Source organism: Coregonus lavaretus, assembly GCF_964263955.1.
Source record: "Coregonus lavaretus genome assembly, chromosome: 6".
Lineage (NCBI taxonomy): Eukaryota > Metazoa > Chordata > Actinopteri > Salmoniformes > Salmonidae > Coregonus > Coregonus lavaretus.
In genome coordinates this window covers 12,862,417-12,987,699 of record NC_139993.1, presented here as the reverse complement: position 1 = coordinate 12,987,699, position 125,283 = coordinate 12,862,417, and the positions used below count along the sequence as shown (strand labels likewise).

The 125,283-nt window shown below is 41.4% G+C and overlaps 3 protein-coding genes and 1 long non-coding RNA gene across 6 annotated transcripts in view; 2 read left to right on the top strand and 2 right to left on the bottom strand.

The window, feature by feature from the left end:
• Nucleotides 1–24,212: 24,212 nt before the first annotated feature.
• Nucleotides 24,213–37,330, top strand: LOC311130369 (VIP peptides-like; the record flags this gene model as incomplete). The annotated part of the gene is made up of 7 exons (XM_084163093.1): nucleotides 24,213–24,218; nucleotides 24,398–24,507; nucleotides 24,956–25,054; nucleotides 26,870–26,974; nucleotides 28,505–28,636; nucleotides 28,804–28,909; nucleotides 37,217–37,330. 7 exons carry the CDS (start codon nucleotides 24,213–24,215, stop codon nucleotides 37,328–37,330), a joined length of 672 nt encoding a protein of 223 aa, XP_084019219.1.
• A 7,084-nt stretch (nucleotides 37,331–44,414) lies between these two features.
• On the bottom strand, nucleotides 44,415–45,813 carry LOC311130632. Its single transcript, XR_014613364.1, has 3 exons — nucleotides 45,627–45,813; nucleotides 45,069–45,243; nucleotides 44,415–44,493 (listed from the first exon to the last, which is right to left on the bottom strand). It is a non-coding gene; the product is annotated as an uncharacterized lncRNA (long non-coding RNA).
• A 10,392-nt stretch (nucleotides 45,814–56,205) lies between these two features.
• Nucleotides 56,206–107,373, top strand: LOC311130631 (equilibrative nucleoside transporter 1-like). 3 transcript variants are annotated; one of them, XM_084163422.1, is made up of 13 exons: nucleotides 56,206–56,441; nucleotides 75,717–75,793; nucleotides 76,170–76,251; nucleotides 76,665–76,843; nucleotides 79,219–79,358; nucleotides 88,690–88,824; nucleotides 88,922–89,019; nucleotides 89,499–89,577; nucleotides 96,478–96,557; nucleotides 100,637–100,736; nucleotides 100,931–101,016; nucleotides 103,252–103,451; nucleotides 105,078–107,373. In XM_084163422.1, exons 2-13 carry the CDS (start codon nucleotides 75,768–75,770, stop codon nucleotides 105,187–105,189), a joined length of 1,317 nt encoding a protein of 438 aa, XP_084019548.1. In that variant the 5' UTR covers nucleotides 56,206–56,441; nucleotides 75,717–75,767; the 3' UTR covers nucleotides 105,190–107,373. The 3 variants fall into 3 exon arrangements, with proteins under 3 accessions (XP_084019548.1, XP_084019546.1, XP_084019547.1); XM_084163420.1 differs by having other exon boundaries at nucleotides 56,207–56,441; nucleotides 100,637–100,745; XM_084163421.1 differs by lacking the exon at nucleotides 56,206–56,441 and adding an exon at nucleotides 74,369–75,041 and having other exon boundaries at nucleotides 100,637–100,745.
• An 11,072-nt stretch (nucleotides 107,374–118,445) lies between these two features.
• The window catches only part of LOC311131309 (CSC1-like protein 2), a 101,479-nt gene continuing 94,641 nt past the window's right edge, over nucleotides 118,446–125,283 (bottom strand). Inside the window, exons 21-24 of the mRNA XM_084164206.1 lie at nucleotides 124,358–124,525; nucleotides 124,086–124,201; nucleotides 123,839–123,925; nucleotides 118,446–122,332 (exon numbers count right to left, since the gene is read on the bottom strand). Coding sequence (XP_084020332.1) covers nucleotides 122,150–122,332; nucleotides 123,839–123,925; nucleotides 124,086–124,201; nucleotides 124,358–124,525 — 554 coding nt within the window. The 3' untranslated portion in view covers nucleotides 118,446–122,149. The remainder of the gene's footprint in view (nucleotides 122,333–123,838; nucleotides 123,926–124,085; nucleotides 124,202–124,357; nucleotides 124,526–125,283) is intronic.

The following is a 125,283-nucleotide window of genomic DNA, read 5'->3' as shown; positions in this document are numbered from 1 at the left end:
CTGTGTTGTCGAAGAATAACATCAACTGCTAACACTTATTTTGTATTATACTGTTGCAAAATATGAATTTGTAGTCATACAGTATAACCAACCATAACTAATTCATAGAAACGGTGTGTACACGCACAACTGGTTCAAATTTTCCAGCAGCATTTGCAGTGTTTTTCTTCTATTTTTACCAGAATATGAATAATACATTGATATTATCAATTTCATAGCTCAAGTTAGTTTTGCAATTAAACATAATTTAATTTTGTTGGGTGTTACAGAAAGTCTGTCTCCATAAATGTTGATTTAGTTTGTTTGACGTCAGACTGTAATAACCCATGGAACTGTAGCTTTATAGATTGTTGCTTTATTCTTAACCGGAGAATGTTGTTAATGCAACTGCACTCAGAACATGTGTGGGCTGCATCCCAATACTCTTAACAATGATTAGCAATGTTGTAGACTGATGCTGAAATTGATTCTGAAGTAAAATAAACTTTACTCTACAAAAGTATGCTCAACTACCGTGGTTTTCCGTGCAATAAGAGCAAAATATGGGAAGTAGCCTATAAACTGATAATAGCACAAAAGTGTTAACGTTTTAACGTTTGTGTGTGTTGCTCAAAACAAATTCTGGGATTGGTTATTATGGTGCATTCAATGTGTAGTGTAGTGGTTTTGATGCATATTCGCTTTTTTGATTGAGTTTGACCCACCAATATTTCCATAAAAAATATGGCATAGATATATTAATTAGTTCACGTCATAGAAAAACCTCTAAAAACGTTTTGCAACAGAAAAGAAAGCAGGCATTTCTTATTGGACAAGTTGACATAGTACTTCCCCCAATTTCAGCCCGTGTGCGCAGTGGCGACCCGTCATTCAGGGCAGGTGGGGCAGAGCCCCACATTTTTAGCAACAAACAAAACAAAAAATGTTTTTTTTTTGTGGGGGGCTTGCCTGTTTTGCATGTTATTTTGGCATTAATACGTGTCACATATCAGTTTGCAAACAATATATATATATATCATTGAGTTAATAAAGCTGCGCACAAACATGGTCTATTTTTTGTTTTCTTGAGTAAGGCAGCTCCAAAATGCAGGTGTTTCAGCCTAGCTCAGTGCTTTCTGTGGTGGTGGAGCAAGCCAGCAGAAAATAGGAGCGTTGCGCCGTGATTGGCTCAGTGTTCTGTCACTCATGGGGACACTACGTCACCGCCAAGTCTAAATCCTTAGTAAGGGTAGGCGTCAAAAATTAAAGCCCTTTGGGTCATGCCATAGAGTTACATTAGAAGTGCCCTTCCAAGAAGGCTCAAGGTCATAGGCCACAGATAAAAATATATCAAATCACGTTATATGTACAGTAGCTTTGATTGGACTGATCATGTCAACATCTTACTTTCAAAATCTTAACTAGCAGTCATCATCATGAATCTAGTCGACAATCTACTGGCAAATCCTTTTTAATCCTTGTCATATGAAGAGAAATAATGAAGAGAAATGATAGATAAAACGAATCGGTGCTCATCGGCCATTGGACATAAACATTACACAACAAGTTGGAAATCGCAAATTCAACAATGAGTGGTTTGGAAGGAATCGGTGACAGTGGCTAACTGCAAGCATTGCAACTGGGAAGTCGGGAATAAACGAGCTCAGACTGGAAAAATACGCTTTGAACAGTCATCCAACTCGGAATTGTAAATCCGGCCTCTTTCTCGTTCTTTGATGACAAAATTTGGCCACGAAGGACCGCAGCGCCACCTTCCTATTCAAGTGAGCACATCACAACAAGGTGAGTCCAAAAATGTCTTATATGCTGCTGCATAGATGATGTAATATGCCAGCGAGATATGTATACTGTAGCTAAGAAAGTAATACTAAGTGTATGTTGTGTAGTAAGCTGTTAGTAGCCCATGTGCCTGACCCTAATAATTTGGTCAATTTTCACCTCTTAATTTCGCCTACTGTTCTGATGTTTGGTCATCCTCTAAAACGATCTAGAATTATCCAATCTATAGCTAACAAAACTACTAACGTTATCTTTAGCTAACATTAGCTCGCTAGGTTGATGCACTCATGCAGCCAGCAGCTAACAATAATAATTTAGACTCACTAAATAAATGTGTTTGGCACAGGAAGATGAAACGATCTGCTGCTGCTACCCAAGGCCAAGGGATACGGAAGTTCCTGAAAAGGTTAGTCAGCCAGTTTGTTGGTCCAGTAATGTTGTCATCTTATTTTATTTCCACTGCTGGTGATTATTCACAAATGTTTCTGGTAAAAAAAAAAAACTACAAATTCAACAATAGAAGCGCAATAGAGAACGAAAGAGGAAAGGCCATGAGGATACCTGGACCTATTGTGATGTGCCTTCTGTTAAGTACACTGCTCAAAAAAATAAAGGGAACACAAAAATAACACATCCTAGATCTGAATGAATGAAATAATCTTATTAAATACTTTTTTCTTTACATTGTTGAATGTGCTGACAACAAAATCACACAAAAATTATCAATGGAAATCAAATTTATCAACCCATGGAGGTCTGGATTTGGAGTCACCCTCAAAATTAAAGTGGAAAACCACACTACAGGCTGATCCAACTTTGATGTAATGTCCTTAAAACAAGTCAAAATGAGGCTCAGTAGTGTGTGTGGCCTCCATGTGCCTGTATGACCTCCCTACAACGCCTGGGCATGCTCCTGATGAGGTGGCGGATGGTCTCCTGAGGGATCTCCTCCCAGACCTGGACTAAAGCATCTGCCAACTCCTGGACAGTCTGTGGTGCAACGTGGCGTTGGTGGATGGAGCGAGACATGATGTCCCAGATGTGCTCAATTGGATTCAGGTCTGGGGAACGGGCGGGCCAGTCCATAGCATCAATGCCTTCCTCTTGCAGGAACTGCTGACACACTCCAGCCACATGAGGTCTAGCATTGTCTTGCATTAGGAGGAACCCAGGGCCAACCGCACCAGCATATGGTCTCACAAGGGGTCTGAGGATCTCATCTCGGTACCTAATGGCAGTCAGGCTACCTCTGGCGAGCACATGGAGGGCTGTGCGGCCCCCCAAAGAAATGCCACCCCACACCATGACTGACCCACCGCCAAACCGGTCATGCTGGAGGATGTTGCAGGCAGCAGAACGTTCTCCACGGCATCTCTAGACTCTGTCACGTCTGTCACGTGCTCAGTGTGAACCTGCTTTCATCTGTGAAGAGCACAGGGCGCCAGTGGCGAATTTGCCAATCTTGGTGTTCTCTGGCAAATGCCAAACGTCCTGCACGGTGTTGGGCTGTAAGCACAACCCCCACCTGTGGACGTCGGGCCCTCATACCACACTCATGGAGTCTGTTTCTGACCGTTTGAGCAGACACATGCACATTTGTGGCCTGCTGGAGGTCATTTTGCAGGGCTCTGGCAGTGCTCCTCCTTGCACAAAGGCGGAGGTAGCAGTCCTGCTGCTGGGTTGTTGCCCTCCTACGGCCTCCTCCACGTCTCCTGATGTACTGGCCTGTCTCCTGGTAGCGCCTCCATGCTCTGGACACTACGCTGACAGACACAGCAAACCTTCTTGCCACAGCTCGCATTGATGTGCCATCCTGGATGAGCTGCACTACCTGAGCCACTTGTGTGGGTTGTAGACTCCGTCTCATGCTACCACTAGAGTGAAAGCACCGCCAGCATTCAAAAGTGACCAAAACATCAGCCAGGAAGCATAGGAACTGAGAAGTGGTCTGTGGTCACCACCTGCAAAACCAGTCCTTTATTGGGGGTGTCTTGCTAATTGCCTATAATTTCCACCTGTTGTCTATTCCATTTGCACAACAGCATGTGAAATGTATTGTCAATCAGTGTTGCTTCCTAAGTGGACAGTTTGATTTCACAGAAGTGTGATTGACTTGGAGTTACATTGTGTTGTTTAAGTGTTCCCTTAATTTTTTTGAGCAGTGTAAATTTGGTGTTAAATGAGGTGAAAAGAACACTGGAGTAAGACTTAAAATAATGAATAATTACAGAAGAACACTAGTCAGATTATGAAATAATAGGTTTTATGAAACATTTAAAAAGTCCCCTGCTTAACAGTGTGTGTGAATAGAGTGAAATTCATATTTAAAGACATTGTAACCATTCTTTGCATAACGCTCAGCCCTGCTATAGTAGTTTGCTAAACTACAGAGTATGTTGTCCATTGAAGTTATCGTCTCTGGCTCTTTTGGTATCAGATTCAGAATGAATAATAACAAGGTTTGTGGTAGTTTAAAGGGTTTGATCCACCTTAGGCCAGGAGTGTTTCCAATTCACATGACCCGAAAAGAAAACCCCCAGCCTTATAGTCATAGCACTGATGAAAAGGGAAGCTTTCTATTATAATAATATTTTGTCATAGCCTACGAATAGAACCGAGAGTTTTACCTGACCAGGTCATGAGATCGGGAAAAACTCCAGGCCCCAGAAAAGACTCGTCAAAATGTTGCCACACCACTTTTAAACTTGTGTTGCCACCTTTGGCAACCACTCTTATCCTAATCACAGTCAACACAAATCTGCTACATTTTCTTTGAGCATTTTCCACAGACAAATCGCTTACATTTTTTACAGAACAGAATAATAATCCAATCTTTAATTGATTTGTCCCTGTAGGGGAACTCCTTTTGGTGCTATGTAGAACCCGTTTGAAGGCCCATAAGAGGGTTATTTGATTCATCACTGTTGGCACTGGCTTAATACAGTTTTGAGAAGCCGCTAACTAGCTAGTTAGCTTATATTAACCTGTTATATAAAACGTTACCTGTCACCTTAAGGCTTTATAGGGGGTAAAAAAGTTTTTACCTGAAGCGATAGCAATTTCGGTATTTGTTAGCTAGGCTACCAGTTAGCTTTTCCCCCCTATCAAGCCTAGCTAGCTAGCCCTACTGACTACTGACCAAATGAGCTAACATTTTGATTCTAGTTACTAAGATTAGGGATGCTAATTTGCATAATTTAGGGAAATTAAATTGGCCTGTGTGCATTTTCGTTAGCCTACAGAGCATAGTTTGAGGAGCGGAAAAGCCTATCACCTGTCAGAGAGCGCGAGAGCAGCTCTTCAAACTGCTGGTACTGGAGTGAAGCATGTGCTTTTGTAAGCCCAGTCAGGGCCGGCCCTGGACGTTCTGCCACCCTAGGCGAGACAAAAAAACTGCTGCCCCCCTCCCTGCTAAACTATGTACAGCAGGGGTTGGCAATAGTTTTGGCCTTGGGTGAATTTTCCATTTCAAAGATGATAAATAATAAATGAATGCATGTTTTTTTGTTTGTATTATCTTTTACCAGATCTAAAGTGTTATATTCACCTACATTAATTTCACATTTCCACAAACTTCAAAGTGTTTCCTTTCAAATGGTATCAAGAATATGCATATCCTTGCTACAGGTCCTGAGCTACAGGCAGTTAGATTGGGGTATGTCATTTTAGGTGAACATTTTTAAAAAAAGGGTCCCATCCTTAAGAGGTTAAAGCATACAAAAAAAAGCTAAATACTCTAATGCACTTATTCCTGTTGTTCTATTATGAATTAGGCGGCAAGTAGTTTAGTGGTTAAGAGTGTTGTGCCAGTAAGCGAAAGGTCGCTGGTTCTAATCCCCGAGCCGACTAGGTGAAAAATCTGTCTGTGCCATTGAGCAAGGCACTTAACCCTAATTGTTTCTGTAAGTCGCTCTGGACAAGAGCGTCTGCTAAAATGTAAATGTAAACAGCAGTGGTCCACTACAAGAGGAGCTGAGCCCCTTAAGTAGCCTAATAGCAACAATAGAGCGAAAACAACAAATGTTATTATATAAAATAATTATTACATTTCTGTATTAGATATGTAGGCTAATGTTTTATTTGTTATACACTACCATTCAAAAGTTTGGGGTCACTTAGAAATGTCCTTGTTTTCGAAAGAAAAGCAATTTTTTTTGTCCATTCAAATAACATCAAATTGATCAGAAATACAGTGTAAACATTGTTAATGTTGTAAATGGCTATTGTAGCTGGAAACGGCAGATTTTTAATGGTATATCTACATAGGCGTAAAGAGGCCCATTATCAGCAACCATCAGTCCTGTGTTCCTATGGCACGTTGTGTTTGCTAATCCAAGTTTATCATTTTAAAAGGCTAATTGATCATTAGAAAACCCTTTTGCAATTATGTTAGCACAGCTGAAAACTGTTGTGCTGATTAAAGATTAATCTGTTGTGCTGATTAAGGTCCCCTGTAGCTCACTTGGTAGAGCATGGCGCTTGCAATGCCAGGGTTGTTGGTTCGTTTCCCACGGGGGGCCAGTATGAAAAATGTATGCACTCACTAACTGTAAGTCGCTCTGGATAAGAGCGTCTGCTAAATGACTAAAAATGTTTTAAAAAATGTAAAGAAGCAATAAAACTGGCCTTCTTGAGACTAGTTGAGTATCTGGAGCATCAGCAATTGTGGGTTCGATTACAGGCTCAAAATGTCCAGAAACAAATAACTTTCTTCTGAAACTTGTCAGTCTATTCTTGTTCTGAGAAATGAAGGCTTTTCCATGCGAGAAATTGCCAAGAAACTGAAGATCTCGTACAACGCTGTGTACTACTCCCTTCACAGAACAGCGCAAACTGGCTCTAACCAGAATAGAAAGAGGAGTGGGAGGCCCCGGTGCACAACAGAGCAAGAGGACAAATACATTAGTGTCTAGTTTGAGAAACAGATGCCTCACAGGTCCTCAACTGGCAGCTTCATTAAATAGTACCCGCAAAACACCAGTCTCAACGTCAACAGTGAAGAGGCGACTCTGGGATGCTGACCTTCTAGGCAGAGTTGGAAAGAAAAAGCCATATCTCAGACTGGCCAATAAAAATAAAAGATTAAGATGGGCAAAAGAACACAGACACCGGACAGAGGAAGATTGGAAAAAAGTGTTATGGACAGACAAATCGGAATTTCCTTCTTAATGTGTTTGAGCCAATCAGTTGTGTTGTGACAAGGTAGCGGAAGATAGCCCTATTTGGTAAAAGACCAAGTCCATATTATGAGAACCTTGACGACCTTTTACCTAGCCGGTGGGGATTCCGGTGGGGTACGCCCACCCAGGTAGTGGCAGTGCTGGCAACACTGGCTGCAGTAACCCATGGGGAGGGGGTCACACTCGGACAATCAGAGAGGGGGTTTATCATTGTGGCCCAGGTGGCACAAAATAATCAAAGGTCTGACCGCATGGAGATGCTTGGGAAAATGGTTACAACAGGGGATCAGAGTGTTTGTGTCTCAGGTGAAGAGGGTGGATCTGATCTCCATCACCTAGGACTTGACATAGATTAAGTAGATTAATCAAATCTCACATTGTTGTAAATTTCTGCTCAATTTGCATGCTTTCTCAATCAGCTTTAACTGTATGTGCACTCGTAGATCAAGTTATTTCTCGAGTTGGGCTCTGGGATATAACAGCCGTTGAGTATCGGATTTTATGGTGGATTGTGGAGGAGGGGGGTTGAGTGTGTTGGAGTATGTGAGTATGTGCGTGTGTGCTGGTCTGGCATCTGTTGTGGGGGGGGGGGGGGGTATGGGATGGACCGCGGGAATTATTTGCTAGGATAATAATTGCTTGTCAATGAATTAAATGTAATACAATGGCAATCCTGGTTATATGTTAGAATCCTATGCGTGAACTGCCGACATTATTACGCATATTAATTGATAATGATGGAAAATAGGATATGCATAATAAAAAAATAAATAATAGTTATATAGATATATATATATATAGAGGTGAAAGCATTGGAAATGCTTTTGGCGGTTAACCTGCTTCTGTTTTGTGGGTGGCACTGTGTGCTGTTTTCGATGGATGGGTCCTGGCCTCTCGGGGCCTTAGGGATACGGAGGGACGTGGGGGGGATGCTGATCACTGGGATGACGGCTCAACTTGGGATGGGGAGGGGCTTTAGCGGGGGAATTAGTGGAGAACAATTGAAGGGTTACTCCGTAGCAATGCAAATATCATGGTACAGCTATATGGACACTCAATCATTACGCTATTTTTTATTGGTAAATTTACAAACATATATAATGATAAATAGACTTGAAACTTGTATCTCATTATGGTGTATGGTGAAATAAGTATAGCCAGTTATAATTGTAATGGCTTAGCTGATAATAACAAAAGAAGAACAATATTTACATGGCTCAAAGTGAAGGAATATAATATCTATTGTATACAGGAAACTCATTCAACAATTCGAGATGAAGTAGCGTGGAAAAAAGAATGGGGGGGGGGAAATATACTTCTCCCATGGGCAAAGAAATTCAAAAGGGGTGATGATATTAATTAATAGTAATTTCGATCCGAATGTGCAAATTGTCCAAATAGATACGCAAGGTAGATGGATTATTTTAAATATGGTATTGGACCATAAACAGATATGGCTCATTAACCTTTACGGACCAAATAATGATGATCCACAATTCTTTGACAATATATATAATAAATTGTCAAGCCTGCAAGCAACTCAAGACAATATTATTATGGTGGGGGATTATAATACTGTTTTAAATAGCTCAATGGACCGAAAAGGAAATCACACCACAAACAATCACCCACATGCTCTTAAGGAAATTGTGAATGTCATGGATACATTAGAACTAGTAGATATATGGAGGCTTAAATATGCTGATCTAGTGAGATATACATGGCGGAGACTGAATCAAGCTAGTCGTCTTAACTTCTTTCTTATCTCATTCTCGTTGGCACCAAAAGTAAAAAAAAAGTGTTGATAGGGGACAGAATGCGGTCGGACCATCATATAATAGGCATATACATTACTCTGACTGAATTTCCACTTGGGCGAGGATATTGGAAATTTAATCAAAGCCTATTAGATGATAATTTATTTATAATTAGAACAAAGGAATTTATAACTGACTTTTTCCAACATAACATAGGTACAGCGAATCCCCTTATTGTATGGGACACCTTTAAATGTGCCTTTAGAGGCCATGCAATTCAGTACTCATCTCGAAAACAAAAGCAATTTAGGTCAAAAGAGTTTATACTAAGAAAGGAAATAGAAAGTCTAACAGAACAGATAGATGGCAATAAAAACTGTAACATAGAGGCTCAGAATAAATTAGAGGAAAAACAAAAAGAAATGGAAAAACTTATTCAAGAAAGATCAAGTGTAATATATTATAAAAATAAAGCAAACTGGATGGAATATGGGGAAAAATGCACAAAATTCTTTTTTAATCTTCAACATAGGAATGCTACCAAAAAGAACTTAATGAAACTGGTTACAATTGACGGAGTCACCCATAATTCACCTAATGATATTTTGAAGGAAGAAACAAAGTATTTTAAGCATATGTTTTCTTTTCAGTCGCCTCCATCTCCTCTAACTGAAGCTAATTGTAGAGATTTTTTTTCTATTGATAATGTCAAATTAACAGCCACACAGAAATACTCATGTGAAGGTGAAATTACAGAGGAGGAACTTCTGGATGCAATTAAAGACTTTAAGTCCGGGAAAACTCCAGGGTTGGATGGCATACCAATCGAGGTATACCAAACCTTTTTTGATATACTAAGAGGACCGTTATTAGCATGTTTTAACCACTCCTATGTAAATGGTAGATTATCTGACACTCAAGAAGAAGGTCTGATCTCATTATTACTGAAACAGGATACAAGTGGAAAATATAAAGATCCAGTCCATTTACAAAATTGGAGGCCCCTTACACTTCAGTGTGTGATGCAAAAATCCTAGCAAAATGTATAGCGCATAGAATTAAAAAGGTATTGTCGGATATTATTCATTCTAATCAGACAGGTTTTTTACATGGAAGATACATTGGAGATAATATAAGGCAAGTATTGGAAACAATAGAACACTATGGAAAATATGGGAAACCAGGCCTGCTATTCATAGCAGACTTCGAAAAGGCATTTGATAAAGTTCGACTGGAATTTATATATAAATGCCTGGAGCATTTCAATTTTGGAGAATCTCTTATAAAATGGGTCAAAATCATGTATAGTAACCCTAGGTGTAAAATAGTAAATAATGGCTATTTCTCAGAAAGTTTTAAACTGTCAAGAGGAGTGAAACAAGGTTGTCCACTATCGGCATATCTATTTATTGTGGCCATCGAGATGTTAGCTATTAAAATCAGATCCAATAATAATATCAGAGGATTAGAAATACAGGGCTTAAAAACAAAGGTGTCATTGTACGCAGATGATTCATGTTTTCTTTTAGATCCACAACTAGAATCCCTCCACAGCCTCATAGAGGATCTAGATACATTTTCTAACCTCTCTGGATTAAAACCAAATTATGACAAATGTACTATATTACGTATTGGATCACTAAAAAATACAATTTTTACATTACCATGTAGTTTACCAATAAAATGGTCTGATGGTGATGTGGATATACTCGGAATACATATCCCAAAGGAAATAAATGATCTCACTTCAATAAATTTTAATAGAAAGTTAGCAAAAATAGATAAGATCTTACTACCATGGAAAGGAAGATACCTGTCAATTTGTGGAAAAATCACCCTGATTAACTCTTTAGTATTATCCCAGTTTACCTATTTGCTTATGGTCTTGCCTACGCCTAGCAAACAGTTTTTTAAATTATATGAGAAAAAAATATTCAATTTTATTTGGAACGGCAAGCCAGACAAAATTAAAAGAGCATATTTATATAATGAATATGAATTCGGAGGACAGAAATTATTAAATATTAAAGCATTAGACCTATCACTAAAATCTTCAGTCATCCAAAAGTTATACTTAAATCCGAACTGGTTCTCAAGCAAATTAGTAAGATTGTCTCACCCACTGTTCAAGAAAGGCCTTTTTCCCTTTATTCAGATTACAACCTCTCACTTTCAGTTATTTGAAAAGGAAATAATCTCCCAAATGTCACTATTTCTAAAACAAGCCATAGAAAGTTGGTTGCAATTTCAATTTAATCCTCCAGAAACGACAGAACAAATAATGCAACAAATATTGTGGTTAAATTCAAATATACTAATTGACAAAAAACCTTTATTTTTTGACAGAATGTTTAAAAAAGGTATAATCTTCGTAAATGATATCATCGGTAGGACTGGTGGAGTTATATCGCACATGCAGCTAACAAAAACATATGGAAATGTCTGCTCTACCCAAAATTACAACCAAATAATTGCAGCCTTACCGCAAAAGTGGAAGAGGAAAGTTGAAGGGGGAGAAAGTAAGGAACTTGTCTGTCGGCCTTGCATTAAAGAACATAATTGGTTAAGGAAAACTGTGATAAATAAAAAAGTATATCAGTTTCACTTAAGGACCAAAGGATTGACAGCCGTCCCATATAGATTGCAAAATAGTTGGGAAGAGATCTTTGACGTACCGATCCCATGGCATAGTGTTTATGAACTGACACTTAAAACGACACCGGATTCAAAAATTAGAATCTTTCAATTTAAATTATTATATAAAATTCTTGCTACCAATAGAATGTTATTTATATGGGGGATACAATCTTCCCAGCTCTGCAGATTTTGCTGTGAAGAGATATAATCATTAGATCATTTGTTTTGGTTCTGTCCATTTGTAGCTTGTTTTTGGACACAGGTCCAGGAATGGCTAAAGGATTGCAATATTTACCTGGAACTAACCTTGCAGATAGCATTACTGGGTGATCTGAAAAGTCATAGTCAATCAATCAATAATATAATAATACTTTTAGCAAAAATGTTTATTTTTAATTCACAATCTGTAGAAGCAATGAGAATAGAGAGGTTCAGAACTTTTGTAAAACATCACAGTATGGTTGAAATATATATGGCAAATAGAAATCCTATATGGATGGTGTTAAGAGATAGATGGGAGGTATTGAATAGAGTTGAAGGATGGGACTAATAACAAATAACAACAAATAATAACAAAGATAGCTAATAATGTGGGCATACTGTGTCCATAATAAGTGTATAGGTTGTATGTTGGGAGCTTTTGGGAAAGAGCACAGTTAGAAAGATATGGCATTTAGAAGCAAACCGGATGGACATCATGAAAATGATCGGAGAGGTTGAGAGTAGAAGAAGTTTAGGAGCAAAAAAATAAATATATATATATAGATATAGATATAGATATAGATATATATATATAGATATATATATAGATAGATAGATATATATATAGATAGATATAGATATAGATATATATATATATATATATATATATATATATATATATATCTATATATATATATATATAGATATAGATATAGATATAGAATTATTGTAAAATTAACTCTGTCTATAAGGTGTAGATAGTAAGTATAGACCGGAAGTAGAGGCCTGGGCGTTGTTGTTCACTAATTTACTCCAAGTAGGGAAAGGATGGTGGGGTTGAAAAGTAATAAAGGGGAATATATATATAAAAAATAAAAAAAGCATGGGGGATTGGAAGTGATGCAGACAATTACATTGATAGAAGATACAATCTATCTGCAATATTAAGCTGATCCATCCCCCGAAAAAAAAAAAAAAAAAGAAGTCCATATTATGGCAAGAACAGCTCAAATAAGCAAAGCGAAACGACAGTCCATCATTACTTTAAGACATGAAGGTCAGTCAATACGGAACATTTCAAGAACTTTTAAAGTTTCTTCAAGTGCAGTTGCAAAAACCATGAAGTGCTATGATGAAACTGGCTCTCATGAGGACCGCCACAGGAATGGAAGACCCACAGTTACCTCTGCTGCAGAGGATAAGTTCATTAGAGTTACCAGCCCAAATAAATGCTTCACAGAGTTCAAGTAACAGGGGGGTCCTCTGTAGCTCAGCTGGTAGAGCACGGCGCTTGTCACGCCAGGGTAGTGGGTTCGATCCCCGGGACCACCCATACACAAAAAAATTATGCACGCATGACTGTAAGTCGCTTTGGATAAAAGCGTCTGCTAAATGGCATATTATATTATTATTATAACAGACACATCTCATCATCAACTGTTCAGAGGAGACTGTGTGAATCAGGCCTTCATGGTCCAATTGCTGCAATTGCTGCAAAGAAACCACTACTAAAGGACACTTTGGTCTGGTTTTTGGTTCCAACCGTCATGTCTTTGTGAGACACGGTCTGGGTAAACGGATGATTTCCGCATGTGTATTTCCCACCGCAAAACATGGAGGAGGAGGTGTTGTGGTGTGGGGGTGCTTTGCTAGTGACACTGTCTGTGATTTATTTAGAATTCAAGGCACACTTAACCGGCATGGCTACCACAGCATTCTGCAGCGAAGCGCCATCCCATCTGGTTTGGGCTTAGTTGGACTATCATTTGTTTTTCAACAGGACAATGACCCAACACACCTCCAGGCTGTGTAAGGGCTATTTTACCAAGAAGGAGAGTGATGGAGTGCTGCATCAGATGACCTGTCCTCCACAGTCCCCTGACCTCAACCAAATTGAAATGGTTTGGGATGAGTTGGACCGCAGAGTGAAGGAAAAGCAGCCAACAAGTGCTCAGCATATGTGGCAACTCCTTCAAGACTGTTGGAAAAGCATTCCAGGTGAAGCTGGTTGAGAGAATGCCAAGAGTGTGCAAAGCTGTCATCAAGACAAAGGGTGGCTACTTTGAAGAATCTCATCTCAAATATATTTTGATTTGTTTAACACTTTTTTGGTTACTACATGATTCCATATGTGTTATTTCATAGTTTTGATCTCTTCACTATTATTCTACAATGTAGAAAATAGTAAAGAATCAAGAAATACCCTTGAATGAGTAGGTGTTCTAAAACTTTTGACCGGTAGTGTATATATAACAAATATTATTTTACATTAGGCCTATATCTGCTATACTTATTGTTGTTTTCGCTGTTCATAATTTATATCTTGGCAACATTGACCTTGTCACTCATGCCATTAAAGCATATAGAATGAGAGGGAGAGAGAGACAGATGGAGAGACGGGATTAGTGGCAGCATATTCATAAGATTTAGAATTTTCTGGGGAGGAATTTAAAAGAGCACACAGCAGGAAAAAAGGGGAGGTTAATGAGACGCAGAGCAGGGAGTCACTCGCCACCACGCCGGTGCCTTACAAGAGAAGGAATCCTTAATGGAACCATGGTGTCAATTCAGCAAATCATAAACCAAGTAGCCAACTCTACTGCGCTGTGTAGAAGATGAGACATCCGTAGAGATGAGTTGGCAATGTAAGTAAAAGTCATGTGAAATTAAATCACTGAATCATCCATCCACATTGTGTCTCATAACAATGCTTAACACTTTGGAGAACTCAATAGGTTCTCAAACTGGTAGAAAGAGGAGGAAGGGAAGCGCTACTAAGGTACACAGTAGTAAATGTTGGTAGACAGAAGGTACTCTTTGGTCAAGGTGGTGAATTGGTCATCAAAAAGAAAGGAGGACCAAGGCACTCTTCATATAATTAATTAAAATGCCTTCATTAGTATGGCATGTTCAATAGAAACAAGATTTTTTTTTTTATCCGACGCGTTTCGGCTGCATGGCCTTCGTCAGGGAGTACAAAGAAATAATACAATGTCCTCTTTTTAACAGCTTTTCCAATTAGCCCTAATTTGAAGAGGGAGTGGTTACAAAGTTGATTGGACACACCTAGTAAGCAATAATATACACATTAACAAGTGAAATACTGTAACTATGTTATCATACAAATACAACTCCAAGTTAGAAGTATCAGAACACTTAGAAAGGTAGTTCTAACCTTAAATATGACTAGGAAAAGTGTCAAAAATAAGAAAGCAATATATTCCATAGTACACTAGAAACCAGCAAAACATGAACAACAACAGTCTAAACATAGCTGAGGGCAAATGAGCACAATGTCCACTAGATGACAGCAAATGGACCTATCACAACCCTACAGGAAGGGTGAGAAATCCATATCTTCATTTAAACCAGGGTATTTAGTGGCCTGTAGTTTGTAAATCCCAAAACGTTCCCTTTGGTTTAATTGTTTCTTTTCTAATAGAGGCCGGAATATGATCAATACCCATAGCTTGTAGGGAGGCAGGGTTACCATGGTGTAAGGACTTGTAGTGCCTTGCCATGGGGTAGTGTTCATTGCCTACCCGTATGGTGTACTTGTGTTCCGCTAAGCGGTCTTGAAGGTGTCTCTTTGTCCGTCCAATGTAGAACACCTTGCACTGCGGACATTCCAATCTATAGATGACATGAGTGGTTTTGCAGTTAATGAAATGCTTGACGTAATACTCCATTTTGGAAGCTGTGTCAACAAAATACTTTTTCTGTGCAATATTTCTGCAATGGTTGCACTGGTTTATGGTTTATGTTGCCAATGGTTTAAAAGAGCCCTTGGGTTTGTGGTCAAGCCAAGTTTTTTGAGACTCACCCGGAAGATATCTGTGGACTAATTTGTTATTTAGGGCAGGACATCTCTTAAAGCTAATGACTGGTGGCTCAGGAAAGACTTGTCATAGTAGCGTATCACTTTGGATGATTCCCCAATTATTTTTAATGATTATTTTAATGTTCTCTGCTTCAGTGCTGTATTTTGTAACAAAATACACTCTCTCTGATGTAACACGTGGCACTCCCCTTCGCAACAAGTTCTCTCTGTCAAGTAATCCAGCCCTTATACCTGCATCTTTCAGGACCTGAACGCTGTAAACCCGATTCAAGAAGCGATTCTCCAATTCAGCAGATTTGACACTGTAGTCTGTTTCCTGATCACAAATTCTGCGGACTCTTTGGAATTGGCCATATGGAATATTCTCTTGTAGCCTTTTGGGGTGAAAGCTGTCTGCCCTTAGAATGGTATTCCCATCTGTGGGCTTCCTAAAGATTGATGTGTGCAAACAACCTTTGTCATTTTTACTAATGTCGAGGTCCAAAAAATGAATGTTATCCTTGCTGTACTCCATAGTTAGTTTGATGTTAGGATTAATGCTGTTAAGGTATTGGTGAAAGGAAATAAGTTCATCTTCTGAGCCAGACCAAAACAGGCAAACATCATCAATATAGCGTCCCCACCATACAGTGGGGGGAAAAAGTATTTAGTCAGCCACCAATTGTGCAAGTTCTCCCACTTAAAAAGATGAGAGAGGCCTGTACTTTTCATCATAGGTACACGTCAACTATGACAGACAAAATGAGATTTTTTTTCTCCAGAAAATCACATTGTAGGATTTTTTATGAATTTATTTGCAAATTATGGTGCAAAATAAGTATTTGGTCAATAACAAAAGTTTCTCAATACTTTGTTATATACCCTTTGTTGGCAATGACACAGGTCAAACGTTTTCTGTAAGTCTTCACAAGGTTTTCACACACTGTTGCTTGTATTTTGGCCCATTCCTCCATGCAGATCTCCTCTAGAGCAGTGATGTTTTGGGGCTGTCGCTGGGCAACACGGACTTTCAACTCCATCCAAAGATGTTCTATGGGGTTGAGATCTGGAGACTGGCTAGGCCACTCCAGGACCTTGAAATGCTTCTTACGAAGCCACTCCTTCGTTGCCCGGGCGGTGTGTTTGGGATCATTGTCATGCTGAAAGACCCAGCCACGTTTCATCTTCAATGCCCTTGCTGATGGAAGGAGGTTTTCACTCAAAATCTCACGATACATGGCCCCATTCATTCTTTCCTTTACACGGATCAGTCGTCCTGGTCCCTTTGCAGAAAAACAGCCCCAAAGCATGATGTTTCCACCCCCATGCTTCACAGTAGGTATGGTGTTCTTTGGATGCAACTCAGCATTCTTTGTCCTCCAAACACGACAAGTTTAGTTTTTACCAAAAAGTTCTATTTTGGTTTCATCTGACCATATGACATTCTCCCAATCCTCTTCTGGATCATCCAAATGCACTCTAGCAAACTTCAGACGGGCCTGGACATGTACTGGCTTAAGCAGGGGGACACGTCTGGCACTGCAGGATTTGAGACCCTGGCGGCGTAGTGTGTTACAGATGGTAGGCTTTGTTACTTTGGTCCCAGCTCTCTGCAGGTCATTCATTAGGTCCCCCCATGTGGTTCTGGGATTTTTGCTCACCGTTCTTGTGATCATTTTGACCCCACGGGGTGAGATCTTGCGTGGAGCCCCAGATCGAGGGAGATTATCAGTGGTCTTGTATGTCTTCCATTTCCTAATAATTGCTCCCACAGTTGATTTCTTCAAACCAAGCTGCTTACCTATTGCAGATTCAGTCTTCCCAGCCTGGTGCAGGTCTACAATTTTGTTTCTGGTGTCCTTTGACAGCTCTTTGGTCTTGGCCATAGTGGAGTTTGGAGTGTGACTGTTTGAGGTTGTGGACAGGTGTCTTTTATACTGATAACAAGTTCAAACATGTGCCATTAATACAGGTAATGAGTGGAGGACAGAGGAGCCTCTTAAAGAAGAAGTTACAGGTCTGTGAGAGCCAGAAATCTTGCTTGTTTGTAGGTGACCAAATACTTATTTTCCACCATAATTTGCAAATAAATTCATAAAAAATCCTACAATGTGATTTTCTGGATTTCTTTTTCTCAATTTGTCTGTCATAGTTGACGTGTACCTATGATGAAAATTACAGGCCTCTCTCATCTTTTTAAGTGGGAGAACTTGCACAATTGGTGGCTGACTAAATACTTTTTTTCCCCACTGTATAATCCGGTCAAATAAATGGTTATTAGAAGGATCCAAAATGAAGTCATTTTCCCATTTACCCAAGTACAAACCAGCAGAGGAAGGGCTGTAGCAAGCTCCCATGGCACATCCTTTGACCTGTTTAAAAATATGGTCCTGAAAGATAAAGATGTTATTATTAAGAGTCCATTCAGTCAGTGAGATAATGAATTCTGTAGGAGGCATCTCAGTTTCAGGTCGGGGACTCAAGAAATGGTGCATAGCTGCCAAACCTTGTTCATGTTCAATGGTGGTGTATAGAGACTCCACATCCATGGTGACTAAAAAGGAAGCTCTACCTATATTATTCAATTCCTTGATTTTGTTCAACACATCTGTGGTATCTTGAAGATAGGCTGGGAGTGACGTCAGAAAAGGCTCAGTAATCAATGTACTTAGAGATGGGTTCTGTCAGACTTTCATTACCACTAATGACTGGCCTGCCTGGGGGATTTTCAAGATTTTTGTGTACTTTTGGAAGAAGGTAAAAAGAAGCCATACGCGGACTGCCATTGAAAAGAAATTTGAACTCATTGTCTGAAATGTAGCCATTCTCCTTAGCTTCTGTGAGGATCCCTTTCAATTCAGTTTTTAGGTCCTCTGTATGGATTCTCAAGCGAGAGACCACAGTTGACATCCACTAGCTGCACATTTCACTCATTTACACGTTTTTAAATAATCATGTAAATCTTAAAATTACTAAAAGATGCTGTGATGCCAAATTGCTTAAAATAAATCGAACAAATCAATAAACAAGTAGGCTACATTCAGACATCAAAGATTATGTTGTTCTCTATAATATATAAGGGTGTTAGGGTATAGGCCTAAATGAGGGGATTTGATGGAGGAAGAAATGTCATCAATAAATGGGGAGATCTGGACTACGATTAATATACTGTAGCAATTTTACGAAATAGGCTTGAATTACAAATCGACCCAGCATAGCATGCATGCAGCCACCACTTGAAATTAATTAATGAAAAATAAAAATAGTTGAGGGTTGTTATCTACAGGTAAACAGAAGATTATCAGAAAAAGAGTAGTACAGCCATGATCAAAGCTGGTGCGCGAGACTAGCGTTATATAGATCATAGCAAGCACACAAAACCTTAATGGAACCTAGCACGCGCACACTGGCAAGGCTCAGAACTATTTTAATGTTAAGCATCGTTAAATATCCAAGCCGTGTCCCAAAACTATCATTACTAAAGTTGCACTTGAAAACTCTCGTTATTTACCGACTGCCTCAGACAACTCGTAGAACATCAGTGCGTTGTTAGATGCGTTTGTTCCCTACCGCATCACTTTATACACAGAAAATATCCAAAACATTGAAACATATTTATCAGTCGCTCTGTGACCGCCGCCAACAACTTCAAAACCATTAAACTCTGTTTTAAAGTCACTATTGGCCTCATGGTGAAATCCCTGAGTGGTTTTCTTCCTCTCTAGCAACTGAGTTAGGAAGGACGCCTGTATCTTTGTAGTGACTGGATTTATTGATACACCATCCAAAGTGTAATTAATAACTTCACAATGCTCAAAGGAATATTCAATGTCTGCTTTTTTTTCTGCCCACCTACCAATAGGTGCAATTTTGCGAGGCATTGGAAAACCTCCCAGGTCTTTGTGGTTGAATCTGTGTTTGAAATTCACTGCTCGACTGAGGGACCTTACAGATAATTAATTGTCTGTGTGGGGTACAGAGATTATTCCACACAGAGTGAGTCCATGCAACTTATTATATGACTTGTTAAGCACATTTTTACTCCTGAAATTATTTAGGCTTACCATAACAAAGGGGTTGAATACTTACTTTTAATTAATTTGCAAAAATGTCCAGTGGCAAAAACATCTACATTTCATCCAATTTTAATTCAGGCTGTAATTCCTTTAAGGGTGTCCATTCTGCTAACTGATGATATAAGGTACAATGATGTGTAAGAGATCTTGTGTTGGTTACAAATCTTAGACCAGCGTGGTAAAGTTTGAATCCACTGGAGTTGTGAGATTACCTCTTCAGAAGGAATTACCAGACAGGGCAGAATGTTGGCTACATAATGCTCAAAATACCATGGAATGCACAATGTATCTTATCTGCCAAGAAATACTTTGTTTTGGGGATAATATTAATGCCTAATAAAATGGAAGTGCACATTATCAAATAATCGATCCTGAGAGTTGAAGGTACTGTTTGAATTGCACTAAGAAACCCTGTGGTTGACAATGATGGACTGCGAGAACAGTGCAAAGAAGATACAGGGCAGAAGCAGGGACATAAAGGGAAGGGAGTAATGCGACTGTCATTTCCTTCTTTGTGTCTTCTCTCCTGTCTGCATTGCCCTGGCCTGGGTGCACCCTCACCATCAGTTCCAGGAAATGTGGAGATTTGTCTCAGGAGAATAATTACGGCTGAGCCAGAGCTTGTTTAGAGAGGCAATGTGCGCCATGACGGCACAGCATAAAAATATGCCACAACCACCTCCCCACGGCCAATAGTTGCTTGATGAACAAATCAAAAGTTTACTGTACTTTAATTACAGTTTAGTTTCCAAATTTCTCTCCTCTTTACCGCAGTATCCCCTTGTAATTTAGAATCTGTCTAAATAAAAGCTTGAAAATATGTGAGAGTGGAATTGCCCTTTAATTTAATAAAATAATTAGGCTACTCATTTTGAATTTACAGGTGGCACTTTGTGTGACCATAAAAGTATCTGCGACCGGGCCAGTAAAATCACGGTGGATTAATGATCCCATGATCCCACATGATCCCATCTTTGACTCCTGAACTGTCTTGAATTGCTTAACTTAGAAAATGATCGCAAAACTTACTAGCCTGCCCTACACAATATAAATATAATTACTATTATGATGCAAAATTGCCACGGTTTACTATTGTGATGAATAATTACCATGGTAATTTGGAATGTCCAGTCAATGAGCAGTATGGTTGCCCGGGGTTACAGCCATTCTGACAGAAAATCAATGTGTTGGCAGGTTATGAGGGGTGGCATTCTGTGGCTTTTAACCTTCTCCATCTCCTGGTGGGCACATAACAGATGGCATTTTGCAGGGTGATTCTGCTTATACTGCCATGTCCCTATGAATCAACTCCTGATGTCACTATGAATCAACTCCTGCCCTCACACTGTGACAAATTTAGCTTGGCCCTGCCATCCAAAACATTCTGTGTATAGGATGTGATGGGTGATCTTCAAACTATTGGCTGTTCATAGGCAAGGGCCTGGAGTGCTCATTATATGAATAAAAATGTATTTAAAGGGATCATTCACCCAAATGACAAAATGAAATATTAAATTCCGTACCCTGTAAGCATTCTATGGACAAGGTATGATAAGGTATTCATTGCTGCACTAGGCAAGCTCAAGTATTTAAAATGATTTTGCGTATATAGTGTTTGAACCCAGGTCTGGTTGACACAGCCCTCACATACAGTGGGGGAAAAAAGTATTTAGTCAGCCACCAATTGTGCAAGTTCTCCCACTTAAAAAGATGAGAGAGGCCTGTCATTTTCATCATAGGTACACGTCAACTATGACAGACAAAATTAGAGAAAAAAAATCCAGAAAATCACATTGTAGGATTTTTTATGAATTGATTTGCAAATTTGGGTGGAAAATAAGTATTTGGTCAATAACAAAAGCTTCTCAATACTTTGTTATATACCCTTTGTTGGCAATGACACAGGTCAAACGTTTTCTGTAAGTCTTCACAAGGTTTTCACACACTGTTGCTGGTATTTTGGCCCATTCCTCCATGCAGATCTCCTCTAGAGCAGTGATGTTTTGGGGCTGTCGCTGGGCAACACAGACTTTCAACTCCCTCCAAAGATTTTCTATGGGGTTGAGATCTGGAGACTGGCTAGGCCACTCCAGGACCTTGAAATGCTTCTTACGAAGCCACTCCTTCGTTGCCCGGGCGGTGTGTTTGGGATCATTGTCATGCTGAAAGACCCAGCCACGTTTCATCTTCAATGCCCTTGCTGATGGAAGGAGGTTTTCACTCAAAATCTCACGATACATGGCCCCATTCATTCTTTCCTTTACACGGATCAGTCCTGGTCCCTTTGCAGAAAAACAGCCCCAAAGCATGATGTTTCCACCCCCATGCTTCACAGTAGGTATGGTGTTCTTTGGATGCAACTCAGCATTCTTTGTCCTCCAAACACGACGAGTTGAGTTTTTACCAAAAAGTTCTATTTTGGTTTCATCTGACCATATGACATTCTCCCAATCCTCTTCTGGATCATCCAAATGCACTCTACCAAACTTCAGACGGGCCTGGACATGTACTGGCTTAAGCAGGGGGACACGTCTGGCACTGCAGGATTTGAGTCCCTGGCGGCGTAGTGTGTTACTGATGGTAGGCTTTGTTACTTTGGTCCCAGCTCTCTGCAGGTCATTCACTAGGTCCCCCCGTGTGGTTCTGGGATTTTTGCTCACCGTTCTTGTGATCATTTTGACCCCACGGGGTGAGATCTTGCGTGGAGCCCCAGATCGAGGGAGATTATCAGTGGTCTTGTATGTCTTCCATTTCCTAATAATTGCTCCCACAGTTGATTTCTTCAAACCAAGCTGCTTACCTATTGCAGATTCAGTCTTCCCAGCCTGGTGCAGGTCTACAATTTTGTTTCTGGTGTCCTTTGACAGCTCTTTGGTCTTGGCCATAGTGGAGTTTGGAGTGTGATTGTTTGAGGTTGTGGACAGGTGTCTTTTATACTGATAACAAGTTCAAACAGGTGCCATTAATACAGGTAACGAGTGGAGGACAGAGGAGCCTCTTAAAGAAGAAGTTACAGGTCTGTGAGAGCCAGAAATCTTGCTTGTTTGTAGGTGACCAAATACTTATTTTCCACCATAATTTGCAAATACATTCATGAAAAATCCTACAATGTGATTTTCTGGAGAAAAAAATTCCTCCATTTGTCTGTCATAGTTGACGTGTACCTATGATGTAAATTACAGGCCTCTCTCATCTTTTTAAGTGGGAGAACTTGCACAATTGGTGGCTGACTAAATACTTTTCTTCCCCCACTGTACTTTGTGTGATTTGTTTTTGTAAAGGAAATTATTTGAAAAGAAATGTGTTTACTTTTTGATAATTCCCTTTGGAACAGTTGGGCAGCATGAGCCTGAGATAAACTGTCATGTAAACCAAAGCCTGTCACTTCTCTCCTGGCTGTCAATCATTTGCTAATGTTTAAAAGATAAGAAAATCTGACCACCAGTCTAATCTTAACAACTGTTCACCTAAACCAGAGATGCAGCAACTGGAGATGTGCACCAAAACAGTCATTTGTACATCTGGGAACTCTGTCCACAAAAGGGCAATGTGAAATAGAATTGGATTTGCTGTCTTGCGTCCTGTAATTTGATTGGCTCTGATGACTTGTGTGCTCTGGGATTTTGTCTTTCTGTAGCATAAATAATTACTGTGTTATGATCCACTTAAATGTCAATTGTGGTACTAGAGCATTGATGGGAATGCAAGTAAATAATATTTAATTAGCTGTACTGACTAAGGCCAAAAACAGGCTGTTATGTCTTTTTGAACATATACTGAGTGTACAAAACATTAAGAACACCTGCTCTTTCCATGACTATGATCCCTTATTGATGTAACTTGTTAAATCCACTTCAATCAGTGTAGATAAAGGGGAGGAGACAGGTTAATGAATGATTTTTAAGCCTTGTGACAACTGTGTTGGATTGTGTATGTGTGCCATTCAGATGGTGAATGGGCAAGACAAAATATTTAAGTGCCTTTGAACAGGGTATGGTTGTAGGTGCAAGGTGCACTGGTTTGAGTGTGTCAAGAATTGCAACGCTGCTGAGTTTTTCATGCTCAACAGTTTCCCGTGTTTATCAAGAATGGTCCACTACCCAAAGGAAGTGGGAAGCATTGGAGTCAACATGGGCCAGCATCCCTGTGGAACGCTTTCGACACCTTGTAGAGTCCATGCCCTGACGAATTGAGACTGTTTTGAGGGCAAAAGGGGCAACGCAATATTAGGAAGGTGTTCCTAATGTTTTGTACACTCAGTGCAACAATAAGCCTCCCACTGGGCACAGACGTCAATTCAACGTCTATTCCACGTTGGTTCAACGTCATTTCATGAAAATTACGTGGAAAGAATGTTGATACAATCAGTGTGTGCCCAGTGGGCTCCATTATGGAAAATTGTAAAGACAATTATACAGAATGAATTTTGACAATACCAATATCAGAAGGGCCATCATCATATCACATTTAGCCCTGCCTTCTGTAGTAATCTGACCCATTTGGCTAGTGATGTCAGGGCCAACTACGAAGTCCGGACTGTCCGTTCTTAATAAGCCTGTGACGAGCGCATTGGGAATTGTTATGATGACGTATCGTCACTATTGTGATTGCGTTCCATACTTTGAAAGCGAGGAAATAATAGATACAGAGTCAGTGAAAGGTGGTGGTTCATTTGACCAGATCCAAACCACAGTTTGAATAATACAGAAACTTTGCTTTCAGCACCGTGGACAGCAACCCAGCCTACCCACTGTGATTGTTGATGCAGGTGAGTCTATTGCATTGTGCTATATACAACCTGATTTACTTACGGAAACACAAGACAGCATATTTTAATTTAATTTAGTTAAAATGTTAAGCTTAACAGCAATTATGAAAAGTAATTGTCTCAATGGTGATCAAGAAGGAGAAAAAAATGATGCTGTTATTCTGTTTCTGCATGTGCAGAGCGTTATGGCACAGACAAACTGCTTTCATCGACTTTTTTTGATGGCACTATGCAGTATGCTGTGTACCAGGTCCATGAGTCTGCCTGCTGTCGCCGCGTACTCAGTCAGGTAACGATATTTTATGATTTTGTTCTGACTTCTGTTCTGATATATTCATAATGATAAATTAATGAAAAGCTGACTTGAAAAGCGTCTTGTTACAGTCGCTGAAAAATACAGACAGATTTTCATTATCTTGTTTATGATAACCATACAGCCTATATGACTGTCACTACTAAAACAATGTGTAAATGATTCTGGTCTAGCTAAATGATTCTGATTGGAAAGTGTTGGTGTGTATTAAACATACTGTATGTTTAGATTAATCTCTGCCATCCTGAATTTCTTAAAAGGAACTTTTAAGAAGAAACTCAAAAGAAAAACATTATCACATAAAAAATTTGGTGAATTCGACAATGTAGCGATTGAGAAATGAAATAATAAATAATGTAATTGGTCAATTATGTATATTGAATTTGATGTGACGATGGACTCACTTATTGCTTCCATTCTATAGGTCAGGGACTGTTGAGACAGATGGAAAGGGTGACTGGGAGCAGAGCCTGTCAATAAATGACATGGAAACCCTTAAACTTCTCTATGATATAATTGCAAGGTAATGGTCACATTCACTTAATTACAAAATGGTTTGTGATGAAATCAGTCCCTCACTTATGTTTCTCAGCACAGAATCTAATGAAATTGGTTCCTCCTATGGATATCAATGCACGTCTGTTATATAGGTATCTGTTCCGCTGTCTTTTCTGATGGGCCAAATCTGTATTACAAAAAAAAAAAAAATGTGTAGTGTTGTTAGCCAATGATAATTGATAATTGGCTATCATCTACAGCAGATATCATTGCAGTATTATACATTATGATAGAATATGTACAGGAGATGTGTAGGATAATTTTAATATATACTGAACACAAAATAAATGCAACATGCAATGATTTCAAAGATGTTCCTGAGTTACAGTTCATTTAAGGAAATCAGTCAATTGAAATAAATTCATTACGCCCTAATCTATGGATTTCACATGACTGGGAATAAAGATATGCATCTGTTGGTCACAGATACCGTAAAAACCAGTAGGGGAGTGGATCAGAAAACCAGTCAGTATCATAGTCAGTTGCATAGAGTTGATCAGGCTATCGATTGTGGCCTGTGAAATGTTGTCCCATTCCTCTTCAATGGCTGTGCGAAGTTGCTGGATATTGGTGGGAACTAGAACACGCTATCGTACACGTCGATCCAGAGTATCCCAAACATGCTCAATGGGTGACATGTCTGGTGAGTATGCAGGCCATGGAAGAACTGGGACATTTTCAGCTTCGAGGAATTGTGTAGAGATCCTTGCGACATGCTGAAACAGGGGATGATTGCGGCGGATGAATAGCATGACAATGGGCCTCAAGATCTCGTCATGGTATCTCTGTGCATTCAAATTGCGTTGACATCAGCAAACCGCTCGCCCACACGACGCCATAAACATGGTCTGCGGTTGCGAGGCCAGTTGGACGTACTGCCAAATTCTCTAAAACGTTGTTGGAGGTGGCTTATGGTAGAGAAATGAACATTACATTCTCTGGCAATAGCTCTGGTGTACATTCCTGCAGTCAGCATGCCAATTGCACGCTCCCTCAAAACTTGAGACATCTGCGGCAATGCGTTGTGTGACACAACTGCACATTTTAAAGTGGCCTTTTATTGTCCCCAGCACAAGGTGCACCTGTGTAATGATCATGCTGTTTAATCAGCTTCTTGATATGCCACACCTGTCAGGTGGATGGATTATATTGGCAAAGGAGGAATGCTCACTAACAGGGATGTAAACAAATTTGTGTACAAAACTTGAGTGAAATAAGCTTTTTGTGCATATGGAACATTTCTGGGATCTTTTATTTCAGCTCATGAAACATGGGACCAACACTTTACATGTTGCGTTTATATTTTTGTTCAGTATAGTTAATACTTTTTACAGATGAGGTACAGGAGTGGTTCCCAACTTTTTTCGGTTACTCTACTACCAACTGAATTTATTTCATGTGCATTTTACCAGTAGGCTTATGGTCTCATGAGTCTTCTCAAGTACCCACTATGGATAGGCTAAGTACCCCTGGTCGGGAACCACTGGTCTACAGATAGCTTCAGAGTTTAATAAGGCAACATTGACCTCACATCAGGATCCACCAACCTACTCAGGTTCCCACAGTTTAACTTTTGCATACTAAATAGTGGATACCACCTGATGAGGCTAAAGTTCTTAGCATTAGATGTCAAACGTTCTGAAGAGCCTGTCACCAGCAATTAACACTTTGTGACTGTGACATACTGTCTGCAACAACCAAAAGTTAATTAATGTGACTATTGTACTTAACAGATTTTGTCCTGAATTTAGTGAAAGCATTTTATGAATCTTTTTTTTAGACCAACAAGACACGCAGATGGTCTCTTCACAAGTGGCTACAGCAAACTTTTAGGAAAGCTTTCGGCCAAGGACTACCTTGAATCCTTGATTGCAAAGCGAGTCAGGTACAACTTTCATATAGTAACCATAACATGTGGTCTGAGGGACTCTAATTTATCTTGGTCTATACCTCTATTTCTAACATTCACTATGCAGTCAATCAGTATGTTAAATATCAAATAGCTCTAAGGTAGGTTGACCGAAATAAACCCCCATGGTTTGAATTAAAGTTTTAAAGCTGAGAAGTTCACAGACGTTTATCACAACAATGTTGCATTTGCGTTCCTGCCAGTTCATCCTGACGATCAATTCATTTTACCGATGTAATACCACTACGATTTGGCTTGACTGACTCGTCAATTGTGTTCATGAGGTCTTAGTAGTACGAGAGGGACTATGTTTAGACACATTATATCTCACTTATATTGCACCATTTCTCTAATTACTGCAACATGATTAGGATTAAAGAACATTACAATGGGTAGTATCTTTTAATGTTGAATTAATGTAAAATATTCCCTGTTTGTGTTTTTAGCAACAATAATGTCTGCCATGGTTTTCCCAAAAATGATCCCTTCTAGTGCTGCCTCAAATCTCCCAGTAGTCAATCAGACGGGCCTTTGGGGATAATTATCTCTGTGTAGTGACCATCGGTTTGTCATTGTGGTAATGCCCAAGTTGCAGTTCCCCTCGAACTGAACATTTTGAGTCCCTATGGATTGGAATCTCCCTGAATATGGCAGAGATCCCTGAAACAATGCCCTGTGCAGGTCCGTACTCCCCGATCAGAAGTGGCACTAACCTTCCGCATGGTTGCATTATTTTCAGAGAACACATAGAGCCCCGAGTTGATTATCCTGACCATACTGCGATTATAATTTAACACACACACACAATTGCCGGTAGAAATGTGTTCAACATCCCACTGAAGATGCTAGCAAGTTTACTACTGTATATAGCTACAGTAAAGTGCAGTCGTAACAGAACAAAGAGACTTGGTGACTAACCAAACCATTTGTCCTCCTTAATATTGGCTAGCTAAGTATTTATGAAAATGGAATTCAACAATGCCAATAGTGTTTTTAATTCGGCTTGAATGATCAGCTGAAACGCAGAACATGTAAGAATGTTGATTTCGCCACTTGCAACATTCTATCAGCTATAGCTACAGCACAGACCATAATCTGTGGCCAATGCCTGTTAACAGTTCTATCTGAATTATTAGTGCACACTCCAAGAAATAATGCATACCCTAGAATGCCATTCAAGACAATTAGAAACAAGTAGAATTAGTAACTAATGTTTTTGTCTAGCAACCAGGTAAAAAGAACGACTGATGTGTTTTTGCTGAAACTACATCATAGCCGTTGGTTATTGTCATGGATTACTGAGAAATAATGCACACTCTATAATGCTCTTCAAGCCAATCAGAAACGAGTATTCAACAATGCCATAGTATAAGTATGTTTCAACAATTCACAAGGTCTTGTATATCATTGTAGAACGTGTAAACCAGTGAACAAGTAAAACTTGTTTTGATCAGATTTTATTGTAATAGATCATTTTTTGTTCACTAATTATATTTTCATTTGTAGTAATGACCTCATGGAGGACCAGTTGCCAGTAAAACGCCACTCAGACGCTGTATTTACAGACAACTACAGCCGCTACGGAAAACAGATGGCCATCAAGAAATACTTGAATTCAGCGCTGTCAAGGAAGAGGAGGTAGGAACCTGTACAAGCCCTAAAAAAATCTGTTTTTCTTAATTAAAAGTTTTTCTTTTTACATAAAAGACTGGACAAGATCATTTAAAAAGTGTATAAAGCCTGATAGTCCAATGTCTATTACAACTACTTTGTTCTCCTTTGTGGTTTTACTTCTTGCATTCTAGCTTGGAGGACCCTACTATTCCAGAATTATCCATTAGGAGTGAGCCTTCCTCACAGCAAACCAATGATGACATCTCAATTCATGAACTCCTCAATAGTCTTTCATTGGTACAGTAGGTCCTGCTTGGATATTACCATGCTAGTTTCATGCGTTTTTAACTGATGTACAGTACTACATTTCTATGCTAATTTCTAACAAAACAATTGTGAGTTTTTGGTATTTTAAGATACTGGATATTAGCTTCAGTTGATATACTTTAAATATTAATTAATTATTAATAATATGATACTCAGTTGATATGCTCCCCACTTTCTCTGTGATTTTTCTAACACAGGGAGAGAGAGGCTGACATCATACACACATCATGCTATTATGTTTTTATATTACGATGCAACATTTCTGTTCTTTTTTTTCAGACCCTCTAAGGAATATCTTCTAAAGTGAACAAATGGCAAAGCCAGCCAAAATTATATTTGACCATTATGTTATGTCATGTTATGTAATTTCCGCTGTAAAAATAGTTTTTGCCTCATGTGGTACATTTCCTGAAATTGCTGTGTAGCTGAGTGATAATCACAAAACACGGATAAATCAATGGGAGTATTGCAAACTCAAAGCATCCTAAATTATATAACAGTAAAGCATAATTTTTTGCCAGTACACTGGAGATTTGCAATGTTGTTTAAATGCATTCACCAGTATTATATTATATTATATACATGCCAAATAATAATAATATGCCATTTTGCAGACGCTTTTATCCAAAGCGACTTACAGTCATGCATGCATACATTTTTGTGTATGGGTGGTCCCGGGGATCGAACCCACTACCCTGGCGTTACAAGCGCCGTGCTCTACCAGCTGAGCTACAGAGGACCACGTAAATAATGTGTTATGTATTACTTTTTATTTATTTATCCAGTATTATGTATTTATTTGTCAGTCTTAAAATGTGTGAAACTATAGAAATCCTAATACATTGAGATAATAATGGAGATGGTTGTGATAAGACATTTCAGCAACCCAATCAACAGAAAGACATTAGGAGAGTAGTTTGAAAACATTTGAGTGAGGATGACACAGACTAAAACTCTTAGTTGGTGGCACTGCTGATTATTTATTCTATGGTAACATCAGAATAGTCTATTGTTATTTAAATACAAATTATAATAATATGGATTGTTTTTGTGTGTCAATAAAATGTAAGTGTAAGACTGTCAATATTCACCCTTTTCTGCTTCCTTTGGATTTTTCCCCAAACTGCAACCACATGTGATTGCCCGGTAATAACATTGTTAAATGTTATCATACCCTGGCTGCATCGAACTCGTTTCTCATATGACTTGCAAGCGTGAGGATTTCTGTCACCGCTCGCCACTGGTAACAGGTCTCAGAGCAGGAGTGTTGATCTAGCATCAGCTCCCTCTAGGGCCCTGGTTTTGTCATTTGCTCTCATATGAATTCTGGAAACCAAACAGAACACAAGTGTCAACATGATTATATTCAGAATCTGGTCCAGGGCAAGGCTGGCGGGATAAGTCACCAAAATGGCATCAGTATGTCACAGCATCCCGCTGGATGATTCACATTCCTGGAATATATATCACTTTGACATTTTGTGATGGGAGTCTGAGTTGTGGTGCTCAGGAAGTGGTGGTTGGCACAACATGGAGGAGTAAAAGGACCCAGGGTTAGACAACAAGCCGGCTTGGCCTATATGTAGTCCATTTGATAGGCACACTGCATCAATTTAAATGCATTGATAAGGATTATTTGGACATCCAGATTTAAATATCTGTTTGCCACAAGTTTCTGTTTACACTCTTAGAAATAAAGGGTTAGATGTGTTATTAAAGGGTTACAAACTCTTGTCACTGTAGTGGTCAGTGGCAAAGCGTGGCTATTGGTCCTAGGCCTTCAGTGGGAAAAAGAACCTTCCAACACGTTGTACCAAACTCAAAAATCATGACAATTAACAGAAACATAGCATCACTTAATGCGCCCAACTGAATCAAACAAGCCTGAGGCTGAGCCACCCCACTGGGCAAAAACTAGTTAAATCAGCGTTGTTTCCACAGAATGTGATGACGATGAATCAACAAGGAAAACTAATTGGATATGAAAGTAAAGGGCTTTATGTTTCTCGAACCGTATCGCAGTTGAGAATCGATTCACGTTTAGATGGAGTATTGGCTGTTTTGGCTGCCAGACCCAGTTTACCTCTGAAAAGAACATATAAGGTCCTTGGACCTTAAAGGAAAACTCCACCCCAAAAATATGTATAGCTTTGAAAATTTCAGAAATACAGCCGGTATGATGTATTTTGCATATGATGCAAAATGCATCATACCGAATGTATTTCTGTATTTTGAAAGTTATATACCTGTATCTTGAAAACGATTAGTTACCGGAGTGTAACTCCAGTTCTATGAGTGGAGCGGAGCCCCATAGGGGAGCTATGCTCCTAGTGGTTTACCCTCTGCCCTAGGGCAGAACAGCCTGAAGCAAATTTATGCACACACCTGTCAGCCAATGGGAGTACAGGTGCCCCTATATAAAGGGACCCGTTCCCTCAATCTGCCTCCCGAGATATTATCTTCAGCGAGACTAGAGAGGGTCGGCAGGGCCTTAAGTCCTATGGGGCTCCGCTCCACTCATAGAACTGGAGTTACACTCCGGTAACTAATCGTTCTATATCGTGGAGCTCCGCCCCATAGGGGAGCTATGCTCCTAGTGGTTTAAGGCGGAGCGAAACGCTCCAAAATGTACTCCCTGCCGAGCCTAACACTTCTCATTAAAAAATGAAAAAGGTCAAGCCCAACAATGGCTGCAACCAATTCCGCAGTACTGCGACTAAGAAACCCATCAGGGCGTCACAATATACCGCGTCATCGGTTATAGACCCGCCCCATCTAGCTCAATGACAATGTCAATGGCTATTGGGCAGATCAATAGAATAGACGCCATGCTAATCTGTACTAGCAGATAGCTATGCCTCCATATTTTATGACAACACTATTATCCACTAATGGAATGACATAAAATGTCACTCTACATTATGTGTCCAATAACCCGCCTTACTCACTCAATGGAACCCAGAGATTAGTAGGCAGGGACAAAAAATATCAGTCATACTAAACTGAACCCTCAGATAGATGACCTCACATTCTGTCCACTCAATACATGTCTCTACATGCTGACACTGTCAACTAGGAGACATGCCACAGAATATGCTCTTTATCCAAAGCAGACCTGATAGAGACCTGTCTATCGTCCTGCTTCTCTCTTCTTTATCTCAAGATTCTCCTTCAGCTGTGCTGAGTGCAATCGAGATTGAAGTCAAAAGGCTTATCCTTGACATAAGTCTTCCTAACCAAAGCGGACCTGATTGGAACCTGTCCAAGGTCCTGCTTTGTCCTCTCTTTCTAGCTCAAGAACGCCTTTCAGCTCTGCTGAAATTCGATCGAACAGGAGAGTTAGAAAACATGTCCATAATATGTTACTTCTAATAAAAGCGGACTTATGAACATGGTCACAATCCTGCTTTCCTTCTCTGTCTTGCTCAAGGTCTCCCTTCAGCCACACTGAGTACAGACCGAGCCAAAGAGTTAGAAGACATATCCAACAGATAGAAACGGATAAAAGGCTTCGACCACGAAGCCGCTCTACAAATATCCTCTACCTCTGTTCCCCTGAGGAGGGCAGTAGAAGCTGCTACTCCACGAGTGGAGTGCGCTCTAATACCCTGAGGCGGTTGTTGCCCCGCCGCCTCGTACGCCTTCTCAATGCCTTCACAAAGCCAATGAGACAATCGCTGTTTTGAAAGTGGTCTACCTAATGCAGCCGCACCGTGACACACAAACAGCTGAGGCGATAACCTAACCGCCGCTGTGCGCCTGACGTAACACGCCAAAGCGCGTACTGGGCACAGACAGTGAAGCTTTTCCTCACTCCCTTCCCCATGGGGAGGGGGATGAAAAGCCCACAATTCCACGATCTGTGATCTATATGCACTGTTAATTACCTTCGGCACAAATGCCGGGTTAGGACGTAACACCGCTCTGCTTAGATCGCCATTAATGGCAAGGCAGTCGGGTCTCGTCGACAGTGCACACAAATCACTGACTCGCTTAGCGGTAGTCAAGGCGAGCAACAGCGCCGTCTTGATAGACAGCATTTTGAGGGGTATTTGATTTAATGGCTCGAACGGCGACTTACATAGTGCTTCGAGAACCAGTGCCAAATCCCATTTGGGCAGCGTAGCTCTAGGCCTTGGCCTAAGCCGTTGCGTTCCCAATAAAAAACGTTTCACTAATGGATGACTGAACACGTTTTTTCCGTTAAACCCTTCATGACCAGCTGAAATTGCCGCTGCAAACACTTGAATGGTGGAGGGCGATTTCTGCTTATCAAACATAGACTGCAGGAACGAGAGCACACTCTCTACCTGACAGCTCATGGGGTCCACGTTCTGTGTGTCACACCATCGTGAGAAAACGTTCCATCTGCTGGTATACATCCTAGAAGTGGAACTGGCTCTTGCGCCCTGTATTGTTCTGATCACTGCATCAGACAACCCACGGCGCTTCAACCTGTCCCATTCAGGAACCAAGCCTTCAGTGGTTGGCCGATTATGGGCCATTGCCCTATCGAGCCTCCCGCCTGAGTCAACGCGTCTCGTCGATGTGGAATTGGCCAGGGTGGCGCAATCAACATCTGACTCATCTCTGCAAACCACGGAGCCCCCGGGCGATCGGGCGCTATCAGTATCACTGACAGCTCCTCTGACCTCACCCTGGCTAGCAGTGGGAGAATGCAAGACAGCGGAGGGAATGCATACAGGAGAACTTTCGGCCACGGATAGTGCGCAAATGCGTCTCTTCCTAGTGGCGGTTCGTCCTGTTCCCTCAGAGAGAACCATAGGAGACACTGCGCGTTCACACGTGACGCGAACAGGTCCACCTCGGCTCTCCCGAATTGTTTCCATATCTGTAGAACAATGTCCGGGTGCAGACACCACTCGTCGTCTCGAGGACCCCCTCTTGACATGAGGTCTGCCCCTACGTTCAAGTAGCCCGGAATGTGTGCTGCTCTCAGCGAGCGAAGGTGCTTGTGAGCCCACAGCCACAATTCCACTGCCGCCCGATGGAGGGCAGGGGACCTGACCCCTCCCTGGCGGTTTATGTGAGCCACTGTGGTTCGGTTGTCTGACCAAACCAACACATCGCGACCCCGAAGGGTAGACGCGAAGTGGGTCAAGACCAGTCGCACCGTTTCCAACTCTAGGAGGTTGATGTGACGACCTGATTGAGGCCATGCACCTCCTATCGCTTGAGACTGACATGTCCCTCCCCATCCAGTCAGAGAGGCATCTGTAAACACTGGAATGTAGGATGACACCTTGCCCATCGGGACTCCGTGCGTGAGAACGCTCGGGTTCCGCCAATAGTCCAGGTCTGCTCTTAGCGAGAGAGGAACCACCACCAACCGATGACGTTGACGCACTGGGTCTAGTCTTAGTTGGGCGAACTACCGCTGTGTTCTGCGCATGTGCAGAAGCCCCAGCGGGACCACAGAGTGGGCTGCCGACATGAGACCCAAAAGTGACATGATCGATAGCGCCGTTACTGTGTGATTCGGACGACACTTCCTCAGGGCTAGTAACAATGCTGCCCTTCGAGGGTCCGAAATTCGCGCCCTCATCATTACAGTGTCTAGCTGTAGTCCCAGGTAGACAATCTGATGACTGGGCCAGGGTGCGCTCTTTTTCCAATTCACAGCAAACCCCAGACGCGTGAGATGAGTCACTGTCTGTGTCGTGTGTGTGAACGCCAGCTCTGCTGACGGGACGAGAACCAGCAGGTCGTCTAGGTAGGCTAATAGCCTTATCCCCTGACGGCGCAGCGGTTCCAATGCCGCCTCCACACATTTGGAAAATGTTCGAGGTGCCAGGGCGTACCCAAACGGCATCCTCGTGAACTCGTACGCCACCCCTTGAAAGGCGAACCGCAGAAACTTTCTGTGGCGTGATTGTATCGGCACATGAAAGTACGCATCCTTTAGGTCTATGCTTGTACAAAAATCCCCCTTCTGAACACATTCCAGTAGGCGTTTTGTCGTCAGCATTCGGAAGGGCCGTTTGGTTATGCTCTCGTTGAGAATGCGTAAATCCAAAATCGGCCTCACTCCCCCCGTCTTTTTGGGCACTAGGAAATAGGGCGAGTACAGCCCCTTGTTCCTTTGCTCTCGGGGCACTACTGTGACCGCCTCCTTCGCCAAAAGTTCCGTAATCTCTGACTTCAGAGCGGCTACTTTGTCTGGCGTTTTCATCACCGTTTCCACTACTCCCCTGAACGGGGGTGGGGTCCGATGGAATTGGAGACATGCAAAACATTTTGGGACTATATCAACAACAGACCAAAAGATCGTTTTTGGGTGGAATTTTCCTTGAGTAAGCTCCTTAAGTTTACATCTTGGGCTACGTTAGTAGTTGTATTAGTGCATTACTTCATACATATACCTGTTGTTGGCTTCAAATAAAGTGTCATCAATCGTATTTTAGTTTAAGCCCTGAAGTGTAATTATTATCACTTCATACAGTACTTATAGGCCTAGATCTATTCATAATATTTTAGCGATAACAATTCCCACCAAGTGGGTTAACCGTATTGGCGTGATGATTGCCTTTCACGGGTTTGCTTCCCTGCCCTGCCGTTCGCTACATTGGTGTCAGAAGTGGGATGGGGACTGTGAGGCCATCGGAGAGGCATGTACACATGGGGGACTTGGTGTAGAGGGGCGTGGGGACACGCTCTCCCGTAGGAGGGGTTAATGTAGCGACCTTAACACAACACCTAGCGACCTTGTCAAGAGGTTCGGACCTCTTTGTGTAACGGTTGGGGTGTTGATCATCGGAGAGGCGTATACACGTGAACGACGTGGAAGGGAAGCAGATTCGGGTTGCTGGCGTGAAAGGCAAACACCCTATGCATCGTACCAATAGGGTTAACCAATCAGGTGGTTTTTCTGTAAGGGTAGTGAGGATCGCTACAATGCCCCCTCCGAAAGGGAAGGCACATACCCGTGCTATGACTACTCAGCCCCCTCACACGTTCAGCCCCCACTTTTGACACTAATGTAGCAAACCATGGGGTAGGGAAGTGAATCCGGCAGCAGGTGTGAAAGGCAAACAGCCTACGCATAGCTCCAATAGGGTTAACCCACTTTGTAGGAATTGTAACCTGCCTCATATAGTGAGGATCGCTACAATATTAAGCAGAGAAACTGCATATGGAAAGAAAGGTGTTCTTTGACTTCACGTTGTGGCTAAAGGTGTCATCATGCCTCAGTTCGGCTGGCGGCTAGCTGACGTCGGCTAGGCGAACTGAACGAGTGTGCTCTCATAGTCTCTTAAAATAACTTTGCTTGAAAAACAAGAACAAAGCTGCAATAGTACTGTTTGTCCATTTTGAGACGCCATAGCCAGTATACGCTTCCTCAAAATAGTCACAATTAGAAAACTCAACAAATCTGTCATTAATTTTAACGTTTTTGCCAAGGAGATTTTAGTCGCACAATTGTACATCTAACTAAGATGTTTGGTGCAGTATTTCTCAATGAAAACAAAATGTGCGTTAGAAAGGAGTCGTCTCTTGTTGAATGACAACAAAGACATTATGGAAGAATCCCTACTGTTGACCAATCACCGACGAAGGGGCGTAGACTTCAGCTCCCAAACCTCAGTGTACCTGACCAGTCGACAGAACCCTTACCGAAGCCCAAAACAAACAAAAACTTCAGAAAATGTAATCGTAATATATGCACATACTCTTCTGAAATGTTTAGGCTGAAATGTTATTCACAAACTGGCTATATAATTGGCTCTTGTGCCTTATTCTGTCAATCCAATTCAGAATGGAATGACCATATTTATTGTGTTCTCTATTTTTGTCCTAGAAATGGCAAGACAATTGAGCCAACTCCAAAGAAGCAAGCTGGTTGATTTTATTTTATTTATTTATTACCAGGGAATGGCAGCTGAGGCCACAGCCCTGACAGTGGATGTTGTGGCGGAATCAAGAGAAAAGAGAATTTAGCCTACTCTATTTTCTTCTATTATTTGTCCTGCATCTACCTATTATGTAATATCCTGAATGGGATGCTTGTCTCTGGACAGCCAATAACAGATAAGGGACAAGAAATAAAGAACCGTGATGATAGGATTGTCAACTCTCCCAGTTTGGCCTGGAGTCTCCTAGAATTGGACTTCATATCCCAATCACTGCTGTTAGAAAAATTGTATTCTAGCTTGACCCTGTAGGATTACCCTTTATGTTTCTACGTAGAACCCTTTCACAGTCAGCCTGGGAGTTAGGTGTTCCATTCAAATCTACTCATGTGTGTCGGCTCCACAGGGTGACCGTGGTCAGGCCCAGTGGACCTCAAGGGCCCCGCAGACGTACCGTGGGCCAGCCAAGCCCCGGCAGACCTCCCGGACCCCCCAGAGCCCTAGTGCCATCAACAGCTGACTAGCTGGTGAGTCCACATTCACCCCAATCAATTAATTGTCATTTTCAAATGTATGTCTAAAAGATGCCTCTGCAATGACTTTGCAACTAGCAAAGACGCTGAAGCAACCACAACAACAGGGTTGTTGACAACAACATTTTCAGTTGAGACCAATCATAATTATTTTAGCTACATTATTTTAGTAGCTTGTCCCCACATTTAACTTCTATGATGTATCATTAGCAATTTCACATTCTTTGTTTCAGACCTTTGTGGACATGGAGGCATCTGGGTATCCTGACTTGGAAACTTTTCTGGTGGGTCCACTTCTCTTCACTCCGCTGATAACCAAAAGGCCATATATTTCCTTATCATCCTTGCTGGTTCAGCTAGTGGTCTACTGCACTTTTTTTTTTTCACCTTTATTTAACTAGGCAAGTCAGTTAAGAACAAATTCTTATTTACAATGACGGCCTACACCGGCCAAACCCGGACAACGCTGGGCCAATTGTGCGCCACCCTATGGAACTCCCAATCACGGCCGGTTGTGATACAGCCTGGAATCGAACCAGGGGGTCTGTAGTGACGCCTCAAGCACTGAGATGCAGTGCCTTAGACCACTGCGCCACTTGTGTAAACAACCCTGAACCTGTTACAGATGTATGTATGCCTCTGACCAAACATTGACAGAAGTAGCCCACAGCCCAATTTGCATTTGAAGTCTGTCCACTATCTCTTTTACCAAGTCAGTTGACTGAGATGTTGACAAAATGTATTACAGCAACACACTGGGGAACAGTTGTATGCATGGGAACATGAGTTGTTGAATGGGCCACAATTAAGTGTACATTAAACAAGATGTCTTCTCGTGTTTGTTTTTTTGCGGGGTAGGGGCCGCCTGTTTTGCCTGGACCCCGCGGTCCCCCAGGTCCTTACATTTTTGGGTCAGTGGGTCCCCCAGGACAGGATGGTGCTCCTAGAAAAATGGTAGGTCCTCAGGAGATTCACCCTTTTTCTATTTGCCTTCAGTGGTGCAAAGTACTTAAGTAAAAAATACTTTAAAGTACTACTTAAGTCGTTTTTGGGGGTATCTGTACTTTACTATTTATATTATTGACAACTTTTACTTTTTCTCAAGTATGACAATTGGTACTTTTTCCACAACTGTTTGCCGTTCATGTGATGTACTACAATAGTAATACGCAATTACCTGTATAGTGTTTTATCTGCAATAACTTATAATAGATGGTCATTAAGCTGCACAGTTAGACAGAAAGAGAGATAGATAAATGCAAATGGAGTAGTTTTGTGCACAATGTATGGATGTATGTGTTTGTACTTTATACATTTTGTATTCCCAGCCAGCTGACACTGGCGCAGGCGATGCTGGTGATTAGTCCATTAGCCCAACATTTGAGTCATTCAAATGTTTCTGTTTACTTCGTTTTTAATGGCAGGAAACTAGTCATAATAATGTTGATATAGCATATTGCGTTGCATTCCATGTCTGAAATGTGCTGTATAAATAAAGCTTGATTTGAACAACTCTGGTGGACATTCCTGCAGTCAGCATGCCAATTGCACGCTCCCTCAAAAATGGAGACATCTGTGGCATTGTGTTGCATTCCATGTCTGAAATGTGCTGTATAAATAAAGCTTGATTTGAACAACTCTGGTGGACATTCCTGCAGTCAGCATGCCAATTGCACGCTCCCTCAAAAATGGAGACATCTGTGGCATTGTGTTGTGTGAAAAAACTGCACCATTTAGAGTGGCCTTTTATTGTCCCCAGCACAAGGTGCACCTATGTAACTATCATGCTGTTTAATCAGCTTCTTGATATGCTACACCTGTCAGGTGGATGGATTATCTTGGCAAAGGAGAAATGCTCACTAACAGGGATGTAAACAAATTTGTGCACAAAATTTTAGCTCATGAGGCATGGGACCAACACTTTACATGTTGCGTTTATATTTTTGTTCAGTATATGTTGGGATGTAAAACAGTAATACATTTTTTTCTGATCTAATGAGGTGAATGTAGGATCTTCTGGGGCCTTTGTAATGGAGGACAGAAACCTGCAGCCGTGCACCGCACTAAAGACCACTTCTGAATTGGGGGTATGGTGGTAGTAGGCTACTTCAGGGGAGTTGGTGGTGCGGGGGGCCTAGTAGAACATAATGCAGCCCTTCTCACTCAGTAACTTCTGAAGGCAGGCACGAAGCTAGGCCCCTCTTGGTTCTCATTGGCAAGACTGAACTCAGGTTAGCGTTTCATATCAGACTATCCTATGCCACTTTGCAAAACAAGTTATACCCCAGAGGTTGTAAATAAAACCTTTTAAAGCTGGTATGACTTGTATTATTATGATAGGGCTCTGAAACCCATATCCGAATGGATTAAGACTGACCATTTTTCACTGGAAATGGCTACTGACAGTGAACACAGGTTAGGGGTTACATTTCCAATGTTACAAGTTTGCTATAGCGCTCAAGGCAAATAGAACAGGCGGAATAGAGAGATTAATGCAATTGAAATAACCTGAAGCAACTGCCATGTGCAGCCAATGTGATTTATAGAGGATATTTGGTACTAATTTGTAGCTTATAAAGCCGTTATTGGGTATACATCTGTATTATTGATATTTTGTTTAAAAAGCCTGTTGATGTCGTTTGTTGTTTCTTTCTTTGGAACTAGCTAGCTAAGCTATCACTAGCTAGCTAGGTGGTTAATGTGGTGTACAGTAGGCTACAGTACTGTTACAGTATTACTTAATGGCAACAATATAGCCTTGTCACTACAAGTTACTTGATTTGGGGTAACGTTACAGTACAACATTACTAAATGATAACAACGTAGCCTTTTCACTAGCTAGTAGTTGGTTGATGGGGTGGGGTATAGTAGGCTACAATACAGCCTTCCTTCTGTTCTGTTATTCGTAGGGTCTGGAAATGGTTAAATTAGTTAATATTATAGAGAGATCATACATTCATGCAGCTGTGGTGGTGTCACATTGTCTTTATCAATACCATAGCTGCTGCTATGGATATGCATTTTACTTGCCAGGTCTCCCTTGAATAAAGTGTTATTTTTGACCTGGTAAAATAAGCTAATGGTTGTGTGCACTCTCACTAGATAGAATTGTGTAGTTCAGTGGTAGATTTTCAATGTGGCCACTAATTATTGTTAATATTCCAATTATCTAGGCCCTCCATTCCCAAACCTGAAGCCCCCTGTCCCCAGCAGGAAAGACCAGGAGAAAGTGTTGGCTTAAGGTACAACTTCATATTGAGGAAATGTAAGATAACTCAATGTCAAATTTAGAATTAGAGTTACTGACATGAATAGAAGCATATACAAGCAATCAATCAAATGTATTTTATAAAGCCATTTTTACATCAGCAGTTGTCACAAAGTGCTTATACAGAAACCCAGCCTAAAACCCCAAAGAGCAAGCAATGCAGATGTAGAAGCACAGTGGCTAGGAAAAACTCACTAGAAAGGCAGGAACCTAGGAAGAAACCTAGAGATGAGCCAGGCTCTGAGGGGTGGCCAGTCTTCTTCTGGCTGTGCAGGTGGAGATTATAAAAGAGTACAGCCATTTAGGCCAGATCGTTCTTCAAGACGTTTAAACGTTCATAGATGACCAGCAGGGTCAAATAATAATCACAGTGGTTATAGAGGGTGAAATAGTTCAGCACCTCAGGAGTAAATACCAGTTGGCTCTTCATAGCTGAGCAATTAAAAGGTTGAGACAGCAGGTCTGGTAGAGAGACAGGATCAAACAGCAGTACTGGGACAAGGTAGCACTTCCGGTGAGTCCTGAGTAGGTCAGGGTTCCATAGCCGCAGACAGAAACAGCAGAGACTGGATCAGCAGCACGACCAGGTGGACTGGGGACAGGGATGGCCAGGCAGTCCTGAGGCATGGTCCTAAGGCTCAGGTCCTACATCATTTATTTAATTTGTGTAGACTAAGCCCTAGAGATTTTGTAACTTCACATGATTTAGCGTACTTGTCAATCCAGAGCTGAATATTTGATATCCTTTTTACTGTACACTGTTTTTTCCCAAAGCTAATCACTGAATGTCCTACTACAAAGATGTGGTCAGGTTGACACACTTCTGAGTCACAATAACACAGAACACACACACACCACAGATTGCGAGGGCAAGTACAATGAGCAGTTGGGAAAATGAAGTCTGCTGCATGGTTGCCACACACACACACCTAATTTAGGTTAGTGTGTAGTCAAGGCTTTGTCATTAAAATAATAGTGTGCCTATCTTTCAGAACAGCCAACCAGGCTCAGTGGGTGACAGGTAATCTTGTTCCCACCAAGCTGTTCCAGGCCTGGAATGGCAAGCTGGAACTTCCAGAGGCTTGTAGACCTGAAGCAGTGTGATGTGGTCTAGGTAATTATAACACACACGTATACACACTCACTCAAATCACTCACTCTGTTTTGTTGTATAATTATACTTAAGAAAATTGTTCCTCTCTCTTTTAGATCTGACACCCCTATTAGCTCAACCACAGCCCTCACAGCTGCAGTCATCTGCCCCTGCACCTGCTACACCGGCTGCAACAGGTGATACAGGTATATATCACATACATTTACAGTGAGGGAAAAAAGTATTTGATCCCCTGCTGATTTTGTATGTTTGCCCACTGACAAAGAAATGATCAGTCTATAATTTTAATGGTAGGTTTATTTGAACAGTGAGAGACAGAATAACAACAAAAAAATCCAGAATTTTTTTTTATAAATAGATTTGCATTTTAATGAGGGAAATAAGTATTTGACCCCTTCTCAATCAGAAAGGTTTCTGGCTCCCAGGTGTCTTTTATACAGGTAACAAACTGAGATTAGGAGCACACTCTTAAAGGGATAAAAGACACCTGTCCACAGAAGCAATCAATCAATCAGATTCCAAACTCTCCACCATGGCTAAGACCAAAGAGCTCTCCAAGGATGTCAGGGAGAAGATTGTAGACCTACACAAGGCTGGAATGGGCTACAAGACCATCGCCAAACAGCTTGGTGAGAAGGTGACAACAGTTGGTGCGATTATTCGCAAATGGAAGAAACACAAAATAACTGTCAATCTCCCTCGGCTTGGGGCTCCATGCAAGATCTCACCTCGTGGAGTTGCAATGATCATGAGAACGGTGAGGAATCAGCCCAAAACTACACGGGAGGATCTTGTCAATGATCTCAAGGCAGCTGGGACCATAGTCACCAAGAAAACAATTGGTAACACACTACGCCGTGAAGGACTGAAATCCTGCAGCGCCCGCAAGGTTCCCCTGCTCAAGAAAGCACATATACAGGGCCGTCTGAAGTTTGCCAATGAACATCTGAATGATTCAGAGGAGAACTGGGTGAAAGTGTTGTGGTCAGATGAGACCAAAATCGAGCTCTTTGGCAGGAGGAGGAATGCTGCCTATGACCCCAAGAACACCATCCCCACCGTCAAACATGGAGGTGGAAACATTATGCTTTGGGGGTGTTTTTCTGCTAAGGGGACAGGACAATTTCACCGCATCAAAGGGACGATGGACGGGGCCATGTACCGTCAAATCTTGGGTGAGAACCTCCTTCCCTCAGCCAGGGCATTGAAAATGGGTCGTGGATGGGTATTCCAGCATGACAATGACCCAAAACACACGGCCAAGGCAACAAAGGAGTGGCTCAAGAAGAAGCACATTAAGGTCCTGGAGTGGCCTAGCCAGTCTCCAGACCTTAATCCCATAGAAAATCTGTGGAGGGGGCTGAAGGTTCGAGTTGCCAAACGTCAGCCTCGAAACCTTAATGACTTGGAGAAGATCTGCAAAGAGGAGTGGAACAAAATCCCTCCTGAGATGTGTGCAAACCTGGTGGCCAACTACAAGAAATGTCTGACCTCTGTGATTGCCAACAAGGGCTTTGCCACCAAGCACTAAGTCATGTTTTGCAGAGGGGTCAAATACTTATTTCTCTCATTAAAATGCAAATCAATTTATAACATTTTTGACATGCGTTTTTCTGGATTTTTTTGTTGTTATTCTGTCTCTCACTGTTCAAATAAACCTACCATTAAAATTATAGACTGATCATGTCTTTGTCAGTGGGAAAACGTACAAAATCAGCAGGGGATCAAATACTTTTTTCCCACACTGTATACACACATGCATACTGTGCGAGCAAGGAGGCCTACAAACCTGACTCAGTTACACCAGCTCTGTCAGGAGGAATGGGCCAAAATTCACCCAACTTATTGTGGGAAGCTTGTGGAAGGCCACCCGAAACCCGTTTGACCCAAGTTAAACAATTTAAAGGCAATGCTACCAAATACTAATTGAGTGTATGTAAACTTCTGACCCACTGGGAATGTGATGAAAGAAATAAAAGCTGAAATAAATCATTCTCTCTACTATTATTCTGACATTTCACATTCTTAAAATAAAAGTGGTGATCCTAACTGACCTAAGCCAGGGAATTTGTACTAGGATTAAATGTCAGGAATTGTGAAAAACTGAGTTTAAATGTATTTGGCTAAGGTGTATGTAAACTTCCGACTTCAACTGTACACTCACTCACACCAACATGTTGTTGAACTGTATACTTTGTGCATCTCTCTTTCAGATCTGCCATGCACTCCACCACTGCCTCACCCAGAGGTGCATACACTGGGCCTATCAAGACTGACAAACAGAGATGGGTGGCTGACAAGGACAAATAAAACAACATGCACACACACTCACTCTCTCTTGTCACACACATTATCCCCAATGTAAATACTTTGTAATTACTTGTTTATTTTATGTATGCTCCATTTTATTTTAGGATTGGAGATATCTACACCTGCATATCCATTATCAATATCTACATAATTACTCTTATCTATCCAATCAAAGTGTGATTTATAATATTGTAAAAGAGTATTGCTTAATTTGCAGTTTGAGGAAATTCTGTGTGCTTTTCTCTGAGTTGAAAAACATGCCTACCTCTCACACACGTTATACCCAATGTAAATACATTGTTTATTTTATGTATGCTCCATTTTATTTGAAGAAAATACAGTCACAGTTAAAGCAATGTCTTTGGTTTAATGGATATTTCTCAGAATAAAATGTGTGACCAAAAGGAAGTCGGCAGACCTGCAACCCTCTGGGAGTGTGTGCAGGTTGTCTACTGCAGCTGAAACATGGAGAAATGGGGAGAGAGGAGGAAGAGTACAGTTGAAGGGTTTAACATTAATAACTGACACAATTCTATAATGAATACATATTAGAATAATAATACATAAGCGTGACCAATAGTTATTGTATTGTGATTGTTTAGTGTTTTAATTACTCAACAAGTAGTGCCCCAAGGTGGGATCGAACCGTGTCTCAAAAGCAGTAGAGAAAGTCAAATAAGGTCACCAAAATGTCCATTATGGCTATACACATCTGGCTCCCGTGAACTATGAGCCAATTGTCTTAGTGGACTGCGCCACCAATCAGTCATACTAGAAAAAATATGACTAGTTGACTTGACCACCATTGTTATCTTTTTCTTGTTGCAATGGATGTTGCTAAGAATATAAACATATAATCCTCATAGCCTACATGTTTGTTTTTTCTCTTGTTAAAGCACATAGATGTGTATGAAACGATAAGCAGAAACTTTGAATTTGGTCATATGCGGAAATGTGTCTTTTGAATTTTGTGTAAAGTCAGTAGTCTAGTCAAGGAAGCATCATGCAAAATATATTGGCACACTTCACTTACCAAGACCATTGCCAAATAAGGCGAGGTGTCACCTGCTTTTATAGTAAGCCTTGAGGTGGTATCACCCAAAACACTTAGAAGGGAGTGTATTTCATACCGAACCCCTCCCTTGAGATGACGTAGAGGCCTTCTCAAGGTGCCTCAACATCACTATTTCAATGGTAGAGTTGAACCGCTAGGGGCAAAAAGAGCTAGATTTAATGCTAAAAAGACCAAAATACATCACTTTTGCAACAATTTAATACTAAAAGACCAAAATATATCACTTTTGCAACTAACTGTCAAAATGAAGACCAGAATTGACGTGTTTCACTATAACTAAGCTAAACTATAACATCTGGTTTTCTATGATTTTTTTTCTTCTTTCATTAAAGTTACTCTTTAAGGCAGCGGTTCATGTCATAACAGCTCTCCAGACCCAAATCCAGACCACAAACAGACACTGAGAGACCAAGACCCAAACCATCAATGTCAATGTGTATCAGTGAATCAATGTCAAAGTGGGCAAGACCAGCACAACAATTGTGCAGGGTTTTCCTGAAAGGAAGTAATCCTTACCTCATATATGATGCCTGGTGGATGGTGGGGCTACCTTTTTGTTACGCCACATTTTTAAGAGGTTAAGAGATGTTTTCAAGGGGTTAAATGTCCCTCACCAGGTGGCTTTTTTCCTTCCCCATTCCCCTTCAGCTGTTCCCTAAGGAAATGGCATTCCGTCTGTCCAGTTATTTAATCATTCTTTCCTGCCACCTAATCTTTTCCTCCAAAAGACAAATAGTTTCAGTGTATGGGGTATTAAACTGAATTCTCAAAAACAATGACACAACATACAGTAGAGGGTTGTTTTACTACAAGTAATGGACAACCATCTTCTTTTTTGGGGTCGGGGAAGATGCTCATATCCAATGTGACTTACAGGAGCAATTAGGCTCGGGGATTCGAACAAGCAACCTTTCGGTTACTGGCCCTACACTCTTAACTACTAGGCTACCTGCCACCCAGCTATGGACAGCCAACATGTCTATGAATTTGCAAGTGGTTACAATTAACCAGCCTTATCCCTACATTTAAGTGGCATAAATCCCACACAATTCCAAGATTGTAAAAGTAATCTCACCAATAGATCTAAGACTGCTGGTACTCTGTAAAGGTGAGCTATCTTTTCCTTTCACAGGAGTGCTGGGACCTGTAAAACATCACATGCACACAATGGATCATTCAAAATGTCAATACTTCACCAGTATCCAATTTTCTCATAAAAACCTGATTTAACAGTTAACCTAGATAGCTACTAGAACAGCATACAGTACCAGTCAAAAGTTTGGACACACCTACTCATTCAAGGGTTTTTCTTTATTTAAAAAAATTGCTACATTGTAGAATAATAGTGAAGACATTAAAACTATGAAATTACACATATGGAATCATGTAGTAACCAAATAAGTGTTAAACAAATCAAAATATATTTTAGATTTTAGATTCTTAAAAGTAGCTACCCTTTGCCTTGATGACAGCTTTGCACACAAATGATAGTCCCACTAAGCGCAAACCAGATGGGATGGCGTATCGCTGCAGAATGCTGTGGTAGCCATGATGGTTAAATCTGCCTTGAATTCTAAATAAATCTCTGACAGTGTCCCCAGCAAAGCACCCCCACACCATCACACCTCCTCCTCCACGCTTCACGGTGGGAACCACACATGCAGAGATCATCCGTTCACCTACTCTGCGTCTTACAAAAGACACTGCGGTTGGAACCAAAAATCTCCAATTTGGACTCATCAGACCAAAGGACAGATTTCCACCGGTCTAATGTCCATTGCTTGTGTTTCTTGGCCCAATCAATTTTCTTATTCTTATTGGTGTCCTTTAGTAGTGGTTTCTTTGCAGCAATTTGACCATGAAGGCCTAATTCACGTAGTCTCCTCTGAACAGTTGATGTTGAGATGTGTCTGTTACTTGAACTCTGTGAAGCATTTATTTGGGCTGCAATCTGAGGTGCAGTTAACTCTAATGAACTTATCCTCTGCAGCAGAGGTAACTCTGGGTCTTCCTTTCCTGTGGCGGTCCTCATGAGAGCCAGTTTCATCATAGCGCTTGATGGTTTTTGCGACTGCACTTGAAGAAACTTTCAAAGTTCTTGAAATTTTCCGGATTGACTGACCTTCATGTCTTAAAGTATTGATGGACTGTCGTTTTTCTTTGCTTATTTGAGCTGTTCTTGCCATAATATGGACTTGGTCTTTTACCAAATAGGGCTATCTTCTGTATACCACCCCTACCTTGTCACAACACAACTGATTGGCTCAAACGCATTAAGAAGGAAAGAAATTCCACAAATTACCTTTTAAGAAGACACACCTGTTAATTGAAATGCATTCCAGGTGACTACCTCATGAAGCTGCTTGAGAGAATGCCAAGAGTGTGCAAAGCTGATTAGTACATGATTCCATCTGTGTTATTTCATAGTTTTGATGTCTTCACTATTATTCTACAATTTAGAAAATTATAAAAATAAAGAAAAACTCAGGAATGAGTTGGTGTGTCCAAACTTTTGACTGGTACTGTACATACAAGCATCCTGGCCCTCTTCAGGTGTCTTTTCCTCTGGACTCTGCATGGGCATCTTTTGCTTGCATCGATGTTTAGGCTGTAGAAGAGCCAAAATTACATCAGTGTGACTAGCTACCTTTACAGATTGGAGAAAAAAATCTAAATATTAAATATGAAACAAAATTAGCTAGCTAGCTACGTAGCTACAGTCTAGGTTCAGAATTGTACTTACTGTATTGTTGTGGCTAGCTAACCAATGTTAAAGCCAGACTCAGTAAGTGCAAAATATAATAATGCATTTTAGATTTTGGTTTATATCTTTCAAATAAGAGATATTAAGTCTTAATTTTACTTATTCAGTGCTTTGATGCCACAGCATTGGAAATACATGTACCAGAGCTTTTTCCCATTCCCCCCCCTCTAATGACCATATGAATTGATCAATAGTTGTAGCTAAGTTAGCTAGCTAGCTGTCAGCATAGCTAGGTCTATGAAATATTTACAGCAAATAATATTACCATCTACTAATTGCTATTCTTACATAGAGTATATTTTCTGTCAATTGCTGGCAGCACCATTTCACCAGGACACATTTCTGGTACAGGTAAATGTACTTGGCGGATAAAGATGATCCTGATTATTGAATGATTGCTTTAAGGATAAACTGCTACCTGAACATGGCACACATTGGCCTACACAAAAAAGGGAGAGTCAGGGGCGGAGGTCCAGGGGTCCGTGGAGGATTACTGAGGGCCACTGTAGAGACAGGGGCCCATGTAGAGAGCAGGGCCCATGTAGAGAGCAGGACAAGAGGATCAAACAGGGCCAGGGGAGTGAACAGGGGGAGAGGTCGAAGGGGCAGAGGCAGAATCTGGGAAATATCCCTGGCTGACAGGGAGAGAGTTGATCATCGTCGTCAAGATAGACGTGCACAGGTGGGGGTTTGTAAGCCACATTACACGATGTCTGATTAGTCTAAACCAAATCTAGACCAGATTGTCAACTCTGGTACTCATGTCAACCAGGAAATATAGCTTTTTTTTTTTTTACTCATTAACTGTAGGTGTATCTTGAACAGCTACCGGAGAGAGAGAAACATGGTGTCTTGATGATGAAGCTGGAGAGGACACCAGGAGCACTTTTTGATGTGGTCCATCTCATCCAGGTCAACCAGGGAGGTGGTGGAGGTGCGGAGGGAGGCCCTTTTTGGTGCACCTGTGGCAGGTGTCGTGAAATGCCAACTGACATTGAGAAGAAGTGCTGTGGTGGGGAGCTAAATACCTGTATCAGTACAACGCCGCACATATACATTTACTGCCTGGAGCCTGGAAATCTGAGGAATATCAGGCTTTATAGGAATTATCTGTTAGCCCTGGATGACAGCGAGGAACAGGGAGAAGACCATGCAGAGTAAAGGCATGCTGCCTACTGGCAGTTCATCTGTTCGCAGCATGGCACGCTTCGGCAGGGCCACAGAAATGTTATTCCAAGCTGTTGCGTGTGGAACATCAGAGACCCTTTCCCTGACCCTTATGGCCAGTATAAAGGAATCACTCCTGGAAGACTGACCTAGAGAATTCAGTCCATGTATTTTGAACTGTTTTGTTTGTTTATTTTTGTGTATGTGTTCGCTAACTCTAACCCACTCTAAAACAACTGATGTTACAGACAAAGGTTGAAGTGCAAAATTATTTATTTGTTCTACAATAAAAAATATATGAAACAGAATCATAGAACAACTAATTTGAAGGTGTGTAACTACATATTTTTAGACATAAGACAACATTCATGAGTGACAAAGTATTCATAAGGAATATATCAGGATCTTCTTTTAGAAAGTCAACCCCACTGTAAAATAATATGACACTTTTGTGTAGGTTACCACTGCATACAAGTTTAAAAAATAGGCTATTATTAGTTCGAAGTCATGCCATCTTACCTGACCGACACAGTCGAGCTTGAAGCAATGCCAATGCTAGACAGAGCATGCACTTAGAATGCTCCAATCTTTGGCAGGGGTGGATGTGGATGGACCTCTTAGTCCCTTCTGGTAACTATGAGGAAAATACGAAAGGTTTTGCCGCTGCAATATCAACCACATATTCTCCAAATTAGACACTATTTGGCTAACTTTCCTGGACTAAATGGGTTGCTCAATGTTTACATAACGTTAGCTAGCTAGCCAGGCTGGGTAGTAATGTTACACATCACACAAACGGTAACAAATTGACAGTTGGTGTACAGTAGCAAGCTGCGGTGTCATTGTAGTTAGCTAGTTAGCAAAGAATAAAAGAGCAGATCATGTCACTTTGTACTGGTAGTTAACAACTTTGTAACCATTTACAACTACTTTGTTTCAAGAGTGTGTCGTAGTAAATATTAAAATGTTATAGCTTGGTCTGACTAAAATCTTGTGCATGACCCATTTTAATGTTAGGAGCTTGTTTTCAATCAATGCTGTTCCTATGCAAGAACAATGGACAGAGCCAATATCTTCTCAAGGTCAACACCCACGCCACAGGCCACAATCTGGTTGCTCCCCACGAGAACATACACACATTCACACACACATCTCCATGCATACGCACACTCATCCTCACGAGTTACGCACACACACAAACTGCACTTCCTTCTACTGGTCGGTGCCTAGGGCAGAGGACTCTGCCGTGCACAAAATGGGGCTTCTACTCTGGACAGAGCAGACCCGCCTCCTACGCCTCCGGAACCAATCAAGGGACTAGAAGAAGGACCCCTTCCTTTGTGTTGCATTGTATAAAGTAATGCTGAAAACTCTGTTTTTGATCCCTTTTCAACTGTCTCCATAAGAGGCAACTGAAATGGGTCCATGCATGTAGCTTGAGCAGATACCAGCTATCTCTGTGTTTAATAAACTGCCTTTTGCTTAAACATATTCCTCTCCGTCTAGCGTCGTTGGTTTTGTACTTCCTCTCCTTATGGTTTCACCAACAAGTGTCACTGTTAGAAGTAGACGTTACTTAAATAGTTCGCTTAATTAGGTTATTTTGCCGGCTAGTCATTGACGAACACATAATCAGCTAACGTTAGGAAGAAAGCGGTTGTATCTTTCAGTGCCAAGCATACCTGTCCAGCACAAACGATGATATTTTGGAATCGCGTCTAAGATGGAGTTGACTCCGGAGCTCCCTCCACCTTTCAAAACTGTTACCGATATTTACTCTTGACCTCCCAATATCTTGTTGTTGTTTTCGGTTAGGGTTTTTTCTCTTCGGTTGATAGTAACACTCAAAATCTTGGGTAACAGGGCATTTCTCTGCCATTTCCTCAGACCACTACTAAGAGTAAGACTGCGTTGTACAAGTGAGCTGGCTTGTCGCGAAAACAATGTTTTGGATAGCCTTGCTATGTATGTCTGACGCAAACAGATTCCATTGATTTGTTTTGTCGCCCTAACATAACAAATAATTAACATACAGTGCATTCGGAAAGTATTCAGACCCCTTCATTTTTTCCACAAAATGGATGAAATTATTTTTATTTTATTTTTTCATAATGACAAAGCAAAAACAAATTTTGGGATATTTTTGCACATGTATAAAAAAAAACGGAAATATAATATTTACATAAGTATTCAGACCCTTTACTCAGTACTTTGTTGAAGCACCTTTGGCAGCGATTACAGCCTCAAGTCTTCTTGGGTATGATGCTACAAGCTTGGCACACCTGTATTTGGGGAGTTTCTCCCATTCTTCTCTGCGGATCCTCTCAAGCTCTGTCAGGTTGGATGGGAGCGTTGCTACACAGCTATTTTCAGGTCTCTCCAGAGATGTTAGATCGGGTTCAATTCTTGTCCCGAAGCCACTCCTGCGTTGTCTTGGCTGTGTGCTTAGGGTCGTTGTCCTGTTGGAAGGTGAACCTTCGCCCCAGTCTGAGGTCCTGAGCTCTGGAGCAGGTTTTCATCAAAGATCTCTCTGTACTTTGCTCCGTTAATCTTTTCCTCGATCCTGACTAGTCTCTCAATCCCTACCACTGAAAAATATCCCACAGCATGATGCTGCCTCCACCACGCTTCACCGTAGGGATGGTGCCAGGTTTCCTCCAGACGTGAAGCTTGGCATTCAGGCCAAAGAGTTCAATATTGGTTTCATCAGACCAGAGAATCTTGTTTCTCATGGTCTGAGAGTCCTTTTGGTGCCTTTTGGCAAACTCCAAGCGGGCTGTCACATGCCTTTTACTGAGGAGTGGCTTCCGTCTGGCCACACTTCCATAAAGGCATGGTTGGTGGAGTGCTGCAGAGATGGTTGTCCTTCTGGAAGGTTCTCCCATCTCCACAGAGGAACTCTGGAGATCTGTCAGAGTGACCATTGGGTTCTTGGTCACCTACCTGACCAAGGCCCTTCTCCCCTGATTGCTCAGTTTGGCTGGGTGGCCAGCTCTAGGAAGAATCTTGGTGGTTCCAAACTTCTTCCATTTTAGAATGATGGCCACTGTGTTCTTGGGGACCTTCAATGCTGTGCCTCGACACAATCCTGTCTCAGAGCTCTACGCACAATTCCTTCAACCTCATGGCTTGGTTTTTGCTCTGACATGCATTGTCAACTGTGGGATCTTAAATAGACAAAGGTGTGTGCCTTTCAAAATCATGTCCAATCAATTGAATTTACCACAGGTGGACTCCAATCAAGTTGTAGAAACATATCAAGGATGATCAATACAAACAGGATGCACCTGAGCTCAACTTTGAGTCTCATAGCAAAGGGTCTGAATACTTATGTAAATAAGGTATTTCTGTTTTTTAAACCTGTTTTTGCTTTGTCATTATGGGGTATTTTGTGTAGATTGATGAGGAAAACAATTTATTTAGTCCATTTTAGAATAAGGCTGTAACGTAACAAAATGTGGAAAACGTGAAGGGGTCTGAATACTTTCCGAATGCACTGTACATGGGATTTAAAGGCCCAGTGCAGTCAAAAACTAGATTTTCCTGGGTTTTATATATATTTCTACACTATGAGGTTAGAATAATACTGTGAAATTGTGAAAATAAAAAATGTCAGCCTGTTGTGGTAGGATGAAGTTTTGGCCTGCCTGGTGACATCACCTTGCTGTAAATTAGTTAATATACCAATAAGAGAGTTCCAAACCTCTCTGCCAATTACAGCTAGTTTTCAGTTTTCCCCTCCCCACTCAGACCACTCCCAGACAGTCCTAACAACATTTTTGCTTGATAAATTGCTCTTATTTTTTGGACCATTTTAATTGAAAGCAATCATAGTAAGGTACTTAATTGTTACCCAGAAATGATTTGATATTGAGTTACAAATGACTGCATTGGACCTTTAAAGCGCCTTTCAAGAAACCCAAGGACACTGTACAGCAAAAGAGTAAAAAACAAAACAAGAATAAAACAATAGAATACGTTTTTTTTTAAAGATACTTAGCTTAATCTAGAGCTGAGTAAGGGCTGAGCTAAACTGAGGGGAAAGCCAGACTGAACCAGTTGTTTTTTTGTCGGTTATTGAAAATGGTGATAGAGTCAGAGTTGTGGGTGGCTGGGGGGAGAGAGTTCCAGAGTTTTGGGGCAACGGCGCTGAAAGCCCGATCCCCCATGGTGCACAGTCTTGTTTTGGGGATGGTGAGTAGTCCAGAGTCAGAGGAGCAGAGACTGCGGTCTGTGGAGGAGGTCGGAGATGTATGAGGGGGCAAGGCCATGGAGTGCTTTGTAGGTGAGGACTAGGATCTTGTAGGCAATCCAGAATTTGACTGGGGGCCAGTGAAGGGGTTGCAGAGAGGGGGTGATGTGTTCCCAGGGTTTGGTGTGTGTGATGACCCTAGCAACAGAGTTATGGATGTACTGGAGCCTATCCAGGGCTTTGCTGGACACCCCGAATAGGACTCCATTGCAGTAGTCCATACGTGATGTTACAAAAGCGTAAATGAGGGTCTGTGCTACCGGGTCCGTGAGGGATGGTCGGAGTCGGGAGATATTACAGAGGTGGAAGAAGGAGGAATTGGTGTTGGACTTAATTTGGGGCTCGAATGGGAGAGTGGGGTCCAGGATGACACCCAGGTTTCTGACCTCTGATGATGGGCAGATGGAGCAGCAGTCAATGGACATCACGAGGTCACCCACTTTCTTGAGGAGAACCTTGGGAGCGACCAGCATGACCTCAGTTGTATTGCTTTTGAGTTTGAGTAGATTCGATGTCATCCAGTTTTTTATATCCTGGATACAGTCGATCAGAGACGGAGGAGGGAGGTGAGAGGTGGGTTCAGTGTGGAGGTAAATCTGTGTGTCATCCGAATAGCAGTGGAAGTTGAGACCATGGCGGATGATCTGGCCCAGGGGAAACGTGATGAACAGCAGGGGTCCAATCACAGAACCTTGAGGCATGCCTTGGTTGACAGGGGTTGAGGGGTATTTGGAGTCTCCAAAGGACACATACTGCTTCCGGTCAGCCACGTAGGACGAGAACCAGTTGAGTGGCATTCCGGTGATGCCCAGGACCGTTTCCATGGGGTCGAGGAGGATGATGTGGCAGGCGAGAGTCAGTGGCAATGAGGAGGTTGTTGATTACATTTACCAGTGCAGTCTCTGTGCTGTGCTTGGCCCGTAACCCTGATTGAAGAGGTTTGTACATGTCATGGTTGGTCAAGTGACAATGTAGTTGGGTAGCAACTGCTCGCTCCAGGATTTTGGCTAGAAATGGGGAGTTGGAAATAGGCTGGTAGTTGTTAAAGTTATCCGGGTCCATTCCTTGTTTCTTTATGATGGGCATGACAGCAGCCATTTTGAGTGCAGGAGGAACATTTCCAATCAAGAGGGAATAATTAATAATGTCGACCATGAGAAGGTACAGGGAAGGTAGGCATGCCTTTACCAGAGACGTGGGCATGGGCTCCAGTGGACAGGTAGAGGATTTGGATCTGGTGACCAACTCTGTGATGTGGGCCACATCAACAGGAGAGAGAGCAGAGAAACAGCAGGCTGTGGGGGTAGTGTTAGCCAGAACCTGGTCAGGGGGCATGGTGGGGGATAGCTGAAGCTGCTGGTAGATGGATTACATTTTTGCGCCACAGATATTGAGATGAGCAAGATGCAGACTTCGCTCTCACAGTCACACACAGTATCTGCGCATGTACACAGGTTCGCTTCACGCTGTTACAGCGTGGTAGCCAGGGCACCAAAACATTTACATTTTACATTGTAGTCATTTAGCAGACGCTCATATCCAGAGCGACTTACAGTTAGTGAGTGCATACATTTTTTATTTATTTTTTATACTGGCCCCCGTGGGAATCGAACCCGTTGCAAACGCCATGCTCTACCAACTGAGCTACACAGGACAGCAGAGAAGTTGAGCCTCGCACTTCAACGCTCTTAGTTGTTGTGGAAATTGACCCACTATCCTGTTTACTTTCTGCATCTACATCATATCGCTGACTCTACAACTCGGCAGCCTGAAAGCGGTAGAGTTCGGCAGTGGAGTTCCTTATCTGTGTCATGTCTGAATCCTGATCCAGTCTTGGGGCAGACCAGTGAATGGTCCGGGGGTAGAGTCCGGGGGCCCTCTCTGACGCTGTGTAGGTCGAATCAGTGCATTCTGTTAATTTATAAAGCCCCTTTGCAAAAGTTCCCACATTACCTAACATAGACATAGTTACTAACCTATAGAAGTACGAGATACCATACCAGCTCACAGGGATGGCTAACGCTTGAAATTCCATCTGTCACTACAGGTTTACGTAAAATGGCTTTTAGTTTCTTAGCATCTCACTTATGGAACAACCTTCAGAATACCCTACAGTTGGACACATTGGTGACAACCTTTTTTAAATATATATATATATATATGTTTTTATTTGTGTTTTTTTGATAAGGCTAACATAAGTGCAATATAAAGGTGGGAGCAATAATAAAAATATTCCATACTGCAATCTTAATTTTCTTCTGTTTTTAATTGAAAATAAAACTTTTGAAGGTGACATAATGCTTCACTTCATTGATGTAAATATAAGTGAAATTATGTACGTTTGAAATTTGGCCATAGAAAGTAGGTTAGGTTTAAAGTATATTTTTTTTTAGCATATTTTCGACTTATCAAGGAAGTTTTTTAGTGTTTAGTATTTTATTAGGATCCCCATTAGTTGTTGCTGAAGCAGCAGCTACTCTTCTTGGGGTCCACAGACTGTTTCATCCAAACAGTTTGTTTTAGTAAGTTTGTTGGCTGGTTATTTAGCATCCAGCATCTATTCAAAAGCATTTTAACTTCCATGAATCGGCACGATAGTGCCACCAACGAAGAAGAACAGCCTATGAACTTGCCCCCCCCCCACCCCCCCAGCATATTGGGCTGAAACACAAACTCTTGATTGTGACTTTAAAAGAGAGCCTGAAACCTAACTTGATATATGTACGCACAACTTTGACTTTAATTTAAAACATGTATTGTTGACATCAATAAGGATTTGGCATACAAAGTGAGGTTACTGAGAAAGACAGTTGTTGAATGGAATGTTTTAGTGATTGCATGACAGGAAGTATAGGAGTCCCTAGCCGACCTGGTTAAATATTTAAAAAGCCTTCCAATATTTGTGTTCAAGGTGCATTTGATTTAGCTTGAAGCTTGCAATTTTGGATCTATTCTATTTATTCCATAATAGGTAGATTTAATATAAAGTATTGTAAAGTATTTCAGTAATTAGTCATTATGGAGGTGGCTGTCTTTTTTACCACTCCCATTGAACACAGAGCATTTTAGATAAGGCCCTATTGGTCTTTGAACTTCAGCTGTTGAGACATCGCTCGCCGGGGAACATAGTTCTGCTAGACGATTGCAAGTAAGTATTCACTCTTTTCCTTTAGCTTATTTACTTTTACTCAAATCATTTGTCTCACTTACAGACAATCTTTCCTCAGTTTGTCATATTTAGAAAGACCACACACTCACCAACACCTATCTTAGAAAAACAGTACAACTACAATGTTTAGCCTTTCTCACACCATGTGAACACATTTGTCAGACCAGCAATGATCAATAATATGGACAATTAGCTCCATTCTGCATGTTTCAGCAACTTTTCCTCGACTGCCAGTGTCTTAGTATTTGTTTATGTGGTGGAACTTCTATCTGATCTCAAAATGTGTAATTATTGTCGCCTGTTATTGTTAGTGATAGTAGACAGAAGTAAATATACATACATTGTTGAATATCGTTTAACTGCAGCTGACATCTACATGGATTTTTAAAAACATGTTAGTTGACTTTGACAGAGAGCTAAAGCAAGTATCCAAATATGGCAATATGTTGTATACAGCAAGATAAAGCTTTATCCTTCTGCCATGAATTACATTTTTTACAACAATATATTGTTTTCTTTGGGAAGTAAGAGCTTTTAATTACCTTCTTTTTTATTTTAATCAAGGAAAGTACGATAAAGGTTTTCCTGTATGCACATTGAAGTCAATCAGCTATTTCATCCAGGATAAAAATGCACTCATGGTCAATATCTTTATCAATCCTGTTAATGATTTCCACTCTGAATGTTAATGGGGACTAGCATGGATAGAGCCTTACATAACATTTTGTTACATGTTGAAATATCATAAAATATTCCTTAAAATCAATTCACACATTTCATTTTAACAGTGATAAAAAATATCAGACTCTCGCTTGTTGTGCACTTCAACAGCAAGAGTTTCAGAAAATATTTCACACCCTGATTATGTAAAAAAAAAACATAGTAGTCATAAACTAGGCATGCTAAAGAAAAGTTTCTAGAGTATGCAGCAATTATATTCTCTCGTATAAGTAGTCATTGAAAAATACACTTGTCTCTTTAAGGGGAAGGAAGAAATGTGACATGAGCATGAAAAAACCAACTAGCACAGGACTAATAAATTGCGTAATAGAGAAACTGCAGAGCAAGCGACAAGGACTTCTCCAAGAGCTGAAGTCAGGGTATTATTGGTTCGACTAAGGTTGTTCAATGAGGTATTTCAGAGAAATTGATAAGACTACATGTGTAGTGGTTGAATTGAAAGAGAGAAAGAATACAATAACTCCATGACTTCAGTGTATGACCAACAACAGGTGAGAAGAGGACAGCACAACTACAGAGTAGCTAAGCCTTGTAAGTAGATACAATCTATGTTTAACAACCCTGCTCCTGGATGCTAAAATAAAATCTGTCTTAATAAAATATAATGTCACGTCAGTTCACGTCACATACAGTAAGTCATATTGATTCTGCATCTGAAGATGGCTATGTACTGTATTTACCACAGTATTGGAATATTATCCTAAACCAGGGGTGTTCTTCCATTTTGGTGGGCAACTTTAACATGTCTGATACAAATAGTGACAGCCATGATTATTGGATAATTTGAATCAGTGATCAGTGCAGTAATCGAACAAAAGCCTGCGGGCTGCTGTCTCACTGCAGCCCTTCAGGATTAGGTTTGGACACCACTGCCCTGTCATAAACTAGACCAGGTCTGTTGTGGTGTTTTTAAGAACAGTTTGTTTGCCTTGTATATATTCCCATACGCAATATTGGTTTTCTGGATGCCAATCTATACTGAACAAAAATAGAAACGCAACATGCAACAACTTCAAAGATTTCACTGAGTTACAATTCATATAAGGAAATCAGTCAATTGAAATAAATTCATTAAAACAAATCAAATCAATTCAAAATCAAATCAAATTGTATTTGTCACATGCGCCAAATACAACAGGTGTAGACATTACCGTGAAATGCTTACTTAAAAGCCCTTAACCTCTTAAGGATCAGACCCTTTTATTCAATTTTCGCCTAAAATGACATACCCAAATCTAACTGCCTGTAGCTCAGGACCTGAAGCAAGGATATGCACCCATTTGAAAGGAAACACTTTGAAGTTTGTGGAAATGTGAAACGAATGTAGGAAAATATAATACATTAGATCTGGTAAAAGATAATACAAACAAAAAAACATGCATTTTCTATTATTTTTTTAGTTCCATCATCTTTGGAATGCAAGAGAAAGGCCACAATATAATGTTGACGTTTAGGCACAGTTTAGATGTTGGCCACTAGATGGCAGCAGTGTGTGTGCAAAGTTTCAGATTGATCCAGTGAAGCATTGCAATACTGGACTATTTTGTATCAAGTCTGCCCAAATGTGCCGAATTGGTCAATTGATACATTTTCAAGTACACAACTATAGAGAACATACAAATATGATATGGTAATACAAAATGTAAGTTTACACACTCCTAGGAATGTCATACATGATGGATCATTAGCTTATACACTAACTTTCACACATCTAGATGAAACTGTTTCTTTCTTTATTTTTACATTTTATTTACCCCTTTTTCTCCCCAATTTCGTGATATCCACTTACAGTCTTGTCCCATTGCTGCAACTCCCGTACGGGCTTGGGAGAGGCGAACGTCGAAAGCCATGCGTCCTCCAAAACACGACCCTGCCAAGCCGCACTGCTTCTTGACACACTGTTCGCTTATTCCGGAAGCCAGCCGCACCAATGTGTCGGAGGAAACACTGTACAACTGCCGACCTAAGTCAGCGTGCATGCAGCTGGCCCACCACAAGGAGTCGCTAGAGCGCGATGGGACAAGGACATCCCAGCCGGCCAAACACTCCCCTAACCCGGACGACGCTGGGCCAATTGTGCGCTGCATCATGGGTCTCCCGGTCGTGGCCGGCTGCGACACAGCCTGGGATCGAACCCGGGTCTGTAGTGACACCTCAAGCACTGCGATGCAGTGCCTTAGACCGCTGGGGGTAGAAGCTGTTACTGAGCCTATTGGAACTAGACTCGGCGCTCAGGTACTGCTTGCCGTGCGGTAGCAGAGAGAACAGTCTATGACTTGGGTGACTGGAGTCTTTGACACATTTTTGGGTCTTCCTCTGACACTGCCTAGTATATATGTCCTGGATGGCAGGAAGCTTGGCCCCAGTGATGTACGGGGCCCTACGCGCTACCCTCTGTAGCGCCTTACGGTCGAATGCCGAGCAGTTGCCATACCAGGCGGTGATGCAACCGGTCAGGATGCTCTCAATAGTGCAGCTGTAGAACTTTCTGATGATCTGGGGACCCATGCCAAATATTTCCAATCTCCTGAGGGGGTTAATACATTGTCGTGCCCTCTTCATGACTGTCTTGCTGTGTTTGGATCATGATAGTTGGTTGTTGATGTGGACATCAAGGAACTTAAAACTCTCGACCCGCTCCACTACAGCCCCGTCGATGTGAATGGCCCTCCTTTTCCTGTAGTCCACGATCAGCTCCTTTGTCTTGCTCACGTTGAGGGAGAGGTTGTTGTCCTGGCACCACACTGGCATGTCTCTGACCTCCTCCCTATAGGCTGTCTCATCATTGTTGGTGATCAAGCCTACCACTGTTGTATCACCAGCAAACTTAATGATGGTGTTGGAGTCGTGCTTGGCCACGCAGTCATGGGTGAACAGGGAGTACAGGATGGCACTAAGTACGCACCCCTGAGGAGCCCCCGTGTTGAGGATCAGCGTCGCAGATGTGTTGTTGCCTACCTGTTGCCTACCCTTACCACCTGGGAGCGGCCCATCAGTAAGTCCAGGATCCAGTTGCCAAGGGAGGTGTTTAGTCCGAGGGTCCTTAGCTTTGTGGACACTATGGTGTTGAACGCTGAGCTGTAGTCAATGAATAGCATTCTCACATACAGTACCAGTCAAAAGTTTGGACACGCCTACTCATTCAAGGATTTATCTTTATTTTTACTATTTTCTACATTGTAGAATAATAGTGAAGACATCAAAACTATGAAATAACACATATGGAATCATGTAGTAACCAAAAAAGTGTTAAACAAATAAAAATATATTTTAGATTTTAGATTCTTCAAAGTAGCCACCCTTTGCCTTGATGACAGCTTTGCACACTCTTGGCATTCTCTCAACCAGCTTCACCTGGAATGCTTTTCCAACAGTCTTGAAGGAGTTCCCACATATGATGAGCACTTGTTGGCTGCTTTTCCTTCACTCTGCGGTCCAACTCATCCCAAACCATCTCAACTGTGTTGAGGTCGGGTGATTGTGGAGGCCAGGTCATCTGATGCAGAAGTCCATCACTCTCCTTCTTGGTCAAATAGGCCTTACACAGCCTGGAGGTGTGTTGGGTCATTGTCCGGTTGAAAAACAAATGATAGTCCCACTAAGCCCAAACCAGATGGAATGGCGTATCGCTGCAGAATGCTGTGGTAGCCATGCCGGTTAAGTGTGGCTTGAATTAAAAAAAATCACTGACAGTGTCACCAGGAAATCCCCCTCACACCATCACACCTCCTCCTCCATGCTTCACGGTGGGAACCACACACGCAGAGATCATCTGTTCACCTACTCTGCGTCTCACAAAGACACATCAGTTGGAAACAAAAATCTCACATTTCGACTCATCAGACCAAAGGACAGATTTCCACCGGTCTAATGTCCATTGCTTGTGTTTCTTGGCCCAAACAAGTCTCTTCTTCTTATTGGTGTCCTTTAGTAGTAGTTTCTTTGCAGCAATTAGACCATGAAGGCCTGATTCACGCAGTCTCCTCTGAACAGTTGATGTTGAGATGTGTCTGTTACTTGAACTCTGTGAAGCATTTATTTGGGCTGCAATTTCTGAGGCTGGTAACTCTAATGAACTTCTCCTCTGTAGCAGAGGTAACTCTGGGTTTTCCTTTCCTGTGGTGGTCCTCATGAGAGCCAGTTTCATCATAGCGCTTGATGGTTTTTGCGACTGCACTTGAAAAAACTTTCAAAGTTCTTGAAATTTTCCGGATTGACTGACCTTCATGTCTTAAAGTAATGATGGACTGTCGTTTCACTTTGCTTATTTGAGCTGTTCTTGCCATAATATGGACTTGGTCTTTTACCAAATAGGGCTATCTTCTGTATACCACCCCTACCTTGTCACAACACAACTGATTGGCTCAAATGCATTAAGAAGGAAAGAAATTCCACAAATTAACTTTTAACAAGGCACACCTGTTTATTGAAATGCATTCCAGGTGACTACCTCATGAAGCTGGTTGAGAGAATGCCAAGGGTGGCTACTTTGAAGAATCTCAAATATTAAAATATTTGTTGATTAGTTAACACTTTTTTGGTTACTACATGATTCCGTATGTGTTATTTCATAGTTTGATGTCTTCACTGTTATTCTACAATGTAGAAAATAGTAAAACAATAAAGAAAAACCCTGGAATGAGTAGGTGTGTCCAAACTTTTGACTGGTGCTGTAGGTGTTCCTTTTGTCCAGGTGGGAAAGGGCAGTGTGGAGTGCGATTGAGATTGCGTAATCTGTGAATCTTTTGGGGCAGTATGCGAATTGGAGTGGGTCTAGGGTTTCCGGGATGATGGTGTTGATGTCAGCCATGACCAGCCTTTCAAAGCACTTCATGGCTACCGATGTGAGTGATACAGGGCGGTAGTCATTTAGACAGGTTACCTTCTCTTTCTTGGGCACAGGGTCTGTGGTGGTCTGCTTGAAACATTTAGGTATTACAGACTAGGTCAGGGAGAGCTTGAAAATGGCGGTGAAGACACTTGCCAGTTGGTCCACGCATGCTCTGAGTACACGTCCTGGTAATCTGTCTGGCCCTGCGGCCTTGTGAATGTTGACCTGTTTTAAAGGTCTTGCTCACATCGGCTAAGGAGAGCGTGATCACACAGTTGTCCGGAACAGCTGGTGCTCTTATGCATGCTTCAGTGTTGCTTGCCGCGAAGCGAGCATAAAAGGCATTTAGCCTTTTAGGCTTGCGTCACTGGGCAGTTTGCGGCTGGGTGTCCCTTTGTAGTCTATAATAGTTTGCAAGCCCTGTCACATCCAACGAGCGTCAGAGCCGGTGTAGTAGGATTCAATCTTAGTCCTGTATTGAAACGTTGCCAGTTTGATGGTTCGTCTAAGGGCATAGCGGGATTCTTATGAGCGTCCAGAGTATTGTCCTGCTCCTTGAAAGCGGCAGCTCTAGGCTCTAGAGTGTGGTCTTAGTGCCAGCATCGATTTGTGGTGGTAAATAGAAAAATATAGATGAAAACTCTCTTGGTAGATAGTATGGTCTACAGCTTATCATGAGGTACTCTACCTCAGGTGAGCAATACCTCAAGACTTCCTTAATATTAGACATTGCGCACCAGCTGTTATTGACAAATAGACACACACCACCACCCCTCGTCTTACCGGACGTAGCTGTTCTGTCCTGCCGATGCACGGAAAACCCAGCCAACTGTATATTATCCGTGCCGCCATTCAGCCACGACTCGGTGAAACATAAGATATTACAGTTTTTAGTGTCCCGTTGGTAGGACAGTCTCGAACGGAGCTCATCTAGTTTTTTCTCCACTGATTGCACGTTGGACAATAGAACGGATGGTAGAGGCGGGTTACCCACTCGCCAACAAATTCTCACAAGGTACCCGGATCTGCGCCCCCTGTATCTCAGTCTTTTCTTCATGCGAATGACGGGGATTTGGGCCTGGTCCGGGAGAAACAGTATATCCTTCGCGTCAGACTCATTAAAGAAAAGATTAGGCCCTAATCTATGGATTTCACTGGGAATAAATATATGCATAAATTGGTCACAGATACCTTAACAAAAGAGGTAGGGGCGTGGATCAGAAAACCAGTCAGTATCTGGTGTGATCACCATATGCCTCATGCAGCGTGACACATCTCCTTCGCAAAGAATTAATCAGGCTGTTGATTGTGGCCTGTGGAATATTGTCCTACTCCTCTTCAATGGCTGTGCGAAGTTGCTGGATATTGGCGGGAAATGGAAATGCCAATTGCAAGCTCCATCAAAACTTGAGACATCTGTGGGATTGTGTTGTGTGACAAAACTGCACATTTTAGAGTAGCAACACAAGGTGCCCAACATTTTTGAGAAATAAGCTTTACTGAGATCTTATATTTCAGCTCATGAAACACTTTACATGTTGTGTTTATATTTTTGTTTAGTATAGATGACATTGCAGTGTGACATATTTACAACGAACTTGGAAACAGTGTCCAAGACCTCCACACATTACATAGGACACATACAGGACAAATGTGCAGGTGCGACTTGGCCTTACTGTTGTTCCTTATCTACTATCCAGGCCTATTTTTATCATCCTTGTTTTAGCAGTTAAAACATGACTGCCACATTATTATTATTTTTATTCTGAAAGGTGGTATTACATTTACATTTACGTCATTTAGCAGACGCTCTTATCCAGAGCGACTTACAAATAGGTGCATTCACCTTATAGCCAGTGGGATAACCACTTTATAATGTTTTTTTTTTTTTTTTGGGGGGGGGGGGGGGGGTTGGGGTAAGGGGGGGTAGAAGGATTACTTTATCCTATCCCAGGTATTCCTTAAAGAGGTGGGGTTTCAAATGTCTCCGGAAGGTGGTGAGTGACTCCGCTGTCCTGGCGTCGTGAGGGAGCTTGTTCCACCATTGGGGTGCCAGAGCAGCGAACAGTTTTGACTGGGCTGAGCGGGAACTATGCTTCCGCAGAGGTAGGGGAGCCAGCAGGCCAGAGGTGGATGAACGCAATGCCCTCGTTTGGGTGTAGGGACTGATCAGAGCCTGAAGGTACGGAGGTGCCGTTCCCCTCACAGCTCCGTAGGCAAGCACCATGGTCTTGTAGCAGATGCGAGCTTCAACTGGAAGCCAGTGGAGTGTGCGGAGGAGCGGGGTGACGTGAGAGAACTTGGGAAGGTTGAACACCAGACGGGCTGCGGCATTCTGGATGAGTTGTAGGGGTTTAATGGCACAGGCAGGGAGCCCAGCCAACAGCGAGTTGCAGTAATCCAGACGGGAGATGACAAGTGCCTGGATTAGGACCTGTGCCGCTTCCTGTGTAAGGCAGGGTCGTACTCTCCGAATGTTGTAGAGCATGAACCTACAGGATCGGGTCACCGCCTTGATGTTAGCGGAGAACGACAGGGTGTTGTCCAGGGTCACGCCAAGGCTCTTCGCACTCTGGGAGGAGGACACAACGGAGTTGTCAACCGTGATGGTGAGATCATGGAACAGGCAGTCCTTCCCCGGGAGGAAGAGCAGCTCCGTCTTGCCAAGGTTCAGCTTGAGGTGGTGATCCGTCATCCATACTGATATGTCTGCCAGACATGCAGAGATGCGATTCGCCACCTGGTTATCAGAAGGGGGAAAGGAGAAGATTAGTTGTGTGTCGTCAGCGTAGCAATGATAGGAGAGGCCATGTGAGGATATGACAGAGCCAAGTGACTTGGTGTATAGTGGGAATATGAGAGGGCCTAGAACTGAGCCCTGGGGGACACCAGTGGTGAAAGCACGTGGTGCGGAGACAGGTTCTCGCCACGCCACTTGGTAGGAGCGACCGGTCAGGTAGGACGCAATCCAAGAGTGAGCCGCGCCGGAGATGCCCAGCTCGGAGAGGGTGGAGAGGAGGATCTGATGGTTCACAGTATCAAAGGCAGCAGACAGGTCTAGAAGGACAAGAGCAGAGGAGAGAGAGTTAGCTTTAGCAGTGCGGAGAGCCTCCGTGACACAGAGAAGAGCAATCTCAGTTGAATGACCAGTCTTGAAACCTGACTGGTTTGGATCAAGAAGGTCATTCTGAGAGAGATAGCAAGAGAGTTGGCTAAAGACGGCACGCTCAATAGTTTTGGAGAGAAAAGAAAGAAGGGATACTGGTTTGTAGCTGTTGACATCAGAGGGATCGAGTGTTGGTTTTTTGAGAAGGGGTGCAACTCTCGCTCTCTTGAAGACGGAAGGGACATAACCAGCGGTCAAGGATGAGTTGATCAGCGAGGTGAGGTAAGGGAGAAGGTCACCGGAGATGGTCTGGAGAAGAGAGGAGGGGAAAGGGTCAAGCGGGCAGGTTGTTGGGCGGCCTGCCGTCACAAGTCGCAAGATTTTATCTGGAGAGAGAGGGGAGAAAGAAGTCAAAGCATAGGGTAGGGCAGTGTGAGCAGGACCAGCAGTGTCATTTGACTTAATAAACGAGGATCGGATGTCGTCAACCTTCTTTTCAAAATGGTTGACGAAGTCATCCACAGAGAGGGGGGGGGGGGGATTCAGCAGGGAGGAGAATGTGGCAAAGAGCTTCCTAGGGTTAGAGGCAGATGCTTGGAATTTAGAGTGGTAGAAAGTGGCCTTAGCAGCAGAAACAGATGAAGAAAATGTAGAGAGGAGGGAGTGAAAAGATGCCAGGTCCGCAGGGAGTCTAGTTTTCTTCCATTTCTGCTCAGCTACCCGGAGCTCTGTTCTGTGAGCTCGCAATGAGTCATCAAGCCACGGAGCTGGAGGGGAGGACCGAGCCGGCCGGGAGGATAGGGGACATAGAGAGTCAAAGGATGCAGAAAGGGAGGAGAGGAGGGTTGAGGAGGCAGAATCAGGAGATTGGAGGGAGAAGGATTGAGCAGAGGGAAGAGATGATAGGATAGAAGAGGAGAGAGTAGCGGGAGAGAGAGAGCGAAGGTTGCGACGGCGCATTACCATCTGTGTAGGGGCAGAGTGAGTAGTGTTGGAGGAGAGGGAGAGAGAAAAGGATACAAAGTAGTGGTCGGAGACATGGAGGGGAGTTGCAGTGAGATTAGTAGAACAACAGCATCTAGTAAAGATGAGGTCAAGCGTATTGCCTGCCTTGTGAGTAGGGGGGGACGGTGAGAGGGTGAGGTCAAAAGAGGAGAGGAGTGGAAAGAAGGAGGCAGAGAGAAATGAGTCAAATGTAGACGTAGGGAGGTTGAAATCCCCCAGAACTGTGAGGGGTGAGCCATCCTCAGGGAAGGAACTTATCAAGGCGTCAAGCTCATTGATGAACTCTCCAAGGGAACCTGGAGGGCGATAGATGACTTGGATATTAAGCTTAAATGGGCTAGTGATAGTGACAGCATGGAATTCAAATGAGGAGATAGACAGATGGGTCAGGGGAAAAATTGAGAATGTCCACTTGGGAGAGATGAGGATTCCTGTGCCACCACCCCGCTGACCAGATGCTCTCGGGGTATGCGAGAACACATGGTCAGATGAGGAGAGAACAGCAGGAGTAGCAGTGTTTTCAGTGGTAATCCATGTTTCCGTCAGCGCCAAGAAGTCGAGGGACTGGAGGGTAGCATAGGCTGAGATTAACTCTGCCTTGTTGGCAGCAGAACGGCAGTTCCAGAGGCTGCCTGAGACCTGGAACTCCACGTGGGTGGTGCGTGCAAGGACCACCAGGTTAGAGAGGCAGCAGCCACGCGGTGTGAGGCGTTTGTGTAGCCTGTGCAGAGAGGAGAGAACAGGGATAGGCAGAGGCATAGTTGACAGGCTGCAGCAGATGGCTACAATAATGCAGAGGAGATCGGAATGAAATGAACTAAACATCTGGGAAAGGAGAGAGCGGGGCCTCCCTCACCACAACTCCCAAATATAACTCTCCCAACTTCCACCTCTCATACTCCCAAATATAACTCTCCCAACTTCCACCTCATGAGAGGTGGAAGTTGGGAGAGTTATATTTGGGAGTTGTGGTGAGGGAGGCCCCGCTCTCCCCCGCTCAACTTTCAAGTTGAGAAATAAATATAGTAGGCTTAGCCTATAGAACACTGATCCTCCTCTTTGTAGTAGAGGTCATCACTCTATTTTCTCGCGCAATTGCATAGCCTATTGAAATGTTGCGCAACTTGAGCTCATGGGCTCTCATGAAGTGTTTGATTAGATTTTCGAATACATTTACTGCCTTCATGACTCGTGACCGCAGGTGTGGCGGTAATATGGGCACCGCAACAGCCGTATCTCAGAGCAAAACATATTTTGCTAAAATCCGTGCCACTCCATTTAGTATGATACAGTATGTTACTTTACGTTAGGTTGGCAGTCGTACAATATAATACGAATTGTAGGACGTATAGTATCCTACATCTTGATCGCACCAGTTTGCTTTGACCCGTTTAATATGATACAGTGGGGAGAACAAGTATTTGATACACTGCCGATTTTGCAGGTTTTCCTACTTACAAAGCATGTAGAGGTCTGTAATTAGTATCATATGTACACTTCAACTGTGAGAGACGGAATCTAAAACAAAAATCCAGAAAATCACATTGTATGATTTTTAAGTAATTAATTTGCTTTTTATTGCATGACATAAGTATTTGATACATCAGAAAAGCAGAACTTAATATTTGGTACAGAAACCTTTGTTTGCAATTACAGAGATCATATGTTTCCTGTAGGTCTTGACCAGGTTTGCACACACTGCAGCAGGGATTTTGGCCCACTCCTCCATACAGACCTTCTCCAGATCCTTCAGGTTTCGGGGCTGTCGCTGGGCAATACGGACTTTCAGCTCCCTCCAAAGATTTTCTATTGGGTTCAGGTCTGGAGACTGGCTAGGCCACTCCAGGACCTTGAGATGCTTCTTATGGAGCCACTCCTTAGTTGCCCTGGCTGTGTGTTTCGGGTCGTTGTCATGCTGGAAGACCCAGCCACGACCCATCTTCAATGCTCTTACTGAGGGAAGGAGGTTGTTGGCCAAGATCTCGCGATACATGGCCCCATCCATCCTCCCCTCAATACGGTGCAGTCGTCCTGTCCCCTTTGCAGAAAAGCATCCCAAAGAATGATGTTTCCACCTCCATGCTTCACGGTTGGGATGGTGTTCTTGGGGTTGTACTCATCCTTCTTCTTCCTCCAAACACAGCGAGTGGAGTTTAGACCAAAAAGCTCTATTTTTGTCTCATTAGACCACATGACCTTCTCCCATTCCTCCTCTGGATCATCCAGATGGTCATTGGCAAACTTCAGACGGGCCTGGACATGCGCTGGCTTGAGCAGGGGGACCTTGCGTGCGGTGCAGGATTTTAATCCATGACGGCGTAGTGTGTTACTAATGGTTTTCTTTGAGACTGTGGTCCCAGCTCTCTTCAGGGGGTTGACCAGGTCCTGCCGTGTAGTTCTGGGCTGATCCCTCACCTTCCTCATGATCATTGATGCCCCACGAGGTGAGATCTTGCATGGAGCCCCAGACCGAGGGTGATTGACCGTCATCTTGAACTTCTTCCATTTTCTAATAATTGCGCCAACAGTTGTTGCCATCTCACCAAGCTGCTTGCCTATTGTCCTGTAGCCCATCCCAGCCTTGTGCAGGTCTACAATTGTATCCCTGATGTCCTTACACAGCTCTCTGGTCTTGGCCATTGTGGAGAGGTTGGAGTCTGTTTGATTGATTGAGTGTGTGGACAGGTGTCTTTTATACAGGTAACGATTTCAAACAGGTGCAGTTAATACAGGTAATGAGTGGAGAACAGGAGGGCTTCTTAAAGAAAAACTAACAGGTCTGTGAGAGCTGGAATTCTTACTGGTTGGTAGGTGATCAAATACTTATGTCATGCAATAAAATGCAAATTAATTACTTAAAAATCATACAATGTGATTTTCTGGATTTTTGTTTTAGATTCCGTCTCTCACAGTTGAAGTGTACCTATGATAAAAATTACAGACCTCTACATGCTTTGTAAGTAGGAAAACCTGCAAAATCGGCAGTGTATCAAATACTTGTTCTCCCGACTGTATATTATGTTTGACTGCTTTAGTATGATATATTACATTTGACTTCTTTAGTATGATATATTACGTTCGACTGCTTTAGTATGATATATTACGTTCGACTGCTTTAGTATGATGTGCTATGTTAGGTTAGGGGTTAAGGTTAGGAGTTAGGTTAAAGGGTTAAGGCTATAGGGAAGGGTTAGCTAACATGCTAAGTGGTTGCAAAGTAGCTAAAAAGTAGTAAGTAATCCAAAGTTGTTAATTAGCCAAGATGCTAAAGTTGTCCATGATGAGATTCAAACACGCAACCTTTGGGTTTCTAGACGGTTTTGTACGTTTGGTATGACCTAGTGTCATACCAAACGTAACATATCATACTAATTTCAGTGTCCCGGATTTCCGTAGGCCAATGTAATGTAACCTAATGTAAAGTAACATATCATACTAAATGAAGTAGCATGGATTTTAGTAAAATATAATACGTTTTGCTCTGAGACCAGGCTGATGTGAGACATAGGGCTCCATTTTTCTCACACAAAATAGCACTGAGCTGTGCAACAAATACTGTAAAATATACTTTACTCTCCAGAGTGATTGATGTTAGTATTTTTTTATATTGTCTTGACTATCATAAGAGTAGGGGTAGATTTGAAACGGTTTCCATGTTTGCTAGTTTATAAATATGATGTAAATGTTTCCCTCCACTCTGCAATGCAGGTGAAGGGAGAAGCAATTCCAGTTTTACTTTGGCTGTTACATCAGAGAATATGGCTAATTTCCTCTAACATTAGAGACTTAAAAAGCTTACAGTTGGCATTGTCTGTTACTCACACAAATTATAATATGCTTGAAACTACTTTTGTTGCTTGTCATTTGGCCACATTTCATTTCCCCTTTTTGGTGCACTCTCAGCATGTGATTAACAGCTCAGCATTTAAATCTATGACAGTGGTTTTGTTTGGTCTGTTTTCATGGTGGCCCACTAGCCACTGGAGTTAAAAAAGATTAGGATGGATATTGTCTGATATGAGTACAATAGTACCTTCTAACTCTGTTTACTATTTATCTCCTCAACAATCAAATGATAAAATCCAACTTGACAATAGGAATGTGACCAGATATATAGAAGTCAGTGACACATTTCTATAGAAAGGAAAGTGTCTGTTCAGTGAGGAGAAACACCCATAGTAGTCTTCAACAATCCAAATCAGAGCAAAGAGCAGTTTGTAGCCAAGATGATTGATGGACGAATATCAAATGGGATGTGAAGTCATAACAGTAGTACTATTCCAACATTGTAGAGGATCTTGAAGGAACTCATACGCCTCAGTAAGTCTTATTGAATATACAAAACTGTCAGTTTCCAACCTTAACATGTGATGACAATACAACAGAACAGATAAACAGGAAAGACATTTACTCCCATGGGTACCCTCTAGGTAACAAATTTGCCATACTTCTCTTTCAAATTGTGACCATTCCATAGACCAGGGTTCTTCAATTCCGGTCCTGGAGGGCCGAAACACCTCTGTTTTTCATCCTCTCCTTCTAATCAGGGGCTAATTCAGACCTGGGACACCAGGTGAGTGCAATTAACTACCAGGTAGAAATAAAAAGCAGAAGTGTTTCGGCCCTCCAGGACCGGAATTGAAGAACCCTGCTATAGACTCTTAGAATTAGTGGTGACTCGAGGAACCCTGGAGAGCCTCAAGGAACCCCTGGAGTTCCTGAAAGAACCATTGCTATTCAATGGTTCATATTTGCACATTTGGTTAGTTGAGGGGTTCTTGGAACAATCTTTAATGTTTCAATGTAGCAGTAGCCAAAAAAGTTTGAATGAGCAACCCAACCATACATTTTGACCTATACATTAAGGTCTTACAGCAAACTCAGTTTACATACACCTGCTACTGCTATTGATGTGCATCGGTCAAATTTAGGGTTGGTTTGCACAATTTAAGTTTCCTTTCTGTTTTTGGCTATTGCTGATGCTAAATATGTCACGTAAACAGGTGGGACCCTTAAAACATTGTTTTTGTAATTTATTTTCTGAGTTTTTCACCAGATGGATCTTTCCCTTTTTATTTTTTGTCTGTATGCTGCAGTTCAGCTTATAGCTGTGAATGTGTACAAGACAGCCTAACCAATAATAAAACCTTGATAATAATTAGCCAAACATGACAGTAGCCTAATTTATTCTTCAAAATAACTCCACTAACTTCGCTCAAGTTTAGTGGTTCTCATTTGAACCGTCAATCATATTTTGTAAAGAGTGACAGTGTGTTTTTGTACAATATCTTAATTCAATTGGGTCTAAATACTGTAGAACATATCTGCTGACATATCTGGTAGCCTAAGTTTAAACTGATAAAAATGCCTTTATATAGCCTAGATGACAAAGAACAGGCCTATACACATACATTTACATGTACTTTTTTTTCATTTAGCAGACGATCTTGTCCTGATTTATAGTCAGGCAAATCTGCAATCAGAGATTTTTTTCCAAGTTGGCTTGTGAACCTCTGGGCATGGGATCCGGTCAAATACTGTACCACAGTTTGGAAAACATGGTGAACGATCCTCTGAGATTTTACTGGGCCAAGTTTCCTGTATTTATAACAACCACAAGAGGGCAATGTTATTATGGATAACCAGAAGGACCAGTGGCCTATAGACTGACTGACTGACACGGTGTTGGGATGATTGATAGGTTGTGTGCCTAGCCAGCAAAGTGACCGGTTTTCATATGTTCATTCTAATGTGGAGCAAAACTGGCCAATGCTAAGAGTGCAATAGCACCTATGTTGTTAAAGATTAGGCTACTTAAATTATATAAAAGATTAGACCCTACATAAAATATTAGGCCTACATTTTTTTTTGCATTAGTCTTTGGATAGGCAAGATCAACCACAATTGCTCATCACTTAAGATTCTCTAAGAGTTAGCCTAGCCATGATTAGGCTACTATTCATCTCAGTTTGGACTGAAAAAGTTTAGGAGGGCCTCCCTCATGATTTGAGGTTCTGTTTCAAAAAAGCTCAACTTACTTTTACAAAAACTTGTACTGCATGTGCCTTTTATTCAATAGGGCAAATGTTATTTTGCTTGGGTGTGGCATTCGTCCATCGTTGAGTTGACACACTTTGATATTTCACAAGGACTGCCACCTGTCTTTGTCAAGCAACCCCTCATACCTATTTCTTTCTGATATCACATGGGATCTTATCCAGAGGTAAATTCCTTCATGTAGGCCTATCTCCTAGGTCCTTCAGGGTGAGTTGCTTAACCTCGTACAGCTTTCACTCAACTCAAACCCATCAGCAACATCATTCCATGCTATTTTGTCAGACATTACTACTCCTACTGACTTGAGATAGTTGTATCTGTTTGATTTGGAGCTAAGGTCTGTGTAAATACAACTGTGCCAGGAAAATGTATGTAGAATTATGCAACATTGATGCCTTGCACGTCATGGTACTGTGTACCATGTACCGTGCTGTAGACCAATGATGCATTCAGATTTTAGTGCACAGTTTATGTGTTTTTAAGTGATTTTGCAGAGTGCAGACTAGGCTATACGTAGGCTATTGTTTGACCAAATGGTAGTGAGCTCTATACTGCTTTGCTTACCATGGAATGTTTAGAGGCTTGTTGCAGTTATAAACCTAGGCTACTGAATGGTGATGTGTATTGAAGGCAAATAGGCTATAGGCTATTCTCCAAGGGTGTTCTAGGGTTGATAATAAGGCAAAACATAACCTAAACCCACTCTACAATGTAGGCTAAAACAATCAGTTGAGTGAGTTGATGAGTTGCATTGTGCTTTAGTTGCCTAGGCTAAATTTGACAAGAGAAAAAGTGACAGCTGTTAAAGAAAAAAGGTATGTGAATGTGCATGCCTGAGAGAGGGAGGGACAGAGAGAGAGGGGGGAGGGACAGAGAGAGAGAGGGAGGGACAGAGAGAGAAAAAAAATACCACAAATACAAATTCCATCTAGACACCGTTGCCCTAGAGCACACAAAAAACTATACATACCTCGGCCTAAACATCAGCGCCACAGGTAACTTCCACAAAGCTGTGAACGATCTGAGAGACAAGGCAAGAAGGGCCTTCTATGCCATCAAAAGGAACATAAAATTTGACATACCAATTAGGATCTGGCTAAAAATACTTGAATCAGTTATAGAACCCATTGCCCTTTATGGTTCTGAGGTCTGGGGTCCGCTCACCAACCAAGAATTCACAAAATGGGACAAACACCAAATTGAGACTCTGCATGCAGAATTCTGCAAAAACATCCTCCGTGTACAACGTAAAACACCAAATAATGCATGCAGAGCAGAATTAGGCCAATACCCGCTAATTATCAAAATCCAGAAAAGAGCCGTTAAATTCTATAACCACTTAAAAGGAAGCGATTCCCAAACCTTCCATAACAAAGCCATCACCTACAGAGAGATGAACTTGGAGAAGAGTCCCCTAAGTAAGCTTGTCCTGGGGCTCTGTTCACAAACACAAACAGACCCCACACAGCCCCAGGACAACAACAACAACAACACAACTAGACCCAACCAAATCATGAGAAAACAAAAAGAGAATTACTTGACACATTGGAAAGAACAAACAAAAAAACAGAGCAAACTAGAATGCTATTTGGCCCTAAACAGAGAGTACACAGTGGCAGAATACTTGACCACTGTGACTGACCCAAACTTAAGGAAAGCTTTGACTATGTACAGACTCAGTGAGCATAGCCTTGCTATTGAGAAAGGCCGCCGTAGGCAGACCTGGCTCTCAAGAGAAGACAGGCTATGTGCACACTGCCCACAAAATGAGGTGGAAACTGAGCTGCACTTCCTAACCTCCTGCCAAATGTATGACCATATTAGAGACACATATTTCCCTCAGATTACAGCGATCCACAAAGAATTCGAAAACAAACCCAATTTTGATAAACTCCCTTATCTACTGGGTGAAAAACCACAGTGTGCCATCACAGCTGCAAGATTTGTGACCTGTTGCCACAAGAAAAGGGCAACCAGTGAAGAACAAACACCATTGTAAATACAACCCATATTTATGTTTATTTATTTTCCCATTTGTACTTTAACTATTTGCACATTGTTACAACACTGTATATATACATAATATGACATTTGAAATGTCTTTATTCTTTTGAAACTTCTGAGTGTAATGTTTACTGTTAATATTTATTGTTTATTTCACTTTTGTTTACTATCTACTTCACTTGCTTTGGCAATGTTAACACACGTTTCCCATGCCAATAAAGCCCTTAAATTGAAATTGAATTGAGAAAGCGAGAGATAGAGAGAGATAGGGAGGGGTGGTTCCTATTGATTGCACCACAGACTAAGATAAAAGAGACAATGGGCAATGAAAAGGGTGAAGGAAGGAAGTTATGTATAAGGTTGAATTGCACATTCTGTTAGAATGATTAACCTAATCAGACCATCCATTCTGACCAGTATTGTCCTAGAGACTGAACACAGTAGGCTAACTTGTGAGATGCTATAGCCTACAGATCCCAATTGAAAATGTATTGAGGCCCATACAATTATTAAGCAGATAGAGAAAAATCATGTAGCTTATTCATTTGAAGTTGTTATTCAATTAACACATCACAGCTCTCTTCCGGGTAGTGTGGGGAATATGGAAAAGCCCTATATGTGTCGGGGGGGCTGGGGGGCAGAGAAGACATTAAGATAGCGCCAGTTAGTCACTATCAGCTGCTGAAATGCACACATAGTTGGCAACTGTATGCGCTGGGAGGAGTCAACATCTGAGTTCTTAGAATGTCCATGAGCCGACCTCTCAGCTTTATAAAATAAGAAGATCTTGACGACTGGCTGGAAATGGGTAGTTGATGATACTGAGTCTGTTGCTGTAAGTATTTTATCTCTCATCCCATTGCATGATGCTCTCTCTGTCTAATGCCTCGATGTTTGGTAATATGAAGAATATGAATCTTACATTGTACAGGAGCAAAACACTGTAGCCTAGGCTATTTGTCAGGATGCTACTGAATATCATCCAAAGAGTCAGCAGACCTTCATTTTAGACCTTCAATTTAAGTTTCAGTACTGTGGAAATGTAGGCTATATAATATCACTAATTAACCCTCCCGTTGTCCTAGGGTCAAAATGACCCGCCACTGTGTTGAACCAACTTTATTTAATTTTTATATTTTTGGGATCATTTGTGAGAAGGAGGCAGTGAGACTTTAAAGAAAGTATCACTGCCTCCTTCTCACAAATGATCCAAAAAATATAAAAATTAAATAAAGTTGGTTCAACACAGTGGCGGGTCATTTTGACCCTAAGACAACGGGAGGGTTAAGAAACTAGTCTAACCCTAGTTTTCAGATCTCATAGACCCATATTCATTCAAATATATTTTTTATTCCACTATCACAGTTTTATCTCCTAAAACCCTCTTGGTGTTTGTTCTCTAAAGTAGTTGATAAAATAATAATAATATGAGTTTGTTTTCTTGTAATTCCTCAACACGACTGAAGGAAAAAGACGTGAAATGTGTTTCAATCCATCCCATTTCTTTCAGGTTTGGTGCTGAGCTGTGGAAAAGGGTGACAGTAATCACTGAAGAGAAATAATGGCCGTCCATGAGCCAAAAGACAAGTGAGTAGCAGCCGCTTTATGTGTTGAATGTGTATGGCGACATCTTCACATTTTGACAATGCACCCACAGCTATAGTATCAAGTTTCTGTGACACTTTGGCTAGTCCTTCTTGATATGGATATTGGCAAATTATATTGGAACGTGGTGCTTGCTTATGCTAAAAAAATCTACAGGCTTTGTGACTTCTTGGACCCAAATGGTAGTCCCGCAAAAATTACTGGAATTTGCTTAATTGAATCCCACATGTTGTATCATAACAGTCAAGTAATTACCATTCTACCTTATCATTTCTGTGGGCCTACATACTATGGTATTTATTATCAAATTACAAATAAAGTCTGTAAGCCTAGTTTCCTCTCCTCTGTCATCCAACAGAAACAATGGCGTGTGGCTGATCTTTTTCATGCTGGGCTTAGGAACTCTCCTGCCATGGAACTTCTTTATGACAGCCACCATGGTAGAGCACACAATATTTTCATATCATCTACTTTAAGAGTGTGAATAATTAAAGAATACATTTCAGAGATACAATGCCAGAGCATTTAGTGAAATGTCTGTATTCATTTCAAAATATGTCTCAAGTCTTACTTTTCAGATATTCTTAATAGCCAATGATAATTAATATAAATACTGATAACCCCTAATCTATTCATTATAAAAATTAATGATGGATTGGATTTAAATTCAATAGCATTTTTCAAATTTTCTCTAAGTGCTTTACATTATAGTATATTTTATACATTATTGTATTTCATCCACTAACAATGGATAGCACCCATCTGGGTGATGCATGGCAGCCATGTTGTGCCAGAACTATCACCACACATCAACAATTAACTAAAATTAAGTGACTGTCCTCTGTCTCTACAGTATTTTACCAGCCGTCTCAGCGACCCCTCCCAAATGGGCACCAACCTGTCAGGCAATGGGACCGGGGGAGAAGGGGACAACCGTAGCCTTTTGGAGGCCAAGTTCAATAACGTAATGACGCTTTGTGCCATGGTGCCTTTACTGGTCTTCACCTGTCTCAACTCAGTCCTGCATCAAAGGTTTGCCCACCACCCCACCCACATCTTTCCTAATGCATTAAAGCTCTACTCCAAAAGTTATAAATACAGTAATGTACACACACAAGGGTAAAAACATAATGGTTTGAGAAAAATAGTGTTTTTTAGACAACTGGGAACTTCTGAAGAGTAGGGCATTCAAGGAGTTGGTCTGATGGTCTAATGTGATGTCATCGGCCACCCCTCCTGCTTGAGGAACAATAGAGGAGCAATGGAGAACAAAAGAGGAAAGGCCCACTCTCACACTTGTGTCATGTCATGTCATACCTGGACCACCTATTGAGATGCGCCTTTTATTAAAGGCCCAATGCAGTTGTGTTTATCTCAATATCAAATCATTTCTGGGTAACAATTAAGTACATTAGTGTGATTGTTTTCAATTAAAATGGTCAAAAATAAACAAAAATAACACAATCTTAGCATAAATGCAATTTCTCAAGCAAGATTTTTGCTAGGACAGTCTGGGAGTGGTCTGATAGAGGGGCCTAATTGGAGGAGCCCAATGGGAGGGATGTGGAACCTAAAAACTAGCTTGTATTGGCAGAGAAGAGGGAAAACTCTCTTTGTTATTGGTCTATTAACTCACACAGAGTGTACATAACATTAGGAATACCTGCTCTTTCATTGACATAGACTGACCAGGTGAATCCAGGTGAAAGCTATGATCCCTTATGAGTGTCGATGAATGGGAAAATACAGGTTAAAGAAGGATTTTTAAGCCTTGAGAAAATGTAGTCATGGATTGTGTATGTGTGCCATTCAGAGGGTGAATGGGCAAGACAAAATATTTAAGTGCCTTTGAACGGGCTATGGTAGTAGCTGCCAGGCGCACCAGTTTGAGTGTGTCAAGAACTGCAACTCTGCTGGGTTTTTCATGCTCAACAGTTTCCTGTGTGTATCAAGAATGGTCCACTACCCAAAGGACATCCAGCCAACTTGACACAACTGTGGGAAGCATTGGAGTCAACATGGGTCAGCATCCCTGTTGAACGCTTTCGACACCTTGTAGAGCCCATGCCCCAACGAATTGAGGCTATTCTGAGTGCAAAAGGGGGTGCAACTCAAGATTAGGAAGGTGTTCCTAATGTTTTGTACAGTCAGTGTATACTGCTTGGTGATGTGAATTTCATGTAGTCTGTTCAAACAACTCTTACACTAAAAGTGCATTATTATAATGTTCACAATTTCACAGTATTATTCCAACCTCATAGTGTGGAAATATATACATTTTGGACTGCACTGCCGCTTTAAGTAAATCAGGCGTTAGAGGTGAAAATGAGAGTGGAGCAGAGAGGAAGAGGCAAAGCGAAAGGTTATATGCCGCGTTCACATTCTAGTCGGAACTAGGCCCATGAAGTGAGAAATGTTTGTATGGAGGTCAATGAGAGTGCCGAATTTAAATAAATAAAATTGCTACGTGAGGCTTATTTGAACGAACAAAAGTTTCGTAATGGCTAGGTTGTTACGAAAACACTGTTATAAGTGGTCGCATGGGCAACTTGGAAAAAAATTACTTTATTTCAGAGGTGTGCCTGTTGTCATAGAGATAGATAGAGGACTCATCATGGCTATAACCAGTTTTAGTATGAACATTGCCATTGTGGGCTTCCACCATTTTAAAGTAGTCAACTGGGTGGGGATTCCTATGAGATGGGAGCAATCAGCCAATGAAGAAGAAAGTGTACTACTTTAAAATGGAGATAGTCTCAATGGCGTTGCCAATGCTTTCACAGACACTATAATGGATATATATATGTAATCACTAACTGTAAGTCGCTCTGGATAAGAGCGTCTGCTAAATGACTTAAATGTAAATGTAATGGCACAGATACAAATATGAGTCCTCTATCTATCTCTATGGCCTGTTGTTCGCACGCATATCTGCCCTCTCATTGGCTAGAATGGTCCCACCTGATCTCGCCTCCTCCCGCCTGCCTTCCATCTTTGAGAACATGTATTTCCATTGTTAGAGTGGTCACTTGAATATCTTGCCAATATAATAGACAATCTTTGACTGGAGTAGGACTTTAATCTATTGCTGGACAAGCTAATATGATAATGTGTGCCTGTATTGAGCAGGCATGTTTAGAATCCCTTTGGGGTTCAACTTAGACGGTTGTACCCTTTGTACACTATTGTGCCGACCCAATCTGCACTGTGCTAGCTCAGATATTTTCTTTTCACATTTTCCTTTCCAGCATGGTTCCAGCAACTACAGTGGATCCATAGCCAGGCCAGCACATTTCAGCTTGGCCCAGCTCGGTTCAGTAGTGTAAAAAGTATACTATGCAGGATAACCACTTGTAATCAGCATAAGATTGACCTCAGATATTTCACTCCAACTCTGTAACTCCCAGGATTCCTCAGAAGTTTCGGATCATGGGCAGCCTGGCAGTGATTTTGGTGGTGTTTCTTCTGACGGCCATCTTGGTAAAAATAGAGATGGCACCCCTCCCCTTCTTCACGTTGACCATGATCAAGATTGTCATCATAAACTGTGAGTTTTTCCGGCCTTTCTAGGGTCCCTTTTTTGCCCCCTTCCTCCCTCTTTTTAACGTGTCAAATCTTTTCCCCTTCAATCATCTGAGTTGTCCTGAAAGTAGAACTAGGTCTCAGCACCCTCAATGTCGTAAGTCTTTATTTTACATTTTGGTAATTAGCAGATGCTCTTATCCAGGGCGACTTACAGTCAGTGCATTCAACTAAGGTAGAGAGAACAACCACATATTACAGTCATTACAAATAATACAATTTGTCAATAAAGCATCTATCAGCAAAATCAGTGCTAGTAAGAAAAGACAAGTGTGAGTGTTAGTGCAAGAATGACACGTACAACAGTAAGGTATTCGTTTTGGGGGGGCATTCACAACTAGCAGGATAACAATAACTGAGTTGAGTTTTATTTCATTATATATGGCAGCTAGAAGCTGAATTGCGTATACAGGAAATTCAGGAAAAATAAATCAGGCTAATCAAGAAAGTAAAGAGGTCTGAAGAGATCATGGACCAGAGAGTTGTTTTGATGTTTGAGAGAAGGAAACATCGATGCTCTGAGTGGAGGGAGCATCTCGATCACAGCTGGTCAGAGTCAAAAGACAGGCAGGTCAGTAGCCTCAGCTGCGCACCTGGTCATACTCCTTCGTAGACAATTAACTGTCTAGTCTTGCACTACCACTTGGGTAGTGCCACTGCTGCTACTAGGGCACTTACAGATGTCGGATCTTAATTTGACCCCCTTCGTCGCAGGATGAAAAATAGTCCTGCAGCAGGAGGATTTTAATGAAGAGTGAATATTTCAAATCGCCACCAGGGGGCAGCTGGAAGCGGTGTTTGTAGGATATACAATAATTTTGGTCCACCGGGCTTCAGTTCAAGTAACATATCTAGGCTATGTGCAGGCTACAGTGCATCTCTTGTAAATTCTCATGGATTATAATAAATTGACATATTTGTAGGGGGTAGATGTATCATTTTTTTAATCAATTGTTTTATTATACTGTATGTTCAAGGCAATCAATAGGCGGAATAAATTAGTGGTTGCCTAAGTGGCTGTGTGGTCCAGTGGTTACAGCCGTTGACCCTGGCACTCATATGCCAGAGTTTGCATGAGTTTGAATCTGCCCCACTGCCCTTTGAGTTTTTAGAGGAAATAGTACTTTTCTAGTTACTCTCTGTGGGCTATACTTGTACTCTTACTCAAGTAATTTCTGAAGGAAGTAACTTACTTTTTACTCCATTATATTTTACCAAATCACTTCAGTTACATAGATATATTATATTATTATATCGTTGCTGTCAGATGAAAACCTCGTAACTCCAAATGTGTTGTTTTTCATTTTTTTACATGAATCGATACTATTGGTTCCCGTTTACGTCTGTATGAACGTTTCACGACCCCTTGACCAATGAAATGTATTCAAAATAGCTTGTCATCAAAACTCGTAAGTCCATTTGCTCTCAAAGTTGTCCGTCAAACCCTGGATCTCCACCATGACTCTTGAAGGGAAGTGCACGTCTTTACTCCTGAGGATATTTTTTTGGTGGGTTCTTACCAAGTCGCTATCAGAGGTAAGTTGCACTATAATTACCTTTTTCCTTTGTAATATTATATATTTCTGGAGTAAAATAAGTATTTCTCAGATATAATTCTGCTATTGAAATTGTGTTTTGAGGGCGAGTGCAAATCAAATGGCTAGTTCGCCTGGAAACCCGACGTTGAATTGCATTGAATTCTACGTTGGGCAGAAATGATCATTTGAATCAGGAAAGTTTCCTCTCACGACCTCTACAAGCCAAAATGAATTAAAATTATATTTTAATGTACTTTACCGGTTGTCAGTGCAGTTGGTCCTTTTGGCGGTAGGAATGTTAGATAATATATCCACAGGAAAGTATAATTACATAAATCTTTCAAAACGCTGGTAATGTGTTCAGATTTCTATCACCTGAAACATGCGCAGAACCATGTAAACACATACACATGCTTCGTACAGTGGGGAAAAAAATGTATTTAGTCAGCCACCAATTGTGCAAGTTCTCCCACTTAAAAAGATGAGAGAGGCCTGTCATTTTCATCATAGGTACACGTCAACTATGACAGACAAATTGAGAAAATGTTTTCCAGAAAATCACATTGTAGGATTTTTTATGAATTTATTTGCAAATTATGGTGGAAAATAAGTATTTGGTCACCTACAAACAAGCAAGATTTCTGGCTCTCACAGACCTGTAACTTCTTCTTTAAGAGGCTCCTCTGTCCTCCACTCGTTACCTGTATTAATGGCACCTGTTTGAACTTGTTATCAGTATAAAAGACACCTGTCCACAACCTCAAACAGTCACACTCCAAACTCCACTATGGCCAAGACCAAAGAGCTGTCAAAGGACACCAGAAACAAAATTGTAGACCTGCACCAGGCTGGGAAGACTGAATCTGCAATAGGTAAGCAGCTTGGTTTTAAGAAATCAACTGTGGGAGCAATTATTAGGAAATGGAAGACATACAAGACCACTGATAATCTCCCTCGATCTGGGGCTCCACGCAAGATCTCACCCCGTGGGGTCAAAATGATCACAAGAACGGTGAGCAAAAATCCCAGAACCACACAGGGGGACCTAGTGAATGACCTGCAGAGAGCTGGGACCAAAGTAACAAAGCCTACCATCAGTAACACACTACGCCGCCAGGGACTCAAATCCTGCAGTGCGAGACGTGTCCCCCTGCTTAAGCCAGTACATGTCCAGGCCCGTCTGAAGTTTGCTAGAGTGCATTTGGATGATCCAGAAGAGGATTGGGAGAATGTCATATGGTCAGATGAAACCAAAATATAACTTTTTGGTAAAAACTCAACTCGTCGTGTTTGGAGGAGAAAGAATGCTGAGTTGCATCCAAAGAACACCATACCTACTGTGAAGCATGGGGGTGGAAACATCATGCTTTGGAGCTGTTTTTCTGCAAAGGGACCAGGACGACTGATCCGTGTAAAGGAAAGAATGAATGGGGAAATGTATCGTGAGATTTTGAGTGAAAACCTCCTTCCATCAGCAAGGGCATTGAAGATGAAACGTGGCTGGGTCTTTCAGCATGACAATGATCCCAAACACACCGCCCGGGAAACGAAGGAGTGGCTTCGTAAGAAGCATTTCAAGGTCCTGGAGTGGCCTAGCCAGTCTCCAGATCTCAACCCCATAGAAAATCTTTGGAGGGAGTTGAAAGTCTGTGTTGCCCAGCGACAGCCCCAAAACATCACTGCTCTAGAGGAGATCTGCATGGAGGAATGGGCCAAAATACCAGCAACAGTGTGTGAAAACCTTGTGAAGACTTACAGAAAACGTTTGACCTGTGTCATTGCCAACAAAGAGTATATAACAAAGTATTGAGAAACTTTTGTTATTGACCAAATACTTATTTTCCACCATTATTTGCAAATAAATTCATTAAAAATCCTACAATGTGATTTTCTGGATTTTTTTTTCTCATTTTGTCTGTCATAGTTGACGTGTACCTATGATGAAAATTACAGGCCTCTCTCATCTTTTTAAGTGGGAGAACTTGCACAATTGGTGGCTGACTAAATACTTTTTTTCCCCACTGTAAGTATGCATGCGTCTCGTGCATGTATTTTTTATCTTGTGTGCATGCTTCAGGTGATAGAAATCAGAACGCATTCCTACCGCCAAAAGGACCAACCTCACGGACAACCGGTAATGTATGTTAAAATATAATTTTATTCAACATTCTGGCTTGTAGAGGTTCTGAGAGGATTCAAATGCTAATTGCTGCCTGACATAGAAATCAATGCAATTCAACATCGGGTTTCCAGGCAAATGGTTAATTAGCGTTAGCTAACCCAGAATCTGACAACGTTTAATCTCCTGTTTTTAGCTCCCCATATTATCTCTGCTTGTTGGCTAACTATCCACCTTGTCATTGACATAAAGAGTGAACAGATTAATCAGATGTGTGTGGCAATAACTAACTAGCTATCACATTAGGTTGCCACTAGATACCCTGGCTAAGCTAGCTAGCTAGCTGCAGTGTCAACCATGTAGCTAACTTACATTAGCTAGATTAACCGGTCAGTCCAGCGCAGCATTCTCCCACTCCATTTCTCACTCGTGTGTGTGTGTGTGTGTGTGTGCATGTGTGCGCGTGTGTCTAAATGTCATTCTGTTTTTATGACAAGCCCTATAAGCACATCTGTCAGTGTATCAACTCAGTAAGCTGTTTGTGCCATATACTACACTGAACAAAAATATAAACGCAACATGCAACAATTTCAAAGATTTTAATGAGTTACAGTTCATAGAAGGAAATCAGCCAATTGAAATGAAAACATTATGCCCTAATCTATGGATTTCACATGACTGGGCAGGGGCACAGACATGGATGGACCTGAGAGGGCATAGGCCCACCCACTTGGGAGCAAGGCCCAGCCAATTATAATGAGTTTTTCCCCACAAAAGGGCTTTATTATTATAGACACACCCCTCCCCTCCTCAGACGATCCCGCTGGTGTAGAAACTGGATGTGGAGGTCCTGGGCTGGTGTGGTTACACGTGGTCTGTGTTTGTGAGGCCAGTTGGACGTACTGCCAAATTCTCTAAAACGATGGCTTATGGTAGAAAATGAACATTAAATTATCTGACAACAGCTTTGTTGGGAATTCCTGCAGTCAGTATGCCAGTTGCACGCTCCCTCAAAACTTGAGACATCTGTGACATTGTTGTGTGACAAATAGTGGCCTTTTATTGTCCCCAGCACAAGATGCACCTGTGTATTGATCATGCTGTTTAATCAGCTTCTTGATATGCTACACCTGTCAGCTGGATGGATTATCTTGGCAAAGGAGAAATGCTCACTAACAGGGATGTAAACACATTTGTGCAAAACATTTGAGAGAAATAACCTTTTTGTGATTATGGTAAATTTCTGGGATCTTTTATTTCAGCTCATAAAACAATGTACATGTTGCATTTATATTTTTGTTCAATATAGAAATACAAATATGTGTGTGTGTGTGTGTCTTTTTATTTACAGCTTGTTGTGGCATCACCGAGAGGGAAGAGAATGGGCCATCCAAGAAAAGAAAATACCCTTCAAAGTGGAAAGGAGTGGTTCGTAAGAGGAGGATGTAGGGTAAACATTCTACCTTGGCAAGAAAAAAATGATTGAGTTGACTGGCAATTAGTATCTGCACTGTTTGATCATTTATTACTTATATGATTCTTTCCTTATTACCTACCTTGATGTTTAATTCCATGCTGAAATGTGTCTGATTTGCATACTAGTAACATGATCGATAGTGACATGTCGATATTGATTGTTGTTTGACTGTTGTACCACTTACCTGATCCTCCTTGATATTTCATTCTGAGTGAAAAAAAATGTAACATCACACTTGGTGTAAATCTTTTTAGTAGGCATTCACCATCACATGTAGACTACTTGAAATTGTGTTGTGAAATACATTTTCATCAATGCTATTGAAATGTTTAAATTATTCCAATGTCTTGAGTACCATTTACAGTGAGGGAAAAAAGTATCTGATTTTGTACGTTTGCCCACTGACGAAGAAATGATCAGTCTATAATTTTAATGGTAGGTTTATTTGAACAGTGAGAGACAGAATAACAACAACAAAATCCAGAAAAACGGATGTCAAAAATGTTATGAATTGATTTGCATTTTAATGAGGGAAATAAGTATTTAACCCCCTCTCAATCAGAAAGATTTCTGGCTCCCAGGTGTCTTTTATACAGGTAACGAGCTGAGATTAGGAGCACACTCTTAAAGGGAGTGCTCCTAATCTCAGTTTGTTACCTGTATAAAAGACACCTGTCCACAGAAGCAATCAATCAGATTCCAAACTCTCCACCATGGCCAAGACCAAAGAGCTCTCCAAGGATGTCAGGGACAAGATTGTAGACCTACACAAGGCTGAAATGGGCTACAAGACCATCGGCAAGCAGCTTGGTGAGAAGGAGACAACAGTTGGTGCGATTATTTGCAAATGGAAGAAACACAAAAGACCTGTCAATCTACCTCGGCCTGGGGCTCCATGCAAGATCTCACCTTGTGGAGTTGCAATGCTCAAGAAAGCACATATACAGGCCCGTCTGAAGTTTGCCAATGAACATCTGAATGATTCAGAGGAGAACTGGGTGAAAGTGTTGTGGTCAGATGAGACCAAAATTGAGCTCTTTGGCATCAACTCAACTCGCCGTGTTTGGAGGAGGAGGAATGCTGCCTATGACCCCAAGAACACCATCCCCACCGTCAAACATGGAGGTGGAAACATTAAGCTTTGGGGGTGTTTTTCTGCTAAGGGGACAGGATAACTTCACCGCATCAAAGGGACGATGGACCGTCAAATCTTGGGTGAGAACCTCCTTCCCTCAGCCAGGGCATTGAAAATGGGTCATGGATGGGTATCCCAGCATGACAATGACCCAAAACACATGGCCAAGGCAACAAAGGAGTGGCTCAAGAAGAAGCACATTAAGGTCCTGGAGTGGCCTAGCCAGTCTCCAGACCTTAATCCCATAGAAAATCTCTGGAGGGAGCTGAAGGTTCGAGTTGCCAAACGTCAGCCTCAAAACCTTAATGACTTGGAGAAGATCTGCAAAGAGGAGTGTGACAAAATCCCTCCTGAGATGTGTGCAAACCTGGTGGCCAACTACAAGAAACGTCTGACCTCTGTGATTGCCAACAAGGGTTTTGCCACCAAGTACTAAGTCATGTTTTGCAGAGGGGTCAAATACTTATTTCCCTCATTAAAATGCAAATCAATTTATAACATTTTTGACAAGCGTTTTTCTGGATTTTTGTTGTTGTTATTCTGTCTCTCACTGTTCAAATAAACCTACCATTAAAGTTATAGACTGATCATGTCTTTGTCAGTGGGCAAACGTACAAAATCAGCAGGGGATCAAATACTTTTCACCCTCACTGTACCTTTTTCTGAAATTGAGCACATTAATAGATATTAAGCTAACTTTGAATAAGACCGTAATTGAAACTGTACAGCCTACGAACTTAGTTTGATGTGAGTCTTTATTGGAGACTACTTAGGGTGTATTCATTACGGAAACCGTTTACTGTTTAATTAAGAACCAAACGGAAGCAAACAGGGACCTACCTGAATTTGTCCAATAGAAACTGTAGTTAGCATTTTCCGTTTGGAGTAAACGGTTTCTGTTGCAATATGTTTTGCAACAGAATCTGCGTACTGATTACACCTCTGTGCTGGAGTACATCTGCAAGATGGTGCTGGCAGGCTTAAATAATAAATGAATGTCAAATCAATTGCACTAAGTAGTTTTCCTTTTTGTTTTCTGTCACAGTTTAGCAAAACATAAAAAAATTACCTAACTAAATTTGTAACTAGTAGGTTACTTAAGTAGTTTCTGACCGGATACTTTGTTACTCTCACTTGAGTAGTTTCTTATTAGGGCTACTTTTACTTTTACTTGAGTAAATTACAATCTAAGTAACAGTAATTTTACTTAAGTACAGATTTTCAGTACTCTACCCACCTCTGCAAATTATACATAGCCTAACTATAAAAGCTGGGCGAGCATACACACTGGAGGAAAGTTTATTGTTATACAGTAGGCCTACATCTGTCAATCAACTGATGGCCCAAATCAGTTCATCAACTTTAGCCAGGGAAACACAAACAGTAGCCTATTAACAAGGGGCCTATTGCCACCATTGATGGCACTAGATTATCGCATGTTGATGTTTCGTTAAACCATCAATATGCTCTAAATTCATCCACACAGCTGATCTCAATTGCAACCATTATTGGTCACATCACATCAAGATGATGTTGGTGTTACCTTAGTCAGAGATCTGTATATAATGATGAGATGCTCATGTCTCTGCCCTAACAATGGGAGTCGTTTTCCCAAAGGCAGGAAGGCAGGCGACAAATGTAGGTCTGCATATGAAGGCCATAGAAACGCATTGGGCTTATTCTGGACAGATTTTGGCAAGAGTGAGCCCTCTTACTTTGCCTCTTCCTCTCTGCCTTAGTTCTGCTTGCAACCAAAGTATTTCAAGATACAGAATGTTCACCCTGTGGTTGGTATTGTCATCGAAACAACTTAGTCCTTTTTGAACCAACTAAGGGCGATTTATCTATTTGACAAACATTCCGTACAATAGAAATAAAAGTATTTCCTTGTTTACCACGGCAAATCTACTTTGGCAATTTACCCGACACTTTGTATGAATGGAAACTAATGTTGGTGTAGCCTACTCTTATTATTTTATTTGTTTCCTATTTATGTTATCCAAAAGTGTCTGGGTGAAATATCCCTGGACTGTCCATATTTGAAATGTGTAACTAAATCAAGTCAATTGGGGGGATTGAGTTATTTTTGCCAGAAGGGAGTAAGCCAGAATCGAACCCACACTGACATGGTAGGCCTATATCTGCGCCCTGAAGGCAATGGCCCTAACCACTAGACCATCCCAGGCCACGATTGAACTGAATTTTGACAAGTCACTCGTAACCTTAGGATACACTTCACACGTGTACGTCATAGCCTAGTGAAGACCAATATCTATTTTGTGTTATTAAGCTATATTTAATGACGGTGGTTGATATGTATGGATGCATTTCAGAAACACTGTTGCATTAGTAGGGCCTAGAGATATGATTTTGATAGCAGGCCTGATCCCAATGACTCAACTGCCCCCGCATGGATAGAAAGAGAACTGCACATTTTCAAGGAATCACAAGGCTCATTTGAATTTCCTGATGTAGCAGGACATTTCTCCCTGACAAAAGAGTGATCAAGTTAAGATCCACAATCTGTAGGCTCACCACACATTTGATAAAAGGTAATAGCGGTAACATTGTTTACAATTCATTTCTATTGAGCACAACATAATCCAAAACACAACCAAAGCAAATGCATCCAACAAGTTTGTAGAGTCACAAGTCTGATGTAGTCATTGTGTGCTAAGAATATAGGACCAAATACAAAAATGTTGACTAATTTAATACACTATAATTGAATTTGTTCAAATACTTATGACAAATAATTTCATTTCTAAATGGTAAAACAGATATGTATGAGAATACCCTCAAATAAAAGGCATTCTGTTCTGTCACCTCATGAAACACCTCCAAATACTAGAGTATACAGTAGAGCCAAATTAAAAGATTTAGCTTCATTGTCCAAATAAATATGTAGGGGAGTGTACGAGCGATAATTGGGGCATATTGGAATCACTGTCTGAGTAGTTATTCATTTGTCAAGCGATAATTCCTTGTTGTTGTATGACTGGACTGTTTTTTTTACAACCTCTTCAGCCTTTGGCGCTATCCTGCAGGGCAGTCTGTTTGGCATGGCAGGCCTAATGCCTGCCAAATACACCACGCCCATCATGAGTGGGCAAGGCCTGGCGGGCACTTTCGCTGCCTTCTCCATGATCTGTGCTATCGCAAGTAAGTCTGAGAGATGATACACCTTTTTTAAGAGGGGGCAACCGTGGCATTTCAAAATCAACTCTCTCTCACTCTCTCTCTCTCTCTCCTTCACCAGGTGGCTCAGAGATAAATGATGCTGCTTTTGGATACTTCATCACAGCCTGTGCAGTGATCTTATTGGCCATAATATCCTATGTGGTCCTCCCTAAACTGGTAATAACTGAACTCTGGATTTAATATGTTATTACATACATTTGGCTGAAAATGTGCTTAGGAGAGTCTACTCAATGATAATAAGTAATGCAAGTAATACTTTCGGGCAATTTTACCGTAATAGAATTACGGTGAAATCTCCCTCAGTTTTATTCTTTGTATTTGCACAGTGTTTCCTGTAAATTCTCTTCGGAAATTGTTAAAAGTAGTCCTTGTGCATAGAGTTTTATGGTTTGTTAAACTTTGAAATCAATGTATTTTCTTTGGTATACATTTTAAAGTGAAACATCTGAGTCTCAGCGTAACTCCGTTACCCTGGTTACCCTTCCACAACGTTTCATTCACTACTTATTCATTTCCCAGTGTTGTTAAAGAAAACAAGATATGTAATACCTCCATTTGAGCCATTCCAGTTGATCTCTTCCGTTTAACGACCATCCCCAGTGTGAAATAATTGGTCATTCTGAACCTTACTTTAGGAGTTCTACCAATATTATAAGAGCCAAAGTGGAAACAGGGTTAGTGATGAGGAGAACAAGCTGGATCTTCTCAAGAAAGGTAAAATGACAGCAATTTCTGTTTCTTATATTTGTGAAAATATTAAATGTAGAAATAAGAGAATTGTCCTTTTTATTTTATTGTATAGAAAAGTAAATCTAAGACACCCATTGAATATATTTCTATTCAAACATATTTGTATTACCAATTTTATCAATCATGGAAGATAGCAATATATTAAAGGAGCAATCCGCAATTGCTACATACATTTTTGGACTTTTAAATTCATGATATATAGCATTGATTCTTAAAGAATATACAGTGAGGGAAAAAAGTATTTGATCCCCTGCTGATTTTATATGTTTGCCCACTGACAAAGACATGATCAGTCTATAATTTTAATAGTAGGTTTATTTGAACAGTGAGAGACAGAATACAACAAAAAAAAATCCAGAAAAACGCATGTCAAAAATGTTATAAATTGATTTGCATTTTAATGAGGGAAATAAGTATTTGACCCCTCTGCAAAACATGACTTAGTACTTGGTGGCAAAACCCTTGTTGGCAATCACAGAGGTCAGACGTTTCTTGTAGTTGGCCACCAGGTTTGCACACATCTCAGGAGGGATTTTGTCACACTCCTCTTTGCAGATCTTCTCCAAGTCATTAAGGTTTCGAGGCTGACGTTTGGCAACTCGAACCTTCAGCTCCCTCCACAGATTTTCTATGGGATTAAGGTCTGGAGACTGGCTAGGCCACTCCAGGACCTTAATGTGCTTCTTCATGAGCCAATCCTTTGTTGCCTTGGCCGTGTGTTTTGGGTCATTGTCATGCTGGAATACCCATCCACGACCCATTTTCAATGCCCTGGCTGAGGGAAGGAGGTTCTCACCCAAGAGTTGACGGTACATGGCCCCGTCCATCGTCCCTTTGATGCGGTGAAGTTGTCCTGTCCCCTTAGCAGAAAAACACCCCCAAAACATAATGTTTCCACCTCCATGTTTGACGGTGGGGATGGTGTTCTTGGGGTCATAGGCAGCATTCCTCCTCCTCCAAACACGGTGAGTTGAGTTGATGCCAAAGACCTCGATTTTGGTCTCATCTGACCACAACACTTTCACCCAGTTCTCCTCTGAATCATTCAGATGTTCATTGGCAAACTTCAGACGGGCCTGTATATGTGCTTTCTTGAGCAGGGGGACCTTGCGGGCACTGCAGTATTTCAGTCCTTCACGGCATAGTGTGTTACCAATTGTTGTTTTTGGTGACTATGGTCCCAGCTGCCTTGAGATCATTGACAAGATCCTCCCGTGTAGTTCTGGGCTGATTCCTCACTGTTCTCATGATCATTGCAACTCCACGAGGTGAGATTTTGCATGGAGCCCCAGGCCAAGGGAGATTTACAGTTATTTTGTGTTTCTTCCATTTGCGAATAATCGCACCAACTGTCGTCACCTTCTCACCAAGCTGCTTGGCGATGGTCTTGTAGCCCATTCCAGCCTTGTGTAGGTCTACAATCTTGTCCCTGACATCCTTGGAGAGCCCTTTGGTCTTGGCCATGGTGGAGAGTTTGGAATCTGATTGATTGATTGCTTCTGTGAACAGGTGTCTTTTATACAGGTAACAAACTGAGATTAGGAGCACTCCCTTTAAGAGTGTGCTCCTAATCTCAGCTCGTTACCTGTATAAAAGACACCTGGGAGCCAGAAATCTTTCTGATTGAGAGGGGTCAAAAACGTATTTCCCTCATTAAAATGCAAATCAATTTATAACATTTTTGACATGCGTATTTTCTGGATTTTTGTTGTTGTTATTCTGTCTCTCACTGTTCAAATAAACCTACCATTAAAATTATAGACTGATCATTTCTTTGTCAGTGGGCAAACGTACAATATCAGCAGGGGATCAAATACTTTTTTCCCTCACTGTAACGTATAATCAATTGTATATAATCAATTGTACATAAAGCTAGCAAGTATATAAATTATTGTTGATGATGAACTAAGCAATGTTATCCATTCCAAATGAATGACATAATTGTATTCTGGGTTTATTTTGTAAATGATCTTACCCACTGGGCACACACTGGTTGAACCAATGTGGAATAGACGTTGAATTGACGTCTGTGACCAGTGGGTAGTTGTCTAACCCCACCTGAACCCAAAATATAAGCGGGTCCATACTTGCAAACATTAGAAAAAGTTTACGTTTAAAATGATGCTCAGTCTCAAAATGCGCATCAGCCAATACCCTATGCAAGTAGCCTTGTATGCTTTTTGAATGGTCTTCAATGGGCAAAAATGTAGATCAATGGTCTTCAGCGCAAAGACATCTGACAGAAGTAAATGTATCCACAAACACTAATATATTTTTTCGATACTGTATCTTATATGACACCGTTTTCATGAATTTGATCATATACTCACCAAGCCCATTCAAAAGACCATGGACATGAACATGGCAGTATGATGTAGGAACGTGTAATACAGGGTATTATACAATCGTTGATGTAGTTGTACGTGATACAACTCTACATGTATACCTGTTCCCATAAGATAACCTGCCACATTTAGCCCTATGCTAACCTGACCAGGTGGCAGTGATTATATCCGGTAACAAGTTCTGCATCAGCCAATTACAAATGTTGATGTAGATGGACGTGATGGAATACTTTTCAATCAGAACATCCTTAACAGTAGTCAAGCGGTTCCCGATAGTCAATGGTACTACAACATACACAAAATGTCAACTGAATGATTTGCTCACAGTTTAGTGAGCCTGGCTCCTGGTTCTTGTCACCTTTTGCGGCAAGTTCGAATCCCAGGTGAGATATTGTTTATTCTTTTGAAATGTAGAATTACAATTATTGTGATAGTGTTGCGAAGGGAAGTGCAGCCAAAACCTTGTAAATGAAGATGAAATCAAATCAAAATAATGGGTATTTGTCACATGCGTCGTAAACAACAGGTGTAGACTAACAGTGAAATGCTTACTTATGAGTCATTTCCAACAATGCAGAGTTAAGATAAAGATTTTTATTTTTTTTAAGTGACAGGAGGAATAGTCTAAATACACAGTGAACAACGAATAACAATAACAAGTAAAAGTAGGCTAACATGCCTATACTATATACAGGGAGTACCAGTAGCCTACCAAGTCGATGTGCAGGGGTACCAGGTGATTACAAATCTATATTATAATATGCTAAGGATTCTAAGCTGCGGGAAAGTCTCCTCCTACAATTTTGGGCCGATGTTCTTCATTTTAGGCTCAAAAGAAGGTCCTCCCACATCGGATGATCCACTTTATAATCCAGTGTGTTATGTATTTTTGTTTATTTTCCCGGTTTTTGTGTTTGGAATGGCACGGTTACTATTACATCATCCTGCCAATACTAGGTTACTATGACGTTACTGAAGAAAGGAGTTTTCAAAATTCTAACTGTGATAATTATTGTATCATAATTTATCCCATGATGACTTGACTCCCGCCCCCCCTCCAACCCTATAAAAGGGACCCCGGCCCTTCTAAAAGTAATTCATAGTCTTATTTATCATTCACAATGCCCAGAAGATGCAGAGCATCCACCAGCCGCCCTGTCCGCAGGTGCCTCTGCCCCACCTGACCTAGCCCCAAGTGAATTAGCATATGTGATATTTGCACAAAAAAATATGTACGCAAATTAATCTCTATTGAACAAAATACATCTGCAATTCTGGAGCCCTATTTTGACAGTAAAATTATAACAACAATAGCCTAATTGTCAAACCAAAATGAATGCCAATCACTGATTTAGGTATTGCACATAGTATATATATACATTACCAGTCAAAAGTTTGGACACACCTACTCATTCCAGGGTTTTTCTTTATTTTTATTATTTTCTACATTGTAGAATAATAGTGAAAACATAAAAACTATGAAATAACACATATGGAATCATGTAGTAACCAATAAAGTGTTAAACAAATCAAAATATATTTTATATTTGAGGTTCTTCAAAGTAGCCACCCTTTGCCTTGATGCCAGCTTTGCACACTCTTGGCATTCTCTCAACCTGCTTCATGAGGAATGCTTTTCCAACAGTCTTGAAGGAGTTCCCACATATGCTGAGCACTTGTTGGCTGCTTTTCCTTCACTCTGCGGTCCAACTCATCCCAAACCATCTCAGTTGGGTTGAGGTCGGGTGAATGTGGAGGCCAGGTCATCTGATGCAGCACTCCATCACTCTCCTTGGTCAAATAGCCCTTACACAGCCTGGAGGTGTGTTTTGGATCATTGTCCTGTTGAAAAACAAATGATAGTCCCACTAAGCGCAAACCAGATGGGATGGCGTATCGCTGCAGAATGCTGTGGTAGCCATGCTGGTTAAGTGTGCCTTGAATTCTAAATAAATCACTGACAGTGTCACCAGCAAAGCACCACCACATCTCCTCCTCCATGCTTCACGGTGGGAACCACACATGCAGAGATCATCCGTTCACCTACTCTGTTTGGAACCAAAAATCTCAAATTTGGACTCATCATACCAAAGGACAGATTTCCACCATTCTAATGTCCATTGGTCGTGTTTCTTGGCCCAAGCAATTCTCTTCTTATTATTGGTGTCCTTTAGTAGTGGTTTCTTTGCAACAATTCGACCATGAAGGCCTGATTCATGCAGTCTCCTCTGAACAGTTGATGTTGAGATGTGTACGTTACATGAACTCTGTGAAGCATTAATTTGGGCTGGTAACTCTAATGACTCTAACTCTAATGACTCTAACTCTAATGCAAAAATCTCTGAAGCTGGAGACACTTATCTCCCTCACTAACTTTAAGCATCAGTTGTCAGAGCACCTTACCGATCACTGCACCTGTACACAGCCCATCTGAAATTAGCCCGCCCAACTACCTCATCCCTATATTGTTATTTATTTTGCTCATTTGTACCCCAGTATCTCTATTTGCACATCATCTCTTGCACATCATTCCAGTGTTAATACTAAATTGTAATTATTTTGCACTATAGCCTATTTTATTACCTTACCTCCATAACTTGCTAAATTTGCACACTGTATATTATATGTATTTCTGTTGTATTTTTGACTTTGTTTTGTTTTACCCCATATGTAACTCTGTGTTGTTGTTTTTATCGCACTGCTTTGCTTTATCTTGGCCAGGTCGCAGTTGTAAATGAGAACTTGTTCTCAACTGGTTTACCTGGTTAAATAAAGGTGAAATAAAATAAAATAAAATAAAATGTATCCTCTACTGCAGAGGTAACTCTGGGTCTTTCTTTCCTGTGGCAGTCCTCATGAGTGCCAGTTTCATCATAGTGATTGATGGTTTTTGCGACTGCACTTGAAGAAACTTTCAAAGTTCTTGACATTTTCCAGATTGACTGACCTTCATGTCTTAAAGTAATGATGGACTGCCGTTTCTTTTTGCTTATTTGAGCTGTTCTTGCCATAATATGGACTTGGTCTTTTACCAAATAGGACTACCTTCTGTATACCACCCCTACCTTGTCACAACACAACTGATGGGCTTCAACGCATTAAGAAGGAAAGAAATTCCACAAATTAACTTTTAACAACCTGTTAATTAAAATGCATTCCAGGTGACTACCTCATGAAGCTGGTTGAGAGAATGCCAATAGTGTGCAAAGCTGTCATCAAGGCAAAGTGTGGCTACTTCGAAGAATCTCAAATATATAATATATTTTTATTTGTTTAACAATTTGTTGGTTACTACATGATTCCATATGTGTTATTTCATAGTTTTGATGTCTTCACTAGTATTCTACAATGTAGAAAATAGTAAAAATAAAGAAAAACCCTTGAATGAGTAGGTGTGTCCAAACTTTTGACTGGTACTGTATATATATACAATTCAAAATAAAATAGCTAGATGATCCTATGACCAAGGATCATTTAGCTATTTTTATTTATTTTAGGACCCCTGAAGGTATAATTTTTTAAAATATATAAAACAATTATTTGATGAAACATTGAATTTGGCCGGTCCCGGGCCCTTAAGACCATAGGGGATTTTAACAGAAAAGCTTGACACAAAGGGGCTCAAACCCATGCTTAACTTGCACTGTTGATTTTGAGTCAACCACTTTAGCAATGTGTACCACCTGGAAGCGGTGGTGATAATCGTGCATGACAGTTATTTGACAAGTCCATAAGGCTCTGTCTTTTTTGGGGGAGGTACGATAAACGTACATGTTGCATACACCTCATTTATATTTAAAAGTACATGAATGTGTGTGAAACTGATAAACTAAAATGTGGGATTTTGTCATATGTGAAAACGTGCCTCTTGAATTGTTCTAACGTTAGAAGCTAGTAGCCTAGTCAAGGATGCATCACGCAATATTGCCACCCTACAATTGTGAGAGACCAAGTAGAACAAATGTAACCTTGAATTTGGAGGTTTAAAATATCCCTCTTGTGGCCAAGACCTATTTTCAGAAATGATATTGCTTGGTGGATATAAAGTCTAAGATCCTTGATAGGCTGATGCAGAATTTGTTAGAGGAAATAATCACCAGCCAGCTGGTCAGGTTAGGGCTAAATGTGCCAGGTTATTTTATGGGAACAGCTATCAATACATGTAGCGTTGTATAACGTGCAACTGGCTGATGCACATTTTGAGACTGAGCAAAAAATGTTACTTAAACCTATTCTAATGTTCGTAAGTATGGCCCGAAGCATGCTTTACTCCTGTTTGTAAACAATTTTATTGTAAACAAACACTCTATAGCCTCAAAACATGGTTAAAACTTGAATGTTTATATCATGGATGGTCAGTCCTTGCATCCATAGCTCTGTCTATGAATTTGAGAGTGGTTAAATTTCTCCAGCCCCATCCCTTAGCTGTTTACTGAAACAGTGGTGGGGTATCCGCTTTGTTATTGTTTGAACTGCAGATTACCCCTTTAATGGATTGCCTCGTTCCTTACCCCCTCAGAAAATGCTACAGAGAATAGACCAGTTTTCAAACAAGGAGAAGAGGAGCAAAACGTGTCCATGTTGACCATCTTCAAGAAGGTAAATTATGTTGCTGAAGTTCAGCTTTATTGCGGGACTGAAATGTAAAGGCAATGCTCCCGTGTTAGCGGAGACTGCATTCACGCAACAGTAAACACTGCGGAAATTAGCTTTACATTTTGATGGTGCAATCTGTAACGCTTCAGTTAATCAAATCAAACTTGATTTATATAATACATTTCAGACACGGATGCAATACAATGCACTTCACAGGAAAATGAATAAAAACAATGAAAAGACCATGAGACAAACAATATATATGCAGTGCATTTGGAAAATATTCAGACCCCCTGACTCTTTCCACATTTTGTTACGTTACAGCCTTATTCTAAAATGGATACAATAGTTTTTTCCCCTCATCAATTTACACACAATACCCCATAATGACAAAGCAAAAATTGGTTTTTAGATATAACAAAAATAAAATACATTTACCTAAGTTTTCAGACCCTTTACACAGTATTTTGTTGAAGCACCTTTGGCAGCAATTACAGCATTGACTCTTCTTGGGTATGACGCTACAAGCTTGGCACACCTGTATTTGGGGAGTTTCTCCCATTCCACTCCTGCGTTGTCTTGGCTGTGTGCTTAGGGTCGTTGTCCTGGTGGAAGGTCGACCTTCATCCCAGTCTGAGGTCCTGAGCGCTCTGGAGCAGGTTTTCATCAAAGATCTCTCTGTACTTTGCTCCGTTAATCTTTTCCTCGATCCTGACTAGTCTCTCAATCCCTGCTGCTGAAAAATATCCCATAGCATGATGCTGCCTCCACCATGCTTCACCGTAGGGATGGTGCCAGATTTCCTCCAGACGTGAAGCTTGGCATTCAGGCCAAAGAGTTCAATCTTGGTTTCATCAGACCAGAGAATCTTGTTTCTCATGGTCTGAGAGTCTTTAGGTGCCTTTTGGCAAACTCCAAGCGGGCTGTCGTGTGTTTTACTGAGGAGTGGCTTCCGTCTGGCCACTCTACCATAAAGGCCTAACTGGTGGAGTGGTGCAGAGATAGTTGTCCTTCTGGAAGGTTCATCTCCACAGAGGAACTCTAGAGCTTTGTCAGAGTGACCATCGGGTTCTTGGTCACCTCCCTGACCAAGGCCCTTCTCCCCCGATTGCTCAGTTTGGCCGGGCCGCAAGCTCTAGGAAGAGTCTTGGTGGTTCCAAACTTCTTCTATTTAAGAATGATGTAGGCCACTGTGTTCTTGGGGACCTTCAATGCTGCAGAAATGTTTTGGTACCCTTCCTCAGATCTGTGCCTCAAAGCAATCCTGTCTCGGAGCTCTACGGACAATTCCTTTGAATTGGCTTGGTTTTTGCTCTGACATGCATTGTCAACAGTGGGACCTTATATAGACAGGTGTGCCTTTCCAAATCATGTCCAATCAATTCAATTTACCACAGGTGGACTCCAATCAAGTTGTAGAAACATCTCAAGGATGTCCAATGGAAATAGAATGCACCTGAGCTCAATTTCGACAAGATTCTCTGGTCTGATGAAACCAAAATTGAACTCTTTGGCCTGAATGCCCAGCGTCACGTCTGGAGGAAACCTGGCACCATCCCTACAGTGAAGCATGGTGGTGGAAGCATCATGCTGTGGAGATGGTTTTCAGCAGCAGGGACTAGGAGACTAGTCAGAATCAAGGGAAAGATGAACGGAGTAAAGTACAGCGAGATCCTTGATAAAAACCTGCTCCAGAGCGCTCAGGACCTCAGACTGGGGCGAAGGTTCACCTTCCAACAGGACAACGACCCTAAGCACACAGCCAAGACAACGCAGGAGTGGCTTCAGGACAAGTCTCTGAATGTCTTTGAGTGGCCCAGCCAGATCCCAGACTTGAACCCGATCTAACATCTCTGGAGAGACCTGAAAATAGCTGTGCAGCGACGCTCCCCACCCAACCTGACAGAGCTTGAGAGGATCTGCAGAGAAGAATGGGAGAAACTCCCCAAATACAGGTGTGCCAAGCTTGTATCGTCATACCCAAGAAGACTTGAGGCTGTAATCGCTGCAAAAGGGGCTTCAACAAAGAACTGAGTAAAGGTTCTGAATACTTATGTAAATGTGATATTAAAGTTTTTTTTTTTGTGTGTGTGCAAATATTAATAAAACCTGTTTTTTCTTTGTCATTATGGGGTATAGTGTGTAGATTGATGAGGAAAAAACAATTTAATCCATTTTAGAATAAGGCTGTAACGTAACAAAATGTGGAAAAAGTCAAGGGTTCTGAATACTTTCCAAATGCACTGTAACTCTTTTTATTTATTTTATTTTATGTAATATCTTATGTTCTTGTCTATAACAGTTTTGTACTTTGTCATGTATTTGTACGTTTTTTGTGCACCCCAGGAAGAGTAGCTGCTGCTTGTGCAGTAGCTAATATGGATGCTAATAAACAAAACTATAGCGCAGGTCACCAGGGATGGTGGAACAGGGGGTGCAGGGGGTGCAGGAAGAAAAAAGGTTTTAAGACTAATTGACGTTTTTCTGCTTATAATTTCTGACATTTGGTAGACTATTTCTTAGTCAACTTGTCGATAATAAAATACATGCGGTATGTCTTCTGTCATAACTTGTTGACCTAAAAGACTAAATAAAGCAGTTCTCACCAGAATAATGTCATAAAACGATGTGCGTCAGTAAGATCAAGTTGACATTGGTAAAGTTTTCTCTTTCATTTCTGCTTCTCTCGCGGAGCAAGGAAGTTTAGGGAACGGGGAGGAAACGCAATTACTCTGAAACAGCGGAAAGATTTTTCCCATGTAAAATGTTCTAATTCCAAAATTACATATTGGTTTCCTTACTCTGTAAGCAGTCTATGGAAAAGGTATGACTGCAATCCATGCTTTGGTTTAGTTTACTTGGCACTATTTCCATATGCTAGCGTGTGGCACAAATCCCATTCAAGTCATGGGACCGATATTAGCATTTTTCGCACATGATGTTCAAATCATCTATAAGTGACTTTGCTGAGCTTCACAATCAATTTTAGATAAAAATACAATTCTAGATTTTACTATTACATGTTCAATATTTCTTTTGCAAAAAAAAATATTAGTTCGTTTCACCATATTAAAATGAGGGTTGACCTTAAAATGAGGGACAGGTTTTTCTTTAAACTTTAAAATGAATCACATTAAATAAATAATACATTTCAGAAATGACTTGGTCGAAGCAACAACATAACTAGGGCTTTACAATCATGGTGAAAACTTGGAGAGATCTTGGTGTTAAGTGGGTTAAAATATTCCTGGAATTAACAGAGGGTGCACAGAGGGACATTTCAAAATGCTGAATTTTGGCACTTTAGCAATTAATTCATATAAAAAAATCAGATTTATTGAATTCTCCATGTGGTCTATATTAAAGGGAACTTCATTGAATATAACATGCTTTTAAAATGCAATATTGCTGCACAATTTCTACTTCTCCTGAGTAGCCGGCCGCGACCGGGAGACCCATGGGGCGGCGCACAAGTCGTCCAGGGTAGGGGAGGGAATGGCCGGCAGGGATGTAGCTCAGTTGGTAGAGCATGGCATTTGCAACGCCAGGGTTGTGGGTTCGATTCCAGTATTTAAAAAAAATTTATGCACTCACTAACTATAAGAGCGTCTGCTAAATGACTAAAATGTAATGTAAATGTAATACAATATCAAAGGGCACTCATTTCGTGGACGACCCAATTATAACTAAATTGCAGTTTATTTAGCTGTCTTTAGCATGTGGAATGACCAGTCACTTTCATAGCATATGAAACTTTATGAATTGGAAAATCATGAAAACCAAGACACTCTTTATATAATTACTTAAAATGGATTAAAATGCCGTAGAAATAAATACTTTTTAAATACTTGTTTTTCCATGACTTCGAAAGTAGATCCCTACACCAAAGAGCACCTTCAATCACACTTTTGATACAGTTCTACAGTGTATACTGCTCTCTATCTTTCTTTTGGGTTGAATTAACTGAGGGATGCAAGCACAATAGTGCTGGTCAAGGGTATATCTGCAGGGGAGCAGGCATCTGTGGGGAGCTCAGCTGGTCTAATGTGCTTTCTTCTTGACCTCTGTCCCATTTACTGTAGATCTGGGTCCTGGCTCTCTCTGTGTGTTTTGCCTTCACCATCACCATCGGCACCTTCCCAGCAGTCACTGTGGATGTCAAGTCTACCATCGCTGATGGAGGCACCTGGGGTGTGTGTGTGTGTGTGTGTGTGTATGAATATATATGATAAGAGCATGGTTTATGAGTCCATATTAGAGTATACCACTAGTCATTTTGCAAGCCTTTACAAAATGATCATATTCAATAATTCACAATCAATGAAACACAAATGAACAGATGTGGTGTCTTATTGTACATTGCCCTCTCCTTTCAGAGCTGTACTTCATCCCGGTGTGTTGTTTCCTGCTCTTCAACCTCAGCGACTGGGTTGGGAGAAGCCTTACTGCTGTGTGTATGTGGGTAAGTCAGCAACAAAACACTTGCAATTGGTCACTTTTAATGGAAAGGTCTGAAACTAACTGATTCGTATTCAAACTTTGCATTTTGTGAAGTAAGGATTCCAGCTCATAGGTCTGGATTGCATTTTGCTTTCCACACACAGTTAAGTGATAGAAGGCCCTAGAAGCCTTGGTTTGGAGGATAGTCTATCTGTGACCCAACACCTTTATGTGAGATTAAGTCAAATATTGCGATTTGCTTTATTATTATTTTTAAATAAAAGTACAGAATCAGAGCTTCAATATGGTTTATCATATACACTGTAGATGGAGTAAACAAGGGAAAGTTATGCTGCTTTGAAAGTTGATAAACCTGTAAACCCACTTAGGAGACAAATAGGAGAAAATGCCCTTGAAAGATTTTGCAGAGATTTTCACACTTGGTATAGAGCTCTTCTTTGTTTGCACCGATTCAGCATCGTTCACACCCTCTTAAGCCTTAGCCACACCCATCTATTTAAATCAGCATGGCATTGTCTTCCAGAAAGTTGTCTCTATACTTAAAACTTTTGCCCACTGAGCTTTGTCGATAGCACCAGCTAAATTCAGGGCAGCAATGTTTTTGAGAGCTGTAGCAACACTTTTGCAGTTGTCCATTGCTACAGTGCATTTGGAAAGTATTCAGATCCCTTCACTTTTTTCCACATTTTGTTACGTTACAGCCTTATTGTAAAATGGATTAAATTAAATCCCTCATCAATCTACACACTTGTCATTAGTTCGATTGGCAAGTTGCTGTGCCATACAAAAATGTTTGCTATGGAGGCTCTTCCCCTTTGTTAACTTGCCAACTACACAGCTAACACAATCACTTCAAACTGAAGCTGGAAAGACCGCAAACTAGCTGCATTTCATTTAGTTTTAACTGTTTTTCTATTGAAATGAAAAGGAATCTCTGCACACTCAGGATTAATGCACAATTTTCTATTTATTTAGGCTGAGCTTTCAGTCGTCAAACCCTCATCAGAGCATACAAAAACACACAATGACAGAGGCCACATATAGGCAATATAAACTCAAGCTCAAGTCACTTTTTCTGAGATAATTGATTACTGATGTGCCTCCTGGCATTTGTGTACACATGTTGCTCATCATGTCTGATTGCATTGACGCACGTTGCCTATATGTGGCCATCGTGTGTTTTTGTATGCTTTGGTGAAAGTCTAACGACCGAAAGCTCAGCCTAAATGCATTTAAAATTGTGGGCATATGTAGTATGTGTGTGTTGGGGTGTCAGTGTAGAGTTCAGTGTGTGTGCATAGAGTCAGTGCAAAAAGGGTCAATGCAGGTAGTCCGGGTAGCCATTTGATTAGTTATGTAGCAGTCTTATGGCTTGGGGGTAGAAGCTGTTCAGGGTCTTGTTGGTTCCAGACTTGGTGCACTGGTGCCACTGCAGTAGCAGAGAGAACAGTCTATGGCTTGGGTGGCTGGAGTCTTTGACCATTCTTTGGGCCTTCCTCTGACAACGCCTGGTATAGAGGTCCTGGATGGCAGTGAGCTCGGCCATAGTGATGTACTGGGACGTACTTACCACCCTCTGTAGTGCCTTGCAGTTGGGTGCCTTGCAGTTGCCGTACCAAGCGGTGATGCGGCCAGTCAATGGTGCAGATGTAGAACTTTTTGAGGATCTGAGGATAAGAGACACATTTTAATACCAGGTTTAGACACATTTCTGAAAATGTGAGGACAATCAGAATTGTGACAAGATCAGGACAGGACCCATGTTAGCGCCAGGTACTAGAGTAATGTACTATTGATCAAATGCTGCCTGCCAAAAAAAACTCTAAGAAATTCCTTGAAGATGCATTTCAAATATACTGCATACTTGATCTTGCAAATAAAATCTGTGATGTTGAAGAATCAGAACAATATAGGTAAATTTACCATCTGTTTTTTAGAAGAGTAGAAAATACAGGTTAACACTGAACTACCCTGAATTTTAGATAAATAAATAAATACCTTATCGACTAACTTGTCTTGTGGTGATCAGCTTAAAACAAACACTGCAGTAATGTTTTATTGAACATAAAATGTTTTTCTCAAAAGGGAATTGAAGTTGTAACTTCCTCATCCTCTATCAAATAAAGCACTTGTCATTTACACATCCTTGTGGCATGTATTTGAGTGCATTTCATTGAATGTGCATGTGGTGTGTGTGGTACAGTAGTGTTGACATCCCTCTGCCATTCACTTTCAGCCTGGGAAGGACAGCAAACTGGTGCCCATTCTTCTGGTGGCCCGTGTGATCTTCGTGCCGCTCTTCATGCTGTGCAATGTTCAGCCCCGCTACAACCTGCCTGTCTTCTTTGAACACGACGCCTGGTTCATCGTCTTCATGATCCTCTTTGCCTTTTCCAATGGATACCTGGCCAGCCTCTGCATGTGCTTTGGGCCCAAGTAAGACCTCTTGCCTACGCCTGGGCACAAACCCAAATTGATAAACTTTCAAGGTACAGGGCAACATTTTCCTCTCGCAATGACACGCTGTGAGCAAACTAACCGTTTGCTAACAAAAAAATGTAATAGACGGGATTAGTACGATTATAATATGCAGCGTGATTCACACTAACTTTTCTTTAACAGGGAAATCCCATTGAGACCTAGGCCTCTTTTGCAAGTACACAAATTATACAAAATATACAAATACAACGTAATAAAACATATAATATTTACAAGCAATTTAAGAAAAGCAATCACATTCCTCAACAAGGGGCAGGTAGCCTAGCGGTTAGAGCATTGGGCCAGTAACTGAAAGGTCGCTGGTTTGAATACCCGAGCTGACAAGGTAAAAAATATGTCGATGTGCCCTTGAGCAAGGCACTTAACCTTAATTTGCTCCAGGGGCGCTGTACTACTATGGCTGACCCTGTAAAACAACACATTTCACTGCACCTATCTGGTGTATGTGACAATAAAACATATTATTAACTTGAACTGCCCTAGAGGTAACGGAGCGCAGAAGTCTGCAGATCATTCCATACACAGGGTGCAAAAAAACGGAATGCCGATTTCCCGTAGAGATTAACGGGACCTCTAGAGTTAGCCATTCCACTGATCAGGTCTGGTGACTCGTTTAATTTAACAATGAAGTAAGGTACGGTGGAAGTTTGTGCAAGAGGGCTTTATAAACAAAAATAGAGCAGTGTATCGATCTACGAGACAGCCAGCCTACTTTCTGATATAGGATGCAATGATGTGTACTGAGCCTGTCGCCTGTAATAAAGTGAAGTGTTCTGTGGTAAACTGCATCTAATGGTTTCAGTGCAGCTGCAGTCATATAAATGGTGTCATTGTAGTCTAGCAATGGCAGGAAAGTTTACTGAATTATCTGCTTTCTGCTGTTCAGGGAGAGGCATGATCTATTTCTAAAGAAGAAGCCCATTTTTATCCTCAACTTCTTAATGAACTCATCCATATGCTTTTTAAAAGATAACATTTTGTCAATCCAGATGCCCAGATATTTATAAGCAGGGACACGATCAATGTAGGCACCATAAACCAATTACATGACACCTGATCCAGGCCAATCTCAGACAACCTTTGAATTAGTAAAGAGCGGTCGACAGTGTTGAACGCTTTAGACAAGTCAATAAATAGAGCAGCACAGTGTTTCTTCCTATCCAAACAATTTACTACATTATGTAAAACCAATGATACTGCCGAGATGTTGCTATGCCCTGGTCTGAAGCCCGACTGATGCACATTTAGAATAGATTTTGAAGTTAAGAAGGAGCTTAGAATCCTTGATTAATGCTCAACTAACATTTTTGCTAGGCTAGAAAGTTTAGAAATAGGGTGGTAATTATGTCTGTTAGAAAGACGAGGCACGACACACATGGTACACACAAAGAAATTGTGAGGTGCAGTTTTTGGAGCTCCTGTCTATTTAAAACGTTATGGTTAGTTTACTCACGTTGCAAGGGTCATTACGAGAAGAAAATGTCTCCCAGGTTGACAGAAATGAGATTGCACCTAAAATCTTACCACACCTGATCGGCTGTCATTCTCTCTCTCTCTCCACAGAAAAGTTGCTCCTCATGAGGCGGAGACAGCTGGAGCCATTATGGCCTTCTTCTTGTCCCTAGGTTTGGCTCTGGGAGCATCCCTCTCATTCCTCTTCAGAGGCCTGGTCTAAAATGGCACCTTGTAGAGAACATGACCCATAACCCAAACACGACCCATAACACTTGCATTGTAACAAATTGTCAAAAATGTATTTGTTTCTTTTTTAAACAAGCAATACTGATTCACCTCAAATCTGGTCTTCCAAAGAACAGAAGGTGGCAAGCAGCTTAAGACCAGGATTCAATCCGATGGCACTTTGTCAGCTATGCGCTATTTAAAGGTAATTTTCCAATTGAACTGACATATATAGCGTTTATCGTGAATGCGGTCTCCGCAAACGCAGGAACATTACCTTTAACAGCCGATAGTATGAGGATTTTTTTGTTTGACAGCTACCAAACTAACCAAAACTGACCTAAGTAGAGCGTTTGTGAAATTAGGCATCAACAGGTTCCTACTATCCATGGGAGATCACATTCTATGCAATTCAGTGCTTCGCTTTTGATTCTGTAGTATTCCAATGTGAATCCTTATGAAGCTGAATCCTTATGAAGCCATGAGCTCGATACGAAGCAAGTCAAACACAATTTACGGCTATATTAACTGCCATTTATTGGCAAATATATTTAATCAGTATGAGTGCAATAGACAGTGTATACAGTGTAATCATGAATAACATTACAACAAAGGGATGACACAATCCCTACAAGAAGGTGATGTGCAGTGTGCACTATTAAAAATAGACTCAGCGAGATGACGTTGCAACAAGCAACACCGCAGATATTGAGATGAGCACGAATCTGCCAGTGGGGAGGCTGGTGGGAGGAGCTATAGGAGGACAGGCTCATTGTAATGGCTGGAATGGAATAAATGGAATGGAGTCAAACATGTGGTTTCCATATGTTTGATGTCATTTAATTTATTCAATTCCAGCCATTGCAATGAGCATGTCCTCCTATAGCTCCTCCCACAGTCTCCTCTGGTATCTGCACATGTGCATGGGTGCGCTTCACGCTGCCACAACGTGACCAAAACAGCTACGGGACCAAAACTGAAAATAAGTTTAGCCTCGTGCATCAACACTCTTAGTTGTTGTGGAAATGTACCCGATATTGTGTTTACTTCGTGCATGCAACGTCATCTCACGAAGTCTACCTTTAGTCATGTGCCCTAACAAGAGCTGACAAACATGGACAAAGCCAAATCAGCTCCAGGCCATGGTCATTTTGACAGCCTTCATTTTGTTAAGAAATTACTCAAAGAGCTCTGTTACAATGACTGTCGTTGCAAACTGCCATATATCCATGAATTGTTTTATGTTGCTTACAGTAGTGTATTGTTAATGTCTTAATGGAGTGTCCCAAAAACAGTATAGTTTCACTTTAAATAATGACAGTATGATTAGCAGCCTTCAAAAAGCCTATTTTACAGTAGCAGGAGATGAGAACAATATATTGAAGCTATGCCTAGCGGGGTATCACTTAAATATTATGTGCTAATGTACATATGTTACTGTGTATAGCAAATACGAGTATACTACCTCTTCCATTTTTGTATAGCTTGATAACTCATGCCCCCAATTTAAGCATGTTTTTTTTTTCTTTGCCAGTATGAGATATGGAGGAAAAGGGAAAGTAATGCAGCATTACTTTAATGCTTCAATGCACTTTGAATAGAGTAGGTGACAATGACAATGCCATGTAAGAATCACTGTACCAAAACGTCAATATGAACTTTACATAAAAATGGAACCATGTGTATTTTTTCCAGATTTTTAATACATAAAGTTATTTAATCAAACTTTAATGCAGATGGCACTGAAATATTATTATAAATATTATTGAATGCTCTAGGAAAGTGTGTACTAATAAATATGGAATCAGAAAATAGTATATAATCCACTGCTAAATCATAAACATGTTAAGTGGCTTCATGTGGCATGGTCTCAGAGGCATAGAATTAGTGCGTTCCTAAGAGTTCATCAGAGGGATGAGCCTTGGATGCACTTTTCTAATTCACAACATATTTCCCTAGTTCACAACATAGTTCAATGTGTGCTCCAACGCTACTTTTTCACTGTGCTCTTTCTGTCTGCAAATAGAAACATCCATATTCCCCCATGCAGATTACGTACTTCAGAGTACAAGATGAATTTCTGCTATTGCTCACACAGTCATGATCCTCTTGCCATCTTAACCCTGAGAAATACCTCAGGATTTCCCAATCTCCAATTAAACTGACTGCTGAGCGCATATTTCATGAGCATTATTTATGTGGAGATGCACGATAAGGATGACATTCAGGGGTTCAGTCAGGGTCAGTGTTTCATTACTTACGTAGTTTTGCACACATTGCTCAACACCTCAAGACAGCAGTGAACACTAGTAGGATGGATGTGTCCATGATGTGGCATCTGCACATCTTAAGTGAAATCCTAAATCAAACCCTGCTCCCTATCCCTGACACTTGTGAAGATCTGAAAGAGTTGTTGGTGTATGTGAAATGAAAGCTCCACCGCGTCTTCTAATTTCCAGATTTACAGTGCACCATTGCCTAGGAGTTGATATAGAATTGGGCATCACATTTCTGTCAATTTCCCAGGCATGCGATTGGACATTCACAGATGTTGGATCTTAATTCGAACCGTTTCGTCCTTGGAGGAAAATAATCCTGCAGCAGGAGGATTTGAATGACTGAAGAAATATTTAGAATTGCCACCAGGGGGCAGCTGGAAGCAGTGTTTGTATACAATGCAGTACACCATACCTACATTGTACATTAGACTGCAAGTCCACTGGGCGCCAGTTCAAGTATGCTATGTAGGCTATGTGCAGTCTTATGTGGATTATAATAAATGGACACATTTGTAGGGGTTAGGTGTATTTTTCCTTAGGGAAAATCATTTGTTTTAATCAATTGTTTTATTATATGTTCAAGTCAAGCAATAGGCAGAATAAATTATTGGTGGCCTCAGTGCCTGTGTGGTCCAGCAGTTACAGCTGCTAATCCCGGCACCCACATGCCAGAGTCGGCATGGGTTCAAATTTGGCCCACTGCTCTTTGACTCACCCTTCCCAACACTGTTCTATCCCTTCAATAAAAGTGTCCTTAGTTTTCAGGAACTCAGTCTTTGTTTTGATTTACCAGGGTCGTCGTTCTTTCTATATCTTAGACTGCGGTCAGTGCTTCGTGCCTATGGGGTCCAAGTTTGGGAAGGCACCCAATGATAGAGTGGATTTTTACATTCCCGTCCAGAGGTTTTATGTCTGCTATTTACTCTCATCTTCAATTCTTAAAGCAGAAAGATCTGTCAATGGTTAAAGCATGGGTAAAGGATTTGGCTGTCGATGATGAGGCTATTGATTGGGAGATCATATTTCCCTCATCAGAGAACCCAAACCATCAGTTAATTCATTTTGAACTTTGTCATAGATCTTATTGGAGATCACTTTCATGCAAAACAGGCTCCAAGCCCATACTGTGACCTATGTAACCTCAATACACTTGACACATACAAACATATGATATGGGATTGTCCGGAGGTTTATGAGTTCTGGAGGAATGTGTCGTCTATTCTCTCTGACATGATTGATAAAACTGTACCCGTTGAACCAATTCCGCTGTTGCTTAACGATGATACAGGTATGCTGCTGAATGAGAAACGGCAAAAGGTTTGGCTGTTTGGGTTGACTGCTGCCCGAAAACTTGTTGTTCATCGCTGGTTGCCACCACATGACCTTCATACAAGGAAATGGCTGGCATACTTATGTAAAAGTTATCCACTGCCCGTATGAATAAAGCCAGACTTAGCACTTTGGAAACGTGGAAAGTAGCTGCCTCAGAAATCTCTGAATTGCTGGAGATTATGTAGGTGTGTGATAAATGCTTTCTTGATGGTGTTGTATTGGCAAATGACTTTTCTGTGTATCTGCATTTGTATTCTAGTGTAGTGTTTATTTTAATTTTATAGAAACTATTTTTTTTTTGCATGTTTTGTTTTTATATTATGGGTTGTCTGAGGTTGGAGATAGTAGGGTGGGGCCGCCAGGGGTATGTTTGGGATGGGTGGGGTGGGAGGGTGTGTTTGGGGTGCGGTGGGAGGGGTATGTTTGGGGTGGGAGGGGTATGTTTGGGATGGGTGGGGTGGGAGGGTGTGTTTGGGATGGGTGGGGTGCGAGGGGTACGTTTGTGATGGGTGGGGTGGGAGGGTGTGTTTGTTCAAAAAAGGGGGAACGTTTATTTTTATTTTTTATGATTGTATTGCTCGTGACCCAACAAAAACAATTGTTCACAAAAAAATAGGAATTTTAAGCCTCGAATACATTGCAAGTTTGCACTTTCACTTTTGATTGATGCACTGAATGAGTGGTGTTCCACAATCGGATTGTACATTGTTCAATTAATTTAGATAGCCTATAGCTTATATTAGGCCCACAAGTTAATTCCATTTATTTAAATGTTTTCAAGAAGTTAAAATGAATAGTCTGATAATTTACATATCAAAGAAAAGTGTCTCAGCTCAATCAAATAATCTTTGGATAGACTCAAATGCATAAACATCTAGACAGCTTTAAGAAATGAAATATTAAAGCCACACAATACAGGCTTTCAAGCCAGAAGGATGACTTCAAATGCCGGAATCAAACTGATAGTACAGTAGGCCTATGCTACTGTAACCGGTGCATAACAGCTTAGCAGACCATAACTATACTGAACAAAAATATAAACGCAACATGCAACATTTTCAAAGATTTTACAAATTTACAGTTCAAAGAAGGAAATCAGTCAATTGAAATAAATAAATTAGGCCCTAATCTATGGATTTCACATGACTGGACAGGGGCACAGACATGGGTGGTACTGGGAGGGCATAGGCCCACCCACTTGGGAGCCAGGCCCAGCCAATCAGAATGAGTTTTTCCCCACAAAAGGGCTTCATTACAGACAGAAATACTCCTCAGTACCCCCTCCTCAGATGATCCAGCAGGTGAAGAAGCCAGATGTGGAGGTCCTGGACTGGCGTGATTCTACGTGGTCTGCGTTGTGAGGCCGGTTGGACGTACTGCCAAATTCTCTTAAACAATGTTGGTGGCAGCTTATGGTAGAGAAATGAACTTTCAATTCTCTGGCAACAGCTTTGTTGGACATTCCTGCAGTCAGCATGCCACTTGCATGCTACTTCAAAACTTGCGACATCTGTGGCATTATGTTGTGTGACAAAATTGCAGATTTTAGAGTGGCCTTTTATTGTCCCTAGCACAATGTGCACCTGTGTAATGATACTCGTTTACCATAGCAAATCTACTGTTGCAATTTACCCGACACTTTGTATGAATGGAAACAAATGTTGGTGTAGCCGTCTGTTCTTATTTTATTTGTTTCCTATTTATGTTATCCATTAAATACAACTGTATTTAAAATAAAAGTGACTGGTATGGTCATTTCTTATCAAGATCGGGGATAAAATATCCCTGGACTGTCCATATTTGAAATGCGTAACTAAATCAAGTCAATCAGGGGGATTTAGTTATTTGCCAGAAGGGGGTGGGCCGGAATCGAACACACACCAACACAGTGGCCAATCAGTGAGCACTGAAGGCAGCGGCTCTAACCAGGCCAGAACTGAACTCAATTTTGACAGTTGGTTCGTAACCTTAGGTTCGCTAGAAACCTTAAGATTACCTATTTTTCGATAATAAACTATAGATAAAAAAAATTATTGGGTGCGTTTTTTCTGCGTGATTTTTTGGTTTTAAAATCAGTCGCTTTCTTTCATGAGCCATTGTGCTCCATTCCGTAGGCTACCTCACTATTCTCAATTTCATCTCGTCTTTACATCTGATATTATAGGCCAATGTGGGTAATACGTTTTGATAGGCTACAGTAGAATACAGTTTAGGTGTAGCCTACTGTACGGCTGCATTTCAGATACACTTGACACTTGTATGTTGTAGTGGAGACCAATATCTATGTTGTGTTATTAAGCTATATAAGATCACGCTTGTTGATGTGTATGGATGCATTTCTGATAAATATTTGTACATTTGAATGTTGTAGTAATATGATCTATAGGCCTACAGTAGCAGTAGTGTTTTCAGTGAATATATCTAAATAACAAGGCTGATTTGAATATCCTGATGCGTAGGGGAAAAAATTACAACAAAATAGTGATCAAATTAAGATCTGGCGTCATTAGATCTGCACCATATATGTTGCAAAGTTTAAATGTTTCCACAATTATTTAGATTTTCACTATATCGGTTGTAAAACAAACAATATGATTCAGAATGATTTCTAGGAATTCAAGACTATGAATGGAGGATCTATATTGGTTGCTCTGTGGTTTATCGTTGACGTAGTTGCATGTGATAAGAATATTACATTGTAGCTGGTCCCATCATTAGCCCTATGCTAAACTCTTCTAGCCCTATGCTAACTTCTTCTTCTTTGTATGGTTTTTCGGCAGACTAGACGCTTTGTTGCGTATTGCTGCTGCCCACAGTTCGGAAAGTGCATGCACATTTGTTCACAGAAAAAAGGGAAAAGGGAAATGGGGGAAAAAGGAAATTGCACCACCATGTAACCAAGTATATAGGGTTACATGGTGGTGCAATTTCCTTACAGTATACACACACCACTATTCCCAACACATCCTACCACCCCTTCCCACTACTTTGGCCCTAACAGATCCTACTCCAGACCGTCGGCCTTGGAGGCTAGAATCCCTTCTCTCAAAAGCCCCAGTAGATCTTCTGCACTAAAATCTCTGACACCCAAAAATCTCTCTGCTGCTGCTAATACTAATTCAATCTACTGGGATTTCCTTTTCATCTGTGTGGTACAATTAATGACCATAGCAATAAACGCCAAGAAGCCAACCTTACAACATTCAGGATGTGCCTAAGAGTGCTGGGGTTGATGGCGTCCACATTCTCAGTAGTACCTCTTGGCTTACTGAGAATGAGAGACTTCCAGCGCTGGGTGTTTGCCCAACTCCTTTGTATACGGCGTCGTCTCCATCGCCAGATAGAGGTGACTTCCGCATGTCTCTCAGCTCTCCATCCTGGAAGAGTCCCTCAATCTTCGTTCCTGGCACTCCCCTAGGGGTGGTGGCAACAAGGAAAGTGGTGACGGCAGATGAGACGCACCACTGGGGGTGGATGCGCTGGCACACCCTTAGCCGAGGGTGTTGCTTTACGCTTTTCCTCCTCTCTGCCTCATACTCCCCACTTTGGCCAGAGTGAGGGAAGAAGGCTTATTCCTGATCTTGGTAGCCCCTCCATGGCAAGGCAAGCTCTGGATAGTGGAGATCACTCTCCTGTTATACAACAAGCCTTGGCAACTCCCGTTATGCAGTGATCTGTTGACCCAAGCGAACAGAGAGATTTTCCACCCTCACCCAGAAACCATGGCCCTCTGGGCCTGGCCCTTGAGAGGATAAATCTGGATGCGACTGGCTTGCCTCGAAGTCATTGAGACAATCCAGAGTGCTAGGGCATGTTTACACGCTCACTGTAGGAAAATAAGTGCTGCGTTATTGTGAAGTGGTGTGACCGAAAACAGATAATTCCTTACCAATGCTCTGTATCTGAGATTTTATGCTTCTTGCAGGACCTTTTGAACAGAGGGTAGGCTTTCTCCACTGTTAAGGTTTATCTAGCCGCAATCTTGGCCTGTCATATAGGCTTTGACTAGAACACGGTGGGAAAACACCTCTTCATGAAAGGGGCACATTGCTTACTACCAGTTCACAAGCCATTAACCCCATCATGGGATTTGTCTATTGTGTTTGAGGCTATTTCACGGCAGCCTTTGGAGATGAATAATCTCTCCTTTAAGATCGCTTTACTGTTTGCCCTTACTTCTGCAAAATGTATGAGTGGCTACATGTCAGTTCACCATTCGTGCCTGCAGTTTGCCCGAGGCTTTTCCAAGGTCACCTTGTTGCCTATCCCCGCCTTTATGCCCAAGGTTAGTGTCAGTTACAATTGTCTCACCTTGGAGCTTGTGGCTTTTCCACCCACCACCTTTCCTTTCTATGGAAGAGGAGCGGCTACACCATTTGTGTTCAGTATGCGCATTGCGCATATACTTGGATAGGATGAGAGCTTTGCGCAAGAGCGACCAACTCTTTGTGTCCTGGGCACCTCCCAGCAAGGGGAGGCCCCTCTCTCGTCAACAGTTATCACATTGGATTGTGGAAACTATTATATTGGCTTATAATAGCAATAGCCTCCGGCGGGCCTACGGGCTCATTCCACCAGAGGTATGGCTACCTCTTGGGCAATGTTCAATGGCATGTCCTTGCAGGAGATTTGCAATATGACTTGTTGGCCATCCCCATACTTTTATGAGGTTCTACTGACAAGACGTCACTGCGCCTTCTTTGGTGCATACTGTTCTTAGAGTCGGGGCCTCCGAGGCTTGATATTCGGAGAGCGTGTGTGATATGGGAGTTGGCCATATACCACTATTGAGATGTCAAAACGAATAATTGAAAGAGAACTCAAGGTTACTTGCGAAAACCTGGTTCTCTGATTTTATGAGTGAGACATCTCAACACATTCCCATACTCGCAAGACGGTGAGGAAGTTCGGCACACTCGATAATGATCAGAGGGCAGGCAATGGCTCTTTAGTATGAGGGGAGGGGCTCCCTCATTCGCCACTTCACCCATCCGACAGTCGTGTATGATTGGTTCTTCGAGCTACTTAGGAGATGTTGGTGAATTCTACTAGTGAGATGTCTCACTCATAATATCATAGAACCGGGGTTACGCAAGTAACCTTAAGTTTCCATCAGGAGTGTGACACTAAAGACTTGTGGCGAGCAGAATCAACAAACTCTGCATCATTCAAGACTGTTGCTTTGTGAGGTGTTAAAGTTAGCCATTGTTACGTAAATGAAAGCTAAGAAATACCCAGGGCCATGGCACAGTGAGACACGGGTGCCGGCACGTGTAGATGGACACAGAAAGGTCTGAGCCTTTTGGGTAAAACACGGGTAAATTCCTCAATGGAAATGCGGCATATGCTACTGCTACACAGGGGTGTAGCAAATATACTGGTAACTAGCTCCTTCTATCTGTGGGTTGAGTGCTGCCGGTGCCAGAGCGCACCGGAGTGACGCTCTGCCACTTTTCAGTATGGTGCTCATTTAATAAAGTTTGGATCAAAGCTGAATCAATGTCTCTCAAGATCACTTAATTATTAATTTGTATTTTACATAATATCAAATGTTATTGGTCACATACACATATTTAGCAGATGTTATTGCTGGTGTAGTGAAATGCTTGTGTTCCTAGCTCCAACAGTACAGTTGTATCTATATACATATTAAATTAGTAAAGCAGTATGTAAACATTATTAAAGTGACCAGTGATTCCATGTCTATGTATATAGGGCAGCGGCCTCTAAGGTGCAGAGTTGAGTAACCGGGTGGAAGCCAGCTAGTGATGGCTATTTAACAGTCTGATGGCCTTGAGATGAAAGCTGTTTTTCAGTCTCTCGGTCCCAGCTTTGATGTACCTGTACTGACCTCGCCTTCTGGATGGTAGCGGGGTGAACAGGCCTTGGCTCGGGTGGTTGATGTCCTTGAGGATCTTTTTGGCCTTCCTGTGACATCGGGTGCTGTAGGTGTCCTGGAGGGCAGGCAGTGTGCCCCCAGTGATGCGATGGGCAGACCGCACCACCCTCTGCAGAGCCGTGCAGTTGCTGTACCAGGCGTTGATACAGCCCGACAGGATGCTCTCAATTGTGCATCTGTAAAAGTTTGTGAGGGTCTTAGGTCTCACCTCCTCCCTGTAGGCTGTCTCGTCATTGTTGGTAATCAGGCCTACTACTGTTGTGTAGTCTGCAAACTTGATGATTGAGTTGGAGGCGTGCATGGCACGCAGTCATGGGTGAACAGGGAGTACAGGAGGGGGCTGAGCACACACCCTTGTGGGTTCAGCGAAGTGGAGGGGTTGTTTCCTACCTTCACCACCTGGGGGCAGCCCGTCAGGAAGTCCAGGACCCAGTTGCACAGGGGCGGGGTTCAGACCCAGGGCTCCGAGCTTAATGATGAGCTTGGAGGGTACTATGGTGTTGAAGGCTGAGCTTTAGTCAATGAACAGCATTCTTACATAGGTATTCCTCTTGTCCAGATGGGATAGGCCAGTGTGCAGTGCAATGGCGATTGCATCGTCTGTGGATCTATTGGGGCGGTATGCAAATTGAAGTGGGTCTAGGGTGTCAGGTAAGGTAAGGTAGAGGTGACATGATCCTTAACTATTCTCTCAAAGCACTTCATGATGACAGAAGTGAGTGCTACGGGGCGATAGTCATACAGTAGAATAGAATAGGTATACCAAAAATGTATAGTATAAGGTTACTTTTAGACCAAAAACACCACTTAATTTCTTATGTAGGCTACACTTACAGGTACAACCATTTATATGCAATATTATAATCATCCACTTCGTCACGTGTTATTTGAATCGAGCATCCCAACAAAAAAGCTTGACAAGGGGGGCTTGAACCCATGCTTAATGTGCACTGTGAATTTCAGGTACAGTGAGGGAAAAACGTATTTGATCCCCTGCTGTTTTTGTACGTTTGCCCACTGACAAAGAAATTATCGGTCTATAATTTTAATAGTAGGTTTATTTGAACAGTGAGAGACAGAATAACAACAAAAAAATCCAGAAAAACGCATGTCAAAAATGTTATAAATTGATTTGCATTTTAATGAGGGAAATAAGTATTTGACCCCTCTGCAAAACATGACTTAGTACTTGGTGGCAAAACCCTTGGTGGCAAAACCCTTGTTGGCAATCACAGAGGTCAGACGTTTCTTGTAGTTGGCCACCAGGTTTGCACACATCTCAGGAGGGATTTTGTCCCAGTCCTCTTTGCAGATCTTCTCCAAGTCATTAAGGTTTCGAGGCTGACGTTTGGCAACTCAAACCTTCACCTCCCGCCACAGATTTTCTATGGGATTAAGGTCTGGAGACTGGCTAGGCCACTCCAGGACCTTAATGTGCTTCTTCTTGAGCCACTCCTTTGTTGCATTGGCCGTGTGTTTTGGGTGATTGTCATGCTGGAATACCCATCCACGACCCATTTTCAATGCCCTGGCTGAGGGAAGGAGGTTCTCACCCGTCCATCGTTCCTTTGATGCGGTGAAGTTGTCCTGTCCCCTTAGCAGAAAAACACCCCAAAAGCATAATGTTTCCCACCTCCATGTTTGAAGGTGGGGATGGTGTTCTTGGGGTCATAGGCAGCATTCCTCCTCCTCCTCCTCCAAACATGGCGAGTTGAGTTGAGTTGAGTTGATGCCAAAGACCTCGATTTTGGTCTCATCTGACCACAACACTTTCACCCATTTCTCCTCTGAATCATTCAGATGTTCATTGGCAAACTTCAGACGGGCCTGTATTTGTGCTTTCATGAGCAGGGGGACCTTGCGGGCGCTGCAGGATTTCAGTCCTTCACGGCGTAGTGTGTTACCAATTGTTTTCTTAGTGACTATGGTCCCAGCTGCCTTGAGATCATTGACAAGATCCTCCCGTGTAGTTCTGGGCTGATTCCTCACCGTTCTCATGATCATTGCAACTCCACGAGGTGAGAACTTGCATGGAGCCCCAGGCCGAGGGAGATTGACAGTTATTTTGTGTTTCTTCCATTTGCGAATAATCGCACCAACTGTTGTCACCTTCTCACCAAGCTGCTTGGCGATGGTCTTGTAGCCCATTCCAGCCTTGTGTAGGTCTACAATCTTTTCCCTGACATCCTTGGAGAGCTCTTTGGTCTTGGCCATGGTGGAGAGTTTGGAATCTGATTGATTGATTGCTTCTGTGGACAGGTGTCTTTTATACAGGTAACAAGCTGAGATTAGGAGCACTCCCTTTAAGAGTGTGCTCCTAATCTCAGCTCGTTACCTGTATAAAAGACACCTGGGAGCCAGAAATCTTTCTGATTGAGAGGGGGTCAAATACTTATTCCCTCATTAAAATGCAAATCAATTTATAACATTTTTTACATGCATTTTTCTGGATTTTGTTGTTGTTATTCTGTCTCTCACTGTTCAAATAAACCTACCATTAAAATTATAGACTGATCATGTCTTTGTCCGTGGGCAAACGTACAAAATCAGCAGGGGATCAAATACTTTTTTCACTCACTGTACATGTTACATGACAGCTATTTGGACAAGTCCATGAGGCTCTTCGTCTTTTACGAAGTACGATAAACTTACATGTTGTAAGGACCTTATTTATATATTTTTCCGTAAAAGCACACGGATGTGTGTGAAACGGATAAGCAAAAATGTGTGATTTTGTCATATACGTATACGAAAATATGCCTTTTGAATTTTGTCTAAGGTTAGTACTAGTAGCTAGTAACCTAGTCATGGATGCATCATGCAATATTGGCACACCATATTTTGTTACAAAGCGGAACAAAAGTAAACCTTGAATTTGGAGGATTAAAATATCCCACTGGTGGCCAAGTTGACCTATTTTAAGAAATGCCATTGGTTGGTGGATATAAAGTCTAAGATCTTGATAGGAATTTGTTACAGGAAATAATCACCGGCCAATTCGTCAGGTTAGCTTAGGGCTAAATGTGCCAGGTTATCTTATGGGAACAGCTATACATGTAGCGTTATATCACGTGCCACTACGTCTGATTTTAAATTGTCTGATGTGGATTTTGAGACAGAGAATTTTTTTAAACTGGGGGCTCTATTCAATCTATCACTGAAGCGTTACAGATTGCGCAATATTTAATTTAAAGCTAATTCCGATTGAGCCGACATATGCAGCGCTTACTGTGAATGCATTCTCTGCTAACGCGGGAAAATGTCCTTTAAATTTCCATCACGTAGCGCTGAACTTCAGCGATACCGATTGAATAGAGCCCTTAAACTTGTTCACAAGTATGGACCCAATAAGATCCCGCGTTAGCGGGCAAACGCATAGATTTTAATTTATTTTATTTAGACGTGTCGGAGGTGTAATTGCGTGAGAGCTGAGACCGCATTTACGGTCACTTCATATGTCCGCTCAATTGGAAATGACCTTTAAAAATGCTACAAAGTGCGATCGGATTGTAAATTATTGCCAGAGTCTGGTGTAGCGGTACCGCTCCTGACTCCGGACCAAACATACTGCTCGGCCACTTTACCATAGGTGCCCTTCCATCTCTCTCCCGCTCTCCCCTACTGTTCTATCACAACAATTATTAAATATGAAAGAGATTGGGAATAGCATTATGTCAAAAGAGATGGAATCTCTGCTACCACAGGGATTGCTCCTCAATCATGTTCTTATAAACCAACATGAAGGATGAATGACGATTTTATTGATCAAGGAACAGATAATGACAAATGCTTCACCATACAGACCTTTGGACAAACGTCAAAATAAATAGTATAGACAACCTGACAAATCTACAGCATCAAATTAAACTTTCCTTAGTTGTCTTAGTGAATGGAACCAGCATGAACGTTAGCAGAGGCTTAAAAACAAACAAACGTGTGACCATTTGCTGTATTTATATGTATCCCTACCCATATTCATGTTTTATAGAAACTGTAGATTATGTGCTCTATAACACTACCATTATTTGATCCTCTGTAGCTCAGCTGGTAGAGCACGACGCTTGTAACGCCAAGGTAGTGGGTTCGATCGCCGGGACTGTAGAATAGTGTTACTGTAAAGTAACTTAATTTCCATTGAGAAAGAGACCGTATATTAGCAAGCAAACCTCTATAACAAGATTTCTTATAGTGTCAGGAAAATGTACTTCCACTGGATTATTGTTAAGTCTTGTGTTAGCGTGCATACAAATCATGAACGGAGTGTTAGTGCACACTCACTTAAAAAGGGAAACAGAAGTTACAGAACAGAGTAGACACAGAAAATATACAATATCTCCAGCATGTAGCTATGGTTTTCAAACAGGGACAAACCACAATACAATGGTCATTTCAGTGTGTCTACAGAGGAACATGTGCTGCTAATAAGACAGCCATGGTAAAAAAAAATCCTATCTGATAGAATGCTACTAATGTTACCAATAGCCACAGCTTTCATAGATTAGCTTAGTCAACAGATCAAAATGCTTAAAGTTGAAAACAACTAATACAATGTAAAAAAAAACAGCTGTAATAAAAATAAAAAGTACAACTGAGGACTTCAACATTTCCTTAAGTTACGGCTCTAGTTCTATTTCTTTGCTGAATGTCGCACTTGTCGCTATTGCATGTTCCTTGTTGCTATTGCATCCTTTTTTTGTTACAACAAATCATTTTGCAAAGAGACGATTCGTCCCGTTCCAAAACATGATCATTATAGTAATAAAAAAACACAGGTATACAGTGACCTCTAGCAGACCTTCACTATCAGTGCACCTCATCTGTTGGACTAGTCAGTGGAGCCACACTCTTGGGCCTGGTAAAATGTGTGTCCCTAGCCTCTTCCATTTGGCCCTATCCCTATGGTGTTCACAGATCTGAAAGGACTGGCTAGTTTAATAAAGAAATACTTCGTTATCCACTTTTTTCTGTTTTTGACAGGATTATATCAAATTCATGAAAACGTGGTAATTTAAGATATGTATGAAATTATATACGTATTTGTGCATTAATTTATTTCTACCCAATGCCTTTTATAGAAGTATTTGATTGTGTTTTCATGTGTTTTGTGCTTGAAGTCCATTTAGAAAAGAAAGTGAACACTGGCTTTGAAATGTCATCACACTTTCCCAGGGTATAACTGTGAACACCAAATGAGTAGTTGCTATGCGGGCTGAGAAAAGAGGCTGAGGGCCAAAATAGATCCTGGCCTTAATACCACAGTTCTGTTCCAGAAAGTGCAAAACAAAGATGGCTGACATCTAAGCCAGAAGGGCCAGCCCATGATGTCACTTTGTTCTCAACCAGACACCTGACTGATTGCACTTCAATCAGAGACAACTTAATGGTACTTTCATCCAAGTGCATGAAAACGCACTGCACCCAAACGGATGTGAAAAAAATAAATGGAAGCATCGCTATTCATTGGTGCTGTATATCTGAACAATTATCTTCCATAAGTATGACTCCTGAGGAGCAAAATACTTTACTAAGGCTACATTTTTTCATCTACACTTCATTACTATTCCCTCAGAGAGGAAGCATACAAAAACAGCTAATTCATTGGGACTTGGCTCCTCCAGAGATGCATATAATTTAGCTCACCTCAGCGTACTTCTGATTGGAGGACTTTAAGGGTAGAGAGTACAACTTGAGGCAAGACCAGTTTCTTCATGTCTCCCAGTGCCCCACCCCCCACCCACCCATCGGTCTAGTTTCTCTTTGAACACTTTTTGTCTCAAAATAACAGGCACCAGCTGATGACCATAGTCAACAAACACAAAGTGGGTCCTCACAATTGAAACCTTTTGTTTTGTTTTGTGTTCCCTGTGGGACGAAAGACAAGGCTTGACTACAAAAACGAAACAAATATTTTAATGCTGCACGCGCATGAAAGTCATTGTAAACCTATTTTTTTTCTACTTATAGACTAAATCTGTAGTTGACCCCTCTCCAAATTTCAACTGTAAGTAACTATAAACATTGCAAGAATCAGAAATAATAAAGAATCGGGGGGGGGGGGTGTTAATGTTTAAATCCTTAGCAACTTTGTTTGCCGTTCTCATGTATTGATCTACTGTTAGTGCACACATAAACACAGACAGAACCCATACAGATACCCTCTTACAGGAGTGCTGAAAACTCCAGGCTTAAAAGGTAGATCATCAAGTGCAAAAGCACCGCTTTTCCCTGGATCTACAACATAAGCTAAACTATTGAACTATTGTGCAAATGTTCAAGTTCTCCAAGGTGAACAGAACCCAGTTAGAGTACTGAACTATGCGCTGACAAGAAAATTAGCTTCCTATTTCATATGTTTAAGGTAGTAGAGGTGAAATAAAAAATTAAAACAAATAAAAAAAACTAAGTCAGTGGCTGTAAGAGTCAGCAAGCCACTGACCCTTTGGAAACTGAGAGGGACAGGATGGAGGGGAGCAGAGAGACCAGGTGACTTACATGGCATCACAGGCAGGAGGACTGTAGACATGTCATGACAACACAAGTCACACCAGAAACACCACAATCCAACTGAACTGAGGATGTTCAGTGGCAGAGTGAATATCTTATGACGAACAGAAGATATCAAAAGAAAAAGGGGCAAGCAAGTCATTTAGTTCATAAACTATGAGAAAGAAGACCTAATGCAGGGTGCTTTGCACGTTGACAAAAATGAACTAAGTTTAGTTTGGGTATGAGTCTGTAGACCCATAAAAGTTCATGGGACCTGTGCTTGGAGCAGGATTTCATTGGAGGCTTTGTGGCCTAATTTTCATGACCTCTACACCAGCCCTGAGCCACCCTGATTGGGATTTAGTAGTTAGACACACAAGTAAGGAAACATGGATGAAAAGAAACCAAAACCAGGCACAATTTTGACCCCCTCTTCCCAATAAGAGACACAAAAACGGTTGGCATACTTTGGGATATGTACAAAGTCTAGCCTTTTGTATATGGTTTCTTTCCTGGGACTCCATCTTTTTGGGTTTGATGAAAACCAGTGTTGGACTGGTGCTCCATAGAAGTTCCATAAAAGTGTAGGACTCCAGTAGATAAATAAATAAAACAAGGGGCGTCAACGCCCAGATTCATATAGCGTGGATAGGTGTTCAAATTTCACTGAGAGGGGACTTTGAAGAATCCGCACAGACAAGCTCCAAATTAGACTTAACAAAACCACTCACAATTACACCACGTGAGTGTGTGTGTATCAGGCATTTTCTGGTAATGCCAATGTGCAGAGGCACAACCGAAAAAAGGTGACAGAGTGGGGGAGCATGGGGGAGGAATGACTGCAGATGGTTTTAGAATCCAAAGTGAAGTTGGTGGTTTGTTGTTCTTGTCTGGCATTCATCCTCTCCAAAATCCCTCTCTCACCATCTGTCTCTCTTTCCCCTTCTCAACTAGTAGTGTTACTGGTGGACCTCGTTGGCTATGAGGCTGTCTTCACCTGACTGGAAATCAGCTTCATTGAGACTATTCCCAGCGTTGATCATCTCCTCATCCTGTGAGGACCCCCGATCTTCCTCCCCACTGCCTGTGTAAGCCTCATCCGTGATTGGGTCCTGTAAGACCTGGGCAATATACGTTGGTTGCTAAGGAAAAAAGAAACAAACATTCAATGTTATGAAGGATCCTGCACCTCATCATTCATATGCTTATAAATGGCATCTGAGAAGTTAAAAGGTGTTTAACATTGTACTGATCATTTCAACTTCCACTTGTTTTTGAAAGAATACTACTTAGCTTTGTATTGCTTCACCCTTCATCATAACCCAACACACACAATGGTTGAGTTCCTGCCCGACTACACTGCAGACCAATGCCAGCTCTTACAAAGCCCTGGATAGGTATTTAACATATCAGTTAACCACATCATATGATATAACAATCTGATGCCCGACTGCACAGTTGACCCAACCATTGGTTGATGCAATACAACGCCTGCGCATCTAGTCGGGCAGGAACTCTACCATTCTTTGCGGGAAAATGAAATATTTTATATTGTTTACATGTTCAACTGCCAAGAACGTGAACCAATAGTAAATCAGCAAGACACTGCTGTTTGTTTACATTGAAGATGATCAGAATGGCCAGTGAACAAGCAACTTCTAAATTTTTTTCCTTAAGGAATTTAATTCCTTTACTATTACAGATATTATAATTGATATTAAGGCCTATTTAAAAGTGCTGCTGACTCCAAACAACCACTGGGACAGGGAATACCCAGGGAGCAAATTGTCAAAAGTTTATAAAAATGATGGATTGGATTTATATAGCGCCTTTCAACCAACTTCGGTACTCAAAGCGCTTTAGATAATAAGGGGGAAACTCACCTCATCCACCACCAATGTGTGGCATCCACCTGGGTAATGCACGGAAACCATTTTGTGCCAGAACGCTCACCACACATCAGCTAACATGGTGCAGAGGTGAGGAGTGATATATGCTAATTAAGGGGATGATTAGGTGGCCATGATATTCCATTTAGCAGACGCTTTTATCCAAAGCGACTTAGTCATGTGTACATACATTTTACATATGGGTGCTCTTGAGAAACGAACCCACTATCCTGGCGTTGCAAACGCCATGCTCTACCAACTGAGCCACAGAGGACCACATGAACATGGTGCATTTCTATGTTTTGTATTAAAAAAGATAGAGGAATAAGTATTTCCGATGACATGATCCAAAAAAACACTTGACATTGGCAGTGTTCAGGAGTATTAAAACCGTGATGCATCATGGGTAATTCATCATTGTGACTGACTGATCTGCAAATAATATTGAGTAGTTATTTATGATGCAAGGTCATTTGTAGATCAGTCAGTCTCAACTTGCTTTTAAAGTGGGCTACAATGTCGAAGTACTGTATAGCTTAAAAAAATATTAAAGCTCTCATTTGGGCCAAAGTCAGATTGTTTGTCAAAGGAGCAAACAAACACACATTGTTGGCCCACTGGACAAAATGACGCATATTGTGCATTGCGATAACATTGGGCCAATGTCAGTGTGCTATCTGGATAGTTCCATTCTAGTCCCCCCACAATTCAACAGCTTGGAATACTCCAAAACCAAAAAGAATTGGCGTCTCTGCTTACCTGAGACTTATTAGAAGGAGAGGAGAAGGTGCGGAGTGGTGGGCGGCCATTTTCAACCACGTCAACATCAGTTTCCTTGGTGTCAATCTGTTTGAGACCAGAGGGGGGAAGAAAGGGGGTAAAGAAGGGAAAAGAGCTATCAGAGATTCTCCTCTATGGTCCTACTTGGCCTAAGTCTGCTACCTGAATTGAAGGACTGGACATTTGGCGTGTTGGTGAGCCGTACCTTGAGCACAGTGACCCGTACCTTGTAGTTGTGAGCGCTGAGGTACTTGAAGTGGCCGAAGCAGACGTGCGACAGGCATACCACAATGGTGATGATTAGGACCACCAAAGTGAACATGGACGTGGGGGTCACAAAGCCTGGATTACAACACAGTGCAAAGAGACGGTAAGTTACAAGGTTTGACTTCAGGGCTCAGCCTCTGAATATGGTGGTAAGTGTTATGTACTAACACATCTTAACAATCCAATTAACCACTTTGTGTCTGGGAAGAAAAACATCCCCCAGTCCCTTACCTGTGCGCATGGTGGAAAAGAATAGCAGCCAAAAGAGACAGAGGATGGGAGCTGCCACCACCTGATTGACAGCACCCGAGTGGATTTTCTTGTCCAGTTTCGAGGGAAGGTAAGCGTAATACATGTTGTATCTATCCACCAGGTGCTTCAACAGCATGTACATCAGACCTGGAAAGAGGGAGACAAATTTTTTTGTTTGACAACTATTGTTTAACCGATATAACTACTGAACATATACCTCCCCCCACCCGTTTTAAGTCTTTGCTGGAGACAACTGACATTCTGATAGTCTTCTTTGCTTGGTCTTTGGGGGGTTAGACCTGGGTTGAAATCCCTGAGTTGAGGGGGTTACAACTGCAGTATGTCTATTAATAACATGTGGCTGTCTTTTTTAAGTCTGTTTATAGCACAGTACATGATGTCAACTCACTTTTGAAAGTGTTTGCATGTGACCTCTATCTTCAATAATTCTCTCTAGATTAAAGTATTTACTAAATTAACAACTGTGTGCTCACTGTTGCCCATTAAGCAAATGTTCCTTACTAAAGTAGACAAGTGTAAACTACCCATACTGAAAACGAATGTATTATAATAAACAGTACAATTCAAAACATATTTGCATATTCAGTATGTCCAGAAAATATTGATTTAATATACAGTTGAAGTCGGAAGTTTACATACACTTAGGTTGGAGTCATTAAAACTCGTTTTTCAACCACTCCACACATTTCTTGTTAACAAACTATAGTTTTGGCAAGTCGGTTAGGACATCTACTTTGTGCATGACAAGTAATTTTTCCAACAATTGTTTACAGACAGATTATTTCACTTATAATTCACTGTATCACAATTCCAGTGGGTCAGAAGTTTACATACACTAAGTTGACTGTGCCTTTAAACAGCTTGGAAAATTCCAGAAAATGATG

Coding starts and splice junctions, on each gene's coding strand:
- LOC311130631 (XM_084163420.1), top strand. CDS start 75,768: ATGGCCGTCCATGAGCCAAAAGACAA. Junction 101,017..103,251: donor TTACTGCTGTGTGTATGTGG/GTAAGTCAGCAA, acceptor ATTCACTTTCAG/CCTGGGAAGGACAGCAAACT. Junction 103,452..105,077: donor TGCATGTGCTTTGGGCCCAA/GTAAGACCTCTT, acceptor CTCTCTCCACAG/AAAAGTTGCTCCTCATGAGG.